The sequence below is a fragment of the Rhamphochromis longiceps genome, linkage group LG20 (genome assembly GCF_057381845.1).
Source record: "Rhamphochromis longiceps isolate RC_006_pf linkage group LG20, R_longiceps_female_GT1.1, whole genome shotgun sequence".
In the NCBI taxonomy this organism is placed as follows: Eukaryota; Metazoa; Chordata; class Actinopteri; order Cichliformes; family Cichlidae; genus Rhamphochromis; species Rhamphochromis longiceps.
Window position 1 is genome coordinate 24,232,257 of NC_140576.1, and position 139,820 is coordinate 24,372,076.

Sequence of the window (139,820 nt, forward strand, 5' to 3'; positions counted from 1 at the left end):
GAGAGCGGACCAGGCCTCATTATGAAACACTATGATCACACTGGTGGTCGGGAGGCCAGGACAACGCCAAAACATCCGTTTCAAACAGCTGTCAGAGCCAAACTGAAAGTTAACCCGTACTAGATTTTTAACAAGGGGTACAGTACTGTGCAAAATCTCGAGTCACGCACATAGAAATACAGTATGTAAGGGAAAAAGAGAGTTTGTATAATTCTAACTTGAAAGCCAATATTTGGTATGACCACCTTTATTCTTCAACACAGCCTGAACTCACTTAGGCAAGCTTTCTTGTCATTTCTTTAAGTAGTCTTTAGAAATAGTTCTCTGGGCTTCTTAAAGGACGTTCAAAGCTCTTCTTTAAATGTTGGTTGCCTTTTGTTCCATTTTCTGTCAAGATAACAGATGACTGCTTCACTAATATTGAATAATATTGAAGCAGTCATGACCCAGAGACCACTGATAGGATTCCACTCTGTTTTTCTATCCAGGTATACCTCTACTGTACTGATAATGTGTATGGGATTGTTGTCATGCTGAAAAATTAAGCAATTTCCAATCAGATGCTTTAATGTGGTATTACATGGTGGATCAAAATCTGACGGCGCATTTCTGCGTTCATAATTCCATCAATTTTGACAAGATCCCCAACACCACTAGCGTGAGTGGACCCCAAACTATTACAGAGACTAAACCATGTTTTGTAATGTTCATGACTGCAGACACTCACTGTTGTGTGAGTGTGTGTCTGCAGTCATGAAAAAAGCAACCAGTGTGGTTATTCACTTTAGAGCTCGTGTGTCTTTGCCCAGATCACAGTGGAGGGAGATACAATCACCGGCAAACTGGTTAAACTGGTTTTTCTTAGTCCATTTTACTTTCCCTTTATGGTCTTTATCATTTGCGCCCGGTGCCCTGGAATCTTGGAGAGGCCTCTGAAGTTGAGGCTTGAGCTCCTCTTTAAGGTAAAGTCTAGGAGAACAGCTGAGACCTGAAGAATCTGGGAACACGCTATTATGCTCAAGGATGAGTCCCCTGAGTCTCCCCACACTGCCAAAGGGAGGTATGGTGGTTGGGGCGATCGTGGCTCAAGAGTTGGGAGTTCGCCTTGTAATCGGAAGGTTGCCGGTTCGAGCCCCAGCTTGGTCGTTGTGTCCTTGGGCAAGACACTTCACCCGTTGCCTACTGGTGGTGGTCAGAGGGCCCGGTGGCGCCAGTGTCCGGCAGCCTCGCCTCTGTCAGTGCGCCCCAGGGTGGCTGTGGCTACAATGTAGCTTGCCATCACCAGTGTGTGAATGGGTGGATGACAGGTTGTGTAAAGCGCTTTGGGGTCCCTAGGGACTAGAAAAGCGCTATACAAATACAGGCCATTTGTGGAGGGGCTTTGTAAATGATGTAGTATGAAATGAACAGCAAACTCAAAAAGCAGGTTATCGCTAACTTTACTGATCGGGTGAATTGATGGCTGAAGAAGCACATGATTAGCACAAGGTAGTGCTGACATAAAACAGAGCAGAAAAAAATGAGAGAAAACAGTAAAAATCTTTAAGAAAGCAATTATATAAAGTTTTACTTACTTACTAAGTCATAAAGAAAATCATTTATTGCTGGCAAATGTGCTGAATGGTCTTTAAATAAAACCCACCAGCATGCTTTTTTTTTGTTATAGTAAGTATATTATTAAACTCAATTTCCATGTACCAGATTTCATATGATATTTATTTTCATCTATGATGGAGTAAGAAGTGTTTACAAATAATATAAAATAAATATATGTGAAAATAATGATCTACAGAACAATTACTGCAGTTAACACAATGTTTATATTGTAAATTCTAATCAGCACTTACACATTACCCATATCCCTATATGGGTCTAAGTGTTGAACCCATCCATTATTGTTTTTTGAACGTGTAATTTGGCTGGTAGTAGGAAACAATTTAATCAATCAAAAAGAACAACAACTGCTCAAACCGGTTTATCGTTTGGAAGAGATGTTTTATTTATTCCACAGCTTTTACATGTTTTCTTCGCTGTCTCTTGTCTTAGCTTGTTAATTGTCTTTAATTTTCTATTCTTTTAACTTGGATTTTTACTGCTTTCACACTTTACTTGTATCCTTTTTATCTTTTACTGCAAGAGTTATTTTTAATATTGTATATAAAATTAGATCACAAACACAGTTTAAATAACATTATACAGCAAATATTCTATTTTTGTATAACATGTATGCAGTGTATATCAATGCATTATTAGAAATAAGCATTTCTAACCTTTAAGATATCATAGGTGAAGTTGTTAGTCTAAAAGTGAGTTATAAAGACATTGAGTTATAAATTGTTACTTTTTCTACATAGGGTTTTACCCATTAATCAACGGCTTTTAAAATTTTGTTGATATATACAGCAAAACACCTCGTATTTTTAGTTTTATTTCATCTGGGAACTGGCTGTGCTTAAATGCCTTCAGGTGATCTGGACCAAATATTTACAGATCACTAACTACTTCTGACTTCCTGACATTGTTTTGCATGCCAGGCGGTTTAAATTATTTGTGTGAAATGTTAAATGTGTGACAGTCCACACAGATTTTAGTTATAGAGTTATTTGAAAATTGTAGAACAGTGAATTTTGAACCCTTAGAAACCCTTAGAAATTAAATTTACTGCTTTTGAGATATAGCAGTATCAGTAGTAAAAAGAAATTCTTCATAACGTTAGCGAAACACAATTTTATAATCACTATCTGTTTTGTCTTTTCTAACTGAACCTTTTTTATGCCAATATGATTACAGATTTTTTCTTTGTAATGATGTGAATCCAACAGATATACGACAGCCCTAACTCGCACCAGACATCTTTGAAATCTAGCAAGTTATTTATCATTAAGTTGGTTCCGGGTAGGCGGGGCTTGTTGCCATGGTTATGTGTAAACGGAAAGTTCTGGTTTATTTACAGGGGGTTTTGTCTCTGGTGTGTCTCTACGGCAGGTTCGGGCAGACAAACTGCAACGTTATGACCTTTTTTGGTTTGACATACCTGGGTTATCAGAACCCGATAGGCGATAGAATGATACTGAATCCCCGGGGACCGTCTAATCCTAACGGTAAGGAGAGCTTTGCTTTCGCTTATGTGAACAATAGGTCTGAAAGCGGGGCTTGGTTGTCTTTTGGCCTAGAGTTACCTAAAGGTTTAGCTACGTGGAAAATTGGCTCATAATTTCAAAACTCTTCAAAAAGAATAAAAGATAGCAGTCTGTATTTGGAGTTCATGGTGTAGACATTTGATTTATGTCTACACCATGAACTTTGATTTTAATTTATTAATACCTAATTTATTTTCACAATCTTTTGACTTTTTATTTGGTCAGTAAAATAGAATTAAATTACACTCAGTAATTGCTTCTCCCCTTTGCCTTCAGAACTGCCTTTATTCTTTGTGGCATCGATCCAACAAGGCGCTGGAAATATTCCTCAGAGATTTTGGTCCATATTGACATGATGCCATCACACAGTTGCTGCACATCCCTGATGTATATCCGTCAAATCCCCAAATTTGCTCTATTAGATTGATTGTAGCAGCAGGCAACTTAATATTGTCCTTTAGGGCCATTGACAAGCTTTATTAGACCATATTTAGTTGTAACAGCAGTGGTAACATATCTCATTACAGATGGCAACAGCAACATCAAAGCCGGGATGCCACCTTCTCTTCAAGAACAACCGAGACACCTCAGATGTGTAGAGGACTGCCAACTTTCTGACCAGCCTCTTCCCCACAGCACTGACATACACAATGGGAGCCATGAGAGATGCGAAGCGATGATTAAGCGGCTTCAAACACCTAGATGTGAGTAAATATAACAGATGTGAATGTTGATGAGTAAACAGCTGCATCAAACAATGAGAGCCTTGGTTTCCTCTGTTCTCCAGCTCCAAACCAGCTCTACATGGTGCCTCTGACAGAGAGCCAGAGGTATGGCTGGATGGTGTCCAAGAACCCTGAGCCATGGATGCTAGTCAGACGGTTTCCTCGAAAGAACAGCGAAAGGACCAAGTATGTAACATTTTCAAATCAAATAATTTTTTTGTTTTATTTTTTATAACATGTGAGTGAACTTGTTTTTATTACTTTCATAGGTTTGTTAAAGAAATGTTAAAGACGGACCCGAACTTCAGCCTGTTATGAAAACTTTTGCAGTAACACAAATTACCTCACACATAAAAACAGCAACAAACATGATGTGAAAACGTGAAATTAAACTGACAACATGCACACTTTTAGAGGTTTTTTTTTTTTGCCTCATGCAATAGTGTTAAGCCTATTTTTGTAATGAGTGTGCTCTCTTTTTTTACATTTAAGTAATTCTTTGAATGACATGTACAGTATTAAGCCTTTGTAGAAAGTTACTGCTCAGCCAGTTTTTGGAGGTGTAAAAATGTTGGAGGGTTGCTCATTGGAGAAAAACAAAAGGGTATTCAGTCTTAAAGTTGTTAAAGCAAGGAAAAACAGGATTTGCTTTACTCCATAGTAAGGTACAGGGCCATTGATGCATCACTAACAATAAGGGTCCTTACATCTCAGATCATTGAATTTTTAGAACATTTTCTGGGCAACTATCTCTGATTTCTGTCATAATTTTGTGTTTAAATCATCTGGACACAGCAACCTTTCCTTGAAGACTAGTCATTTCAGATGAGTTACTAGTTTTTTTCAATACATTTAATATTTTTTTCTGTGTTTATTTTTACTTGTTGAATTTTAATGCCTCTTATTATTTTTTAAACTCAGTATGACTTATCTGACCCTTCCAGGCCAATCTGCATGCATATAAAGTGGGTGTGAAAAATGAAAAAAGTACACATATATTTTAAGTTATTGTCTCAGTTTTAATTTGATTACAGTTTGGAAACTATTTGGATATTTTTTCTGTTCAGATCTGCTGATATTGTTGTTTCTGTGGTATAACTTGTATCATATTTGCTAAATCCAGCACGAAAGTTGAATGAAAAGAGCATTTCCATAATTTTTATCACCAAAAAAAATCATTTTTAGAAAATGTTTTGCATGTTTTAGTTACAATTTACAGATTGCCACTAGTCATTTTTTGCATTGTTAATTTCTTTTTTGTGTGCTCAAATATGGAACTTTACAAGACTACTTGCATATTTGTTCCACATTGCATGGCAAATGCATTTTCTGATATTTTTTTTTATGTATCCGTCCCAAATTATAGGTCATGATTTATTTTTATGGTAAGAAAGACCAGCGAAAATTTCAGGCTTTTGGTTTTTGAGGTAATCATGTTCAAACATTGCCTCAGATTTCAAAGTGTGGGAAAAACATGGTGGAAGTGGGCTGACGGACCATCTAAAAATATATATTTATCTTGAAAAGTATTTGATATATAAATGGGCATTGCAATTAAAAATTCCTCTCGGGAACTCAGAAATTCCAGCTTCAAATGGAACTCACCATTATAGTCACCATTAGAGTCGCTTTGGCGATTCTTGTATTACCTCCTTACACAGAGGATACACTGGAGCATCCTTTTTGAAAGGAAAAGAGATAATGCCAGCTAACAGTTCATTTTTCATTCCATGCCATGACGTGCTGATATGTTTTAAGACTTCCAAAACAACTTACATTAAACTCACGCCTGATATTCTTGTGATGTCATTGCCTAGTATGAAAAAAGTTGCATAATTAAAGATAATGAGCTCTTTTAAAATGATTAACGTGAATTGAAGTTTTACCATAATTCATGTGTTAGTTGTGTTCATTGCTGTATTGCATTATTTAATATTTCCATTTATTAAGTCATACAAAGCCTTTAAAAAAGGCATCTAATTTCACCTTTTTAGCCAGTTTTTTTTTCTTTAAAGTACCAACCTTGGCAACAAATTAAGATTTTTTTTCACCAGTGGTTCTCATTTACATGGCATTAAAACAGCCCCATAAGAAGACAAAGAGAAAAGATTTAAGATGTGGATTTTGGGTTTCACCACAGCAAAACCATGTCAGCAACATCCCCTTTGTTAAGGAGCCATGTGTAAGTGCAGTGATTCCTAAAATAATCAAATAATAACTCTTACAATTACTTTCAGAGTTGAGATGCTCATGGTAATTAAGGTTGGTTACTTACAGTTAAAAAAAATATAATTAAGTTTGAAAGTACATATTTCAATTTAAGTCATAAAAAAAGCAGTGTGTAAGCAGTGTTTGTAGACTCAGAAAGTAAGTCTACAAAGGTTTCAGCTCTGTTACACCAGGTGAGGGATTCTGTCACTTCTGTGCTGGAATCTGGGAATATAAACACATGTTTGAGCGAATTTAATCTCTTATATATTCATCTCATAAAGTATGCATGACCGCAAGTTCACAAGTTGCAGTAACTGATCCTGAAACCCAGTCCTTGAAGACTTCCTGTTTGGCACTGGAAATCAAAACTGCCAACTAGTATGTGATGACTGAGGCTTCCTATTTCTTATGTGTCTGAAATATATTTACCTCCTCCAGTGCTGAAGCAGTGAAATCAGTACAGTATGGGCTGACACTGGGATCCTTCAGCAGAATGATAACGGTTTGTTCCCTGAAATCTAATCGTGTCACAATTTATGTCTTTGAGAAACACAAAACATAAAAAGATTTCCCTTTCCGTTTATACTCAGGTCAGCTAGTTTCTGTGTTTGTGCTGTGAATGGTTTCTCCTGTCTCTTCATGCTCATTTGTTGGCTGTTATACATGCTGGTGCTATTATGACTGCCTCAAAGGCCACAACAAAGAATGGAGTCACACCACCCACTGAATAGGGATTACCAAAGGTTTATTAAACTTAGTAATAATCATGGTTCATGTAAGGCTGTATCAGTGGTGCAAAGCCATGAATGGATGGCAGTTGTATGTTTAGAAACTGAATTAAGATAATAGGTCAAATAAAACAAAACAAAACAAACAGGGTTGCCATTGCATGGAGGCGGTGCAAACACTGTCAGCAAAGGAGTAGTCGGAGTGAAGACAGGGCGAGGTCTCAAAAGGCAGGGTTCAAATGTCCCTGGCCGGGTGTGGAGGGCCAGGTTTTCCAGGAAACTCCTGCAAAACACACACACACACACACACACACACACACACACACACACACACACACACACACACACACACACACACACACACACACGGCAAACCTTGCACAAAAGCCTGTGGCCATAACAGATACCAACAGTTAGAAATCGGTAATATCCACCCAGTTATTTCCCCTTATCCAATTTGAGGTCAATGAATCTGACCCTCAAAGGTCAGAGGGGCTGGAGCTTATCCCGGCTCCCATAGGGTAAGTGGCAGGGTACACCTTGGCCAGTCTCTCAAAGGGCTAACACAGTGAGACAGACAACCATTCACATTCATACCTATGGTCAATCTACGTGAACCAATTAACCCCACTAACTGCATGTCTTCAGACTGTAGGAGGAAGCTGAAATACATGTAAACACCACACAGTAAGGCCCTGAACAGATGGTGGATTTAAACACAGGAAATACTTGCTGGGAGGTAAAAGCACTAACCGTTACGCCACTGTGCTGCCCTCAGCAGCTTATATATGCCGATAATGTTGGTGCACTGATCATCAGGAGTCTTTTCTCATGTTTCCTGCTGCTGTTGCCCTTTACCTTTGAGAATACCTTGGTTTGAAGGCTTGTTTCCTACACATAAAAATGATGGATTTAAGGTCCCCCTACATAAAAAATGTGATCTAAAACCCTTTTTTCTTACAAAAAAGGAACTCAGGTCAATTTAGTTTTAATTATATATCACAACAGTCACCTTAAGGTGCTTTATATTGTAAAGACCCTACAATAATAGAGGAAAAAAAACCCCCAATAATTAGACAGCACCCTATGAGCAAGCACTTGGTGACAGTGGGAAGGAATAACTCCTTTTTAACAGGAAAAAACCTCTGGCAGAATAAGGTTTAGGGAAGCTAAGACTACTGGAGGTTTCTATAAAGCAAAGATAATGACTGAGTCACATTCAGCATCAGGAGCAAAAATACAGTCACACAAAACAGCCATTGATTTTTTTTTATTTTTTTCTTCAAGGGGAAATGTTATTTTTCTCTTTGTCATAGTCCTCAACTCTTCTCGTCCTTCAAAACTTTGCAAAAAACAAAACAAAAAAAAAAAAAATCCCCTTTTCAACTCTTCCAACTCAGGGAAAAATACAAATAAAACAAAAACAAATACGGAAGGATTCATCAGGCCTGAGCAAAAACACTGTTTCAGTAGTATGGGGACAAACCTTCCTTCCCTCTCCTCTTCCCTTCCCCTCCCAAAAGCATCCCAAGAGTTAACAATCAACACAAGTCTATGGACAGCCAATAGAAATAGAATACATACAATGAACATCTTTATAATAAACTCAAGTGCATTTTATAAACTCTTTGCTTTATACGAATCACTCTTCATTGGTCACAGTTCATGTGATAGTTGGTGATCTCCGTTGCATTACTGTCCTCTAGACGCAAGCCCGAGTATCATTGCACAGGAGGGACCAAAAGCACAGGGCTGCGTGAGCTGGCTTTGGTACAAACGTGATCAACTGTTGGTTGCCACTGCTAAGTGTGAGGGAAGAGCTGAGTCAGGGCTGATCCTACAAATTAACAGAAAGCTGCGCCCGGGGGAACCAAGACCTTTACAACGATGAGAAAGTTAACGTAAAAAATAATAATAATAATGTCGACGAGCCCTTGTCCCTCTTTCTCTCTCTCTGCCCGAACATTAGCGGTCCAGGCAGGGAAAGCAAGCACACTTCCCATTTAGTGTTAATCTGTGATTTGTTTTATGTCAACTTAAGGCAATCAGACTCAGCAATCAGTGCTTTCATTTTCCGCTGAGGCGGGTGTAATAGGAGAGAAAATATGTGAAGGCCTACCAACTCGACCTTGTCCTCTTTAAACAGCGTAACACGAGGGATGCTGTTTGTTACCACTGAGAACTTTAACGTGTGTGGAGGTCACCGAAAAGCCTGGCTGAGATTTACAATACTGCAGTAGTGGCATGAATTTAAAAAAAAAAAAAAAAAAAAAAAAAAAAAAAAAGCACAGTGATTCATTTGTAAATGTGTGTGTGTTTACTGCTATGCTTATGTGAGCATACACCACTTGGGCTCTGCTGCAAAGGCAGCTAATGGTTATTACTTACTATACATGATCACACCTATCGTCAGCTTAAAAATACTGTACTGTACATCAGGACTGAACAGCAGAACTCATTGGCTGCAGTTGATCAGTTGGTACCAGTGAGCTGGAGCTTTACGACTGGCATTTTACAAGAAAGCGTGCTGGTCTTTGATCCTCTTCATCGGAATGGAGTCATCATATTAAGCATAATAATTAATCAGAATCATCATAATAATAACAACATTAAGAATATACAAATGATGGATACAGAAGTGATACAAAATACCCTACGCTGAAAACGAACAAAAATGAAAACCAGATACCACAATCAGACATGCTTCAAAGCAGTTATGTTTGGCAAGAAAGCAGTTTCATTGTATCATAAAAACCTCACAGTGAAAATAGTTATGCCCCTTCAGGATTACAAAGCACAGTATTCAGTTAAAATCAATATATATTAATTTCCTTCATCTATTTCTTCTTCATAGAAGAATCAGGCTGTGCGATACCGATGCATTGAAATCCAAAGTTTCTCCCCCTCCCCCCCCGAAGGCTCTGGAACGGGTCTCGGATCTAAGTTCCTTCATTTCCATCTGTACCAAAACAATACCTCTCTGAAAGGGAAGGAGCAGTCGATGTCGGTGTACTGTCACGGCCGAAAAAACGGCTCAAGCTCTAAGGAACCAATCGGATGTGAAGTGAGGATGAAGAGGGGCCAAATCCTGGCTGGCTCTACTTTTACTGCTCAGGTATAACCTTCTGATAACATCCTTAGTCGTCTTTAGTCAGTTTTAAGTTAACCTAATTTAACAATCGAGGTCAGCGTTTGAATTTAGAGTTCGTGATATGCTCTTTGCTGCCTGAATGACAGACGAAATAAATGTTTTGTACATAGTCTAAAAAAGGGAGGGAGCAGACTTTGTGGCCAGCATTTGGGCAGAAAGACGGAGGGTTCAGGCCCTCTGCTTAAATAACAGAGGCGGAGATCATTGCTAACTCTAGCAAGAACATATCCACACGTCTTGCCTTGCTTTTAGTAAATACTTTAGTCTTTGGTCAATATATTCCTCCTCAGTTTATACATATATTCATACACACACAAATATGCATGTACATACACACTTAAAAAACGTGTAATAGACTGGATATTTGTGCCCGTATGTTTCCACACTTTTTCATAAAGGACCCTTTTTGCACAAAACATCGAGATCGAAATAAATAATTAATGCAGAAATAAAACATGAGTACCTGTTTGTAATTCATGTGAAATTAAAAAAAAAAAAAAATACAGAATAAGAAAACAAACGAACAAAAAGACCCAAAGTAAAATAAAAAAGTAGCCGTATGTACAGCGTTAATCTTCTTTTGACACAGGCTAAAAGGCGTTTTAAATAAACAGACTTTGCATCTTTCAAGAAGCCTGAGAGAGAGGCTAGACATGAGAAAAACACGTGTCCTTCGACATGTACGGGATCCAAAACGGCCGTCAAACGAGAACATTTTCCTCTCATCTAGAACACTTTCCGTTTGAAGTCTTCAAAGTTTCTCTTTTTTCCCCTCTTTGCTCGGGATTCAAGTGGTGGCGTCTCTAGTTCTTAGCCGCTCGCTCACACCGCGAGTCCTCGCTCAGTGGTGCCGTGTCCTTGCAGTGGGGGGGTCATCCCAGCATCTGCTGCTGCTGCCGCTGTCTTGGCTGCTAACTGTTGGGCGGTCCATCATTCAGGAAGTAGGTTGTCATTTCGCCTTTACCTTTTACCTTTACGACCCCACGACACTCAAGCACGTAGCCTTTGCTTACAAGCACCTGGTAGAGGTCTGTGGTCACCTGTGAAAAGATGTACACAACGATTTACAAAAGAGCGCAATATTTTAAAAGCAGTCACTTCAAACTCTTCGTCTGTTTTTGCACTGATAAACTTTTATTATGAAGCTGACAAAATGAAGTCAAGAAATCTTTACATTTAAAACTGAATTAAGCAACTTTTAATTTAAATCGTATTGATGCTGGTTAAAATGTAAATAATAACACTCATACCACTAAATCTTACCAAAAATATTTTTTAAAAAAATCATATGTGAAATGTTGAAACTGAGATATTTGAGGCCTGCTTTGTTGGTTTTTTTGGGTTTTTTAAAAAAAAATTATATTCTGGTTTTGTTTTGTTTTTCACATTTAAGACAGTGTCTCAGCTTCCGCTAATAGATAAAAGTTTTAAAACAAATTTTATCTCACCGTTTACAACTTTACAATGCTAGCAGTAGCTTTTGCCAGTTTTTAGGGGGGGGAAATCCACTGTCCACAAACACTTCAGCACTAAACTGAAGAGAGACACAGTAAGCAAAAGGCTGCTGAGTTTAGAGAAGCACTCAGCAACTAAAAAGCTCAATATCTGCTCAATAAATTTCTCTCAGAAAAAAATGCAAATAGTAAGCTGCTTTGAGTTCCAATTTTTATTTGACTAATGTTAGTTTTGTGAGTTTTTACTTCTTTATTGTTCTAGTATACTGCGATCTTTAATATCATGATATCGAGTCTCTTGCTGTTACTTTACTCTTTCAGTTCTGTGATGTCTCTTGTGTTCTTGTTTGAGCCTCGTCTATTGTCTGCATAGTAGTCTTGTTCCCTGCGTTGTGCCTCCCTCAGTCTCATTTCTGCGTTTACGCTTTGTTCCCTTTGTGTTCATGTAGGTCTCTTACATTCTGCTAAGTGCTTGTATTCATATCTCTATTGGTCTTCTTTGGTTATTTCTTATTTTACTTTGAAGTTTTGGTTTCTTTTACTTCCTGTTTGTCCTCTGTGTATAAATAGTCCTGCATGTGTCCTGTATTTGTTACTTATGTGCAGTCCTGCGTTTTTTATTGCTTTAAATTTTGTTTTTGTTCTGTTTTCATCGTTGTTTCTATATTATTTCATTTCAGTATTAAAGCACACCTGGACATCTTATCTCTAAAGTGTTTTTATTTCACATTTCTACAGCAATCTATAAATGTGCAGATATAAAATATTACCATCAAATCCACCCAGTGATATTTGATTGCTCCCTAATAACCTATCCGGGCTGATTTTATTAGTTACAAGAAACCTACCTGTATGCAGTCAGGTACACCTGTGCTATCCATACGACTGGCCACATTGACTGTGTTTCCCCAGATATCATATTGAGGTTTCCGTGCTCCAATAACCCCCGCAACCACCGGCCCAATGTTCAGACCTGTCAATTCAAGACAAAAAACAAAAAAAAGTTAAACTGCACCAACAAAACCAGCAATGTATAACCACCGTGTTTCCTCCTCTAACTTCCTCTTACCTATCTTCATCTGGAAGTTGTTGAAGGAATGCTCGTTGATATATTTCATCTGCTCTCTCAGTCTCATGGCATAGTCAGCTAGTGCAGTAATATGGGAACGGCCTTCTTTGTCATAGGTGGAGTCGTTCAGACCTGACGCTGCCATGTAGGTGGAACCGATGGTCTTGATCTTCTCTAGCTGCCTGTACTTCTCCTCACTGATGATCTGAGAAGTAAGGAGATCACAGATGGTGACTGCACCTGAGAAACAAATGACGATCACACGCGGCCTTCCGAGACAGGCTGAGTTTACCTCGTCAAAGTCTGCGATGATCTCGTTAAGCAGCCGGAGGCATTCTACTCCCTCATTATTGGCCTCCAGCTCCACGTAGAACTCGGAGAAGTTGCTGATGGAGGCGAACATGACGGCTACACACTCACAGGACTGGTAATACAGCTCGTCGTTACGCCGCTCACGTGCCAGGAAGTGAGCAGCTACGTCCTTCGGTAGGATATTATGGAGGAGGCGACGATTGTAGGCTTGCAGCTCCTCCATCTCCTCCTTCTCCTCTGTGGCCTGGAAATAGAGGTTATTTATTAACTAAATCAGCTCTTATAGACACAGTGATATAATAATATAATAATTAATTTCAATTAACCATACAACAGCTCTATCAACTTTTTACTCATGGACATGTTTGAGGTATTAATGGAAGATCTTTTAGGTTAACATTGTCAGGTGGCGCCCTCTAGCGGACCCTGATGTCCATACCTGTAATTTCCACAGGAAGTCGAGGCGTGCAGTAGATTCAACCTGTTGGGCGTGCAGGTACAGTGCCAGGACAAAAACTGTGAGGATCACTGGAGTCATGACCCTCAGGGACACTTTGGTCACAACAAACGAGCTGCGGAGAGAATGACAAGCAGTGAGATTAAAGAAAGACTACAAAAAAACATTAAACAGAGAAAGAAACAAGCAAAAGATCAACAAGAAAATAACATTTAAAGAAAGGTGATGTTTAAAATTGGGCAAAATACATTATAGTAACTGAACAAGATGCAAAAATTAAAAGTAACATTGAATGTAGGCTTACCACTGGTTTGTAGTTTCATTGAAACTGGGCCTTAAATTAAAAAAAAAAACAACAACTTTTAGTCAGTAGTAATAAATCATTTAAAATGATGATGCAAGAGATATTTACATCAGCAGTCTAAGGATTTGATTTTGATATCAATTTATTTCATGCTACATATTTGCAGCTAAGGTATAAATGAAAGTAGATTTTTAGAAAGAGACAATGAAACATGTTTTAAACTGTGGATTTCAATCTAATGGAATATGTATGTATAGAAGTGAAGTGAAGGAATTAAAAGCTAAATCCACAAACCGTACTTTTTTGTTTGTGTTCTGACCAAAAAATTAAATGGCAAAGGTTTAAATGCAAAAACATCAATAATAATAAAAAAAAAACAACTTACCACTGAGTTTCATTTAAATCACTAAAAACAGACAGAAAGATTCAAATATATTAATAAAATGCACAAACTTGATTTCACTGTTGTACATGAGTAAACAGAAGCAAAATCAATGAAAGAGCAAATAAGGGTATTTTAAGTATTTTGATTTATCCTTAAATTACTGAAAATAAAAATCTTCCATTCCCTTTCATCCCTTAAATTATCAGTACAAATGAAGTAAACCCTCTCAGTGACTTGTAATTTCACACTTGTTTCACTTACATGGCATTGGAGGTGACAAAGAGGTCTGCATTGTCAAACAGTGCTACTTGTGGCCACTCCACCAGCAGCAGGAAGGTGAGCTGGATGAGCAGCATGAGGGCCAGCTTCCCTATGCTGCTGATCTGCAGGAACACGGAGCAGGCCAGCAGCGTCAGCAGCACGCTGTAGCTGAAATACTGACACAAACAGGAGGCAGCGGCGTCACAAGCACGCATCATCGACGATAGGTGTCAGGAAAACACAAATGCAAATCTGAGACTCTTCTTTTAAAGCGTGTGGACCGTTTGCTCACCTCAGGAAAGGGGCAGGAGGGGCCTCGGCTGGGGCAGATCTCTAGACCCCCCTCGACGGACACATTCAAGCTGCGGATCAGACAGGGAGTCACCGCAGAGGTGTTCAGCTTCTCAGCGACGCATTCAGCCAAACCCGTGGTGTCGCAGGCAAACTGCATGAAAGTGAAGCAGCACGACTTCAAACAATGTCGCACAAAGTTAGCAGATGCGCTTAATTTGTTTAGCGATAACTTTGATCTCACCATATTAACGAAGGCAGAGATAAAGACGAGGATAATGGAGAACACTCCGACCAGCGTGCTGTTGGTGCGAGACTGGACAATCTTCTTCGAGACAGTCTGCATCGCAGCTGGAAAAATCTACGAGCGGAAATGATGAACATGTTAAATACACGGTGAAGGCAAGAAAAAGAAAATGAGCGCAACATTTGGTATGGAGTCCAGGTGACCTGCTCTACCTTGATGCAAGAGTATATGGCACAGATGAAGAGGATGTTGGCGAGTATGATGAAGATACTGATGTAGATTCCCAGCATGACCGGGGTGCTGCAGGAAAGAATAGAGAACACAGATTATAAAAGGACATTTAGGGTTTTGTTTTACAATCATCATTATTATTATCTAAATCAGTTAAATTTCAGAAAAATACCCAGTTTATTTTTGGCATTTCATTTTCAAGGAAGAACCTTGAAAGACCCTTAAGGTTTTTCACAATATCAACATTTTTTAAAACAGTTTAAAAAAAAACAAACAATCAATCTAAATATATTTATACCAAAAAATCATGGTCTAAAACAGCGGTCCCTAACCACTGGGCCACAGACCAGTCCGTGAGTCGCTTGGTACAGGGCCGCAAGAGTTGAGGCTTGGGTGTGAAATTTATGGTTTTCGGGGTTTTTATTGGTTTTTAGTGTTATTTTTTTAATGTTTTTATCATTAACTCGGTTTCCCCAGGAGTTTTCCTGTGTGTTATGAATAAATCTTCTTTTTTGGGGGTATCGGCACTGGTTTTATTTTGTTGTATTTATGCGCGGCACCTTAAAGGCCGGTCCGTGAAAATATTGTCGGACATAAATCGGTCCATGGCGCAAAAAAGGTTGGGGAACGCTGGTCTAAAATGAGTGTGGGGGCTTTAATCCATATTTGTGAACATCTGGAAAAGCCCAGCAGCATGACAGCCTGTAACTCTAAGGAGGTAGGATAACTAAAAGTGTACAACCAGTGAGTTCCTCATCAGTTCTTATTAGTCACTAAAGTGGGCGGAGCAACCCTCGGGCAGGTTCAGTTCACCAACATGTGCAACATGTCGTTCAATCACGTTTTACTGGAACGGTGTGCATCAGTGGGGAAAGGTCAGACCAGCAGTCAGTTACACATCAGGAGTGATGTGTATAATAAACTGCACTCAATCAGCTGACAACAGGGGGCTCAAAGGTGACACAACTTGGACATAAAAGTGGATTTCAGGAGGAAACGTTGTTGCACTGTGAAAGTTTATATTGTCAAAACACATTGGGAGCTTAATAGGGGTGCAACGATACTCGTATCGATATTGAACCGTTCGATACAGTGCTTTCGGTTTGGTACGCATATGTATGAACAATACAAAATTTGTAATTTATTTTATCAACTTTCCTTCTGACGATGCTGTCTGTGTTGAGCGCTCAGTGAATCTGCGTTCGACTACTCCGCCTAGGCTGCACTGTCGAGCGCAGTAGTGATGGGATTTCCGGCTCTTTTTAGAGATCCGGCTCTTTCGGTTCGGCTCACTAAAAAGAGCCGGCTCTTTCGGCTCCGAACCGGCTCTTCAGGTTGTTTTGTTGCTTTAATTAATTTATTATTAACAATAATATAAAATTATGCACAAAAGGAATTACTAACGTAAAAACAAGTGGTTTTATTTATATATGTTTATATATAAATATATGCGGTGGCCCCTAGAGACAAAACACGTACAAACTCCAAAACACATTTCTAGCATGAACTGAACTTCCAAAGCAGAGCTACTAGATCACTTAAATTACACAATTGAAAGCATGTGTGTATTGTTTGTATATTTATACACAGGCACTCATATATATATTCAAATAATTTAAAAAAAAGTTCATTTACCTGTTATTACCACACACCAAATCCGGTCGTTGGTACTTGCTGGCTTGTGTAGCCACAAGATAACAAAGGCTCAACACTGCGCCCAGCATCCTGGAGCACTTCTGTTGTCTTTTGTACGTGTTTTGAGTTTTTATGTGCTTCTGAGTTTTTATATGCTTCTGAGTTTTTACGTGCTTCGGAGTTTGTACGTGTTTTTACGTGTTTTTGGAGTTTTTACGTGTTTTGGAGTTTGTACATGCTTCAGAGTTCGTACGTGATTTGAAGTTTGTATGTGCTTTGTCTCTAGGGGCCACCGTAAATATACTTTTATTTATTCACTCCACATAAAATGTAATAAATAAATCATATAATACAAAAATCAACTATTCACATTTCAACTTTTAACTATTTAAATTTTCAGCTTTTTCCTTTCACAAATTTAAAGTGAAAAGAACACAAAACACTGCAAACCACAACACAATTAAATATAAATTATAATATGAAAACTAAAAGAACATGCATATTCTCTGTCATATGGACCTGCATGAATAAACTTTCTCAATCCTTTATCATCTGCAACCGAAAATAGTTGTGGATGATTACTATACCTTTCTAATGTTGTTGTCCCTGCCTCTCTTTCTCTCTCTCTGGCTCTGTTCCTGTGCTACTGAGTGTAACTACCGCCCCTCCCCCCTCTGCCCAGCGTAAAGCACAAGGCTCGTGTGCAGAGTGAAGCGGAAAAAAAGTGCGAGAGAGAGGCTGAGAGAAAGAAAAAAAAAAAAAACCCACGTGACGGCTCGCGATAAGGAGCCGGCTCGCGTCGTTCACTTCAAAGAGCCGGCTCTAAGAGCCATTTCGTTCGCGAACGACCCATCACTAGAGCGCAGATCCACTGAGCGTTCAACACAGACAGCATCGTCAGAAGGAAGAGCGCAGGGCAAGCTAGGAGACATAAGTTAAGCTCTCCTTGCAACATGGCAAATTGAACCTCCCCCACCCTCATTCAGATCTGGCGTTTGGAATTATTTTGGGTTTCATGTGACATATGACCCTGAAGGTAAGCGCGTCATGGACTAAAGTAAAACAGTATGTTGGATGTGCCACGCAATGCTCAATTACATGGGTGGGAACTAGTGTGTTAGCGCAGTTAGCTCGTTAATGTGTTGGCCGTCTAGCCCCACGCACGGGGCGATCAGGGGTAGCTCGTTAACGGAGATTTGCCGTGTTGTGGCGTTAAGGTCATTTCAACGAGATTAACGCTGACAGCACTAGTGGGAACACAATGAATATGACTGCACATTTATGCCGACATCATCCTAGTGCAAAGACAAGTGGAAGCAGACAAAAACAACAAACATGCATGCTACAAACTTTACCCGAGTCATTTAGACAGCCGTTAGCACATGATTCTCCTTATGGGGACCTGATATGTTTAATATTGTGGCGAGCTCAGACAAGGAGGAGACGGAGGTATCGTTTGGTCTTGCTTCCCGTGAGCTAGCCAGGGAGCACAGCCGTTTATTGACATCTGCAGAAGAACACTGCCGCTAGCTAACTGCTCAGCGCGGCAACCGCACAGCAACAACAACACACAGAGCGCCCTCTGACCCCGGAAAGACACACCGTCGCAGCGAGAAGGCGTCACCCGTCACTATGGCAACATAAACAAAACATAACTGTACAAACAGAACCCCGAACAGCCCTGACCCGCTACATAGCCCCCACCTAAGGGGTCAGTCGTCCCCGACGACCCCATTACCCCACACAAAGTCCTGCAAATGTCCAGGTGCCTTCTTTTGGCGCACCGGCCGGTCACGACCGGCGGGGGAAAAGTCACTCGGGTCAGAACATGGGGTGCCACCATCATCCCACTTCTGACACCAATGTGGCGAGCTCAGACAAGGAGGAGACGGAGGTGTCATTTGGTCTTGCTTCCCGTGAGCTAGCCAGGGAGCACAGCCGTTTATTGACATCTGCAGAAGAACACTACCGCTAGCTAACTGCTCAGCGCGGCAACCGCACAGCAACAACAACAACACACAGGGCGCCCTCTGACCCCGGAAAGACACATCGTCGCAGCGAGAGGGCGTCATCCGTCACTATGGCAACATAAACAAAACATAACTGTACAAACAGAACCCCGAACAGCCCTGACCCGCTACAATATGCTGCTGAGAATATAGCCCAGAAGAAGCGGATAGTATAGCTTTTATTTTGGAAAGAGCCATTTCTCTGTAATAAACTCTCTTTTTCAAAGATGAGTGATTCCTCAATCAGATACAGGGCTTGCAAAATCACTAGCCCGACGTCCCGGGGCTAGCTTTCACTTTGCAATCGCGCGAACTGTGTATAGAGAGCGACAGTACTGATTGGTGAGTGATGATAATTTGCGCACCAATTCCTCTGACATCGTCTTATCAATCGTTAGCTTACTATGCAAACATGACAAGTGAAATCTCCCGCAGCAAGCTTAAACATGTGAGAGGTTGATCGCGCAGAGAATCACTGACCGTTATGTGTGTGTGTGTGTGTGTAAAAGCAGCAGGATATATATTTTAGTTCTGCTGAGCCAAATAAGACAGGTCAGAGTGAAGAAGTGACAGCCAAAGAAAAGCTTACCACAAAACGGAAAAGTTATGACAAATCAGACTATAAGGCAAAAAGAAAGTGCAGCTTTATGGTTTCATGGACATAAGAATTTCTGTGGCTGCAATATGACGAGCTATATAACCGGGGCTGCACATAAGTGGTCCGCAGGTGCACATTCGCTGTCAAAAAAACAAAAAAAAAAAAAACGCGCACAAGATATGAAGTTGCAACGCGTGTTTGCATACATAAGATTTTCTGGAGGAGGACAGACATTTGTTTAAAACTCTTAAAGATGTCGAAGAAGCTCCTTTAAGCAATTACTTTGGTGTTCCTCCACCTCCAAAGAAATGTCAGAAGGAGTCCGAACCACAAAAGAAGCTCTCGGAAAAGTGGTTGCAGGAGGTGAGCTGGCTTCAAACAAATGATGAACGCACAGAGAGGTGGTGCGGAATGTGCCGTGAAAATCCCACTCTAGTGGACAAAAACAGTGCTTTTTATATGGACGCAAACGCGCGTTGCAACTTCTTATCTGGTGCGCGTCTTTTATTTTGACAGCGAATGCGCACATGCGGACCACTTATGTGCACCCGTGTAAATAACATAATGTTCTGCCGGGTGTGTTGTTGGTTTTCTCTCGATTTCTGAGTCGACAAGCGCCTTTGTTACTGGGACCAGTCATTTTAAGAAAGGCCCCCAAATGCAAGAAATGCATTATTGCGCAGTCTGCAATATCTTTCCCAGAACAAACACCAATTGCAAATAACATACTAAAAATAAACCTGAAAAATCTGTTTAGAACAGCGTACTATGTTGCAAAGAGTGAACTACCACTGGCAAAATTTAGTAGTCTTTGCAAACTTCAAAAAGCAAATGGCCTAGATCTTGGTCCCACTTGCCTCTTACCTGTGACTTCAGCGGAAATTTCAAATTCAGGATCTGACACAGACTGATTCATGTCCTACACAGTTCTTACAAGTTCATAGAAATTTCTGTTCAATTAGAACCAAGTATTTGAGTTGATGATTGTAATTTTTATACAATGTTGTAATTTGTTTTTCAACAATTTTTTGTTGAATGTTTTGTTTCCTTTACAATATTATACTTTAATGTATAATATTGTAAAGGAAACAAAACAGGAAACAAAATATCAATCAAAAAATTGCTCTCTTTTTTTATTCGGGCTACTTACATTTATTTTGGGCTACCAAAAACTGAAGAGTCCCTGCCCGAAGGGCTACCAGGGATTTTGAAATTTTGAGAGCCCTGAGATATATTTATTTTTTTCATTACTTTTGTTTCAGCAACATTAAATTTAAAAACTGTACTTTTGAGTTAAAATATATATTTATAATTTTAATAAATGACAAATTAAAAAGGCATGAACATTTTTTTTGTATCGAAAAAATATCGAACCGTGACACCAAAGTATCGAACCGAACCGTGAATTTTGTGTATCGTTGCACCCCTAGAGCTTAAACACTTTGGCGTGAGAAAAAGCTAGATATTTCAGAAATAAAGATGAAATTATGAAAACTTTTTCATAATGAAGCCTTAGAATTTCTACATTAGCTGCAACAGTTTGGTCTTTATGCTGAAACCGACAACATTTCGCCATCTTTAACCATGGCATTTAATTTCTCTTTGATATTTGGGCTGATTGGGACCTCATGAATGTAAAAACAAATAGTTTTTTTACAAGATTTTTGTTTCTGAGAAAAATGAGATCCATAAATGAGGACATTCGTTTTAATTTTTGATCGAGCAGTGGCAATATCATGTGCTTGTACATGAATATCAGGCCCTTGTAGAGCAAAATTTTGTATTTTGGTCTAGGCAACCCAAAATGTGACGTCCACATATGTGGACGCCAGGTCCTAGGAGGTTAAAGTCAAAATACGAACGAGATCAGATCTCATAAATAACATCAGCATGTTTGTTTTTGTTTTTTGTTAATAACTTAAAATGTTTTACATCATTGGGGTTGTGAGATTTTTTTCTTTTAATCAATCTTATCTGTAAAAGGACAGATAAATCATTTCAGCTGTGACTCATGCAAAGGTACTCTCACAGAAACCAAGAATAGCTACAAATGAGCCTAACGGGTCCTCTTGATGGGGTTATACACAGAAGCATTCGCAGTAGAGCATTATGGGAATGGGTGAAATACTCACTGTGGAAAAATAACAATCTGTATGAAGGATATGAAGCAGAATACCAGCAGAGTACAGGCAACATAGCCTCCAAAACGATCGTCCACCTTCTTGGAATACTGCACAAAAAAAAGAAGAAATCAGAAATAATAGGAGTAGACTTTTCCACACATGGCTGATATTTAAGATAAAAAGCTTTAGCAATAATGAGGCATCACAGTTTTAACCTTTTTCTCCAGACTGGAAGTCTGGAAGGTGAGTAGAAACTTCTTAACGTGGTCTTTTCTTAGCTGGTCGATGCTGCGAGCGTCAATGGCCCGTCCCAGAAACTCATCCACCTCATCCTCTGGGTTCATGGCTTCCTGAACGCCACGGCTGCAAAAAGAAGAGGCACAGACTGAGCAGGCGATAACAGGGGTAACCCAATCAGGCAAAGTGGTGTGTCAGAGTCCGTGCTTACTTGTCTTTACTGGAGGTTTCATCAATCCCCTGGAGAAGAAAGAGAGCAGACAAAATTATGGTTCTGGCAGAAAAGCTGCAGCGCCGCTCTGTCGCTGTGAAGCAGCGCGTCGATGTCGAGTCTCACCATTTGTCTGAAGACTTTGGAGTCTTTGGTCCTGGTGAAGGTTCTGTCGGGAACCCAGCGTGGCATCAGCCCCTCGTTAGAGTTGGCTCTTGTCCGCTGCATCTTCGCCATCATCGCCTTCTCCTCCTTCTGCTCGGAGAGAACAACACGAAGGCTTGACCAACTGTTCTCGTGCAACACAACATGGAGAACGACAAAATGTGTGACTGAGGGTTTGTTTAAATTCTGGCTTTCAATTTTCCCACGAGGCAGCTCGGGATCTTCAAGAGGACTTCATTCACAAATTATGCTTTTTCAGCTCTGTTTCCTTCAATAACTATTACATCTTCACTATCTGTTATATCGCCAATGTGCTTCAAAACCTTTGTACTTTAAAGTAGTTCAGAAATATAAAATGATTTGAAATGAATCATTTTATTAAGCACTTCATTTTTTATTTTGCCAGCACAACTGGGAAAAAATAATTAACACCCTACTGTTAAGATAAGTGTAACCTGCTCTTACACAAAACTCTTATCTGATGATTTATGTTATAATAATAAATGCTTTATAACAGGTATGATGACTCGGTGATTAGCCGTGTCGCCTCACAGTGAGAAGGTTCTGGGTTTCAAACCATCGTTTGCATGTTCTCTCCCCTGGTACTCTGTCTTCCTCTCACGGTCTGAAGACACCATAGGAGCCTAAATGCATTTTTATAATTAATGGAATTGTGTTTATTTCATATTCAGTGTTTCCAATGTAATATGTTAATACTTTTTAAATTGGCAAGACTTCATTGTTTTAAGCAAAAGTGAATATTCATGTTCAAAATAGGATTTACAGAGATGCAGGTTAGCTTCACTGGCAAATCTAAATTGATTGTAGGTGTGAATGCAAGCGTAACTGGTAGACTGTCTCTGTTTTCGCCCTGCAACAGACTGGTGGGTGTATCCTGCCTCTTGCCATAAGACCGCTGGCACAGCCTCCAGTCCACCATGATCTTAGGTTGGATAAATGGAAGAAAGTGGAGGGATGTGTTCCTGTGCTCATGAATACAATGTGGAAAGAGGAGAAGCTGAAAGTAGGCGTTTGGTGAAGGGACGTGTTTGTTTGCGCCTTTTGATTTTGAGACTATAGATATCAGGGGAAATCCAAACTGTGGCCATATTTAATTGTGTTCTTTTTTTGTATAATGTTTCATCTTATCAAGCTATTTTGTCCTTTCTTATTGTATTTTACTCAATTTGAGCTGTTTTACAGGTTATGTAATGTTTTAGCCAGAATTCCCCACTATATTTTATCCTATGTCATCTTACATGTTCCTCTTGGATTAGCGGGAGGTTGCTGTTTTTCCAGCTGCTGTATTTCCTGGATTATATTTCATATTTCAGCAACACCTGAAGCAACACACTCCCACCAACTCTTCTTTTGGCTTTAGAAGACAGGCCTGTTTTCTTTGGACTGATCGCCTGCTAAAGCAACAAAACTCCCAGTTTGTCAGTGGAATGGTATTCACACTGTATCTATTAAATCTATCTGGTCAAATTATGCCCTTAACATTCATAACTTTCATCAGACTTTCTGAAAACCTTGCCATTTAGACAAGCAGATGATTTTTTTACTCTTGAAGTTTAATTTCATGGAATTAGTCAACAAACTCAGAGCCAATATCGAACGTTGTAGAGTGCTGCCTTTAACTATGACTGTCAGGGTGAACCCTATTAAAATGGTGAGTTTACTGACTTTACTACTTTACCTACTTGTGGCTACAAGTCACACTGAAAGTCTAAGGCCCATCTACACAAGTCCAGTAGGGTGGGAGGCCTTGGGCTTCTTCTTCCTGAGACTCTACTACTGGGCAGCCAATTCAAGAGCCTTTGTTTATTGGAAGTGGATAGACCAATCTAGTGATGCAAGCAATGAAGATATCCCCCTGTGGGTACACCTTGAGACCTCAGTTGTTAAAAATGCATCCTCTTACTCTGTTATTCTCCAGCGCTGCAATCACAGACAGGCTCCTAGTGTCTCCTTACATGTCCCACTATGGCATAACCATTCTTTTATGCCTGCTCAGCTGGATGAGGTGTTAGATGCAGGTAGATGCAGACTGTGACTCTGGCAGATGTGTTACGGACGAGCATCATTTCCTTTATACCAAATACGGTCTTCCAAATGAGCATGTATTACACATTACACATTACTCATTACTTATATTTCTCATTTTCTTACTCGTTACTTTACTTTCTTGTTACTCTGTGAAATCCCTGTCATGTTGACACATATACAGTACGACTCTTCTTTTAGTATTTATTTTTTGGCCCTACGCGACTGGCATGTTCTCCAGATGGACTGGACCATAGCTTGGTGATTTTTTGATGCTCCATAGAAACCTTTAAGTCTAAATCTCCATATACCTTTGCATATTAAATTAAGGTGGTGTTATTTGTTATACAGATGGAAGAAATGCATAAGTATAAAACAGATATTCAGGGTAGATCTAACAAGAGATGGGGGCCTTGTCTTCAGCGATACCAAATGAACTGTCACAAGCAGTGACCTCTACTTTTTCCTCAAACCAATAGGATGTTGAATTTTGTTTATTTATTTTATTTATGTTCTTGATTCAGTTTTCTTAATGGCAATACTGTCATGGCAGTCATCTGATCTCTATGTATATTTTTAGTGTGTGACGACCTTTTTGTTGGTCCCTTTCTGGTGGGGTTTTTTTCAGGTTCGACTAGAAAACTCTGACCAATGTCTCAATTTGGTGAAGATTTCCCCGCCTACACCTCTTATATTTGTGTGTATGTTTGTGTACTGACCCGTTTTTGGCTGCAGCCAAGGACCAGGAATGTCTCAATGCTGTTCTCCTTCAGATACGCATTCCTCTCACCTCCAAAACCTGGCTCCACCTCATAGTCCCCATTCAGATACTGCAACGTGGCCTTTGTGATGTGGATCCGCCTGGCAGGGACGAAAAGACCAGGAAGTGGCTTTATGTGGGGTGTTTATTTATTTATTTATTTTTCACATTAAAGGCATACACAGGGGGACAGCAGGCATATATTAATAGCTCCAGAACTGCTGCTGAACATAAGTCAGGAACATGTTAGAAATGAATGAAACAATTTCTTTTAATTTGTTGTAAAACAATGTTCAAGAGCGCAGAAAGCTTTTCAAGTCAAGTCTCAAAATGGCCTTATCACTTGTACTTCTTGAAGTTCAAATATGATATTTTCATAACAGGAGAGCTTTTAACAACCTCCGACATCAGTACGAACTGTACCACCACGGAAAAATATGAATTCCAGACAGCAACAAATTATTTTTGAAGCAGTAGCAATTTAAAAACATCAAAACAAAACAAAGGGTAAAAAAATGATCGCAGTAAGTGGCCGTGCATTTGGAGTTCTTAAAACACTGTGATAGTTTTTACAAACTGTAAACGCTTCTCTCGCTCTCACCCTGCTTTGCCTCCCGCCTCCATGTGATTGGCCAGCGTGACATCATTGGACCACACATCAAACTGCCACTTCCTGAGTCCCAGCACGCCGCAGTGCACACGGCCACTGTGAATGCCGACGCGCATGTTAACGTTGACCCCTGTCACCTCACGCACCAGCCTGGAAAACAGAAACACACACACACAGACACACACGAGTGTCTCATCAGCAGTGGGAGGAATATGCAAAACACTGTAAACAACGCAGAAACAAACACCACATACAGGTGCATGTATACACTGTTTTTACTCACGAGATGGCCTCTATCATGTCAACACCCATCTCCACGCAGCAGTGGGCGTGGTCAGCCCGGGGTTCAGGCAGCCCGGACACGCAGTAGTAACAATCACCCAGAATTTTAATACGGAGACAATGATTCTCCTGAGGAAGAAAAGACAACAGGACAAGATAAAAATATAAATAAAAACACATATCCATACAGGAAGCACTTCATACTTCTCACCTGCTTTTAAACTTAAAACAAAGAAACACAAGAAACAGCAAAGGATAAAAAAAAATCCACTATCAACACTCTAGAACAACCCCTTAAACTGCCAAACTATCCCTTTTAGAAACAGACACAAGTAACGGAAGACTGCTTACCGACGCCAGTTTGTCAAAACGGGCAAAGAGCTCGTTTAGTGTCATGACCAGCTCCTGAGCCGTGCACTGAGACGCCAGGCTGGTGAAACCCTCGATGTCTGCAAACAGAATACTGAGGACGAGATGAAGAGGAGCAAAAACAAAACACAGTTAATCCTCGATCATGAGAGATAAAAACCTACGAAGCTGATTCAGTTTGATTTAGCTACACCTCAGCGATATACTATTGCATTATGTTACTATCAGGGCAGATGACCTTGAGAGAGGAAGGGTGTTTGACCTTAAAGCATCTGTGTGTGTGTGCGTGCGCGCGCGTGTGTGTGAGGGACCGAGTGCACCGTGTTTGCTCAGTGCTGTAATTGAATGTGTGCTGAAGCTTTCCATCTTTGGGGATTATCTTATCTTGGCTGCTGGTGATTAAGTATTCCCTCACTAGTGTTAATTAGCCTCCACTCTGCCAAACCACTCTACCGTCTTCTGACTCTGTGAGCGCGCTCAAACATGTGTGTTTTTGTGTTTATGTGTGCACCAACGTGAGTTAGCCATTCTTAGGATGAATTTATGGTATGATTTTGTTTATTTTCTCTTCATTTTATGGGATTAACAAAATCCTAACAGGCTTTTTAATGCTTTACAATGTCACATGTTTTTCAGTGTATCATGATATGACCTCTCTTACAACAATTATAGAAAAGAAAGACAATTTAGTAGCTAAAATCTGAATTCATGGGTTAAATGTTACGTTAGGTGTTGAGGCCACACGCCCGGCTGACCTGACATTGTCGTGTTTCTGGATATAGATCTTATGAAACATCATGTCTTCCTTCTTGGCATTGATGTCAGCCTTCATCTCCATGGCAACATGCCTCGGCAACACTGAAAGCAACAGACGTTCCTGGAAATCACAAAAAATAAACAAGGAAATGCAGATCTTGTCAGTCACAATTTTGTGGTTACATTTCTATATATGTGTTTGTGCCTGTGTTCTTATTATCCCATTATTTACAGAGACATTTAGAACTCATATCTTAGAGTGAGTAGCTCTGTGTGTTTGTGCTGTGGTAGAAGTCCAGATTTAGGCAGACAGGACGTGTTTTTTCTGATTTGTCTAACAAGTGTTGTCAGTGCATCCAGAGCCTGATATGCTGCACTTTTCTGCGCCCCAGATGTTATCCTTAAACTATCAAAAATAAAAGGGTGCCCTTTCCTTTCATTATCATGAACATGTCGGCATTTTTCTTTCCATCGTTCACAGAGGAACATCCTGTCAGCAGCTGAAAATACTTATCCTATCCATTTGAGAGACAAAAATATGCTTTTTAGTCCTCTGGATTCAGTAGCATGAGCTAAAAACTACATTTGTTTGAGGAAGTTACTTATTTCATTAATTCAGTTTGTCTGTTGGCAGGAGAACACAAAGATTAATGGACAGATTTGCATTGAGTTTGCAAGTGAAATTTTTCCCAAGTTAGAAGCCTTAGACAGATATACATATATTTCTTTATATAGTTTTATATAAAGATGTCTTTTGTAGGACCCAGGATTCTGTCGGAGCACCACACAGGAAATGGATGTCGGCACTGAGCGTGTATTTATTGATACCCTGTTTTCTGGGTTGGTCTATTGATGCTGATCTCATATGCTTGTTGCTTCATTTTATGGACACTGTGCTGTGAGATGGTGCTAATTCTTGGGTTTAGAATAAAACAGCCACTAGAATGTACCGCTGTCATGCCTTTATAGTCTATTGCTTGTTATGCCTCTCTTCAGCCCTCCTCCATTGTTGATAAAGCCTTGGCTGGCTTAAGAGGGCCTCAACTTCCTGCTACATCTCATCATACTCTTCGCTCAAATGTTATTCATGCTATGAGCGAATTTAAAGCCATTTATTAATTTAAACATAACAACTGTTTCAAACAACTTTTGTGTCAATCTCTAGTTTTTGTTGCTGCTTCATACTGAACCACATATAGTTCACTTTAACTGACATACATCTTTACAAAAAGAAGAAATAAATGGACTGTGCAGGCCGTACGCTTTCAGAAAGAGTCAAAACATCACTGCTTTCAATAATGAAACTGTTTGAGTATGGTGGTGTTGGTGACGAGCCCTCCTCCACACCAAAAGAGCTCATCAACAGCCAAACCAGGAATCAGCAAAGGTTCACATGCAGGTATATGTACTCATAAATGTACTCGTGTACATCTGATGTTCTTTTTCCTGGAGGACGTGCTTGTGTAAGTGATATTGTTCCAAGTAAAATGAGGGTGTTATATAGAATGTAGATAAACTCCTGACAATAAAAACGAGTCAAAGGTGTTTCCAGCGTCTTGGAGAAAGCAACCACCATGAATTAGGAGTGTCGCTAAATGTTGCAACATCAAGATCAAAAAGTTATGTTCATTTCTAGTCATTAAACACTGACACTGCAGAGAGACTCTTTGTGTTCTGTTGCAAATAAGTGCTGGGAGATAGAATTGTGTGTGCAGGTTTACCTGTTGTTGATTCTCCCTCTGCAGATGAAGCCGGGCCTGAATGTATCCTCTGGTCTCCTGGAAGGCTTGTCTCTGGGAAACCTCGGCAGGGTAGTGGGTACAGATGCCAATGATGTTGGTGCACAGGAAGATCAGGACATTAGCACTCACCTGGAGAGAGTGAATGGGGGGGGAAGAGATTATAAAGCATTAGAAAAGAAGAAGGAAGAGGAATAATCAAACATGCACTAGCAACGCAGCTTTTACTGCTAGAAAACGGTCTGTATTAGGTACTTTAATCTTTGTAACAGTAGCGGCAGTGATGCAAACAGACTCAGAGATACAGGTGTTCAACTTCACTTCCTTCCATAAAAGGACACAAAACGATAACTGACGGCAGGGTTTGTGTTACACTCATTGTAAGGGTGAAACTACGACACAAGCGGTGTGAGTTTCATTCTGCTGTTTACCTTTTTTGTCATTCTGACATTTCAGTTCTCTGTTTGTCTCAAGAGACTCAAGACTGTTTGTGCATTAAGGCGCCTTTACACTGTGGGCCGTGTGTGAGAGGAACTTGGTAAAATATTCCATCGTCAGTCCAAAAATAAAAGTCCTAAATCACAGATGGCCGGTTTGAAGCTTTGCCGACCAAAATCGAGTCAAGACAGATGGTTTCCAGCAGGCTTCAGGAAGTAACAGAAACACTCACATCCTGTTAGAGCCAATGCTGATTTAATAAAATGCTGGCTGTTTTCTGTCAGCTATGGAGTCTGAAATAAACAGTAAAACAACAAATTAAAGTACTATAGAGGCAAATAATTCAAACAAAAAAAGCATGTTGTGTACTTTTGTCATGTTTGCTGCAGGACAGATAAAAACAGCAGGCCAAGTGCAACCACTTGTTGCACTTGGCAAAAACATTAACACATAGTTAAAAATCAAACGAAGCCAGAGCATCATGTTTCATTCTGGCTTCGCTTCACTAGCTACTTGTGCTTTTTAGAGTCATCTCTGACTTTACTTTACTTCACCCCTACACTCCTGTCCGAACTCTCAGGTCATGTGACCTAAGCAGAAGCTCAGGGGGGACAGAGCAGTCAATTGCTGCCCCGAGGTTATGGAATAAATTGCCTTTTTGCAGTTAGACGGTGACCAACCATGACCTAAAACTTGTCTTAAAACACAATTATACTTCCTTAGTATTGAGCTACTACAATATAGAGATCTTACTTCTTTTTAGTGGATGGTGGTTGTTTTTAATCTGCTGCGGTGTGGCATGTGATCTGCATGTGACTGATTGTCAGGGCTACACGTCCATACAGCTATTACTCTAAGATTCTTAGAAGTTCTTGTGCCCCTAAAGCCTCAGTAAAAACACCAACCTTCTTGTGATGGATGGTAAAACCCTCAATGTGTTTTGCAAGTAACAATAAACCGGTTGCCTCTGGGCGACCACTTTTTAGCTCAAATCAATTACACAGGTTTCCTGGTGGGACACAACCTGTCCCCTTGGTTGACCCCTTGGTTTGCCTGCACTAATTTTAGACAGACTGGTTGACTTTTTTTATTCCCAACATATGAATATAACAAAAATAACAAGATTGGCTAAGGGTTGAAATAATCAGTGTTTAGTTGATGACAATAGATTGCTTACACGATCACACAAAAACAATCTGAGTCCGTCTCTGTGCCTCATAGCTGGTGTATTCTGGTCCTATGTGAGAGCGAGATTTCAGAGAGCGTCATTTTGCAGTTGAATCGTCAGTCTGCAGCAACTACATCACTGTTTGTGGAGGAAGTTCAGAACTTCTGTTTCAGATGTTTAAGGTTCTGATTCGACTCTGAATGTAAGTACTTAAATCGAATTTCTGTGTATGTAGACGTTAACCGATTTGCTATTTTCACCAATCTGTCAGTTATTTGCAATATTATCACAAACAGATTGCATGTAACTACCAACTGAACCTCGTTCAATCACAAAATAATAGCAGATTGACTCCATCGTATCTTAGTCTTGACACATCAAAGTCCCTCTGAAGACAGCAGCTGACTGCAAGTTGCTGTAGACGTGCTCTTTAAAGACTCTTTAAAGGTGACAAGGTCACATATTAATGGTTGAAATAATTTTGGTTGTGTTGTGGTCTCCAAGCACCGTTTTCATTAGTGCGACTGTAGCATAAATAGATCACAAATGCTCATAGCGCAGATCACAGATGGAATATAGTCCATAAAATCTGTAATCTGTAACATAAATGCTCTGAGCAAATGCCTGCTGATTAGAGGTCTAAATGAAATCTAAGTGGTACTCTTCAACCTGCCCAATGGAAGCACACGTCTGTTTTTTTAACATAACGTTTGATCGACAGTTTATTTGGTTGCGAAATGATTGTGATCAAACTGCTACACAGCAACCACTCTGCAGGTAAACAGACTAGTATTACTGGAATAAAGGCATCATTATGCTGTTCCTGTATGTCCACATTTAAATGATGTTTCTCATAATCGTGAACAGACTATTTGTATAAGCCTTTGGATAGTCAAAATCCAATCTCTGTACAGATGCCCGGAAAAGTCATCGTCTGCCACCATGTAACATTTATTAATAAACAGAATAAACGTTACATGGTGCAAATTCAGACCGAATATGAACTAGGACTTAAACAGATTAGAAGACTGCTTCTTCTGAATATTTATATTCATTTCATATATATTTATTTTTAAATAATTTCTCCAAAACTAGTAACACACACACACACAACCCCGTTCAGCTATCTTAGTGAGGACCTTCATTGACATAATGGTTTCCCTAGCCCCTTACCCTAACCATTAAAAATGAATGCCTAACCCTAACCCTTACCCTATACCTAACCATAACCTAGATGTAACCCTGACACTAAAACCACATTTTGAGCCTCTAAAAGGCCTTCAAACTTGTGAGGACCGGTGAGTGCGTCCTCACAAGACAGCTAGACATGATTACACACACACACACACACACACTTCCTGACAGGAAATGGTCCTGATTGTGGGATTTGTTGTCCCCTCTACCCCTCACAGCCCACTGACCACCTATTAATATTTGCAGCTTGGCTGTGTGCTGCTATCTTATTTTGAAGTGTTTGTGGTTTAAAGCGCTGCTGCCATGGGATAACCCCCAGTATCCAAAAATAATAATACAAATGTGCCCAAACGCATCATGGGGATTGCTGCTGACCCCACATAAGGCCACTTCCTTCAGAGATGTGCTCTTGTTTACAACTTAAACGTGACGCCTCTCACGGTAGAGGATACACTTAGACAGTAACAAAGGTTGTCTGTGCACCAGAAGGAAACCCAGAGATGATACATCCTGCATCAAATATCAACAGGAGCAAAGAAACAGATTTCAGGCCTGTAAAGTGGAAACTTCAATCCAAAATATTTTGTCTGTGTTACGGAGCGGTTTTTAACACGGAAATCTGCTTTCCAGTCCTTCTGCTTAGTGTCTTTCTGTCACCAAGTGTATCACACACTGACATCTTCTGGGTGGAAATGGAAATACACAGAGATACTTTGTGCTTCAGGTAATGCTTTAAACATACCTTAGAAACAAAAAAACAGACAAAACAAGACCATGAAAGAGCAAAGACAGCACTTTTCTTCAACTATGTAATAGTTATTTTACACTTACTTTGACCCTGTTCTTTATTTTATCTATGCAAACACATAAAAGATTCCTTATTAAAAGCTTGTTTAAAAACAAAACATAATAGAAGTCAGCAAACCTTTGTGCACTGTTAGGTATTTTTGGAAAACAGTTCAAGAATTTAGGCGCTCCTGAGTCCCGTGTTGTCATGGTCTCTGTTTTAATTGTTGGTTTAGTTGTTTCTTTGTGTTTTTATTTACTCCTGCCTTTTGTGTTGCTACCCCTCTGTCATTGACTTGAGTGTTTCAAGTCTCGGTGTTAGTCATTTTCCCTGCGAGAGGCTCGCGACCTGTTCGGGATTCACCCTGAACAGAGCCCTGAATTTGATAAGCAGAAGATGGATGGATGGATGGATGGATATTTTTGTAAATGATGGAAACTGTAAAACCACAACAAGACATTTAGTGTTATAAAGTTAAGATAAGGGTTATAAGCCAGAAGCAGCCATTACTGAGGTTTGGAATGCTGACTTGGGGATCCAGAGACCTACCACCATGCTCTCTTAGACTAAAATTCATAAATACTATTGTGCTCAGTATAGTTGTTGATACTGACATCAGTACAGTCAGCTAAAATATTTTATATGCTGCAAGACCATCAGGAAATGATTTTCTGTTAGTGACATACAGAAAACAGGTTTCTGGACAGTGGTCAAGCTGTCACTAATAGATTGTTACAGCCTCCACGTCTCTAAAAACAAGACAGGCCCTGCAAAAACTGGAAAAAACATAACAAGATTTGGTTTAAAACCTATTTTTTCCAAACCCTGTGATGGACTAAACCAATTAATTATATTATGGTGAGAAAAATAAGAGCCAGAATTTGGATTTTATGTGATTTTATGTTCATATTATTGAAAGTAAATAGAGAGATTTTACATTACCTGACTTACAACAAGGCTAAGACTAGGTTAATGCTGTACAACGAGCACCTTAGGCCTGTCATAACACGTGGCTCGGTTTTGGAAATGCTGCTTCACAGCACGACGTGATTTAGAATTTGTTTGGTTACCGGACTCGGTAACCCAAAAGAGATTCTTAATCTCAAGACTTTCACTTGCTGGTTAAGTAAAGGTTAAAAGAGTCTGAAAACACATTTCTGCAAGAACTTGTTATCCTTTAATGTTAAGTAGTGCCTTTAGGGTGTCCGTTTAGCTCACTGAGTTGAGCAGGTGACCCATATGACGTAAGGCTTGGGTTTGAATCTGCCCCGAGGCCGTTTACTCTGTGCCTTCCCAGTTCTGCCTCCTCTCCACTGTCCTAACACAATAACGTCTAAAAGCCCCCCCAAAAAAAAGAACCTTTAAAGGTACAGCCAGATAGCTCAACCTTTGCAGCTTAATAGACTAGGGTCGTTCACATGTGGAAACGGTACTTTAAAGTTAATGCTGGGAATCTTCAATCTCGTTTTCCAAAATTATAACACATTTTTTAATCCCATTCTCAGACAGGATCGACTATTCCTCCTCATAAGTGGTTTTAATTTCTATCCTAATTTCTGAAGCGTCACTGACTTCTTTAAACATTCTGCACGTTATGTGTTTGTGCATTTCTTTTATTGCGGCTTTATGATTTGTTTACAATTTGATTTCTTTCTTCTTTTTTTTTTATTTAATTTTTATTTAAGTGTACAAATTGAGAGTACTTGCTAAAAAACAGAACAGCCTGTCCCAACACTGATCAAAAGAATCATGCTTAAGTAGAGAGTTTGCATGATTAAATATATATATATAAATATATATATTGCAGCTGGCAAGTAATTCTAAGAATAGCAGCAGAGGATTAAGGTAAGCCAAGATGACATAGTTTACAGAGCATCACAGACATGAGAATAGAAGCAGATGGGTAATGGGGACAGGAGTTTAAAAAGAAAGTAAACACGGGGCAGGGCAAAACAAAACAAAACAAACAAAAAAAGAGAAAGAAAGAAAGCACATAATGGATAACGCAGATAAAACTGAAGAATGACAGATGTTGAGGGGAGGAAGGAAATTAGTGGTTAAAACAGAAGCGGCATGAGGAAGGAAAAAGACAATGTGTGGATGACAGGAATAAGAAGCGTCCCAGTAAGAGAGGGAGGGAGGGAGAGGACAGATATGGGCCACAGTGACATTAGGCAGATGGCTCAGAGCGCTCAGCTCTGTTTACATTACTCTCACTGTTCAAGCAAAAACAGGCATGAGACAAAAGTGAAACCTGCAGCACGATGCATGTCTGCAGGTGAGAGCGGCCCGTCGGTCTGAACGTGGGTGCAGCTGAGACTACATGCGAGTGGGTCTTCTTTCCAATATTTAATGAGCTGCAGTATTTATCTGTTGAGATCCATTTAACGTCCGCATCGCACTCCAAGCGTCTGAGCGTGCAGCCTTCAAACTAATTGCTTGCTTTTCTCAAGAGGGCACAGGCTAGTGCGTTTACAGAGTACACAGTAAAGACCTGTGTTTACGCAACAGCACTCCACCTCTTTAGCAGCTCTGCTTGGCAGCGTTTACCTGCTACCTGTAAAAGGCCACCACACCTGCTCGTGTCCTCTAAGTTCAACAACACCCTCATTTATCTAAGGGTGTCACTTTTCCCAGTTTAATCCGGCGCCATTATAATCTCGCCACTACGCATCAGCAGGTGAGATTCACGACTGGACTGAATTACCAGCTCGGCTTACAGCCCACTATAAACGTTATATTCGGTTTGCGAAGACCGAAATGTATCACGTCACTGGAATGTCATATAGTTTTGTTTTTGCCATAAAAGCAGTTGTCATTTTCCCGTGGGTGACATGATGGAAGCAGCCGGCCAGTCTGTGGAGAGGACCTCAGCCTAATCCCTGGATATCAAAATGGCATTATGTAAGAGCTGCTCAGATCTACACAGGAAAGCCAAAACAGCAGTAACACTGGCTATTCTACAGCATAGATTAAAATGCACTTAGTCACAGAAAGCCCCCATCAGCTTACAAAGAACACGAGGGTATAATCAATAAATGATTAGCATGACTGTATGGATGCATTGCTGAATCAATAACAACCTTAGTACAAAACAAGTAGGGTGTTGCTCTCATATTAACCTCCAGAGTTAATATGTAAATAAAAAAAAGACTGCATAATTATTTATCAGTAATAATCTAAATCTATTTAAAAAATTTTTTTTAATTATTATTATTATTAATAATAATTATTATTATTATATATTAAGTTTATATTTATTGATTATAAAAGTACATTTTTTGCTATGATAGAGGAGTGCTTAATTAAATAAATATCAAATATGGCTATGAAATTTTGGAAAAATGCAGAAAACAGTGCAATATTAAAGAACAACAATATTAAAGATCTACTGATGTCAGAACATCTGTAAAAACTAATGCTCTTAAGTTTGAAAAATTCTCTCATGTAAACATCAAATGGCTTCAGCTAAGAGTTGGACCTATAGCTGATAAAGAAAGACTTTCATCTTTTAAAAAATAAGCTTAAATTCACTTATATTGAAAAAAGAAAGACAAAATGTAAAAGTGAATATGGTTACAAACCTCATTAATTACTAAAGAAAAGTAAGAATTGCTGTCTCTGCTAAGATGATGGCTCATAATTATGATTAAAATTAGCTGCACTAAGCATTTCAACTGCAGCCTCTCAGCAAGGGATTAAAGTCCGTAGGAGTCGTCCTCTGGGGATCACGAATGTTTGTACAAAATGTCATGGAAATCCATTGAAAAGCTGCTCGCATTTCCGTCCCCAGAGCCACGCAGCCAGCAAGGCTAAAATTAAACACACACACACTAAACAAACAAAGTGCTACATTTGTGTCTTCACTTGTTCTGTATGTGTAAGCATTTGTCACAACAGCAACGCTACACCTTTTCTTCTCCTCCAATCAAAGCGAAGCTCCAAAGCTGCCAGACGAGCAAGCGAGAATAAGAGGAGGGGGGGGGGGGTTAATGGAATATCCAGAAAATGTATTTATAATTTCTCTCATCCTTTTATGATGGGTTCAGCACGGCGGCCATTTACTTTAAAAGGAAGTCTGCGGTCCTGGCAGCGAGCCTATAAACATTGACTTTTAAGGCCATCGGGCCCCTTTTCAGACTGACAAAGAGTGTTCTTTAAAGAGGAGAGAGAAATGCGTGACAATACGGACAAATGACATGTTTGAAAGTGTCCAATGAGACTAAAACAAATTTAGTGCAACAGAACGGCATTATTTAAAACAGAAATATTTTTACATTAGCAATTGATCACACGGTTTCAAATCCAGGGAAAGGGATCTCTTGTAGCTGCTCAGCTGCACACACATCTCTACGAGGGATTTAAATGTTTTTTTTAGCTTCAACTTTGGTTTACTTCACTGTAGCAGGAAGCTGTTATTAATGAAAAATACTTTAAATCCACAAATTAGAAAGTTAAAGAATAGCTCATGAGTATGGGGGAGTATTTACCCTTTAAAAGCCTGATAAAATTCCTCAAGAGGCGGCGAAGAACAGAAAAAGAAAACAGAGCAAGGGTCCTTGAACTTTCGATGCCAAATAAAAAGGAACCACACAGGAAAGACGCACAAGTCAAACACATTTAGTGAGTGTTTGTTATGTGTCGGTTAAACGATGGTGGTTTGTGTCATTTTTATGCTGGTTTATAGTATTTTAACCTTTGCCGAGGCGACTGTAACAATTCAACAATTCATTCGTCTGTGTTAAGAAGTTTTAGTCTGATTAAAAAATATTTAGAAAAGTGAAATGAACTGTGGATGAATGAAATGTGCAGCAGAGCCTTCCCTCCTTGTCATTCAAGGGCCCCTTAAAATGTTACCAGGAGATTCCAGGATTTTTTTTATTTTTTTTATGGGGTGACACAGGGGACACCCAGAACAAGGCGAGGGGGGAGGGATACTCCACTGGGACATATTATCCCTACAGAGCACTTCACTCTCAGTCACTCTCAGAGATTGCGGGGTCACTTCTGGTTCCTAGCTTACAAAAGCAGAACGGGAGGCAAAGCCTTCAGCTATCAGGCTCCTCTCCAGTGGAACCAGTTCCCAGTTTGGATTCAGAGGACAGACACACTGCCTAGTTTTAAAACAGACCTCAAATCTTTCCTTTTTGATAAAGCTTATAGTCAGAGCTGGATCAGGGGAACATGAATTATTCCTTACTTATGCTGCTTTTGGCTCGGACACTTAAAATTTATTTTCCACTTCCATCTTTTATGCATTTCCGTGCATGAAGTTTTGTATTCCCTCTCCCATAGTTTGTTTTTTGTCCTTGTCTATCTATACTCCCCTCCCCCTTCCTGTAATAAGGGTGTTCTTCCTTCCCACTGTTACCAAGTGCTACCATAGGGGTTCATTTATTCTCGAGAACAAGAAAGCGCTCTGAGGTAACTTCTGTTATAAATCAGCACTATATTGATAAAACTGAATGGAAATTAACTGAATTACAAAGCTAGGGAGCTTTATCCATAATAATAAAGCATTTATTAGTAGAATTTGTTTTTTAAAACTGACAAAAAAGAACCCCAAAAAGTTGATTCTGTTCATCAGCTTTTTGGGTTTTATTTTACCTGGATGATTGAGCGTGCATCAAGACAAGATATAAATCCCATGGAGGTTCAGACTTAGTGGAGTAGAAGCAGAAAGTCAGATAACATAGAAATACTAGTAAGCAGTATTTCTACAAGTACAAATATTTCCGTAAGGTACTAAGTTACTACTAGCTGAACGACACTAGAGGGCTATGAGATTTTGAGGGGGGAGAGAGCAGTTCCACGCCATTCCCACCGTCTTAACATGCACCTGCCTTCAAACAGGGTGGACTTTGATTTTTTTTTTAAATGGAAATATAAGACGTATAAGAAAAGATGAGGTGATAACAGGTTTGGCAGAAACTGTTTTTACTGTTGACTCAGAAAAATCCAGTATTTGTAGTGCAAATTTAAAGGCCAAGAACAAAGAAAAAGTGCTGCGCAGATAAAGGAATTAAATTACTTAACACTTCACTCCTGCACAGACAGTTCAGTGAGGCTGATATCTGGCACTCACAAGCCAGTTTCATTACAAACCACACCCCCGCCTCAAAGCAACTAAGGTTACAGTGCAAAGTCCAAGCGTCTCTTTCTTTTCTTCTCGGTATGCTCACATGGCGCAGCAGTAGGTGACCTGCCACCCCCTCCTTTAATCCCCCATCCTGCTCCCCATCCTTCTTAACAATACTCAGCCCACACCCAACCCGGTGCACAACAAGGCGTTTGTGTGCATGAGTGTACAAAACTATCAGATCACGGATGACCTTAACTAAATTTCCCACTGACACACGATATTACTACTACACCACTTTATTTATCCAGACCTCTTTAAGTGACAAGTCAGTTGACAAAAGGCAGTGAAATGAAACAGAGCACCAAAGGCTCTCTCGCTCTCTCTCTCAGGATGTGAAAATTACACCTTAAATCCATTTAGACTGGCTGTAAGCAAGAAAATATGACGTGTTTCATCTTTTTAACCGAGATGGTCAGATTGGAAACAAGCTTTGCTGTGACGTCCATACAGGTATTATGTTCGGTCTCGTGACTTAACGTTCAGGTAAAAAGAGCTCATTGTTGGCCTTGTTCTACGTGGAAGACAGAGACCTGATGATTTTCAAATCAAATTCAAATTCAAATTTTATTTGTCACGTACACAGTCATACACAGTACGATATGTAGTGAAATGCTTGGACAACTGCTCGTGACCTAAAGAAAACAAAAAAGGAAAAGGCTATGAATAAGATAGGAAATAAATATGAAAAATTAAAAAGGGTAAATTTAACTAGGAAGGAATAGAATATAAATTAAGGTTAAAAATGAAATAACTGTACAACACAAATTAGAATGAAGGGTAAATTTAACTGGGAAGAATAAGATAAAGATAAATATATAAATTAAAGTTGAAAATAAAATAACTGTACAACAAAATACACAATACACAATATGGAACTATATAAGAATGTATGAAGAAAGATTTTTGCATATATCTCGATGTTGTTCAGGCATCCTCTCCTTCCCCCTCTCGCTCTTCCTCAGCGTGAGCTTCTCTCTCAGTCTTGTGAAAGGTTCTGTTTAGTGCTGGCCCGAAACTTACACCCACGGAGGCTGTGAATTATCAGAGATGGCAACGGAGCCTTCACTTAGCAACTATCACCCACATTCCTCAGCCTCACTCCAATGACCTGCAGTCCCGTCCCCCCCCAGATTCAGGGAGGGTGCAGAGTGGGGGACCAGCCGAGGAGGGGGAGGTAATGTGTGCGAGGCTTGGCTGGTGTCTTTGTCAACATACCAAAGTCAGAGGAACATATTGCATTTTCAGGATGCCCTGGCCCTGATTTCCCTCCTATGAGCAACTCTTCATCAATATATATATATATTTATATATTTTTTAACTCACCAAGTCATTGAGAAGCTGCTAAAAGTTCACTTAGAGATTAAAAATGTTCAAGATGAATACATTCGATCGACGCACCTTTCAGATTTTTTGTTTCTTAGGTTATGCATTAACAAGCTTGTATTAAAGTAAGATTCTTAATGCAAAATGAAATAAATGGGACACCGTTCCTCTCTATCGGAATCATCTTTTGCATTTGGTTTATAAACCGTCATAATTTTTTATTTTAGCACTTCATTGCTATTCATTTCATCTCCGTTGTGTTATGTGCTCAGCAGTCACTTAGTTGTGCCAAGAAAATTTTCCCCACAGCATTACATCATCACCTCCAATAGCATTAACCGTTGATACCCTGCATTTTCTAATTGAGAGTGGAACATATACATACATAGTGTTAACTGTTTATTTAGTCTAAGCCAAAAGTTTGAAACTCTGAGAGCATTTTAACCTTCTTACTGACAGACATCACCCACGGCCTGCCACACTACACCAAAGTAACAGATGAAGCATTAACTGACACCATTACATTAAAAAAGTTCCTGTTTTTTCACAGTAGATTATCATTATTGACTAAATCAATAAACTAAAACGAAATAATAAGCAATTCATTTAAGTATCTAATGGTCTGCTAACTCTTAATTGTGTCTAGCTTGTAATCAGACATTCGAGTGAACAAACACACAGCTTAAACTTTTCCAACATGTACAGAAAAATTAAGCCCAAGCATCTGTCCGTGAGAGTGGCTTCGCAAAATGTCAATTAATCGACGAACTCTCTCGACGTCGCTTCACCTCAAAGAGCTTGGTGTTGTCCCGAAATACACTGAGAGCATTTCAAGGAGACAAGGAAAAAAAATTATTTACCCAGAGCGAAAACTGCGCGACAAACAAGATTCTGAATTTATTTATTAAGACTTTCTCCCAGAGGGAGTGGTGAACGATGGGATATTATTGTGGAAACGATCCCAGCAAGAGTGCAAGTCATAGGCTATCAGCCTTTGAGAAGCATCTGGAAGTCCTTAGAACATCTGTGTTAGATCAGGCTCTGCAAACCACACTCTCGCACCTCAAACACAATGACAGCGTTTCAGTCCCCACAAAACCTAAGAGTCTCTCCCGTAGGTTGACTCTTATCTTTCCTCGAGTGGGCAGATTATTTATTTCCATATTCTTTCATTTCATTTATTTATTTATTTTTCCCGCCTGCTCTGACTCGCGTTCGCTGTCACTTTCAGCCTTTGTGAAAGAGTCTGTGTGTGTTTGGTGCCAGGCAGCTGCTGGGTTTGTGTACTCAGCCTGAGCCTCATGTCTACACGCAGCTCACACTGCCCTTATCTGAAATGACCAGAAACACATCAACAGATAAATATTCAAGACCCGCCTGCTCATTCTGCTCCCTGGCTCGGCCGGGTGGTCTACGAGCGGAGCGTCAGCCGCTGAGACACATTTAACATCTTTTTAAACAGTTTGGAGAGTGGTCACCCGTGCAGTCCCGTCGTGCCTGTAACTTGTCAGAAGCAGTAAAGTTGTGATGAACAGCAGAGCAGAGTTTCCCAGGAAATCCTTTTTTCCACGACACCTTTAATCAAACTGTTTAAAACACAGTTTCCAAATTCTGTCATCCTGTCTGTCTAAAACTGACAAGAATCAGCGTCATTTAAACAGAAATAGCACTTTCTCGTGCAAATACGGTTCTGTTTGCTGATAATAAAAGTACAATGTGAGCACTTTGCATACTCGTCAACAAAACATTTACCAGCTACAAAAGATTTTCAAAAAGTCATCCACTCTCTTCTGTTTGTCCGTTTCTATCCAAGAAACAAAAACAGATCTGATTAATTTTTTTTAATATAGTAATTCGCTTTGTGGGATTGCATAAAACAATGTCCTTCCATGAGTGGAAATTTAAGTATGACTCAAAGAAACAGTGCTTCAGACCAAACACAGTCTAGGATCATAGCGCCACGTTTACTCAGAAGTCATTTATGCAGATACCTTTCCACCAGGCAAGAATAAACCATTTATTCAGTATTTATTACTTGCAGCTTGCATTAGTTACTGGATGAAGTGGGTTTTTAGTATATTTACAGTCAAAGGAAGGACTTGCTGCAGTCCTATGAAAAACGACACCACATCTCACGACTTCATAGCTTGTAGAACCACCTTTAGCACCAGTAACTTCATATAATTGCCGTCTATATGGCTTCATCAGTCTCTCTTGTTGTGGAGGAATTTTGTTTTCCTGCATTTTACACTATACTACTTTACAATACAGCTTCAGTTCACTGAGGTTTGCGGGCATTCATTCATGCATAACTTTGGCACACAGAGGATTTCATGGTTGACTCAACGACTGCAAGGTGCCCAGGTCCTGTGGCCTGAAAAACAAGTCCACATCATCACCTCTTCCCCTCTGACTGACAGCTAGCTGTGTGAGGTGTTTGTGCTGACACGCTGTATTTTGTATTTTTGCCTTGCATTATTATTTACGGTGTTATTATTCTGGTCAAAGATCTCCACCTTGGGCTTGTCTGTCCAAAGGACAATTCTATAGAAATCTAGTGGGTTCAAAGCTGGGCAACATTGTGATAACACACACCTGAATGCTCCAGACCAATAAGACAGCTTTTATATAGGTGCTCACACTTGCTGATGATTAATTAATAAAGTGCAACAGATTAGCAGCACCTGGTTGCTATTTACCCACTTAATTCCCATGGAAGCAAAAAGGAAGTACTAAGTTTTCTTAGTTTTAGAGTTATAAATGGGGGAAAAAAAGGAAAACCGATGGCTCATGTTATATCTGAATACTTTTACGCAACTGTTCCTGCTCTCAAAAGTAACTTATTTGCAAAGCCAGCAACAATATGTTTGCTTGTAACAAATATTGTTTTGAAGCTTGACTGCACTACCAGACCAACTCTTTCACTCACTCAGATGTCTATTAATAAATCTGCCTGCTGGTTTTAATGCATTAATGCCAAATCACAACAACAGTCGCCTCAAGGTGCTTAATATTGTAAGTTAGACCCTACAATAATACATACAGAGAAAAACCCAACAATCATATGACCCCATATGTGCAAGCACTTTGGCGACAGTGGGAAGGAAAAGCTCCCTTTTGACAGGAAGAAACCTCCGGCAGAACCAGGCTCAGGGAGGGGCGGGGCCATCTGCCACGACTGGTTGGGGTGAGAGAAGGAAGACAAGACAAAAGGCATACTGTGGGAGAGCCAGGGATTAATAACAGGTATGATTCAATTCAGAGAGGTCTATTAACACATAGTGAGTGAGAAAGATGACTGAAGAAGGAACACTCAACGCAAATACTCACGTGAATTTAATATGAAGCAACTTATTCTTACTGAGCATTTTAAAACTCCTTACCCATCAGTTTTTGTAAGCAGGGACAGAGACAAGCTGGGGGTCCTAACACTGAAAAACTATGCAACACACACATTTCCTTTGGCAACCAGGCGGGTGTGACTTCTGTGGAGAGAGTGCGACTTTTAAAAAAAAAAGAAAGAAAAAAACAAAAAAAGAAGAGGGTTCTGGCACTAGTGCTGCAAAAACCTTTTTAATTTACTGTATTTTGAGTGAACCCTCATCTGGGACTCTCCTCAGCTCTTACTGGAACAGTGGCGCGGCTGCCCCTCTGTTGGTCTTCCATGGTCTCTTGTGTCTGGGGGCCTCTGGATGTCTGGAGTTTTGATCTCCTCCATACCTGCTTCACACCCCGGAGGACGGGGCTGTGGCCCCCCCACACTCCCTAGCAGATCGTTACATGGAGAAACCTTTGGACACACAGGTATGCACACGGGTGTTCACTGCTCGTAGACCCAAATTACACCTTTCTTGGCTGCTACTTCGAAGCACATCTGTCCTGCGTGCTGCACAACAACATTGAATATTTAGTATTTACTGCTGTTTACACTTAGCTAGATTAATGCGATGGTGTTGTGTTGCTTTGTTTTGTTTTTTTTGTCTTTTTTTGCTTGTTTTCTATTCTTCTCTCAACAGGTGATCCAGGAGATTTTTATTTTTTTTGTCCCCCCCTTTCTCACTGTCCCTCTCCCCTTCTGTTTTTCCTTTCCTTCCTCTTTCTTTCTCCCTTTCCTATCTCTCACTCATGTCTGTCCCGTCTGTAACATCTGAAAATAAAATATAATAAATAATAAAAACAAAGATCGACCAAATGGACCAATACGGCAATGCCACGATGATCCATTTGGCAAAGTAAATCCATTGGGTATCCTTGTTGGTCTTCAGACAACAATTCTGATGGCTAAAGAACCAAATGGGACAGGCGGGAAAAAAAAAAAAAAATTTACTGTATTTTAATGGCAACAAAATCTGCATAAGAAGAAAATCACACGATCATCAAGTTGTCTGGAATACGTGGGACACCCCGCAACGACGCAGGGCCCGGCAGACTGAGGAATAACTGCTGTGATAAAACAAAAAGCCTCATAGAGGAGTTACATCAGTATTAGAGGAACGTAAAGGAGATGCAATTAGCAATAAAGCCAATTATCGGCACCCAGAAAAGAAATCTGTATAAATAGCAGAACCGTACAAGGCCGACGTTTCAAGCAAGTGAACTTTCTTTAAAAGCTGTTTGTCTTTAAGGCCTAAAACACACTCGCTGTTTCCACAGCAGTTGGGGTTACAAAGATGCACAGTCATAGCTGACCAGAGATAAGCTTCTCTGAACCAGACAACTGGCAAACAACATCCTGTGTATCCCTCCTCTCGACTCCCCACCACCTCCACTCATATGACCTCTTCCCTGTCATCGCCATGTTTAATTACGGACTGTCTCAATTCGACAGCAGGGGGGAGGAAAACAAAGCACAAATCTATCCGAGCAGCCGAACAGCATCGTGTCTAGAAAGCACAGACCCCCCTCCAATGGCTGCCCCCCCCCACCCGAGCTTTGTGGTTCTCAGAAGGAGAGGTAAAAGGCAGAAATCAATTTTGACCTGATTTCTGAAATGGGTTTTTTTCTCCCATCTTCACTTGAGGCAACGGTTACCAAACTGGGTCTTGGCTGCTTGAGTCGTAGTTGTTTCCATGGCAACACTGGACCAACTCAACACGAGCACTGAGGGAGACACTTAGCGATGCTGTTTATTCCCCATCAGTCTCAGAAGTGATGCTAACTCCTTCCCCTGCACTCTTACTGGTCCACAGATTGGCATACTGGGAGGTGTTGGTGGTGTTACATGTGTGAGCATGTATGTGCATGTGTGTATGTGCGTAGTTAAGTTAATGCAGGCAGCTATGAAAAGTGCTAACATCTTTTGAGCTTTGACTACAGTGGCTTTATCTTAAAAATGCAATCATTTTTACTGGATTAGTAGCGTGGAGTACTAGTAAATAATTCTTAAATTATTGTTTAAATGTTACCCCCACAGACATACCAAAGAAAAAAAACAACAACTAGAATTTTATAATGACGTGCCGAAACAAAATTTACTACTAGGTACAGTTAGGTCTGAACACACAATCTTTGTGTCTGTCCAGCACAAGAGAGCATTTTTAAATGATTTAACGGCAGACTTTTAGCTTTAATTCCAACATTTTTGCATTTTTATACACAGGCAATCATTTTCAGAGCGTCAGAATTAACTGGGCAGTCTAGCATAATTTCAAATATAAGGATTGTTTTTAATTACTGGATGAAAATCCTCTGTAGTCAATGACTGCCTGAAGCCTAGAATCCAAGGATACTATCAAATGACGTATCCATTGAGTGTTCTGCTATACCTTTTTTGCAGCTGTCTTCAGTTTCTGCATGTTTGCAGGTTTCGCTGCATTCAGTTTTGTATTTGATAACTGAAAAGCGTGTTCTATTGGGTTGAGCTCAGGTGCTGACTTGGTCGTTGAAGAATATCCCATTTCTTTGCCTTGAGAAACTCTTCGATTGCTCTTGCAGTATATTTTGAATCATTATCTATTTCCATTGTGAGGAGAAGCTCACTTGTCTCAATCGGAGCGGAAAGAATAGCCCTGGACACTTCACAATTTATCCTGCTACTTCTATCAGTGGTCCATGCTATATAACTGCTTCTACCATGTTTGATGGGTAATGAGGTATGTTTTGGGTTATGACCTGTTTCTCTTCTAAGGTAACAAGTTAACCTTACTTTCACCTGTCCAAAACTGTGCACGCTCTTTTGTTTTCTGGTAAAGCCTACTCTGGCCTTCATATTCTTGGGTGTATCCAGTGGTTTGCACCTTCTTGTAAGCCCTTCTTGTCTCTTGAGTGTAGACCTTGACAATGACAAGCTTACCTCTCTGAGTGTTTTTGACTTGGTTAGATGTTGTGAAGCTACTTTTCTTAACCAAGGAAAGAATTCTGTCATCTTGTTAGGTCTTTTGGAACTTTTTTTTGGGGGGGGGCTCAAGCTTTTATTATAGGAACAGGATGGTGAAACGAGTGATGGTGAAGCAGGGTGAAAGTGTGGGGAATGATGTGCAGGAAATGGTGAAAGGAACACTCAAACCCAGGCCCTGCAATTGCCTTCAGTACCAACATAACAAGACGAGCTACTATATGGCTCTACCAGTGTTTCCTCTTTTTAGGAATGATTGTTGATTTGGCCACTCCTGAAATTCCTATCTCCCTTATCAGTTTGTTTTGCTATATAAGCCTAATAATAGCTATCCTGACTTGCACTGGCAATCTCTTTAGGCATCATATTTAAAATGACAGTGAAAAGCTATAAAATGCAAATTCAACACTCCAAATCAACCAAATATCCAACTACTTTTGAGCCACTGAAAACTGGTGACTGTGTATAAAACATGGTTGTAATTCCTAAACAATTCATGTAAAATGTTCACAAAACCCCTGAAATTAAAGGTGAACGTCTGCATTTCTGTCACATATCAATTATTTGATTTGGTCTACAGTAGCAAAACTACAAAAACTCTTTGTCCAACAAAAAATGGAACTGTGGAACTGTGCCATACTAAGCACTAAATAACTGTATTTGATCATTTTCCAAAGTCAAAAATAAATTTCCCTCCAAATTCTCTTCACTGTGTGTTTTCTGTGCGTGTCCCATCCTGGTTGTGAGCCTAGCGTACATGTGACAGGTAGCCTCGTTAAAATGCTGCTGCCGAGTTAAACACACAAATTATTTATCAAGGAGGCTGTGGAAGGATTACGTGCAGAGAATATCAGATTCTGCTCCGTTCCTCTTTCCCTTATTCTATAGCTGCGGCTAGGGCTGAACGATATATCTCATTTGCGATAATATCGCGACATGATCAAGTGCAATTTTCTAACCGCAAAGGCTGCGATTATACTCTGGACATGTCCAAATTCATGGGCTGCATCCTCCTGAGGCCGCATTTGTAGACCGATTACGTCACAGCGACGCGCCGAAGGCTGTCCAAATTACTACCATATCCCAGAATTCATAGCGCGGCCCAGCCAAACTCCAGTTTCCAGCAATGGCGGCCGCTACTAAGTTTTAAAATTACTCATACTAATCTTTCAGGGTCACAAAATAAACTTTTAACATATTTTCAGGCGAGAAAGTAGTTGTGTAAACATCAAATATCTGCTCGGTTTATCAAGATATCCCATATTTGCAAAAGTGCTTCGACGTTTTCAGAGGCGTCTGCTACCCACCAGCTCGACAGCTAGCCGGGAGCTCGAGGGTTACTGATGCGGCCGAGAACGGCACAACTCCCGGCACATCATTTTCAGATCACCGCGGAGTTTCGCTGCTCGGGTTAAACGTAATATATAAGTCACTTAGACAACCTAAAAATGTTATTGTTGGGCTTTTTTCAGTGTTTTGTTTGTTCGTGAGTAAATCGGTTTGGCTGAGATTAAAGTTATTAGATTAGATAAAATAAAACTTTATTAATCCCCCGGGTGGGTTCCTCCTTGGTTTTCACACAGCTGACTAAACGTCAAACAGAAAACTTATTAAACAGAAGTATGAGACAGTCGAGAATTTACACCAGTGTCTGGTTATATTTTAGATAGCAAGAAGCAGACGGCCGAGTTTATTAAACTCCACCTGTCATGCGGCGGCTGTGTGAAGGCAAGAGAGGACCCAAATGCACGGCTCTAGACACACGGGGATGAACTCAAAGGCCGGTCTTTATTAACAGGAACATAAGAAGTCATATAAAACTATACTGGGAGCAACTAAAAGCTGAGGCGCTGGGAAGACACGGAAAATGCACACAACCTAGAGGGACGACGCAACACAGAACAAAGGGACACTCTGACATAAATACACAGAAGGTAACGAGGGGAGTGGGAACACACGGGGAACACAGCTGAAGACAATTACTCATGGCCGAGCAGGGAGGACACGAAACTGACGATACTGACACCAAGATGTGGACCTTAAACACAACACAGTACACAGAGATGAGCACGGAGAGAGAGAGGCAGAGAGAGAGGCAGAGAAGAAGGATGAATACGAGGGGATGAGGAGAACACAGAACACATAGGGTGGGAACACGGTACCAGAGCAAACACCACAATAAAAACATGGACACAGAGGGAATCCAAATACCAAACCAAACAATCCAATGGACATAAGAAACAAAATACAAAACTACAGAAAAACTAAGAACACTGGGTCAAAATGACCCAGGACCATGACACCACCGAGACAGCGGTGACGCTAATCAGAAGGCTAGACCGTCCAATTTCACGCCTTTAAATTTTAAAGGCGTGTTTGTGTGTGTGTTTATACAATTGCTATTATGTTTGCACTTTATGTGTAATGTTACTGACTGCAGAGATCAGTAAGATGTGTGTATTTTTTATTTATTAGTTTTATTTATTTAATATTATTTTTTAATTGAATGACTGTCTAGTAGTTCACAGATGTCGAAAAACTGAGTGTGGTAAAGCCACTGATTTTTTTTAATGTATATTTCTGCAATCTGCACATTGTACTGACTTTCATTTTAATGTTTACACCAGGGTTCCTTGTCAGCACTTTATGCTCAGATGTTTGTAAGCTAAAAATAAACTATTGTGTATGTTCAAATATACTGTTGTGATTGAAGAAGTTAAATAAAAATGTCAGTCATCAATTCATGCATCACCTCATGTCATCATAACAGAGGTCTGTCTTCCAGGAAAGAACAGTTTAAAATTAATGTAATATAGTATTGGCCATACTATATGATGTATTGCTTGTCTTTGTTTAATAATACAGAAGACAAAGACCTTAAAAAATAATCGCATATCGCATCGCAATCGCAATATTGGGGCAAAAAAATCGCAATTAGATTATTTTCCATAATCGTTCAGCCCTAGCTGCGGCTTTGCACAGGTGGCCATCGCAGGCTGACGCTTCTCCCACTGAGATCCAAGCGCCCCCCGCCCCTCATCCTGATGCATGATGCGCACACAGGGTTACTCCAGCACCGGGAGATGCTGAAACTGTAAACAGCTGATATGGTCTGTGTGAGGTTTCCTCTGATGGAAATGCATCTATTCTCTGTGAAACCTCATGGAAATTTGAAAATTGAGTAAACAGCCTTTCGGAAAGTTTGACGTGAAACCCCAGGGGGTTTGCATACTCTAATCTTATCTAACAAATACAAAATACTTATTAAATAAGAGCTAGACAAGGAAGCCAGTGTAACAAATTGACTCAGGGTCCTCGTAGTCTACAAGGAGGCCTGATTTGCCCTCTGTGCTCTTTCTTAACCCGCCATCTCGTCTGTGGCCAAAACTCAAATACCCATTCATCTACACACAACTTTAAAAGATAAAGGAATGGTTGGGCTATCTGTGATTATACAGCGTTAGAAGCCTCTACCCTAGTGAGGCTAGTGTGTTTCAGGGCATGTGAAAGAGCAGGCCAATGTGTATCCACAGAAAAGGGGGATAGAGTGACCTGCCCGTTGCTCTGACGCAGGCTCTGATAAGACTGTTCCATGTGACGCAACAGTTAGCAGAAACGCCAAAGGCCAGGTATTTTTAGGAACCAGTCTTTGACCTCTCACGGCACTTGTGTCAACAACATCTCCACGACAATGTTGGCCATTGTTAGTGGCCGTAAAGCAAACAACTCTGCTGTGCGAAAGGTGCGAGCGTGAGAAGATTGTGCGACAAAAAGAAGATCGAGGGTGCAAAAACAAAGTGTGCAGATTCAAGCGTGCATGCTGCATGTTTCTAATTTAATGCCGAGCACGGAGGTAGACAAGCACATGTCAGTATGGACGCAGAAACGGACACCCACACACAGGCGAGCAGGACCATTGTTTTGTGATGTTATTTCCCAAAGAAAAACAAAGAGCAGCAATTCTGACAACATTCAATAGAGGGGAGAAGGGAAGGCGTAAACCATAACAAAGCGTGTGTGTGCGGGTGTGTATGAGTTGACAGGGGACATGTGTACGTACTGTACAGTTACAGCTAATTGATTTCAGCTGAGGAAGTTTGAGGAGCACAGACATCGTGACACAAAAACAGCAGAGTGAAGCTCACGCAACTCACGTAACAGGGCGAACACGAACCATGTTTAAACTGTTAGTGTTTGTAAGCCTTATACAACAAGGTCGATCAAACCGCCACATTTTGTGGTTTACAGTGCGAGGCTGTGCGGAAAGAGATGATCCTCGATTCTACAGCTGTAAAAACACACCTACCAAACCAAATCCAAGAGCAATAGGGAACAACCACAAGGTCTTCCTGTGTTTTGAAAGGTTTGAGGACCAGAAATGTCATGGGTTGAACAAAAAGTACCCCCCATACAGCGATTACACACTTATGAGATGTCTCCAAGAGTCTTAGCTGGTCTGAACACGTCTGAGAAATGTTACAAAAAAAGCAACCCTGAGCAGAACACACATCCTAACACTCACATTCATGCAGAAATTTGCTGTAACTTCATTAAAGGTTCTTTTATTTTGACGATGGCATATTAAAGTTGCTCCATAGTGCAGTGATATACAGTTTGCTTCGGAGAGGAGACACAGATCAAGGGCGTCCAGGGTGGAGCTACCCGCTATGGCGACCCCTTATGAGCCAAAAGCAGCTTCTTCTTCTTCTTCTGGTGGTGATATATCCTACTTAACAAGTCACAGTAATACAATGTTTAAAGCAGTAAAGGTCTGTCTTTTTTAATCATCATCCACTGAGTTATAAATGCATATATGCTATAGAGACAGACAAGCTAATTTAGCTTTTCACCTTAAACTGTTCAGTTTGCCAGTCAAAATGTCAGTTTATAAAAATAACCACAGCAAAACCATGAATCTTTTTGTGCCTTTGTTTTTCATGCAATAGAACTCAGTCTTTGAGTAGAGTGTTGCAGAAATTTGTCTTCAAACCCACAAATTATTTTATATTTTTGCACTTCCTGTTGAATCCTCATGAAGGTTTTTTTCAGTGGCTTGTCCATAATTTTGGACAATTGTGGTTCAAGTGAACAACGCCCCCAGGCCAGGAGACTGGTCCATGATCATCTGACAACCACCAGTCATGAGGGAAAAGTAAAAGGTGACCTTCTCCATGTCCAATCCTTAGCAACCCTTGAAAAGCTACAGGCAATCTGTTGTTAACCACACCAATCATTAGGTTTCATGTGCAGCACTTTCTTTGCATCTGATTTCATGCAGCAAAATCCAGCAACCTCCAGGAAACAACCAGCTGGGAAGTACACATTTTTCCTGAGCGTCCGGTGGTTATATCACATCCAATATGGACAATAAGACTTCACAAAAGCTTGAAACGCTTTCATTTTGTTTTACAGCACAGAATCTGTACTAAATATGCCACTTGTGAATTTCAAAGCCAACGAGCAGCTAAAAGAGTTTGAAGATGACGTTGGAGACGTTCATCACATCCCACACGGGATTTGGTGACTATGAGACTCGTAGTGACACTAAAGTCCATTTATTGCATTTATACTTCAAAGGTACTGTTAATTTTTAAAGATTATCCTGCTGAACAAAAGGTGTCATAAACTCTTATTTCCCACAGAACAAATCTTCCAAGATGAGTAGACTGTGGAAAAAGCCCATTTACTTCCGTGGTTAACACACTGACCATTCATGACACAAACCCAGCCTCAGTGGATCACAAGCTAGTGTACTCTCAGTGTTGGTTCCAACCAATGTTCCCTCTAATTTTTCATGTGTCTGAGCGAACACACAAACTCCCTGAGCGACCACTGTGAGCAACAGCAGACGTGTGCACTGTGGTCACGCCAGCATCGAATCCATCCAAGTCACATGGTTTATTAAAATAATCAAATTACAGCATTTACATTTATGTTAGACTACTTTTAATTAACTGCTTTAGCCCACATACAATGAAAATGTAAAAAATGTTGTTCATGACCTGTGTAGCATGTTAACACTATTGGAAGTAAAAATAACTTGAACTCCAATTTTGAAAACACAACTTTCTTTTTTTTAATAAAGCTCTGATTTGTATTATGAGTATGAGTCTGTGGTCTGGGAGCGAGTCCTGTAACTCTCGGTCTGCAAAATACTGTAAATAATGACCAATGTTGGGCAATTAATTATATAGTTACTTCTTCAAAAAAGTAACTGAGTTTTGCAAACATTAAAGTTTCTTCCAGCTGTTTACCTAAAAGTGCAGCCAAGGCGTTTTTTTAAATAAACATTTCAAACTATCTACAGAACAATCAGCTGTTCTGCATCAAATCTGATGCCACACAAATTATTTGTGCCACTCCAAAAAATAATTTCTGTCCACTATGAGATAAAGGAGAACAACAGCCTGATACCTGCAGGCCTGACAACAGGAGATGTATCACTCCTGTATCACAAGTATAACACACAGTGAAATGGAGCGTGTCAGGCTACATTTCACTGTGTGTTATACTTGTATAACTATGCATGTGACAAATAAAGAACCTTGAACCTTGAACCTTGAACTCCTGTAACACCTGTAACATTCAGCAGTCGCCTCATTGTTCAAATCTCTCACATCTCAAACACCGCTGTCACTCCTAAAACTTCCTCCCTTCCTAAACAACTAAATGCCATGTTGCCATATAATTTTTTTGATTGGTCCACATGGTAAAATTTCCAACAATAGGAAAGGGTGGGGTTTTTTGGTTTTGTTTTTGCTCACAGGTGAAGAGTGCTTTCGAGCGTTTTCCTTATAAAATGCCGTTTTTACCGTTTCTTCCCACAGTAATTAAAAACAACGTTAGTATCCAGGGAAAAAAAAAAGACAAACATTGTATATATTTTTATCATAACTCTGGTTTTACGTGGCCTATCGTCACAATTTAAAAACTGGTATAAAGTCCACACTTTTTCCGTCAATTGTTCCGTCTGTCCTGCTAACATCTCCAACGGTTGTACACGTTGTCATTAACGTGGCTTCACTCCACATCAGCCACGCTGCTTTGCTAGCTAAGGACGCTGTCATAGCCTGTCAACAACGTTGATTAGCTGCGTATATACGAATGTGAATCACATCATTAGCTGCACTATGGTATAAGGTGGCATCGTTCTAATCCCAAACTAGAGCAGTCAGTCACTTACTGACTAACACTGCAAAACAGAACTGTTAACGTATTTATTTTGCGCGTCCAATCTCATTGTTAAGTTTGCAGATGACACTACAGTGCTCGGACTTATATCCAACAATGATGAGACAAACTATAGGACAGAGGTGCAACAACTAGAGTCATGGTGCCACGACAATAACTTGGTCTTAAACACCAAAAAGACCAAGGAGATCATTGTAGATTTCCGGAAGAGGGGTCATAACAACCATCTGCCTCTCTTCATTGGCAGTGAGGCGGTGGAGAGGGTGAGCAGTTTTAAATTCTTGGGGGTAACTGTGACCGAGGACCTGTCCTGGGGCAACCATATCACCTCAGTTGCACGGAAAGCCCAACAGCGCCTCTACTACCTGAGGAGACTGCGGAGCGCACACATTCCCAGATCTCTGATGTTGAACTTCTACAACTGTGCCATCAGCAGCGTTCTGACGTATGGATTTCTAGTGTGGTTCCCCAGCTGCACCAAGGCCGATCAGCAAGCACTCCAGCGGGTGGTGAAAGAAGCTGGCAGAATTATTGGAACAAGTCTGCCAGAGATCAGTAATATCTTCCCCACTCGCTGTCTGAGGAGGGTGCACAGTATCCTGCGGGACCAACATCACCCTGCGCGCCACCTTTTCCATCTGCTGCCCTCAGGGAGAAGGTACAGGTCTATACAGGCCAGAACATCCAGACTGGCCAACAGCCTGTATCCACAGGCTGTGAGGCTCCTGAACTCTCTGCCCCCCTCTCACGGACAATAACCATATCCAACTTCTTAATAGCAATGAACTGGTCTGCATTGGTGCATCATATCTTTATTCTCTTCCCCCTCCTGCCCCCCCCCCTCTTTCTTAAATAGATAACTATCATATCTGATATCATATCTCACAGTACAATAATATTGAATGGGTTGCATTGTTGTATTTTGTCATGTTTCTCAGGTCTTTGAATTTCTACGAACATTATTGCTAAGGATTGTCTTATTGCATTGGAGTCACACTGGGTTAAATATGTACACTTGGGTTTTAAGGGGTATTTATTATTTTCTTCTTTTTTTTGGGTTGTATGGAAGCCCCAAACGCAATTTCATTGTTCTTGACAATGACAATAAATAAATAAATACTAAATACTAAATACTAAATTTTAATTTCAATTCAGGTTAGATTTTTTTGTGCGCAACACAGATTTTCTGTGCGCAGAGACCGTGCCAGCAGTGCGCAATTGCGCTTGTGCGCAGCTTAGAGGGAACATTGGTTCCAACCCTGGGTAGGGTCAGAAAGGCCATCTGAGATGGATGTGCCATTGTGACCCCTTGCAAAATAAGCGAGCAGCCAATTTTACTTTCACTCAAGGAAAGCAGGGCAATAAAAATAAGCCATTCACTGCCGATTTGAAAATGTAAGACCTAACCAGGAACCAAACACCATCTTTTACTAAGAGTCTCAGTTTTAACCCGTCCAGACTAAAACACAGTTTTTCTGACTTATGCCTGATTTAGACTTCTGCGGGTAATCTAAGTCGTAAATTACAACGTAACCAGAAACCCTTTTTAACTCTTTGCTGTAACCTTCCGAGTTGCAGGTAGTCGCAGGAAGGTTACATTGCAGGTTTAAAAGAGGTTTCTGGTTATGTCGTAAGTTATGATGTAGATTTCTAAATCTAGTCTAAATCAGGCATACAACAGGGTCATCAGTGGTTCCAGCAGTCTCAACTTTCCAGGGTGTATCCCATCTCTCCCCAAGATTTAATTCTACCTGAGTATGCAGTATAATATCTGCTTTCTATAAATACTAATCTATGCAGGAATAATAACAGCAACAATTTCCCCAAACTTTATTACTTTTTATTCATTAACAACGTTCTCTGTGGTTTCAGTTCATCGTTTCTCTTTGACTTGATTATGGCTTTAAATGATTTCTGCAAGAAGCAAATGAAACTAGGGTTTGATGCGGAGCTGCTCAATTTATCTAATTGTTTCAATTTCAATGATAATTTTGGCATCCATTGATATTTAAAGCATGGCAAGTGAGAAAGATTGAGTACTGCACTGCTTTAGTTGTTAATATTTCTTTAATTCTGCCTTTAATCAAACCATTTTCCTTTATTTTTGCCTCTTCATACATGTCCAAATTTAGCTATAAGACTGAGCTACGATAACCTCAGCCAGTGATTTATTTCTGTAGGTTTTCAGGTAAAGTTCAAAGAAATCCACTGAATTACAAACAGAATTTTCTTCATTTTTTAGCTTAGCATATCAACTATGCTAACCAACCCAATTTATGTGATGCAGATTAATCAGCTTCACTCTGACAGAAAATAAGGGAAGTGAAATAAGACATCTAGAGTCTAACAAACTCTCCACCCTAAAAAAAAACAAAAAACAAAAACACTATCTGCATTTACATCATTCGTCATGCCCAGTTTTCGAATCGCCTGCACCAATCACCTGTACTCATCCATCCAAAGAGAAAGCCGGTTAATGAGTTATGGGAGAAAGAGGAAATAGCTGCAGGCAAGCGTGAAGCAGTGATTGATGACACTGAATTAGCTGGTCACACAGTACACAAGCGACCTTAGGAATTAACAGCATAGCTGGGCTGCAGCGATCTCATGACTTTCATTCACGTAACGATGGCAAACAATGTAAGAACATGTGATGGATTACACTATGATATATCGTGCCTGATGTGACAGAGCACGCTGTAATTACTGAGTTCCCACGAATCCCTAATCTACTCCTGTGCTACAGTAATTAATTTATAATAAACAATCACAATATTATAACACAGGAGTCGATAAATGCATTACAGTGACAATTAGTTAAGATTAAGCCTAATATCCCCCTTATTGTTTCTTAGTAATGGCCTTCCTATTTTGTTTTGCATAACTTTTCCCAGAGGAGAAGACAGCTGTAAAACAGCTAAGGCACTACAGAGGCCAAACATCCACCATATTGCCCCCCCTCTCTTTCGGCCTCACCCCCGTCACCCCCACCCTGAGAGAAAAGTACAAAGTGTCCCTTGTGTGAGAGCACAGAGACCTGAGTGATACTGCTTTATATCATGGTATTCTCCCACTGTCACACAACAGCACACATACGCGCACACACTTACAGCCGTCCAGCTGGGGCGGTTCATTCAGCCCACTGACCTTCAGTGAGCCCCTAGGTCCTTGGCATGACGCACAAACAACACACTGTACAGCGAGACCCATAAGCCCCAAAGTCCATGTAAATACGCACATACAACGTGGTGACAAAACCCAGCAGAGCCGTTTACAGTTCACATGCTAGCCGCCCCATCAACAGCATGATGTCAGTGTTTTAAATGCAGTCAGGGATATGACTGAGAGTCAAGTTCAGTCAATCTACAGAGAAGTTTATCACTATACATCCAACGTTTCGTTTTGCTTGCATATTCAAAACCTCATTGTTTCCCCTTTTTTAATTAACCCAAAACAGTTGGAACCTGAACGTAATTGCTGTTGTTGTGAATAAATATTTTATCTATAGAGTGTCGGGTAGGTACATAAAATTCCTATCACACTGTAGTAAGGCTCAGTTTTACTTTTGCCTAACAAAGCAACAAACTCATAACTAAACTGACCAGTTTCGGCAATGTGTTTTATTGAAATTAGCTGATTTTCAATAGAAGTTTTTGAAAATGACTAATTATTTCTGCTTTTTTAAAATCACACTGCAACAGAAATTCATTACAAATCTGCATTGTCACATCATAGCAAAAACGTCCTCGGTTTGAATCCAGTCTAGGGCCACTGGGGCCTCTCTGAGTATTCTGGCTTCTTCCCAGAGGCCAAAAACAACCTAACATGGGGTTGGGTTAATTGGATGTAGATGTGAACGTGTGCATTAGTGGTTGTCTGCCTCTATGTGTTAGCCTGAGAGAGACTGGAAACCTGTCCAGGGTGTACTTTGCCTCTCTCCCAACAACAGCTGGGAAAGGCTCCAGCCCCCCAGTGACCCTGAATTGAATAAGCGGAGGAAACTGGATGGATCATGTAGAATATTTACACCAAGGATGCCATTTGTGTTCATATTTTCTGTTAATTGATTTTCTCATTGGTTTGGTTTGGTTGTGCTTGTCAGAAATTTGAGTGTGTTTTATTTTACTGATTTTAATTAAGTCCAGAAAAGAAACCTTACTCATATCAGTGCACCATCACCTAACTTAACAACTTTCAGCTCCATATTTTGGTTTTGCAACAAGAAACTGTTTCTGTTCTGTTTCCTGGCTCTTATATACTCTGTTTTCAGCCCTTACAGCCAGCTTATTCCATAAAAAAAATGCTATGAGAAACCCAAAGTACACCGTAAACTCTAACACAGAACACAGAAATACAGATTACCATTCATACTCACGTTCACACCTATAGCCAGTTCAGTTTACCACCAATGAACCAAACATGCATGTCTTTGGAAATACCCAGCAGAAATACCCAGAGGCCCGGGGTGAACATGCAAACGCTACACAGAAAGGCACCAAGTATATTTGAACAAAAACTGGATCATCAAATCATCAGGAAGGCCACTCCCAATGAATCTAACTTAGCTTGTTGTCTCCTGGACGTGTAAATACAGATTGTTTTGCAAAGGTGACATTTGAGAGATCACTATTAGGATGTTACAGCCTTCAAAGCATTTACAGATGTTCTACCAGAATGCAGTTTTAATTTAGATACCTCCTAAATCAATCTGAGTGCTCTTATGCTTCTCTTGCATAACGCCCAAGAAGAATAAACATGGGGATAAAAGCTTGGCTTAAAACTGTGTTTCTCTGACTTGTCAAAAGAACAAAAGTAAGAAGGTACTATTCTGCTGTTATGCAGTTTTATTACAAAGTAAGGTACTAACCACCATTCCTGCTGTTATTGCTATGGTATCTTAAAACCTGAGGGTTTTTTTAGAGAGTAAAAAAATGATAATATATCAGTCAATATGGTTTGGCTACATAAAGCAGCAACTTTCAGGGTTGTAGAAATAAAGCCAACAATTAAGTCCCAAAAACTGCAGTTCCTCTTTGTGTCACTTGAGGCTCTGGCTCCAAAGCTGAGTAAACCCTCACACTCCCTTGTTAAATGCTCCGCTTAAAAGCATCAAAACTACAAGGCCCTTTAGCCTCTATAGTTTGTTTCCTCCTCATGGAGTTAGGGGTGTGGCCACTTTGACTGGCAGATGTGGTAAAATAGGCTGCTATTGCCAGCAAGTCACAGACTTCAGTTGGACCTCTCAACCATGGTTTTAGGAGCATTAAACGGAATTATTATGTTATTGTTAGCTACCTTAACAGCAGTATGTGTAAAACCTAAATGTGAAAAGGCCGCCTGTTTTTGCACCACCGTCTGCTGAGCCGCAGCTGCTTCGTTATCATTACTAAATGAATCCAAGCGCCTTTTTTTCTGTAAAACAGCTTTAATCTCACGACTACCAATACATCTGTAAGAGGCCAATACTGGCCATTAACAGGGGGGAAACCATTTGGGTTCCTGTTTGTGGTGGCGCTCTGCTTCAAACGGATCTGGTCATTCGAATACTTTTTAAATGTGGGAAAATGGCATTCTTTTTTTATTATTCAGGTTGGGGGTTAAAAACTTTGCTGGAGACCTCAGCATATTGATTCAACCAATGCTTAGCTACACTCTATGCCATTTATAATGAGTGACTCACCCAAGAGCCTGTGTGTTTTAAGAGGATATGAGAGTATGAAATTGATCATGAACTTCTAAAAAACAGCAGGACAACAAATCAATAACCACAGAATGGGAAGAGAAGAAGGAGCTGTTCCCTTGTCACAGGGGTCACCACAGCAGTTAGCTCTGCATGTTTCATTTGGCAGTTTTATACCGGATTCCCTTCCCGCCACAACCCCAAAGGAGATCTGTATCTGTGGGCTGGAAATGAACCAGCGATCTTTCACTTGCCAAGCAAATATGTATGGAGACAAAAAAGCAACTACTGTTGGCCATCTGTGTCGCTTCACATGAAAAGCAAAGACACCACAGAACATTCAGACATCAGGCTTTTTACCTGTTTCCAAAGGAACTTGTCTTCCTGGTTGACCTGCCAGGTGGTGACCACGTGTATGATGGACAGCACTGCTCCACTTAGTACCGCCGCCCTCATCCTCACAGGCAGCAGAGTGTAGATGATGTAGATGAAGAACACGGACCACCAAATGCCTTCCGAAGCACTCCTGGGTGCCACCATGAGCACCCCAAAAACCTGGACGGACACTAAGACCCCGATCACCAGGTAACTGACCATCCACATGTAGTCCTGGTGGAAGCCATTGCGGTTGCACACTACCATTAGAGCCATAAAGAGTGCCATCGCCACTGAAAGGGCTGACGAATAGGCCACGTGAGGGGCGGCGTGGACACAGTGGAAGGTCAGCATGATGCCGCACACGATCACAAGTACCCCCATGAGCATGGTCAAGGAGCTCTGGTTCAGCCTAAAGAAGTAACGCTGGTATAGACGCTCCAGTTTGCGGGACTGGAATTTTTTCGACTGGAATACTCGTACCACCCTGAGCCAGCAGTCCGCAGCCGTCACTACCCCCGCTGCGCCGTTGGGACCTTCGTCGCCCATGTCGCTGCTTCCTCCATTACATCCCCCTTTCCTCCCTTTTAACTCCCCGTCCTCAAAGCCCAGGTCAACCGATTTCAGCCCCACACCTTCGCTCGGAGCCCCTCCCCTTTTGCCATAGTGGTCCTCCTGCCATCCGCAACGGACGCCGAAGTTTCCCCCACCTCCCATGGCCCCTGCCCCCCCTCCGCGGTGGTGCTGATGGAGGGGGGCTCCGGAAGGGGGCTCCATAGCATCGGGGTCCCGCAGACAGCTCATGTAACGCGGGTTGCAGAGAGATGAGCCTCCCTTCCGTTTGGACTTCTTGCCATTGCGCTCCCCCCACGCAGTCTTGCGGTCGTCCACTCTGGCAACTAGGAAACCACTGAACCAGGACATTCTGTGTGAGCAGAGAGGAAAAACATTCAGTACAAGAACAGTTCACATAACAGCCACAGCACTGATACCACAGTGGAGGACCAAAACACCGTTTTACTCCTCGCCTCGCCTGGAGTAGAGGAGTTGTTCGTTTACCTGTTGGGGTTCTGGTACATGTCCCAGCCCTTTCCCCTGCAGCCGGTTCACTCATTTATCCCCGTGGACAAAATTCTGAAGACGCAAGGAGGTGTTTTTAGGAGCCACGCTGCAGGGCCGCAGGGTGGGAGTGACTGGATGGGGGTTAAATGGCGCACAAAGCTCCAGATGTTTGTGCCAGAGCCAGTGATCAGAGACCAAGATTAATAAGATGACCAGTCTCTGCTGCCAGGCCTATCTCCACAGCTCCTGCTGGGTCTAAAGGGAAAAAAAAAAAAAACACACACAGAAGATTGTACAGTGACAAACAGAAAAAGGTGAAGCAAAAAACATTTTTAAGTAATCAGGTGAAACACACAAGCAGCCTGTCACTGATGCTAGTAGTCATACTAATAAACTCTTCTGACACACGTTTAGCTCTTTTAATAGCTCGTTAGAGGGGGGGGGAAAAAGCTTCTCCATGCGCAAATTGACAGGAAATAAAATGCATCATACTGAGAGCAAAATGCACATAAATCTAATTTCCTGGAAAACCAGACACACTTGATATAGTCTGAAAATGGATTCAGAGCTGGGGGAGGGGGCCCAAAATAGCATGTAGGTGTGGGTTTTTTAAGGTGAACCAGAACCTGCTCCGTTTGACCCCCCCCCCCACACACACACACACACACACACAAAAAGACCAAAAAAAACAAAAAACAAAACACCCTCTGGTATAAACACAGAAATTTGAAGGCAGGTGGGCTTGAAGCTGCAGAAAGGTTCCTTCAAGCTCTGCTGATAATCACAATCAACAATAAACAGACGAGTGAAAAATGGAGATAAATGCAGCCGGACAACAGGACACTGTCAAGACAGGAGCAGCATATACAACATGACAGGATCTGGGGCACGGCAGGATTAAATCACAAGTTGTTCACCTATATTTTCCCTTTAGTTGTACATAACACACACAGCATTTCATACATACATTTTCTTACATGTAATTTGTCGTCTGGTTGGATAAAATTTAAAAGTAGGGATTTTTTGTGAACTCCAGAATAAATGAAATTAAACTTTTGGAGTTGTGCTTTTCCTGAAAATTGCTTCTCTCCGTCTAACAGGACAACACTCAGAGCACACTCTGTTTTATTAACCTTTAAAGACTTCTATGTATGTTTACTTTATGTGGTTTATGATCTCGAATATTACATCTCTCTTAATGCCATGAAGTTTAGGAGAAACTTTTTTTTGTCTTCTAATTTAATTTGATAATCATAATCATATTTTTATTATCAGTTATATTTGGTAACCAAAAGAAAACATAGCATATGGCACTCTAATGCCTGCCTTTATGTTACCTTACAAGAGAATGACCCCTGTGAGCTCCACAGAAGAAAGAAAATCGTATCCATGCATCACACACAAAAAGAAAATTTGTGTGTTTTAAGTGTTTTGGAAAATTCTGAACAATTAAAAGTCATAACAAAACACGAGTGATGGTTGGAAGTGGAATCTTCAAATTGATTATTCTTTTGCTGTCTTTCACATTATCTGCGCCGGCGACTTACATCATGCGATGGTATTAAAAATCTAACTTTCTCCTGAGTCTTTGGTAAGTTCAAAACAATCCTCTGGCAGTAAAAGTGTTTAAGGTGTATTTGGGGTTTTGCTTTCCTCTCATTGGGCTGTTAATGATTTATCCAGAACAATAATTTGGCAGCAAAATAAGCTTGAACCAAGGTACACATATTTGGCTAAAGGCACAATTTCCTGGTTCAGTTCGGTGAAGAAAGCTCGAGTTGCTGTAGGTGACTGACAGCTGAAATGTTTTTTGTTTCCATCATAAAGAAATACTATGACTATGACCAAACTTTTGATTGGTACTATATATACATATACTGTAATATAACATGATAACCTCTTAACATGTACCAGGTAATCTGCAACCTGTTAGGATTGGGTTTTGTTGTGACCACCTGCTAAATACTTACATTTTCACAAACTAGAAAATTTTACATTTTAAAGCTTTTTCTTTTGGGTGTTTCAAGTGATCAAATAATCCATAAAAAAAAGGCTGGTCGTTAACCAAAACTTAACCCTAACCTTAGCCCCAGATGGCCTAACAATGACCTGACAAAGCAAGTTTCAAATAATGAGGTCAGCAATTCTATAAACCAACCCCTGACAGGCAAAAGCTTGAACTTCAGAATAATGTTTCATTTTTTTTTCTACTCTGGCTCTGTATGATGTCAACAAAAGCAGACATTTGTATTGTGGTCATGTCGGGCACACAGATGTTCCAACAGAAGAAATGAGCTATAACAACTTGTCTCAGACAGAGAATGAACTGAGGGACTGCACAAAGGCCAAGGAGATAGACAAGGATTATTTTCAAACTGCTTTGAATTATGCAAAGCTACTCTAGCAGAGTTCAAGTTTAATATTGTGAAGCTTGAAATGGGCCCAGCAACTTCCCTTTCAAATTACTGTTAATAAAAGTTCACTTTTGTCTGCTATTTTTGTTTTCTTGTTTCGATCGCAAATGCCTAAAGTAGCAAAATCATTAATTTCACTACTCACTACTGCATTTTGCTATACTGTGTATAAGATAATGTCTTGTTTAATAACTCATGCTGGCTTTAATTAATTATAGGATGGCTGGTTTAAACAGAGGGTGGCCAGTTTTTACAGACAGTGGTTGAACTTCAGCAATGATACATAAAGGATAACTTTGAATCCAGAGCCACTCTAGCTGAGTCCAAGAATAAGAATATGGATTAGGACGTGCAGTACTGTGTCTGTTAAAATGGGCATGTCTGTGGAATTAAATTGGGAATTTGTGCTGACCTGTTCAAATTTATTGTGTTTCTACCTGTTGTGATATCACTATTAGAGCTCTCATGTCATGGAAAATACACACAATAACAGTTTGGCGTTGTAATCATTCACTGTAAGCACTGTTACAGTCCCTTATTGAGTTATAAAACGTCTGTCTGCCAGATACCCTCAGCTCCGTAGTGCAGAGTCGAACGCATAACGCAGGAAACGCACAGCCGCTTCTGCTGCTGCTGCACCCGCCGCCTCCTCCTCCTCGGCCGGTATTTTCACCGGAGAGAGGCACGATGTGTTGTTGAAGCAAAAATAGATTTTCCTCGCTATATCCTGCTGCCTGCATGCGCCTTCGCTGGCACGTATCTGTCCGAGCTGTAGCCTATCCCTCCTCCCTGGCAGCGTATCGACAACATTCAAGGAGAACCACCAACACCACCTCACCACCCTTCTCTCTCTCTCTCTCTCTCTCTCTCTCTCTCTCTCTCTCTCTCTTTCTCACACACACACACACACACACACACACACACACACACACACACACACACACACACACACACACACACACACTTCCCTACCCTCTCCTCCCACCTCCACGGCTGCGTCCCTCGCTCCCCTGCACAAGGTCGACCAGCTCATGCCCATTTGCAAACGTCGCGGAGCTGCCAGCCGCTTGTGTTTGCATGGTGCCTGGCTGCACTCTCCGCCCCCCAATCCCTCCCCACTGGCTCTAGGACAGGCAGGGAGGGGAGGGGGGTGAGAAGGGGGGTGACCGACCGATTCCTAAGGGGCATTTTAAACCGGACAACTGGCCACAAACAGCGAGCATTCAAGTCACTCATTACGGGGCAGTAGACATGTCCGAGGGCGCGTATGCATGCGTCTCTTTCTCCCTGTGGTGCACTTCTCATCCAGAGGATAAAATGCAGGAAATAAAATAGGATCAAGCAGTTGGTAGTGGGTGGGGGGGACCAAATGTACGCTGTGGATTTTGAAAGGGCAATTTACGCATATTCTGCGGCCCTGTTTAGCTCATGTGCGGATGATGTGCCTGCGATCCTGTGCCTAAATGCCATGCACAGACAGGCCGTGTGTGAGGGCCCGCATTCAAACAGCGTAGGCTTCTTGTTACATAACACCACGGCCTGTGTGACAACCATAGCGGGGACCATAAAACCATTCCGCCGCGTCCCGTATCTCAACTTAGGACACAACACGCCTCTGTCAGCGATTTATTCTCTTTTTGTCGTCCCCCCTCCTCCTTCTCCTCTTCTGTCCTTCAGTCTGCAGCAAAGCAATAGCTCACAGGATTAGTGCACTGACAAACACGAGTCTTGGGTAAATAAACAGATTAGCATTATATTTATATTATTACTGCTGCACATTCCTCAGCATCAGTCAGTGCAAGGAAAGCGAGCGATCGCCTACAAAAGAAAGAAAAGAAAAGAAAGAAATCCACCGCATTCGAAAGGCAATTAGCGCATAAAGAGAGGTGTTTGAGTTTAAAGTTATGTCATTAAAAAGATCCGAATCATTATGAGCGCCTCATGCGAGATGCAAGCCAGCCCGTCAGCGCTGTCAGCTGTGCTCGGAAACACAGGCGCACGGTGATGCGGCTCATCCTTTCCCCACTGCTACACAGATATGTTGTTTTTGGCCGCCAGTGGAAAACATGTACTGGCCGCGTATCCTCTGCCACCACCGCCGCCACACCGCCGCCGATGTGAAGCAGAGGCCTCGCAGCAACTGTCGCCAGCCATGTCATTCACTTCAGCACAAATGGAGTACTGACAGCGAGGTGGCACGGGCGTCTGCGGCGCAGCGCAACAGCGCCCGAGACGTTTGTGTGACAGGAGAACATATTTTATATATGTCGGCCTGCGGTGTGCAGCAGCAGCAGCAGCAGCAGTTTTTTTTTAAAAAAAAGGACGGACTCACCGAGATCATCTTTTTCTATCCGCCGACAGGAGCGCAGCACACGATCCGATTCGGCGCGGTGGTTGTCGGTGGTGGCGCCCAGGGTGGAGGACCATTTGTAGCCTAGCGGTCCAAGGATGGTCCGGTTAAATTGGTCACCCTGTGGTGGATCTCCTCCTGTCGTCTTCTCGCTCCACTCCCTTGCCTCTCCTCCCCCTGACCCTCTCGGCTCCCAGCACCACTGTCAAGACAGGGGGAGTACAAACATCACACTTCCGTATACGGTTTTCAAACTCAAATGCTGCTGCCGCTGCAGAAGAATCCTAAACGTATTTGACAGAAGGAACATAAAAACTACACATCTTACAATTCAGAGATTTAGTTGATCTTAACACAGCACGGGTTATGTACGAAGCACAAAACGATCTGCTGGCAAACTGCGTTCCTAGGCTGATGTTTAAAGAGGCAGAGGTCAGTCAGGACCAATGTTTACGTCTGTCAAAAAGGGCGCAAACTTGTGGGGCTGCACGAGAAAGACTGTTTAGAACCTTTATTATTTTCTTTGCTCTTTTTTTTGCAAAATATAGTTATAAAATGTATGTAAATTATTGTTGTTTTATTTTCCCATGGATATTTTCTGTGATTATAATTGTTTTTAAACTCTTAATGACTGATTTATTTTGTATTTAGCATTAATATAAAAAACCGCTAGAATGTAAGTAAAAGTATGAAGTTGAAATCCCAGCAGAGGATTGGAAATCAGCCAGTGCTGTCACTCATACTCACACTGTGCATGCTTCTGATAAACAAACATTCAGTAGTTATCGAAGTGTTAGAGGCTCAGATGATCAGTGGAAAAGTGCGAAGTGAAACCAAACTGATTGAAAATTATCTTTAAGGGTGAGAAACAAGCAGCATTTTGCTGATGCTTTATTTACCTGTAAATTCACTTGCACCCCTGAGGCCCTGAATGTTTTTGGTTTCTATAGGGTGACATCATAGAAAATGTTTTAGAACCACTGTTATATTTGGTGAACATAATGTATGTGACTCTTGCCAAGTTAAATCATTATAATTACAACTATTCCTTATACTTTGTAAACTTTGTAATATACAGCATTATTTCATTTTGTTCAGTCTGTTACTGTTACAGTCTTGGAGCAACTGTAACCACATAATTTCCTTAGGGATTATTAAAGCTTTCTGATTCTGATAGAAAACTTTTAACATTATTGGTGTGTCGTTTTTTTAAAATATAGTTAAACCATCCAAATATCTTAAATTTACAAAGTCTGATCACAGGATATAATAGGATTTCACCTGCATACTAGAAAAAAGCATTCATAATGAATTCTGTTTGAGTTATATTATCGCATTGATGCAAGCCAGCTGTTAAACAATTTGACCCCTAATTAAAATACAGGACTAATGTGATTCTTTGCAGGTTTTAGCCCAGTTTCAGAAGCAGAATCGGAATCCATTCTTTTAGTATTAAACTTCTTCTGTGCAGTAAAGTTCAAAGACCCATGATGGGTTTTTTAATCAAAACTATATTGCAAATAAAAACATAAGGGGCTCTAGACAAACATGAAGGTCTGTGTTTGTAAAAAAATAAGCAATAGCTTTGAAGCACAGTTTACCTCAGTGTTACATATAGTACGCATGTAAGGATTTCTGTGGATGAGAACAACAGGCCTTCTTTTACAAACTAAAACAAGTTTTAGCAGCAAGTTAAACAATATTTTTGCAACACCCAGTTTTCTAATGATTAAGTTGATGAATAACTAAAAGAACTACATTCATTTATATAAATATTTAATGCATAGCTTCTTATCTGGGTGTTCATTTAATCTAGTGATCCAGTAATAAAAAAAGAAAAGAAAAAAAAAAAGACCTTGACAGCAGCTAAAAGAAAATTGACTAAAATGAGTATGAAGGTTTGTTCTTCACGCCTATCTTGTTTTATTCCATTAAATCTCAACTATTGCATCAGCTTATTCACTTCTTGTGGTCCTCGCACGTTCCAATTGTGGCGTTTTCGGCTTTTATTTTGACATGAAAATCCTCTAATTTCCGGCGTAATGCTGTCTAACTTTGGCTGCTTGGCGCAGCTCCGCTCCGCCGAGGCGCGCCGCTGCTGCTCACACCACTCTCATTCCCGCTTTCAATCGGCACGCCCTCTAGAGGTGAAGTCTGCAGCAAGCCGGGCAGGTCAAACACCTGCTGTGATCTGTGAGAGAGTAAAGAATTAACCAGTGTAGTAATTGTATTTATTATCTTTTAATTTATGGAGACAGACATACAGCGAAAAGCAGTATTGTGTTAATTTGATCTCTGCAATCCCTTCTGTGTGCTCACATTGCAAGGATTTCGAAAGATCTCTTCAGGACTTAACTGTCTGAATTTTTATATAGAAAATGTGATTGTTCTTCTGTTTCAGAGCCATAAGCTATAAGACCTACACAACATGACAACCTTTAAAGTTTACCCAAAATGTATTTATTGAGGTATTTTTTTCAAGTGAAATATGAGAAAACAGATCAAACATCCTGGGTGCCAATGCTTGTTTCTTTTACTCTTTGTTAGACCAATGGCTTTACATTGAAAAGTCGGACTAGTTCCAGCTTTTAACAGAGCTTAAATGTATTTTTCAGCTGTAAAAATGTAACATGCCTATCACCTGCGTTACAAAGTTATAAGAGCTCAAACATGCTGGAAAAATGTTAAAGTTAAAAAAAGAACAAAATGTAGACGCTCCATGTACCCCAGGGCCTGTTACTCTGAAAATATGTATAGCTAGTAAAAAAGACTCATTACAGATTTGCATAGCTTCATTAAATATGGCAAAGTTCTAAAAGTACCAAACAAATACAGCTAAATGTGAGAGGGTCAGGTCAGAGACATCCACAGATTTTTTGTGTAATGACTCAAAACCAATGGTTTGGTTTCAGAATGGGGGACCCCCCCCCAAAAAAAAAAAAAAAAAAAAGACTCTTAGATGATTAAAAAAAACAAAAAACAAAAATCTTAACAGTATGTTATTTCATGATTTTACACATGGTAAATAGCATATTTCTTTATGTAATTAAGCTATAAGACCTGTAGCAGCTCTATTCACATTATAATTGTATGGCAAGCTCAATTTATTATTACTACACACAAGCCTCATTTATGCTTGATATGTAAAGATCTGAAAGATTGTGAGGAAGAGATATTTTCTTCTTCGTCTTTGTAATCCACAACAAAGACGAAGGAGTTAAACTTTTTTTGAATAACTTATTCTTATTTTAAAACTGAACATTTATTTCGCTAGTGTATTTTGATTAATACTGAATTATTTACTCTTGCTTACATTTGTTGTGCTAATTAATATTTATTATATTGATTTACCCTAATTGGGTATATATGATGCATGTATGTATGATGCATTGACCTTTTTTTCTTAGAAAAAAAAAAAAAAAGATCACGCAAACATTTTTCTAATACTACAATTTTTTCTATATATATTTAAAACTCTCTTAGTTAAAATATTTTGTTCTTGTAACATATTTCTTCTTGTTTTTAGAAATTAAACAGAGTAGTAGTTCTTGATGTGGCGCAGTTATATTGATTATTTTCTCTTTTTTCCCCCCAATTGTACTTTAATGAATAATTTATACAAAATAAAAAAAAGTTATATAAAGAGTTATATATTTGGATTAGGTTTAGAGTTAAAGTTAAGGTTAGGATTGTCACCTATTCCGACTTACATGTGGACCTCAGAGGGTTGATGCCTTCTTTGGAAGAATACAACCTGCTAAACGCAGTACATAGATGCATTCAAAACAATATAATTAGTTCTCTCACAGCTTTCTCTGTAAAAATCAAATGGAATCAGCTTTTAAACAATGTTTGTTCTGTATATAGTTTCCACTTGCTTCTGATTTAATTAAAAACAACCAAAATAATATAAGTTTACAGTAAAATCCAACAGCTCCTGTAAACTCTGTAATCACAGTCATTTCTTGGAGATGAACAGGGTTTGGTTTCTAAGCAGTGCCTCCTGATTTATCGTCAGTGCCTAAACTAAATCAGACAGGACACTACAGTGGTGTTTACAAAGGCTGACAACTCATAAAACTGAGCCTTAAACAAACAGAAATTAGCAGGTTACAGTGGACAAGCTTAAATTAACACTGGTATTTAAGCTGTAAACTTGAACTTGAGTGCCCAGAACACAGATGTACTTCACGCCAAGTCCCACAACCATCTTTTAAAGTTATGCCAGTAACTGCGATATAATAGACATAATCTAATACGTTACTGTCCTAAAGAGACAACACATGAAACGAATGCTAGATAACAAAAATAAATGAACTCCAAATTTTTAAAAGATGTTAGTTAAGGGTTTTTTGTGGTAAAATCGATTAGTTATAAAATCATCAGAGACTTGGTGGTACAACTTGTGTCCATGTCAGAATTTATTATGTTTAATATTGCACTTAAAATTTTTATCGCATGGAACATATTCCTGTCATTTTAACCAAATTAGCATAAACATATTGACACACTGAATTGTTATGTCAGCATAAAGAAAGCCGTAATCCTGGCCTCTTATAGCTCAAACTGGTCAATAAAAGCCATTCAAAGTTCACCTGTAGTTTTTAAAGTGCTTAAATAATTCAAGTCAAAGCTTGGTGTTGTTAAAGCTATGTTATTGTTTAGATTTAGCTTTAGGATCTTTGGTTTTCTGAGTTTGAATAGCAAACTGCCAGCTGGTGTCACAGGATACACAGACAGCTGATTGTTGCTAAGTGTGGCTAACTAAACATCTTACCTTCTAAAGGTCTTGTTCATATTTAGGTCCACATTTAACAACAGGAAGAGAAACTGGATCTGCATGCATGCATGCATCTTAAAAAAGCCATCGGGCAGACAAAACAGCTACAGGATGGTAACTAATTTGAATAAAATTTGACTATATCACAAATGAAAACACCATGGATGTGTCACTTTTTGGGTATTTATGACTTTACTGAATTTACAAAAAGGTTAAAAATTGCCTGTAACTCAACTAGCTATAGAGCTGTAATGGGCTTTTTACAGCTTATAGTCCTTGTCTTTTAACATCCTCAATGTGAAATGATAACAGCAAAGCAGACCAACTCTTGACAAACTGTGGTCTTAAAAGCAGGCAAACTATTGGAAGCATAACTTACAGTCAACACACATAATTCAGTTGCTGGCCATCTGATCACTTTATATTTGCACACTTTTAACTATTGAGAAATAAAAGATTTAACCCAGGGGTATCAAACATATGACCCACAGACCTGAAAACTGACTAAAAAAAAAAAAAAAAAGCCCAATCCAGCCAAACAGGATGACTTTGTAATGCAGACAAGGTGGGTGTGCATGGTTTCTGTAGTTTTCACTGTATTTACTCTAGGGAGCGTGGTGGAGAATGGAAAGGAAGTCATGAAGAATGGTGTCGTGCTATGAAAGTGGTTGTTTATCCAAGCCGGAGATTTGAATCACGATCACTTACATCACTTTCTTACTGACAAATTCATTTCCCATTTTCTGCTATACCACACCAAAGTAAGGTGGTTAAAATAAGGAGTGACTTGTAGTTACTGTAGAAACGTTTGTTTTGTTTTTGTAATGACAGCTGACTGACCAAATGTGGAAAAACTGACACATTTTGTTAAAACTAAACTTTTTTTTTTCTTAAGACAGGTCAGGCTATTCATCATCTACTGTGGTTCAGTTTTCAGAATATACATGTCCTCGTAAGGGTAAAATTTCAGTTTGTTTTCATTGGTTATGAAATTGTTGCTGCTGCAGTTTGCTGTTGAGAGGTCTCACTGCTGCAATTTCTTTTTACACTTTATCTACGAATGCATTGGAAGTAATTTTACACTAAAGATTAAAAGGTGTAATGGCAAAAATCATACTTTGACACTCAGTCCAAGGGAAATCAATTTGTTATTTCAACTTTCAATTTTATGTTCCACCCTTTCCCATCTAAGATACCATAAAATATTGATTATCCTGGGATATCATAGCACTTAATTTCTCACTTATCCTTTCAATTTTATATTTTCACTTTTATTTCTTATTATGGTTGATAGGAAATGTGTAGTTTATGTGTAGTGTTAGCTTTAGGAAGAGTGTTTTCTCCCCAGAGGGAAAACTCTGGAGGTGTCTTGTTCATGGCCTGTACTGGGGGTAAAGGGCGAAAGAAAGAAAAATGTCAAAAATGGAAAACTGCAAATCACTACCAAGAAAAAAAAAAAAGTTGTGCAGATTTTTGTAGAATATGAAAGTGGTGGAAAGTGATTCTCAAATTACTAAATTCTCTTATATACATGTTTCTCAATTATTTGAGTTGAATGAGAAATGTGCAGCTCAAAAAGCACTTCTGCATGGAAACCCTAAAGACTGCTCGACAAAACAGCAACATTAATAACAAATAACAGTAAATAACATTTTTAATTATTTTGGGGACAAAAGGTAGTGATGAGAGTGCTTGTTTTAACAAACAACCCACAGTGCAACCAAACCCAGCGTCATCAGGTGTTTCAGGTCTTTCAACATCAGACACCAGTACCCAGGCAACCTAGCCACGGGTGATCAGTCTCCAGCTTGTGTCTAGGTGGCTTAAGTCATCTGCAGATCTCCCCTTTTGGTCCACAGCCATCTTGATGTCTTCTCGGGTGCATTAATGATGTTCAGTCCCTTGATCCTGAGCAATTTCATGGGCTAGTACAGTGAGGTACAATGGGTCTTCCATGCCTTGCTTCACCTGTAAGCTTCTTCTACTTGGCAAGAAGCCTCTTCCATCTGGTCTTCTCAGGGAATGGTCAATTCTAGCAGGACCACCAACTGCCTCAGTGAGTCTGATATTAGCACCATATCAGGTCTGAGGTTTGTCAAGGTTATGGTGTCTCCCCAGGTCAACTTTCTGCCAGTCCCAGGTTGCTGCAAGAAGACCCACTGCTGGGTCCATGTGCTGTCGTGACTTCTCTCTAGCATTGACAAAAGCAATAGAGCACTTTTGGTTTGCATTGTGTACACAGACCTTGCCGTTGCACACGAACCATACTGCTGGAGCAGGTTTCCACCACCCCTGCCCTGATCTATTACTTGCCCAACTGGCTGCTTCCCATCCCCTTTTTCATATTGAGGTCTTGAGGTACTGCCAAGACCTGCCTGACCTACTGAAACTACAGCCCAGGTCTTTTGTCTGATCAACAGAATACTATCCTATGACAAAAGTAACCCTCAGGTTTTTTTTTTGGTTTTTTTTGGGTTTTTTTTGGTCAGTTAGAAATCTTACACTGAACACATCTCAGCATTAGTAATGTGCACTGTATTGTTGCACACAGACAGGCCTACTCTTTGTACTACAGATAATTTGACAGGATTTGTAACCTTATTAAATCAACCCGATCATGTGCAATTTCACCAATATGTCTTTTACTGTCATAACAAAGAGATACTATTATCTTAACTATCTAACCTAAAGACACACATCAGCGTCAATCTTGAGTGTGGTATAGAAGGTTTTAAAAGAAGAAAGCTGCAAAAGTGACCTAAATTTATGACAAAACTCTCATTACTAGACATTACTTGCACCACAGCGCTTCCTGGTGCAAATTGCAATGCAAAGTCTAGCCTCAGTTTTTACACGTTGCAAAGGTGTGTTGTGTTGTGTTGTGTTTAGTTGTGCCTAGTGTCGACGTGGGACAGTTTCCAATTTCGTTGTACTATTGTACTAGGTATGACTGTGCAATGACAATAAGGGGTTATCTTATCTTATCTCATCTTAGTCGATCATACTGGAACATTTAGCAGGCCAGTCCTGGCTTGCACGCCTGCATTAATCTAAACCTACTGATTTCAGATGGATTAATTTTGAAATGATCTTAACTAGGTTTCATATAATCCAAGTTCACACTACGTAATCTATTAGACTGCTGGGTATCTGTGATTAATAGCTCCTAAATGACCTATAATGTATTTATAAATTATTATCAATCACCAATAAAGCACTATAAATGATGCCTCGTGAGAAAGTACCACTTTTACTGAGGCAAAGGTGATCAAAGAAAAACAAACCCGTTCAACTAAAATCCACCTCTCCTCTAAAATATGACTTCAAAGCTGCCCTCTTTGAAGGTTCCACATTTATTTGACTGCGGTTTCAACTATTTGAATCCTTCTTTGACAAGCAAATATTATGCACAGACGAGAAGGAACACGGCGTTTGTTTGAAGCCAGGCACTTCTAAAAAAGAAAGAAGCCAAATGTTGCCTGTAAGCAGGTCTGAATTGATTTTTGTGTCATTTTAATCAACGCCGACACCCCCGGCAGAGTCTCACACTTAGTACGGACCTGTACGGTTCGCTCGTGCGCTGATGCTTCAGCGTTAACGGTTTATTTTAGCTTCTGTATTTTCCCCCACTCCCTTTACGTTTCTCCGCCACAGACTTTTTTGTTTTTATTCGGGAGTATGAGCTAGCCTTCCCGTCAGCTGAGTTTGGATATTAGTGTCCGTTTCCCCCCCTCCCGCTTCTTCGCTCTCTTCACTGTATCTGATGCCTCTTGTTTCCTCCAGTAACCCATGTCTATGTGCATCCCGCCTCCCTGCGCTCTCAATATATGGTGCAAGTCAAAATGTCCAAATCGCCCGTAGACCCTCTGTCTGCCGTGGAAACCGGCTCCCAGTCGCACTATTTCCAGGTAAATCCGCTCACTTTACTCCCATTTCTCTCGCATCTAACTCTGTCTTCACCGAGAAAAGAGGAAAATGGGTAATTAGTGTGTCAGATGCTACTTGTTGTTCAATCTGAGGCGTCGCGTTTTGGCAGCGAGCTACTTTTTTCCGTTTTCCCTTTTTTTCACCTCCGCCTTTTCAGAAACTGCAGATTGATGCTTGAGCCGGTGAACGGTCATGTATCCTCATATTATGGCTATTAAACACAGATACACAGTTTAACACCTCCTTGGGTGTCGATGCATTTGCTGTTTTGATCTCAACTCGCAGATCAGGCCTTTGCATTGATGCTTTATTATTTATTTCAGTGCATTTTTACCCTCCGTGCTACGCTTCATCCACTCCAGTGCAGGGAAACCAGCACACACCAGTAACATTATGGGACTTTCATGCAGGATATTGGTGCAAATGTGCAGGCCGTGACTCTGGACTCACCTGTAGCCTGAATCTGAAAGGCTTTCTCCTCAGTTTGATGGGGCTCTCTGCATTAATCAAACCACCATGTGAAGCCGAATAAAGGCAGCCCTGAAATATGTGTGATTCTGGCAGAGTTACTGCTTGCTTTGGTGCAAAGCAGCTATTTTGCACTTAATGACCATACATTTTGTCTTTTGCAGTCCTTAAAAGCCAGCAGTAGATTTATTTTTTGTATGAATAATACAAATCTACAAAATAATTAGTAACTAAAGCACTGAAATAATTATAGTCAGCCTTGCTGCCAGTATTACTGCTAGAGAGTTGTTGCATCCCGTTATCTATCGCCATCCATCTACCCATTCCCCTTTTTATCTCTTCACCCGTGTGCATCTCTTTCTTCCTCACAGCTGCCCCGGAAGTTGCCTAAGCGCAAGAGCCGCTTCAAACGCTCAGATGGCAGCACATCCTCCGACACTACGTCCAGCTTCATCAAACGACAGGTAAAAGCTCCTTTTGTGCCTGGATTGTCTCACTGCAGGCCCATTATTGCACACTGATTGTTAGTGGGTGGAAAAAGGTGTAGGTTCTGTGGAAAATATAGGTCATGGTGTGCTCTAAATGTTGGAATAAAGCTATAAGGTGCTTGAAATTTGTCATCAGAGCCAATGTCTCTGAAGTGTCTGGTTGGCAGTAACGCAACTCTTGCATTTTTTTTTTTTTTTTTTTTTTAGGTATAGGCTGTTCTTGCTGTTGGTGGAGGTGGGGATGGGGGTGTTAAAATACCTGCATGATTCTCTACTTATTTTGTTCGTATCAGTGTGACAGTTTCTGCTCTGCATCTTCATCCACAGCGCTTTTCCCTCAGTTGCAGAGGTTGCTTTGCCCAGTAGAGGGTAGCAAAGTGCTTGACAAAAGAAAAGAAAAAAGAAAAAGGTTCAACCAAAATCCCAACACAGCACAGTATTTTTTTAATTAATGTTTTCAGGTCAGACAAGTGTGGAAGACTCCGATGGAGTTTTAGTGTTATTTAAGAAAAAAAGGTATCTGTAATTGGAAACAAAAGGATTCTCCATGTGATGTTGCTGCATAGCTATTTTGAATGGATTGTAGAAATGGGCAAGGGGTGGGAAAGATTTTCTCAGATGATCATATTGACTTTAAGTTGAAAGGGTATATATTGAACAGCTGAACTGGAACATGAATTATTTTAAACTGTGTTAATCTGATAGATGGTGTTCCAGAAACCGAGAAATTAGTTAAAAAATAAATAAATTTAAAAAAAAAAATGTGTCTTTGCGTGTCAATACGATGTACTGACATGAATATATATGTATACTGATGACATGAAATTTGTTTTACTTACTACTTTAAATTTTAATATTTTACTTTAGAAAAATAAACTTGTTACAGTTTGTGAACAAATCATCTGAAATATGAAGTCATTGTGATGTATTGGGTTATTTAGCGTAATAGATCACTTGAGATCGTTGCCACTCAGCAAAACTATCAAATTTGGCAGATATGAGAAAACCAGATGTTTAGCTTGTATCTGCAATGTGCTGGAGTTAATCATAGAAAAGTGTTTTTGCAAAAAAAAAAAAAAAAAAAGGTGGAGCACCCTCTTTTGAAATCAAATTAAAAAGCTTCTTACAGCAAAGTTGAATATCGTTAAGGTGCTCTGTTGTTCGGTTTTGTGGAACATTGAGGGTTGGAATCACATGGACCATGTGTCAGCTCCTCCCATGTATTTTCAAGTTAGTTGTCATGTGCCGTTTTGGAATTTGGTTTTAAGATGCATTAACAGAAACAAAAAACCCAATTCCAGAAATGTTGGGATGCTATCTGCAATATAAATGACACAGAATGCAATCATTTGCAAAACTCATAAAACCCACATTTATTTACAATAAACGAAGTGTAACGAAACAAATCAAATGTGTAAAACTGAGAAAATGTAGCATTTTGAGAAAAAAAAACAAAAAAAAAACAAACAAAAACACTAGCTCGCTTTGAAATTGGTGACAGCGAGACCTGTCAAAGTTGGGACAGGGCCATGTTTACCACAGCATCCCCTCTTCTTTTAACTGTCTGTAAAGATCTTGGAACGGAGAAGTCCAGTTGTTGGACCTTTGGGAGGGAAGTGTTGACCCATTTTTGTCTGATAGAGGATCCTAGCTGCTCAACCATACTGGTTTATCGTTATTGTATTCTTTGGTTCATGATGTGCTAAATGCTTTAAGCATCGTCTTGCTGAGTCTTTAAAAAAAAATAAAAAATTCTGGATGATAGCATATGATTTAAAAACAAACAAAGCAAACACAAATAATAAATTAAATTCAAATTTTGATTTATTACAGCCAAACAGTTTTCCACTGTGTTTCAGTCCTTTTTAAGCCATTTTTGCATCTCTGTATGATCACACTTTAACTTGTATTTGTAGATAGTATAGAGAACTGTGTTCAAACAGCGATTTCTGGAAGTGTTCAGGACTGAATATCACAGGGTCTCAGTATTGATTTTCAGCGATGTCCCTTGCACACAGAGATTTCTCCAAAAATCTGTTACTTTTGATATTATAGATTATGATATACTCAAAGTCTTGGAAATTTTACATTGAAGAACATGTTTCACTTTTTTTTTTTTTTGCATATTGGTGAAACTCTGCCTCTCTAACATACTTTTTATACCCAGTCATATTACTGATGTATTTGTGGTTAAACCTGATACAAAATGTTTCTCCAGCCATTTCTTTTAGTACCATTTACTTTTTTAACATTTTGCTGCCTCCACTCCAATGTTTTTAAGACATGTTGCTGCAATTAAATTCAAAAGGAGCTAATGATTTTACTTAAAATATTTCCGTTTTCTATCTTCAATCGTGAATAAGGATTTATGAGAGTTGCAAATCATTGTATTCTGTTTTTGTATACATTTACATGGCATTCCACCATTTTTGGAATTGGGGCTTTATTGGGACTTTAGGTAACCACTTCCCATTTTTGAAATACGAGGATTTACAGTTTATCATCTGCTACTTCTCCCAACTTTCCTTATCTGGGACAGGAGTGGAGCAAGTATTCTGAGTTATTATTTTAGGAGAAGTAGAAATACTCTGTTAACAGTAAAAGCCATGTGCTCATAATCTTATTTACTGTGAACATAAATATATCAGTAGCAGCACACTTAAAATACCAAAGGCAAGTTCTTGCGCTTCACAATAATTCACCTTAGTGTACTTTGCCTAATACACCCATAGATATATTTATTATCAGTGATGGTTGTTTGTAGATTATATTTCAATTTAACTGCCATTCCCGACGTCCCCTCCCTAAAGAATAAAAATAAACCATCACAACCAACAACCAACGCACCCTTATCAGAAATATTGCAAAGACAGAAAAAATCCTGAATAAAAATTTGAGTGTGAATTTTGAAAGATGGTCTCAATAGAGCCAAACAGCAGCTAAAACAGGAAACGTATGAGCCAGCCATGCCTTTGCACTCATGCAGCAGAGATAGAGGTACACAGCAGTTTCACTAGTGTTGCAGCTTATCTAAAACTTGTTAGTAAAGATGTAAGAAAGTGTACTTATTTTGCCAGCTTACCACATCCATTGTCGTGGTCCAACTCATAAGTTGTGACAAATAGGAGGACAGTTTCAAAAGTGCACAACTGTATTAATTAAAACAGATCGGCACCATACTTGGCAATATGAGGTGTGTTAGTCAGTATTATCAGTGTGTCAGCAGTGGGATGAGTGTTTGAATGATGAGTGGAAGGTGTTGTTTAGTATAAACTCCAAGCTAACAGGGCTAAAGCAGACCAAATAAGAAGCAAATGTTGTAAATGTTTCAGGGAGACCAGCCAGGTGCTCCCACTTACACTGATTAACTCCACCTACAAGGGACCTTTACAAGGGAAACGTAGCAGGCCTGGAAAAAGTCAGGTAAACTGAGGTAAATTAAACAAATAGATAAAAAGGCTCTTTAAACATTATTGTTTATTAAGTTTTTAACAGTTTATTTTATTAGATTTGAATGGCAACTTTTTACTTTAGGTTTTTCTGTCCTGATGAAGATTAAAGTTACTTGTCTCTTTATGATTTTGTCAATTACAATTTTCTTTTGAAAACTATAATTGACAGCCTTTACAAAAAAAAAATCAGTTCAAAATGTAATTTTAATAACAAAATATATTATTAAACTTTACAAATTTCCGCCTACCCCCAGTACACTAAGTTAACTAATTGAAAATAAAGACCTTTGCTTCTTGGAAAGAGGCATAAATAATTAACTGAAGATAAGACGATATACATTCACCTTTATCTGACATATTTTACTTTACCAAACGAAAGAAGGTGCAACATATTTCTTTAACAAAGCAATTGTCAGGCGCTTACATTGTTTTCATTACATCATTTTGCTTGTCTCTATAATTTTCCTCATTACTGCTTTGATCCTGTGACTGCTCATACCGAGGCTGCTGCACTTTTAGAACAGATGTATTAAAAACATTTTTCACACATTGTGTTACATTTTCACACAGTTGCTGCATTTTTGTTGTTGTTTGTTTGTTTTTGCGCCTGGATCTGAGCTCTGGGTAGCTTAAGCTTCAGCTACTTTCCCCTTTGTTAGCTTCTTTAAATGTCCATGCTCAGCTGGGTGAAGGTGATTTCAGTGTAGAAATGTTTTTGTGGCGGTTCCGCCACAGTTTACTGTGACTGTGAGTGTGCAAGTGATTATTTGCTCACACCACTGTGCATAGACAAAAATGTTTGTGTCATATGTGAGACTCAGAACATTGAAAATCAGACTATTCTGATTCCTGGCTGATCAATTTTTACTCTGACTCCGTGCACTTTGAGAAAACATTTAACAAAAATAACCTTGAAAAGTCAGTTGGTCAGATAATCTCTCAAAGTAAAGCTGAAGCTATTACACTAATAATAAGCAGTAGTATCCTTAACCGATTGAGTTAGTTTTAATCAAAGGTGCCAAATTTTAGCATTTTAAACCCTTTGTGTTGTATTACGTTATAGCAACTTCCATCACTTTAGGGTTTTCTGCACTGTTTTGTGAGTGTTTTATAGACCAGATGACACCAGACACCCTTATATCCACAGTCTTGTTCTTTTGGTCACTACCCACAGCCCACAGATGTAGATGACTGTACAAACTTTTGTTACCAGTGAATCGACAGCTTCGCCTTCACCCACAGCTCGTTTACTATCTTTTATGATACAAATAAGCAGCATCTTCTTAATTTGAGAGACTAGAAGCAGCAAAAATTTGGTAAAGTAGCGAAGCAGTTCATTATCCACTTCTTCATTAATCTCCACATTACATTTACTTAGAGGGTTTTAAGGGGTAAAGGCATCATGTTCCTTTCTTATAGGTGTGAATAATCTGCAAGCATAAAGGTCTGTAAAATAAATAAATAAAATACCTCGATTTCATTTACAGAACAGGAATGGTAAATGGTAAATGGCCTGTATTTGTATAGCGCTTTTCTAGTCCCTAAGGACCCCAAAGCGCTTTACACAACCAGTCATCCACCCATTCACACACAGATTCACACACTGGTGATGGCAAGCTACATTGTAGCCACAGCCACCCTGGGGCGCACTGACAGAGGTGAGGCTGCCGGACACTGGCGCCACCGGGCCCTCTGACCACCACCAGTAGGCAACGGGTGAAGTGTCTTGCCCAAGGACACAACGACCAAGACTGTCCAAGCCGGGGCTCGAACCGGCAACCTTCCGATTACAAGGCGAACTCTCAACTCTTAAGCCACGATCGAATGAGGAACAGTGTAACTGAGAGGCGTGAGAAAAAGAAGAAGATGAAGGGGGGGGAAAGGGCTGAGCAGACATCTTCTTCAGAAGGGGACATTAGTTATCCAGATCGCGAGGCTTAATGACAATCTCCAGATTTCCAGAGAATATTGCACGGTTTAAAATATTCATGACTCTCATTTTGAAGGCCTCGGGCGATGTGATGTGTGGGTTCAGTGTTCACACGAGCACCTTTTTGGTTTCTTTTCAATCATTACCTTCTCCCTGCACGCACAACAGGCACCCCGCCTCCTCCTGCTCCCATTGCTGATATGACAAAGTGTTTTATGCAGAAGGAGTAAAATTCACAAACAGAGCAGATAGTTTCTTGTCTGTGATAGGGGTGGGGTGTCTATGTAGGAGCAGTGGAGTATGACTCATTTCTGCAGCAGGATACAATAAGCAGTATGGATGTATGTGTTATATGTAGGACGCGAGGCTTTGAGACCAGAGGAGAAATCTTCAGGGAGTGCATGATAATAACAGCAGTTTCTTCAGTTTCTCCTCCGATGAATTGGACTGTAATGGAAATGAGTAAGAATGTGATGTAAATTTAAAGAGGCGGTTTGATCAGGTGACGCAAAAGCTGCACTCGTTGTTGTGTTGTGATGTGATGAGGTAAGAATAGAAAAAGGTGTTGCCGGTGTCTGCTCCAGTGCAGGTTGTAGTGAGGTAAGGTGATGGGACATAGTGCGGTCTGTCTGCACGCAGCATGTAGTTTATAGAGAGGGAGGGACTGGCAGCATCACCATCACCACATCAACTGAGTAAGTACAAAGACTTATAATACAGTTAGATTCTTCTTCTTCTATTGATTTCCTAACATCTCTAAAGGATCATGTTGTAGCCGCTTCACCTGTCTCTCTTTTGCTTTGTCTTCCTCTTTCATGCTCGTTGTTTCGCTCATTCGTTCACCTGTTTGACTTTATGATTGCCTCAGCTGCTCTTCACACCTCTTCTGAGTTTTGCAGTTTGACATGCAGTATGCCTGATCTTGCCTTCCATATTGATGTAACCACAGACTGATTTATTGCAGTGTGTTTCAGAGAGCTCTGTAGCTCGTGGAACTCGCTGACGTTGAATTACGACCGCACAGCTAATCGAACACTTTTTGAAATTAGATATTTGGTTGCTGGATATCCTGATTGCTGGAGTTTTTGCTCAGAATATTTGCAAAGAGGGAAAGGGTTTTCAGCATGCTGAATAATGTATTTTGCTGCTGCTCTGGATAATCTGCTACCTATGGTTTAATAAAACCATAGAAATTTGCATTAGCATGCTGTCCCTGCATTTTATTTCTCTGTATGTATTTGATCTATACACTTTGAAAATCATTTGGATTTTTGGATTTTCTGTTAAACTCAATGTAGACACGAAACGTAGAATCATGACCTTTTCAGCCTCAGAAGGCTCCTTTTAGGCATCGTCTTGGTTAAAGTTTTGTCTGTTTTCTGTGTCTTATACCTGCCATTAGGGCTGGGCTATATCATACCGTTCACGTTGGGCAACGATAGGAAAATGAAATATCGCGATAGAATATGGGTAAAACGCGCATGCGTAGTGCCTTTGTTTACATACGCACATGGCAGCGACGCAGAATGAGAAGAGCGAAAGTGGATCGTTAAATGAAACGGATGAACCAGAATTGGTTTGTAAAAATGCTGCAACTTCAGTGGTGTGGAACTGGTTTAGCTTTCATCCGTCAGATACACAACAAAGCACTATTTTTGGTAGCGCATGCTAGTGGGCCGTCGTTATTACCGTGTTTTTTGGAAAATACGGCACACTTAAAATCAATCCTTTGATTTTTCTGAAAATCGACAGTGCCCCTTATAATCCCGTGTGCCTTATGTATGAATTCTGGTTGTGTTTACTGACCTCGAAACGATTTTATGTGGTACACGGTCGCTCGAAAATCTGTCAAATGTTTCAGTACGACTTTGCTAAGCTATATAATTTTAATGCACTTCAAAAAAGCTGCTTGTTTAAGTGAAAATACGTTGATGTTTGTTTTTTTTTTGCACTAATGAATTAAGGAGTTGTAAAGTATTTTGTCTAGTGTCAATTATATCGTCAGTTATATCGTTATCGCAGATTTTCAAATGTATATCGTGATAAATATTTTTGGTCATATCGCCCTGCTCTACCTGCCATATGATGGTATTTTTCTCTTTCAATTCAAGACCCTCAATATGTACTTCTGTTGAGAGCATTTAACCGTCATCCCACAGCTTCCTTTGCTAATGTGTTTATATTGGCCTAACCATAGCTCTGTAGCTAGCGACGAAGTAGGATATCATTATACAAAGAGTCCAACCAAAATTACCCTCTAAATGTGACTGGTGTTTAGTTTAAGGTTTTTGTTTACGTCTAAAGCAGTGTGATATTTTTTTACTTTCTTAATATCCCAAAAAAAAAGTTGAGGTTTGGGTGTGAAATTTATGGTTTTCAGGGTTTTTATCGGTTTTTACCGTTATTTTCTTTTATCGTTTTTATCTTTAACATGGTTTCCATGGGTCTTTTCCCGTGTGTTATGAATAAATCTTCTTTTTTGGGGGGTACCAGTACTGGTTTTTATTTTGTTGTATTTATCCGCAACACCTTAAAGGCTGGTCCATGAAAATTTTGTCAGACATAAACCGGTCCATGGGGGCCACTGCTGTAGAATATTATATCTTTAATCTGACGAGTTAAAAGCTTAAAGTGTTACTTAAAAATAAAATCTAAATGAAAAACTACATTTTATTTGTCAATTCCAAATAAATACATAGAGATTCATTCAAAATGAAATCTAAATCTGCTAAAACTATTAAATAAAACCTCTTAATTTGTATAGATTCGAACTGGTTTAAATTGTTTGGAAACAAAAACATAAATAAGACAAAAAACAAACAAAGCATTCTGTTTAAATATCCTTAGTATAAATGTAAGAAACGCTAAAATGTAAACAAAGGAGAACATTTAAAAAACTCATATTCACTCAACTGTGGTTGGCTTATGCTCCAAAGCAAAAAATAAATGGAAAAAAAATTACAGCCCAGGGAGTGCAGTACAGTCGCAGTGAGGTGGGCAGCGAGATTCATACACGGATCGGATGAAATCTGATGCAGTAGAGAAGTGTGACACTCTCTACACTCAGTGTGTTTATGGCCAGGGAGTTAGTAACAAGGGTCAGTTACATTAATCAGCTGCTAAAGTTCTGTGTTTTTGACTGTACTTACTGACATCAGGTGTTACCATAACACAGGCGCTTGCATTTGTGATACATCTGTGTCTCTTCGTTTTTGTCATAAGGCATGTTACGGGAGAAAGAGTCTTGTAAAGTCTTGCATTGTGCAGGTAAATTGTCAGCTGTGCAGGGATGGCACTGCTTGATTTTCTGTTGTTGTGCTGGTGTATACAGCTGTGGTAGCCCACGCCTCCTAGACTCCTCAGTCTAACCTGATGTGGCTCCAACTCTGTTCCAGCCACCTGATTGATTTGGCACAGTACTATTCTCATTATCATTGGCCTTTTGTGTTGTCCTTCAAAACACAGACGTTCTATAGACTTTAATTATGTCTCATATCACGGAAAACCTATTTCGCATTAACTATCTTTATCACTTTATTGCCCAGTCCTTCAGTCAGAACACGCTGTATCATCTTTAGATTCCAGCTAGCTAGATTAAACTCATACGTCCTGTTTTTGTCAAGTTAAACTTTACAGTAACACCTGAAACAGCTACACTCATCATTTTATTAGAGCTGAAAGAATTTGGACCATTCTTAAGCCTCATTGGTGCCTCAGTGTTTGTTTGCTTTTGGGAACAGAAGGAGCATTTGGAGCCCTGAAATGGCTAATGATGTCAGAGTTAACAAGTGAGGCGTTTAGGGAGAACTGTTAAACTGTAAATCTCAGCCTGGGGAAAACACTGGAGTTACAATGTGACACAGTTCTAAAAAACATGTTTGGCACCATGTACGACTTGATCTTGACATTGAAATTAAGTTTTAATTTGATTATTTAGCAGCTTCTTCGGTTTGCATTAGCCCTGGTCCTAGGGCTCACTTGAGATTTTATGTTTAATAGTGGCCTTGCAAAAAACGCAAAAACACACAGACATTCTTAAATTGCACAGTTTCTTTTTAAGGAGGAAAGTTATGTATGTGCGTGCATGACAGCTTTCAGGACCAACTGCCATCACATGAGATGTTTAGAGAATATCTAAAGTATTGATTAACAAATTCTGTTCACTTAACATCACTTTAAATATGTGCAGGGCATCATTTTATGCATGATATGAACACTGAAGAACAGCAGTTTACACAGTAGCACAACAGTCTGTTAACAGCTGTCACTATATTCAAGAACAGGAAGGACAGATGGAGGATAAAGAAAAGAGACCAGAGAAGCTTCAAAATGAGTTGTGATCAAAATAGAGGTTGTGTCTGCTTTTTGTAGTTTTTCAGGTGAGGCAAAGATATCGTGTTAGTCAAGACCAACAGATTCTTTTTTAAAACATAACAGGCACAATGTCATTTTTGTTAACAGAGGCAAAATGAGATAATTTTAAATTTTTTGTGTGGTTTCGCTTTATTTTTGCTTAATTTTTTAAATAATAATGGAATTAAATTTTTTTTAAGTATTGTATACACTCCTGACAGAAGTATGAGCCAACGTGTAAAAGCCCACTTGTGCAGTAATAATACCACTATGGCATACTGTGAAATACTATTGTCAGCAAAACAGAGGGCAGGTATCCATTGTTTTTTGCTGTGTTAGCCACATGGCAGCAGGGATGGATGCCAGCCTGCTGATTGCCAGGATTTACTCAACAGCTATTGGATGGATTTTTCCCAGACTTTAAGAGGATGACGAGACACTATTATACATTTAATGAGATCAAACTTTCAGTTTGTCCAATACTAATTACAGAGTCACTTCAAAACTAAAGACCTTCACATCAGTCTCAGCTGGAGCTTGTGTTTACTGGTCTTTGTTTTCAATGGTAAGGTCATGTGAGTTTCCCAAGGTTTTGCTGCCTGTAAACCTTAAACTTCATGAAGCGACTGGATTTTCACATTGAAATCAAATTTGGGAGAACAAGTAAACAAGTGATAAATTATGTCAATGAAGGTGAAAAAGGGTAAAATATAAAATTTTAATAGGGTTAATACAGTCAATAACTTTACATCTGATTTTTGGAGGTACTTGCGTAAAATATACACCCAATTTTTGTATTAATGGCAGCTCAAATTACTACACATAATATTAAAGACTCACATCATAGGGACGAACCCACATGTAATTTAATCCAAAGAAAGCTTCTGCTTTGTTACCACAACACATGTACACATGATGTCTAATATCAGATTAACTGAGTTTATGCCACCTTCTCGTATTTAGCAGCTCAAAAGCCACATTTTTCTTCTAATAAGATTTATCAACATCATAAATCAATAATCAGTTGTTCCTTGTTGTTAATGGGGTTGTGCTTCTGTAAAGTTACTCTACCATGGCTAAGAAATTCATTAGTCTTGAGCCAGTAGTAAAGACATCTCTACATGTCTTATCAGAAGGAGGGGGGGAAAGAACAGAACAGTATAAGTGAAATCCGCCTAATCAAATTAGTGTGGAAATCCTCTGTTGTTCGGTCCCTAGCCTGTAGGATGACTTGGCCCTCTGAGGACTCGACTAGTTAGATGACACACTTCCCTGTTGGCCCCTCCCTGTGGAGTTGGGGCCATCAGTGTTGCAGTGTGTGAAGAATAATCACAGAAGCAGAGTAGGAAGGAACAGAGTTAAATTTAGTCTGCAGACAGGGACATTAGCAGCAAAAAAACAGAAACAAAAAACAAGACATCCTTAGAAAACACAATAAGGATGTTCTTATATTGTTACACTCTGCAATGCAGCCAAGCTTCACCTAAAAGACGTTGGTGGTAAAGCTGCTCTTTGGAGAATTTAACAGTTGGTAAGTTAGTGAGTGTGCAGCACAGGTGCATGCTCCCCTGTCTAAACGTTATTAACGAAAAGCTCTCTGTGTTCTAACATCATTAAAAGGCACTCTGACATAACACCTTTCCTCTGCGCCCACCACCATATTTATTCCGCTTTTATGTCTGTGTGTGTTTGTGAGCATTCCCAGTGAAGACAGGGGTCGTTGTTAGAGTGAGAAAATTCACATTCATGTCTTTATCAGACTCTAGCGCCGTCCTGCTAATCAGCCAGGTATGCAATTCTCTCCGGTATCTGTGTGCGTCTGTCTCCCTCCACCACCACCACCTCCACCTCCCTCTGTTTCCCATCTTTTCGTGTATCTGCAGTAAGGAAAGATATGTAGGTCTCATTCCAGTCCTTCACAGCATTTTACTCTGTCCTAATCTCATCTTTCCCGTTAGATAGCCTGTCTTTATCGTTGCATAAAACCTCTCGCATCTCCATCACTCACTCGTAAACATCCTCTTTTCAGTATGTCTTGTCAACAGTATTCACCCCCCCTTCCCCCCCCCCCCCCCCCCCCTCTCTCTCTCTCTCTCTCGCTGTCTGTTTCTACCCGTTCTTTCTCACCCTCCTTTTTTCTGACGGTGCTGCTCTCTGGCACTGGTGCAGTGTTGCCTTGCAGAGCTTCTGAGTGCTAGAAATCAGATCTAGTTATCTAACAGACACCACCACACCAAAAAAAGAAACGGGCAGAGGTGTTCGCTTGCAGTGGTACTGTAGATGATGATTTATTTTGGATTGCATGCATGCGTTTTGAAGTGCAGAGAAAGCAAAGGTGCTGGCTGGTTCTTTTTTTGTTTGTTTGTTTGTTTTGTTTTGTTTTGTGGAGGGGGGGGGTATGTCTGGACACTTTGTGTATGTGTGTGTGTCTATATTATGTGCCTGTACTTCTTTTTGTTTTGCTGTTGCTAATTGGTCCTCCAGAGGATCTGTTTGTATATGTGGGCAAGATGGATGATCGGGACTGAATCGCTGCACTCTGGAGGAGAGGAAAACCAAAGTGAACTGTATTTCTGCTGTTTTTTAGTTTCTCAACATTTTGTTTTATTTACAACAATATGGCTGATCATGTCATTTAGAGAGGTTTACCTGAGCGTTTTCATGACCACCACCACAGATTTTTCTTTCTCTCCTGCCAGAACCCCCTTTGTATTTTGTCTCCTCTGACTTGGTTTTCTTTTTGCTGACAGATTCAGGACTGAGTTCCTTAAGAGAAGCCAAATATAGGAGAACTCACACGCTCACAGGGACACGCAGTAACCAAACTATTACTGTGGAAGTCCATTTGTACATTGTATACAAACTGCAATTGTTATTATTACTATTGATTGAATCTGTGGGGCTATTTTGAAAAGCCTTTTTTTCCATTAACAGTTCAGAACCATAATATTAACTTTACTCCCACATGAGATCAAGAAAAACCAGAAAACGTCACACTTGAGGTACTGGGATCTGATTAAAATGTTTACCTAAATATTTCCCTGTTCATTTTTAGTTGATTGACTAATTAATTAATTGACTAATGGTTGCAGCTATTTTAAGAAAATTAGAGTTTTTTGTGAATAAAAGAAGGACCTATGAAGCTATTTTCACTATTTTACTTATTGTGTAAAATAGCTCTTTGTTTGCTTTATCCCTCGCCCTCAGCATGACATGCTAGCCATCCTTGGTATGTGTCCTACAATGAAAAATGATAACCAGCATATATTTTGCTAATGAGGAGATGTCCTTGGAGAATAAACAGGGGAATAAATGATGTATATATGCTGCACTGTGGGGGATGATGGACTGGATTGGGGCCAAGCAGGAGAGAAGAGGAAGCTCTTGCCTCCTTTGTGCTATATTTGGCCTCTCAGAAGATGGCTGGTGTGGGAGAGCAACGCATTGTTTTGTAGATGCACACACATGAATGTGTTCATGAGTACAGGCACATATTTGCATGCACACCTGCACTCAAACAAACGCTAAAAGGGAGAAGCAGATGAAAGAAAAAACAAACAGTAATACAGCCTAAGTAATGTTAACATGACTGGATGATCTTCATGTGACTCACTGAGTTATTAAACACTGTGCCACTAATATCATGTCACTCTTTCCCGACAGGGGTCAGCTGATTCGTACACCAGTAGACCATCTGATTCAGACCTGTCAGCAGAGGAGGACCGCGAGGCGTATCGGCGTGAAGCCGAGCGCCAGGCACAACAGCAGCTCGACAGAGCTAAGGTACACCATACAGTCATTATCGTAGCTACACATTGCTGTGTTTAGACTGTTTATGAACGAAAATATCTAAGAAACATTTGGCTCTATCTCTCCAGTTGAATTTTGAAGTAGAAGAGTCTAGGTTGTAGGTAAAAGTCAGCAAAGGAGATGTTAATGTCGGTGCTTTTACAAAGAAATCTGAAAATCTAATCATTTTTCATCGTTTGTGCTGTTTGATACCGCTAAATTAGCGTTAAATTATCAAACTTTGTTCATCACTATGAGAAAGAGGCAGGAAGTCATTTGTTATGTCTATGGAAGCATCACTATTAATTTTAAACATATCTTTCCTAACTCTGTAACCAAGAGTATATTTTTAATGAGTTGATATTAATTGGTAAAAAATAAGCAACAACAGGCCCAAGATAACTAATGGATTTGTCAAATGTATTTGCACTAGTCTAAGTACCTTTGTCTTTTACAGTTGTGCTAGTTTACTTTTCAGAGGACAGTTGGAGCAAAATAATATTATTTGAGTTGACTATGACACATTATGCTACTGTAACCATATTAAAAGCTTTCCAACAAGTTTTTGCACCAGCTTCTACCTGATACTTTTCTGACTGAATATAATAAGTGAGCAAACAAGCAGGGTGTTGACATAACTTTAAAAAAATTGTTATTAGAAAGACGGGTTGTTGGTAAAGGAGGCATCTAAACTGCTAACGCTTTGCTGTTAGTGCTTCTGCTAGCTGCTGCTGTTGTGCGGTGAAGTAAACAGAACAATATGAAAGGTGACATCATGTGACATCATGTGCACAATCACTGTCACTGATTTCTGAGTTAGGATCTGACCATTATCCAATGTAAATGTTGTATTGGTGCGTTCCTATTTGAGCCACATATTTGGCATATTACCACCCGGTCACATCCTTTGATAATCTGCTAGTCTGGTCACCATCTTTTGTGCTGTGTGATTGGTTGCTGATTCTGTTGGGTTTAGATTTTATTATTGTCATTTGTATTAGGAAACATTTAACCATATATTCTTAGAGGTGTATAATCAATTGTGTAGTGATAAGTTGTGTGATCTTTAACAGGCTACAGAGGCTTGGTGTGTATTCCACTAGAATGCACACCTACATCCTGGGAGCATGGGAAGAGGTCGCATCTTGTCTTAATTGTTTTATGGTAGGATTAACGTAGCTACGTCTGTTCTAGTCTAAGTGCTTTTCTGTTTAGATGAACTGCTGGACTTCCTCACCGGGGGGGGGGGGGGGTCTACCCTCTTCCTGACCAAGGATGTTTGCCTTCATGTTATATGACCCTTTGATCAGCAGTAACACACACACACACACACACACACACACACACACACACACACACACACACACACACACACACACACACAGTATTCTTTGTTCACATGTATACCTATGTAAGATGCTATATGTTAATGACCCTATGCATATTCATGTAACTACAATAAAAGGAGTGCTATGGGGAGCCTGGCTGAGAGTCTGACAGAGGTCAAGTGGTGGAACGACGCTTGGCTCCAGCCAGGTCTCCCTCATGCATGAGTAACCAGAGAACTTTGGTGCCTTGAGTCTTGCTTTTTGCTGTGTAGCAGATTGTCCTTAACGTTCCAGCAAATAGGTTTATACTATAGACCTAACAGATTCAATCAAAGGAAGTCTGTTTTCAAGTAACAAGGAGTTGATCTATTGCACTCTGTTCTTGTCCTCGAGTCTCACATGTTTGCAGAGCATTTGGATCACTGACAAGTCTTCTTCATGTTCTTATTTGTTGACACCACAGTCCAAACCTGTAGCGTTTGCAGTAAAGACGAATGTGAGTTACTGTGGAGCTCTGGATGAGGACTGTCCAGTCCAAGGAGCTGCAGTCAACTTCGATGCCAAAGACTTCCTGCACATCAAAGAAGTGAGATTATCTGTTTTGAATAATACTAGTACTACTACTACTAATAATAATGATAATAATATGCCCTTTCATTATATTAAAACAAGACACATGCTGTATGTAAACCAGTGCTACTTTTGAACTGAATTTAACAGAAGTACAATAATGACTGGTGGATCGGCCGGCTAGTAAAAGAAGGAGCAGACATCACCTTCATCCCCAGCCCTCTACGACTGGAGGCAATGCGACTGAAACAGGAGCAGAAACAGAGGTCGGCTATTTCATTTCATCTCAGGTGATCTATTTCCACAAAACAGCTTCGGTAATTCAATGTGTCTTTGCTGCTGCTTCTGCAGGAAAACAGGAGGTAACTCCTCAAGTTTAGGAGACATGGTGACAGGGAGCTGGAGGACGACGCCGCCATCTGCAGGTGAATGTAAGTACAGCAAACCTTCTGGTCCTGAAACAAAAAGCAGCTTCTGCTGTCTTTTATCAGTTTCTGTCACTGATTGCTATTTTCTTGTTTTCACAAGCTAAACAGAAGCAAAAACAGGTAGGTTCTGGTACTTTATGATGATGTAGAATTTGCTTATAATTCATGCTGCTTTTTTTTTAATTTTTCACTCTAAACAACACAGAGTTTGTAGAAGATAATACTGAATTCCCTAAAGTAAGAGAGGCCATGGAAAATAAAAAAAAATAGGTTATACAATTAGAAACTACAAGCAGGCTTGGTGTAACAGATTGTGAGTATAGGAGGTTGCTTAATTGTTTTTTTATGGAGTTAATATTAAAATAATCACTGCAGTAGTACACTGGAAGCACCTGATCTTAAAATGAGTGATTTTAGCAAAACCTTTAAATATTTTACAACTAACCAATCCCTTTTCTGTCACCTGTCTCATTGTCAGGTTAGTTGATTAACTAATACCAGTAATTATTGTTATGTAATATTATAAAACCAAAATGCATTTAAATAACTTCAGGTCTTAATACTGGTTTTTCGGTCATTGTTTGATTGAATATGAGGGTAAAAAACAACAACCAAACCCAACTCCCATCATTTCTCACCCCTGTTTTCGCTGTTCTTTATCCCCTTTCCTGTCCTCCTCTATTTCTGGTAGGAACATGTCCCTCCCTATGATGTGGTGCCCTCTATGAGGCCGGTGGTTCTCGTGGGACCATCGCTGAAGGGCTATGAGGTCAGCTTCTCCCCATTTCACCTCCAGCAGACAGAACGTCTGCTTTCCTCTGCACTATTTGCACTGCTGCGTTCGTTATTAGCTCATGTGAATTTGTCCTTTGAAAGTTATTGGAAAATATTCAAATATTAAATGATGACTTTTTTGCTATTTAGTCTACACACATAATGAGAAAATGACACTGTGATTTTGCATTTATGAAAGTCCTCAGACCCTGAATTTATACTTTGTTAAGGGCCATTTGACAGCCATTACAGTTTTTGGAAATTTGGACGATTATGCAGTCTGTAATTAACACTACTTACTACTTTTAGGAAATTAGGATCAAGAATTTCATCAAAGCTGGACTATTGATACAGTTGCATGTTTATGTCTCTTTTTTACTCATAAGTTATTTTTCAGTAGACAGTTTCATCCGTTTGCACAAGTAATTGTTTTCATGACTCCTGTACTCAAGCTTTTGTCTTTTATGAAGTAACTGTACTTTGACTCAAGTGGACTTTTTGGGTTTCTGCCATGTGATTGGCTAATTAGACATTTAGCGAACAGTCTAACAAGTGTACCTAGTACGCTTTACTGTAGTAACCCAAACATTTTATGTTTTGTTTATTTATTTGAACTGTTTTGGTAATTTTCAGAATTTTACTTTTTAGTTACTTATAAATCTTTGACTTCACTAAAACCACTTTGCAGGATTCAGATCTTAAAATAATCTTTATTTATGTTAAACTGGGCCTTGGTGCTAAGTACATTTTATCCACTCCCTGAAAGAAGCTGTTTTACCTCCTGCCATCCTCCCTTCAAAATAGCATTCTTCTGATTGGCTGATTAGCAGGTGGAGGGGTGGATCCACTTTCACTGATATCGTACCAAGCCAAGAATAGAAAAAAATGTCCAGAGTCAAATGTTAAGAGCAGTCTGAAGCATAACATTTTGGTTTATTTGATTTGACCATGTTTAGTACTAACATGAACAACTCTAGCAGCATACATTTGAAAAACAATAAGAGGAAGCAGGATGTCTTAGCCTTTTAATTATAATGTGTTTGTAATTAATTGTTTTTCTTATGTTCCCAAAGGTGACAGATATGATGCAGAAAGCTCTCTTTGACTTCCTGAAACACAGATTTGAGGGAAGGTCAGTAAAATGGGGAGATTATATAATAAATCAAGTAGTTGGTGAAAGCCAGGCCTTTATTTCAGTGAAAGAGTTTCAGTGTATATTTACCTGCATTTTGCAACTTGTCCACAGAATTTCAATCACCCGTGTAACTGCCGACCTGTCCTTAGCCAAGAGATCTGTCCTTAACAAAAGACCCATAATGGAGAGATCCAACACTCGCTCGAGCTTAGGTAAGCTATGCTGATGCCAGTATGAAAGTTCCACAAGTTTCTTTTTTCTTTCTTTTTTTGAAGGGAAGCAACTTTTTTTTTCTTCCATGTATTTATTGAGTTTTAAACTTTACACTGACACCATCATTAAACAAAACAAAACCAACATAACAGAATAAAACAAAACAGACAAAACAAACAACCCGGCTCAAGAATACAAATAAATAAATAGAGAATCCACAGTGACACACATTCCAGTATCATCCGGTGCCATTGAGTCTTAGATGGGGCCGTGTCCGTGATCCAGTTCAAAAGTACACATTTCCTTGCACAGAATGTTAACAGTGCATAGAGCTGCTTTCCAAACTTCCCCTTGATTTTGACGTTTGCTACTCCAAGTAGCATGCACAATGGAGTGCATTCAGAGTCAGTGGTGAAGATCTTATCCAGTTCACACTTAATGACAAACCAAAATTGTTGTATTTTGAGGTTGGCCACCTCTATTTTACATTTAGGGAAGGGAATCAACTTTGATAATGTAATGTATCTTGTCTGTGCAGCTGAGGTTCAGAGTGAGATTGAAAGGATATTTGAACTCGCCAAAACCCTGCAACTGGTTGTTCTGGACGCAGACACCATCAACCATCCCGCACAGCTCGCCAAAACCTCCCTTGCACCCATCATTGTCTATGTTAAAGTTTCCTCACCAAAGGTACACCTTGCTCATGAACATTAGATTAAGGCAGTCTTATCTTTCTTGGTTTCTTACACCATCTGTTTCTTTTTCTCAGGTGCTCCAGAGGCTGATCAAATCCAGGGGGAAGTCTCAGAGCAAGCACCTGAATGTGCAGATGATGGCTGCAGACAAACTCTCTCAGTGCCCCCCTGTGAGTGCTACAGTTTGTAATAAGTCCATACAGTTTGGACATTTTACATGATCATGTAAAATTATTTTTTTGATTTTTCAAAAAGTATATTAAAATATTTAATATCAAAAAAATCATCTGAATTAAAGGCTTAAGCAGTGTGTGGCATGGTTAACTGTTAGTATCTACAGGGGGATTAAAATACGAATGAAAAATAAAGGTGTAGTTTTAGCAAAACAGCTGGTTAAGCTTGTTGCACTCAGACATTCTCATTGATGCTAATCTCAAAGTGCTCCTGAGCTTGCGCCTGTTCAACTTGCCTGTTTTATTAGACCAGGCATGGTCAGAGCTGCCTTGTCATTGCTTTCCTTTCTAATGTATTGAAGTTATTAAAAATGTTTTCACGTGCCATCTCCTCTACATCTCAGAAGTTGGCCAAGGTGATTAGCAAGAGAAAACTCCTCTGAAGCTATAATGCTATCACTGAAGCCCGTTCATTTGCTAATGCTAGCTGTGTTTCCACACAAAGCGCAGGTCATAACTGATCTTGAAGCAGTGAAAGCAGACCAGCGGCAGCTTGCCTCGCACTCTGCTCTCCCCTTAGATTACCATCAAAGACCAGAGGTTTATCCGCAGTGCCCATGCGCAAACCACCAGAAAAAAAACTGCTGGCCTCTCAGCTTGCCTAGCAGCAGTTATTGTTAGCAGGAAACAGATACCCCCTCAGAGAAGGAGACGACTACACTTTGCTATGTCATGAAATAAGCACAGCTTTCAGCGACAATAGCCAACTACCTAACACAAGATGGCAGTAATGTACAGACTGGGTGCGCATTAATTGACAGGCAAGGTGCTTTATGACAGCACTGTCTGAGATGAAAGGAGAGAGATCGCTATAGTTTGGAATGTTTCAATGTATTTTACTTTATTTCTAGATTTAATAATGCAAGCACTGCTTGTCCTAACAGAATGCCACTGAGTTACAGTCTTAATTTTTCATGTTGTACATTCGTAGGATATGTTTGATGTCATTTTGGATGAGAACCAGTTGGAAGATGCTTGTGAGCATTTGGCTGAATACTTGGAGGTTTACTGGCGTGCCACTCACCTCCCAGGAAACACCCCTCTTAATCCACTATTGGAGCAGAGCCTCATGACCCCGCCTTCTGCCATCTCTAGCCTACAGGTAAGTTTGTCTCTGAGTGTGTACATAAATCAGGAGAGCGTAAAAATACGCTTTTAAAATAATGTAAGACTTTTGACAACGAGCCTTGTTTTTTGAACACATTGTATGTTGTCACTGTCTTTGCCAGCTCTTCCCATCTCAGGCTTCACTCCTGTGTTTTGTTTAATTGTCTCCAGTTGTCTTGTCTGTCCTCTCACTCATCCATGCTTAACATCTTTGCAGTTTTCTGAAACACAGGAATTAATTGAATGATCGCGTACAAACTGGGGTGAGTAGTAGGGTTTATATAATATGTATATATATTTGCACCTCTCTTGCGCACCTCCGACACCCGAACACGACCCTGCGGCTGAGACAGTGAATGAAAAGCATTTTATTCATTCAACTCTCAGAAAAGATTAGACCTGGTGTGTTTTTGTTTTTCTGCTGTTGTTTGTCTTTAATTTACTGCATCCTGCCTCTTTTCCTTTACTTGGATGGTTTCAGGTGAATCACTGCTCCACAAGCTTTATTCACAAAGTAGCTAAGCTCTGTCTCCATTTTAATACTACAATTGAAATATATTGGTTTTGTTAAATCTAACTTTCCCTATTGTGTTCAGTTTCCAAGCATGCTTTGTGAATGCTGTCCCCGCTCACTGTGGCACATGAAGCTACCTGAATGATGCTAATTAAAGCGAGTGATGGGTGCTTAAACGATGCTTTCACCTGAACTAAATGCAAATTTACACACAAAAAATGAGTCCACAGCATCGGCAAAATAACTTTTTACCTCCAAGAGGAACTTCCTGAACATCCATTCAGCCGTTTCACATGCATTTTTTTGTTCAGTGTCTGTTGTATTAATCTATACACACACCGACAAAACAAAGGACTTTGAAGATAACAACACTGCTGCACTTCTGCATGCCACTTATGAACACTATCACCCTTTTATGTCGCTCAGCTCTGTGTTATTTCTGCAGTTTACTTACCTGCGGTTTATGACACTGACTGCAGGTTGATTAAAGAACAAGTAATCCCAGTTTTCTATACCTTGATATTTTAGAAAATGCCACAATATCTCTGAGGTTATACATCACATTTGCTATTGCTTGCAATTTTAGTAAAAATAGGAGTTTTTTGGTCATTATATAGGCTTTTTTTAATGTTACCTACAGTTGTGGTCAGAGGTTTACATACACTCATCATGAGCATGAATGTCATGGTCATTTTGGCTTCTTTCTCCAGGGTGGAATCGTTGCACAGCAAACATTTTAATAATTCGAGCAGTGCCAAGTAGGTGCACAAGTTTGAATTTATTTTGAATTTTCTCTAATTCACACAGGGACAGAAGTATATATACAGGCTCAAACATATACATACACTGGCAGCATCATGTTCTGGGGCTGTTTTCTTGTCAGCGGTACTGGTGCATTACACAAAGTGGATGGAAAAATGAAGAAGAAGACTACATGCAAATTCTTCACCTTTACCTCAGATCAACACACAGCTGGACAGTTGAAACATGAAGATAATTGGGTGATCAAACAGGACAACGATCACAAACACACATCAAAAATGGTTTTGGACTGGATAAAGCTAACATTAAGCGTCTGGAATACATTTTGAAACCTTGTGGAATATGTTTAAAAGTCGGGTCTGTGCCAGAAAACCAAAAAAATTTATGAACTCTTCCAATTCTGCCAGGAAGAGTGGTCAAATGTCCAGGCAAGAATTATGGCAGAAGGTTGTTGATGACAATCAAAAGCATGAGGTCGAGGTGAATCTTGCTAAGGAACATTTAACCAAATATGTGTAATATGTATATATTTGAGCCTGTGTGGATTACAGGAAAAACTGGATAAATTAAAATTTGTGCACCCATTCATTTTTTTCATTAAAGATGTATGCTGTACAATTATTCCACTGTGGAAAAATAACAGTTCAAAGAAATCATTAGCATTAGCAGAAATGAAAGCCCTATATTACCATGACATTCATGTCGATTATAAGTGCAATGCAAACTTCTGACCACAACTGTAGTTCTGCAGCTCTGTGTCACGGAATTAAGCTTTTGGGTTACGGTAGCTTACTTTACATTGGAATATCCATCCATTCATCCATTTTCTTTACCATTTATCCAATTCAGGGTGGTGTGGGGCTGGAGTTACATAAGAAAATATAGCACCACAAGCAGTAGAGGATGTACTTACATCTTTTATCAATTGATATCAATAGTTTGTGTTGTTGTCTTACTCTTACTTACTGTTAATGCAATTCCGATGTAGAAGAGAGATTACAGAGCCCACAGTCCTCAGGCCATATAAAGAATCATAAAAGTAGCATTGAATTGCAGGAGTGTCCAAGATATGTACAAGGAATTGTAAGTGGCCCGCCAAATGGTCCAATGTGGCCTACTAGGTAGCTTTTCAAATTGTAAAAACTGCAGACATGCACGGCATTATTTTTGTGACTTTTCTCTGTATTTTGTATCAGGAAGTATTGCGGTGTTAAGAGTGATCGCATTATAACTTTTTATGTGAGCAAGAGGTCTGAATCGTCATCAGTTTTGCAGCAGTTTTACTGACAAAGATATCACATATATATTTCACTTAAGTTCTTTTGTTTTGTTTTTGTTGGGTTTTTTTGCAATGACCATCTGAATGTGATGAAATTGCACTTCTTTTTCTTAAGACAGCTGAGGCTTTTTCCTATCTGATTGTAAGGGATTGTTAGTGAAGATTGAACCTTTTCAAACACTAACACAAAGATACAAAGATGATACATTGTTTCATTGGTCATTATTCAGTAGTTTTACTAACCAAGATCAAGTAAAACTGGGCACGGCTCTTCAGCAAAAATAAAAGTGACACCTTTGCCCTTTATACTCGTTTAATACTCGACACCTGTTTAAACAGAACAAAGACTGTGGTCTAAACTGTACCTAAACTCCTACAGTAGGTGTCACTTTGTGTTCAGTAAGAAGCTTTTTTAAAGGCACACGTGGGTATGTGAGGAATGATTTGAGTCTGCCATATTCTATTGGTCTCTGAGGGTAATGCTAACTTTATGCTGTTCATGGAAAAGAAAAGAAACAATTTTGTATGAATCATTTTAAAGTCTTAATTTAAATCTACTAAAAATAAACATAAAAACTGACCACTTAGAACGACGGTTGGGCATTGATCTGATCACACTGTGATCAGAGACTTGGAGAGCTCAATGTCTTCTGTAGGCTCAAAATAGTTACTTCAGTGGGAAATAATGAGAAAGAAACCAGAATTTTCCTTTCAGACAGACTCCCACAATTCCTTCAAAGTCCTTATTGATGTAGTGTTTGCCTTATTTTGTGTTTTTCCTTCGAGATGATATCCTGAGTCCAAGCTTTGATGTGACTCTGCCTTTATTTGTATTTTTTTCCTGCATGACCACTTGAATCATCCAGAACAAGAACCAGCCGCAGCCTTGTGAGACAGCAGGCTTGGAGGGTGATGAGGAAGAGGAGGCCGGCGAGGAGGCCCACTCCCCCCTGGAGCAGGACAGTCTTATGCCATCTGACGAAGCCAGCGACTCGCTTTCTCGTGGCCGGAGGGGGAGCCCCTGTCACAGGGGGGGCGAGGAGGATGAAGAGGAGGAAGAGGAAGAAGAGGAGGAGGAAGATGAGGAGGATGAATACGCCTCTCCCTGCCACGCTCGCACATATAGGGACATGTACCCCTCTCACCGCGGCCATACGGGCGGTGCCCACAGTGCCAACGGGCACGAGTCACAAGACAGGCTGCTCCAGCGCGAAGCTCAGCAAGGTCACAACCAGAGGAACCGCCAGCGCAGCCGCCCCTGGCCCCGAGACACCTACTGAGACAAGGGGCCCCTTCCAGCCTCCAGCTCCCCCCCCCCAAGCCCTCCACCCACCGCACAGGCCCAAACTAGCAACATAGAGATGAAATTTGTTCCCAGATTCGCCAAACTTTAGTGCCAATTGGAAACAAACACAAACAGATGCCCAGTTTATCGACCAATCACAATCTTCCAGGGGGCCTACTCACCTCTGAAAGGGAAAAGTTTCAGGCTACCAGCTGTACGCAAACTCAAACTTTAGCTGCTTTGCCTAAGGTTTCTCTATTGTAGGATGTCTCATATACTGGCCTTAAAATTCCTAAGACTTTTAACGATCTTTACTATTGCATGTATAATTTTAAGACTATTTGCACATTAACGTCAGAACAGGAAGTGAATGACCTTTATGGATAAACTAACGTAGGAATGTCTACCGCTGAATCAGTTATGGGAAATAGTAATGCATTTGATTCCAATGTATATACTGAATGGGCACTGCTACTTTATTTGTTTGATTTTGTTTATATGGACTTGTTTGTTGCCATCCATGTGTTCGGTGAACGGAAATTTTTGGAGAGACATTGTACAGTCTCTAAACAGTTAAAACGTCATCGATATGAAGCTGCAGTACAGCGTCAGCGTCACCTACAGTGCAGTACGTTCTGGGCATCGCTCGTCTTTGCTGTTGCACAATCACTCTCTTAAGAAAAAAAAATCTTTGAATGGGCACAGAGAATGTAAACACAACCATGAAAGGGAATGTTTTAAATCTTTTAAAGGATGAATTCCTTGCCAAAAAAACAAACAAAAACAAAAAAAACACACGCTTGTTTACATCCACTCATACACATATTTCAAGCACATGCTGCACAGCTGCAGCTCCTCTTCAAATCCAGGCTTCAGAGAATGTAAGCTTGCATGCCTTTTGCACCTCCAGCACCACTTGGTCGCACAACCTATCGCCCCGTAAATTCGATTGTAGCACGTTATTGATTGTAGCATCCACAGTTTCTAAACTGATCTCACTCCCCTTACATCCACCTCACTCTCCTCGGATATTTTTTGTGTGTCGAACATTGTTTGCGTACTGCAGTTTTAAGATAAGATAAGATAAGATAAGATAACCTTTATTAGTCCCACACGTGGGAAATTTGTTTTGTCACAGCAGGAAGTGGACAGTGCAAAAGTTATGACGCAAAAATTAGAATACAATAAGAATAAATACAATAAGACAGCTGGTTTTTACAAAGGCGGATCCTCAGGTGTATGTCCTACAACACTCATCGCGCTCAGCTCCATGTAACGACCGTGTCGTGCTCCCCGAGGACTTGTAGCACTCGTGACACGTCATTCTGTTCCTGCGCCATTTCTAGTCCGTGAGCCGACGACGAGGTGGACGCGATGCTGATAAGCGGCGGCCCAACTCTGTTCCTTACACAGGGTGGATTGTTGTCACGGCCGGCTGATAGGAAACCCTGGTTTACTGCTTCCATGTGTCACAGGTATCTCTATCTAGTGTTCTGTATATTTTAAAGAGAAAAAAAAATCAGCATGATTGAAAAAAAAATTAAGAAAAAAATCTATGCAAGTGTTGCATGAAATCTGATTGTTTCTTTTGAAGTATTTTAGTAATGCATCGATTCTGACTCTCCTCGTCGTCTTGTAGTGATAGTCTTGTCTTTGGGGCTACTCACTCCTCGCACCACCAACAACACGATTACTAAAAAGATCTGTTTATTTCTTCACACACCTTTAACACTGAGGACATTCTTCCACAGTAAAGTCACTCACTGGGGGAAAAAAACAAAACAAAACAAAAAAAACCGTCCCAGATCAGGCCTTTGATTTTGTTAATTTGTGATCTAATGAGTGGATTATCTAAGCCCTGCATGTCTTAGTTCAACAATTAGCTCCTTTCGTTATATTTTGGCAGAGTATGTTTTTCAATGCGGACCAATTTAGCAACTGATAAAACAGTTGAAGGTTTTTCGATTTATGAAGCACAATTTTTACAAGAGTTATACTTCAGTTTCCTCTGTCTTATTCTGTATGCAATGCAAAGCCTAACATTGAAAAACTTTAAACGCCTTAGACCATCTGGACTTCCTCTTTTGTGTGAATAGAGAAAAAAAATTGCACTACTTTTTTTTTGGGATGGTTGCTTTGTAATGCAATAACTGCACTAAATATAACCATATATCCACCAGACTACCACAGCGTGCTAGCGTGACCTGACACGCCTCTTCCCTCTATTTATCAAAAGAGACAGCAAATGAAAAAGTGAGACATTTCCTGCCTGATGCTGTATAGAATGCTTTCTATTTGAAAATAGATTTACAATGTTAAGTAAAATATGAATTAAACTAAATAAACATGACATTTTATGTACTTTTAATGGTGTAACTCATTTGTCTTTCATTGTCATTTACTGACCAATACCTATGAGCATTTATGTGTAGCAGGAAAGGACTGTCTGCCATAAGAATTAAGTGGATCTCCAACTGGATTAACAGAGTTTCAGTCAGGATTCAAAATTCATCACTGTACAAAAATACTGTGAAGGTTATGAATGATGTTCTTATGGCTGCTGACAGTGGAATCATCTATGAGCATCTGATACCAATGACATGCATTGGTTTGCATGAGCATGCAATATGTATTAAAGGTACTGTGCTGGAGTGGTTTGAAGCATACAGAATAATTCCAATTCGTTCATGTAAATAGTGTCATTTTCACACAGTAAAGTTAATTATGGAGTTCCACAAGGTTCTGTGCTGGGACCAATTCTATATGCATTATACATGCTTCCTTGGACAGTATTATTAGAAGGAACACCTTACATTTTCATTGCTATTCAGATGATACCCAGCTTTATCTATCCATAAAGTCAGATGAAACCTACCAGACATCAGGAATGTCTTAAAGACGAAGATGTGGACGACCTCTAAGTTAAGTTATTATACTGGCCTAAAAAAAATCTTAGAAACCTGGGCCCGTATCCCTAAAGATTCTGAGAATCCTCTCAGAGAGCTGCTAACTTAACCTAAAAATTCCTTGCCAGGAGTTTTAGCTTAGAAGTGATTCCAGAACATTTTCAGTGAACTCTGAGCAAGGAATGGATGGAAAATCCTATCTTAGTGAGGAGGTGTGGTTGACCCCGTTGCTAGGTATGAGTCATCATTTCAAAAGCCGTGATTGGTTGATCCTACAAGTTTGATGGAAATGAGCTTTTGGTGATAATGAGCAAAGGATGTACCCTCAAATCAATAAACATAATTATACACTCTAATCTTATGCTGACTGTAATTGTAAATAATATTTCACATTCAAGAAAATATCTGGAAAATGAATAGTAAGCTGTAGGGGTTATAGCCTAACATTAGAATCTAAAATATGTGAAAACTTAAACTCATTACACCCTGTTCAAATAATGATTTGTGTCTTATTTGCTCATATTAATATCCTAGCTGACATATTTTGTACTTTCACTCCCATATGGACCCTGTTGAAAACAAGATGGCCTATCTCAAGGGGCTGTCCTTAATGAAGTAGAAATCACAACGTTACAAGTCCAGTGTGGTCTTAACGAGGGTAACACGGCTCAGCTTTTAGCAATGTCTGTGATTGCAGACCCAAGTCATCACTGCTGCATTGTTGCATTTTCCCGGATGCCAAATACCTCAGGGTTGTGATTACTTTCGTCTCCGGTGTAATAGTGTTGTGGCGTCGAGTTGGTGAAGTAATTGCATCTCTAAGGAGATCCACCACAAACATGATTCCTGCACGATCCAATCTGTAGCGTCTCAATAATTCCCTGTCATCCAGTGTTTGCAGGACATCTCTCCTGCCTCTTCTGTTGGCCATTTTGTGCAGCTGCTTAGGGGAACTCCTAAGCCACTAAAAGTCCTCTTCCCTGCTCTTAGCAGATCTCGCCTTAGGAGCCCTTTTAAGCGCTAGGAATCTTGAGGAATAGCTTTTATATTAACTGGGATTGTCGTGTCACTTTTAGGGGAAATTCTAAGAAAACGTCATGACTCTGAGAATTTTCTTAGAATTTGGCCGCTAGGAGCCACTTTTTGCACAAAGATTCTTTAGGGATACGGGCCCTGGTGTGTAACCAGGTACTTACCCTGGGTGGCATTTCCTGGCTTCTGGTAACACTGTGAGGAATCTTGGAGTCATTTTTTAATTTAAAGTCTTTGCCCTCAAATACAAGATCTTGAATAATCTATGAGGTATTTATCTTAAACACCTCATAGTGCCCCCAATAGAGCACCACACTCTCAGACTGCTGGCTTACTTGTGGTTCCAAGGATATTTAAAAGAAGAATGGGAGGCAGAGCCTTCAGCTTCCAGGCCCCTCTTCTGTAGAACAAGTCCCAGTTTGGACACCCTCTCTACTTTTAAGATTAGATTTAAAACTTTCCGTATTGATAAAGTTATAGTTGTTCATAGTTTCAAAAACAGAACTTTCTGCCTCTCTTTGTATTAGCAGAAATGATTGAACTTCAGTATTATGGTGTTATTATGACGTCCCACTACCACGTAATTGCCAGGTAATAGTTCGATATTCCTTCATTTTCAAATGTAAATTTTAAGAAATAGGGAGTTTTGCATTACTCTATCATTATTACTGCAATGTCCAAAAAGCCTGCCTCAACAGCTGGTGATTGGACTGCTAGGGCCTCTGCCCAACACACACTGCACCTGACCCCTATGGTGCCTCTTGAAGGTGGTGAGCCACATGGCATAGAGAAACACATAAAGAGCTTTAAAGAGTTTTCCTATATAAAAGATATTGGGGTCAAAGAGTTTTTCTGGTTAAATAAAGGAATAAAAGGTTAAAGAATATAGGTGGGAAATGCCAAGAGGAAAACTAAAGGAGATATGAAGAGCTCTATAATTGGCATGTTGAAAGGAAACACTGCTCTTCTACTTGTGAAAACTCCACATTTCACGTGTAATTTAATGCAAAAAGAAAAAAGAAAAAAACAACTCAGTTTGACAGTTAAGAAGCTCAAATTTGCTGTATTCACATCATACATTTAAAACAGCTGTTTCCATTTTAATCAAATGATGTATCTGAAGCAAAGAAAACTGGTGTCACTTCTGGTAAAGGTTTCTTACATAGAAAACTCAAATTATGACTAAAAACACAGCACTTACTGCTCATCTACACTCACATCCTGCCTGTAATTTGGTGCATTGGGTATTTATACAGTACAGATCAGATCAGATTGGGGTCCTGCATACTGCTCCTGGTTCTGGCTTACAGACGCAAAACAAAGTTATCTTAAAATCCACCCACACTGATGAGAACCAGTGTGCTGACGACTTCGGCACCAGTTACTGTGTTTCTGCACGCACAGATGGGACCAAAACACAAAGACAAGGTGGGAAAGAACAAAATGTGTGAGAGTAACCTAGAGAGCAGATCCTGAGAGGGAGAAAAATAAACAGTTGGTGGGGTTTTCCCCTCCCCCTTCAGTTGATAAAGGTCATTTTAGGCAAAAATGGTCTCCTCGCGTCTCTTCTTGGTCAGGATGGTTCCAGGTTTATGCTGAGCATCTGGATGGTTAGCCAGCTCTGGAGGGCAGGTGGAGACGGGACTCTCGAGGATGGCCTGCTTCAGGTCGTAAAACACCGCCGAGTCCTCTTTAGTGAGGAAAGTCATGGCTACACCACTCTTACCAGCACGACCCGTACGACCAATACGATGGATGTAGTCTGCAAGAGGAGAAAGTGCAACAACAATTCAGTGAATCATTTAGTGATTCCTATGGCAAAAATTTAATTTCAGTCAATAAACAAACACTGCACACCAGATGAGGCCTCTTACCTTCGATGTTCTTTGCCATGTCGTAGTTAATGACCATGGAGACGTCCTGGATATCGATACCTCGCCCAGCAACGTCTGTGGCCACCAGGATATCTTTGGCTCCCGCCTTGAGATTGGAAAGCGCAAACTCTCTCTGCTCCTGGCCTTTGCCACCGTGCAGCGTGCAAGCATTGTACTACAAAGAAGAAGAGAAGGAGGACCAGTGGAGGTTAATCTTTGCTCAAAATATTTAGTATTTTAGGAAATCAGAAACCAAAATGAATTAAAATTAAACCTCCATCTGAGATTTATTGGCTTTCTTTTGTATTTTGGATAAAACTTCTGACAACAAACGGCAAAACTCAGCATTATGTCAGGATGCAACACTAGCACTGAACCCCAAGTACAGCTGAGGCTAATACTGTGCATTAAAAAGCTGTTGTTGCCTTTTAATGTATCTGGCTTTCCGAATTTTCATAACTTCTTCTTTATACTAAAACTGTGGGTTTTGAGTGATTAATATAATTTTAGTGCAACAAGACAATTTGTTCTGCTAGTAGGAAAACAAAAACTTCTAGGAATATTTCTCTTGTGACCTTAAACGTATCCGAGAATAATTTTAAGGCAATCAATGAAATATTTGTTGATATTTTATAGAAAATGTCCCCAGAAATTTCTACAGGCTGGCACAAACATCAAATGTCATTTATCTGTTTATCCATTAATTGATTTGGTGTATTATGAGTGGCAATGCTTCAGGTCTTTATCTGTAGGAAAATATTTAAAATCCAAAATGCTGTCTTTCACATATTTCCAAAATCATCCAGTGAGCTGGACTGGAGTCTTTCTCGGGCCTATTCTGATCCCCGGGCCTTATATTTGACACCCCTGACATGATTGTTACTTTTTTTACTCCAAAGCATGAAGCTTCTACCAAATCTCGACCCCAAATTGAGATCCATTGTGGTTCAGGTTACAGTGACTTACCCCCATCTTCTCCAGTGACTTGGCCAGCACGTCGCAACCCTTCTTCTGGTTGACAAAGATGATAATCGGAGGCTCGAAGCCGTGCGACAAAACCTCCAGCAGCTTCTTCCTGCAAGGGCACATTATACAAAACATTTAGAATCTTGATGCAAGTGAAATTTTTGGTGTTTAAAATTAATGCTTGCATCCGTCTCACCTCTTCTCTCCCTCCGACATAAGCAGGACCTTCTGTTCGACTCTCTCGTGAGGCTTTCCAGCAGACCCGATGTACACCACAGCAGGACGTCTCAGGTAGCTCCTGGCCAGTCTCTCCACAGCGGGAGGCATGGTAGCTGTGAACATGACCGTCTGTACGGTGCAATCAGACACACAATCAGTGAAAACACTCAACAGATAATCATGTGGTACCTTCAGAAGATTCCAACTGCTAAAGAAAGACCTACTTGTCTGTATTTTTGTTTCCCGGATTCAAAGTTCATCGTCATTTTCTCAGGGTCCTCCGCCTCTTCGGTGTCTGGCTTCTGATTGGTCACCGGGATGTATTCCAGAATCTTTTGGACGTCGGGCTCGAAGCCCATGTCAATCATACGATCGGCCTCATCGAGGACCACGTAGGTGCAGCGGCTCAGTACCAGGTAGCGGTTCTCCAACACGTCAATCAGACGGCCGGGCGTGGCAATAACGATCTGTTAGACGATGTAAACAAATATGACGCTGGTGAACAGATGATTTTCAAGTAGAATCCTCACCTTATGGATAAAAAGCCAGGATGGACTTCCTGCCAAAAAACACAGTGTAAAGTCTGTGTGTATTTAAGCTGCTAAGCTACCAGCGTCTGAGAATGAGCCATGTGGACTGTTTGTACCACCATCTGTACCGCTTCCCTCTTTCTTTACTCACATAATATACACACTGACAGAAGCACTACACATCACAAACACACACAAAACATACAGACGATTTTCAGAAAAAACATCAATAGATGCTCTATGCCATAGACATGAAACTGATGCAGTTTTACCATTCAAACAATGACAAATCCCATGATACTGATGCTCAAAATTAGTTATAGAAACAAAGTATGAAATAAACTTGGAAGCCTGGAAATTATAAGAGCAAGAAAAAAAAAATTGCCAATATGGAGCCCAATCATGAAAGCACAATTCTTTATGCCTTCATCAAATTTATTACAGATATTCATGGCTCGGTGAGTTAGCCCACAACTCTCTGCGCTTTTTAATTTATTTACAATTTGGCAAATGTGCACAATTTACATCCTGCTCAATTTGTTCAGCAGCATCTTTCAGTCCATGTTTTGAATGTGCACAAAATTATCAAGAAGCATGTGTGTATTATATCCGTGTTCTCCCATTAAGCTCTTAATGTGGGAGACTGTAAATAAAGATTGGAAACATTCTACTATAAACAGAGTGAATCAGGAGTGTAAGCATCCACGCACATTAAATAAACTTGGCTGCAGGCTGACAGCAGCCAAGTCTGCAAGAAAGCTGCCAAATTTAAGAGCTAGTGGCAAACAAGACAAGCAGTTTGGATTCTTTATTCGGTAACGCTGCTTCTGTTTAACACAAGCAGTGGATTGGAGCTTTCATTCTCTTTTAAGCTTGTTGTTCAGGTGGTTTGATAAAAGACCTTTTTTGTTTTTCTGGGGGGGGTTTACCTCTGAAGGTTCTGGTTAAGGTTACAGTGAGTGTTGCTGAAGAAACGTCTCTCACTTCACCTGGACTTCAATTTCCTGGTTGAAATATCACCTCTGTGTGTGTGTGTGTGTGTGTGTGTGTGTGTGTGTGTCAAGAGACTAGAGCCTACAGCTCCTCCATAAACTACACCTGTGATGAGATTGTTACTGCTCTGCAAATGCAACAGTAGTCCTGCACCATCTTCGCCTTTCTGCTGAGTTTATTTCAGTAGCCTCATGGGCTTCTTTTGATGTAAAAATACTGACAGCAAACAAAAACTACTAAAAACTACTTGTTAGTGAGGCTTCAGTTTGCTTCACAGGCAGAAACACTTTTTTTTTTTCTTTCTAAAATTAGCCCTCTCCGTTTTACCTCACAACCCATCCTGAGTCGAAAGCCTTGGTCCTCTCTGGAGATTCCTCCGATCACAGCCACAGTTCGGATGCCGAGCGGTTTACCAAACTTTATGGTTTCTTCCTCGATCTGCTGCGCCAACTCACGAGTCGGAGCTAAGATCACAGCATAAGGACCCTGGTCTGAGTCTTCGATCCTGCATCCAGTCATACAGAGAGCAAAGGATCATAAGAGATAGTAGAGGCACAGTAAGACAGTCCAAATGCAGAGTTATTATTTCTGAAATTGCTGAAGATTATTGGATCTTAGACACGTTACCTGTCGATTTTTGGCAGGGTGGTGATCCAGACCAGCAGTGGAATCAAGAAAGCAGCAGTTTTACCGCTACCGGTCTCAGCCACACCAATAATGTCACGGTTCTGTAAACCAATGGGAATGGCCTGCCTCTGAATCGGCGTCGGATCCTGGAGAGAAAAAAATTAATAAAAAATTCCTTAGTGGAGACTGAATTGAACACAGTGAAAAACAGTGAACAGCTACAAAATAATTTAAAAAAGAAAAATTACAAAACACAGAACCAGATAAGTTGAACCCTAGCTGACCTTATAGCCGCATTTGTCGATGACCTCCAGAATATGTGCAGGCAGCGGGTACTCCTTCCAGTTCCTGATGGGATTTGGGATTTTTCCTCCCTTGGTGGTGATGCTATAATCCTCTCTGAAGATTCGCCAGTCTCTGTCTGTCATCTCGTCCAGCTTCTTTTGAGACCAGTGTCTGTCATCCCAGCGCTGCTTGGCCTCCTTCTTACGCATCTTCTTCAGTCTTGTCCTGAAGCGAGGTAAAACAAAGATTAGATGTGGGGTGGGCGGAAGCTGAAGGTGAAACTATGGATACAGGATCATTTTCCATTATAGATACTCCACTGTACTCACTCTTCCTGCTCCTTCTCTTCCAGCGTGCGCCTTTTCTCCATCAGGTCACCATAGAAACGCGACTGCTCCCTTTTCTGCTGCTTTAAGTCGATGCCGGCGATGAAGCCTCGTCCGTACAGCTGCACCTGATGCTTCTCTTTGTAACTGCAAAGACCGATCACGAGAGTTTAGCGAGGGAACGCAAAGACCTAATCTGTGGATATATTTTGTGCTCACGATCCACTCACATCGGGTTGTAGTCGACCGAAGTGTCTTCAGAAGCATCCCATTCAAACACAAATTTCCTGTCGTTCAGGTGGCGAGTCCGTCGCCGTTTTTTGATCCCACCAAGATAACGCTCCTGTGAATAATTTGTGGACATCGGTTTAAATTCTGCTTTTCCAGTTTCCCTAGGAATTTTCAAGCCCCTCAAAATAATAAGTGGAAGTTTTGTTTGTTAGTCTACACCAGGGGTGCCCAATCCCGGTCCTCGAGAGCTACCGTCCTGCAGCTTTTAGATGCATCCCTACTCAAACACAGCTGAATCAAATGGTTTGATTACCTCTTCAGCATGCCATCGTGTTTGGCAAAGGCCTGATAACAAGCCATTCATTTGATTCAGCTGTGTTGGAGTAGGGATGCATCTAAAAGCTGCAGGACGGTAGCTCTCGAGGACCGGGATTGGGCACCCCTGGTCTACACACAATAAAGTTTCTGTCAGCCCAATCTGTATACAACTGTAATTTTAACTCTTTCTCATGCAATTAACCTTGATAGCCTGGAGTTCTTTGCCTTTATCTTTCTCCTCTCTGAGCTTCTGTCGCTCATCATCATCTTCATTGCCGTTGTTCTCTCGTTCCATTCGCTCCCTACGCTCCCGCCTCTCCCTTTCCTGAGGGTCCTCTGTAACAAAGAATCACGGTGGTTATCGACACGTTAATATCCTGTAATTAAATGCAAACTGTTTCAGGTTAGAGGCTGAAACACACCCAGCATTTTTCTCCCTATGTCCTGAAACGTCCTTCTCTTCTTTCTCTCCTCTTCAATCATCCTCCTTCTCTCTTCAGTCTCTTGCTCTCTGCGCTTCAAAGCTTCGGCTTCTCGCTCTGCTTTTGACAGGAACTTGGGCTGAAAAACACAAAGCAAAAGAAATAATATTAATTTAGAGAAAATATAATCTTAAATTGAAAAGTTAATCTCCCAGATGAAGAGCAATTCACAAAACATGAATGCAGAAAGAAAAAAAAAAAAACTAGTTCAGGACTAGTTCACCCCGTGCAGGGCATACTTTTTGGTTCCCCACTCTGGAGTCCGGAAGGAGCTCAAGCAAGAGTGCTTGGTAGCTGGCCCTTAGCCCACAGGACTCAGTCGGGCACAGCATGAAGAGGAGACATTGGCATGCCAACACCTGCAGTGCCGTAGGGGTCGGATGCAATATGTGTTGGCCTGGATTTAAGTGGAACCAGTTTCCTAAAGAGGAGTTGACTGTGCTACAATCTGGAGTCGCCTTCAGTGACAGGAGGTGGGCAGGCATGGGTATAATGTTAGGGTTATTCATGGTGGACACAAGTGTTGCTTCCCAACATCTTTGGGTTGGGAAACTGGTTCTGACTGCTATTTAGGCTTACAACAGTTCAGAGTATCCAGCCTTACAGGAGTCACTGTGTGGTGTGCTGGACGCTTAGCCTGGGAACCATCTTGGTGTTCCCATGGATGAGCTGGAAGGAGGTGGGTGGGAATAGGGAGATCTGGCCATCTTTGCTTAAGACTTCTGCCCATGTGCCCTGGCCCCAGAAAAGCTTTAGAAAATGGACAAACTGACAGACGGATGGATGTTCTCACCTTTGCTTCAGCTTCCTCCTCTGCCTTCTTCTTGGCCAGAAGCTCCTCCAAAGACAGCGGCTGGACCTGAACAACAGCACATGTCAAACACCCAAAATAATAACCGAAGTGGCAGTTCAAATTTACACAAACACTAAACCAGACTTTTACCTTTTCCTTCTTCTTTTTTTCATCCTCCTCATCTTCTCCTTTTATATCCTTCTCTTTCTTTATCTTGGCATCCTTTGATCTTGGAGAAGCGCTTCTATAGATGACAAAAATGTAAATACGACAAAACAGAAATTTAGCTGAAGTGCTAACTGTAGCAAAATCCAAACGTCTGGATGTTTGGTAAGAGTTTAGTTAACAAGTGAGAAAGTGCAGCTGAGAACTGACTTCTGAGAAGAAAGGTGACTTAAAGGGAGAGGAGGTAAAACTGCTTCTTTCAGACATAGGATGAACTTCAGGTGGTTTGATAAAAGACCTTTTTATTTGGATTGAGGCTTATTTATGAGAAAAAACCCCTCACTGCTAACAGTTGGCCTTATCGGCATTTTCTAATATGAGGCAACAGTAATGTCAGTGCCAAAAATACTGTGCACTGAAAATATTGTCACTTAAATTGGGTTTAATTCCTTTGAATATCAAATTTTTGTTAATGTGAAAAATATTGGCGTGTTATTCAGGCAAACACGGATTATGAAATAATTATGACTAAAAATCTCCTTTGCCACCTTTGACCGAAGAAGCTTAATCAGTGTCACATACCTGGATCTCCTGCTGCGATCTTTATCGCGCCGATGGCTGTCTCTGTCCTTACGGCTCCTGTCTCTGTCCTTATCTCTATCTCGGTCCTTGTCTCTGTCCTTGTCTTTCATGCGTCGATCTCTATCGTAATGACACAAAATCACACAGACACAAAAAAGCTTAAGGGAAAGATAACACAAGTACGCAGTAAGATTAATAGCTAGAAGTCAGTCTGGTGTTCCTGATGGGTTCTTTTTGTGCAGCGGTTACCTTTCGGGAGATTTAGAGCGGTTTCGTTCACGGGAACGATGGCGCTTGCGGGAAGGTGAGACTTTACGATCTCTGTCTCGCGAACGGCTGCGTTTCCTCTCTCGGTCTTTGGTCCCCGAAGAGTCTGCATCTTTCTTGTCTGTGGAGTCAGCTGCCATCTGCACAAAGACCAGACATTAAACTCTGCTTTCATTGCATTTACAAAAGTGAAAACTGTTATCACACCACAGTGGCAGGACATATATTAATATTACATTATATTTGCTTTATGTACAATGAGTACAGATCATGCGTTTGCCAGCTGTTACTGTTTATATATTGCTGTGTACGCATCTCCAAATCCAGTTTTTCTTTTCACCTCTAATTGAATTACGCTCGAGTTCAGTTGACTAAATTTGAGAAAAATTCCTAGCCTGGCCAACCTTGATTTCCCTGAAGAAATATTTCAGGGTGATGATACACTTCTTAAGAGACAAGCTGTCAAATTAAAGCTTTCTAGTGTTAGTTTGCTCATAAGACTATTTTTGCGATAAAGCTAGGGATATTTTCGAGCCTATTTAGAGTTTTCGGTGGAGTCATTTTCAAATGGCTTTATCTGGACAACTACTTAAGCAATGTCATTTCAATATTTTAGGCCAAATATCTGTTTCTATTACTTGAAGAAAGTGAGAGTCTCTGGTTCAGACAATATTGAAATTGTGAAACATATTTACATTATTCATGCCATATATCTTATCAATAGCAAAAGACGAAGTAAAAAGGGTAGCCTGATGATCAGAGTGATGATGTTTTGTTTTGTTTCTGATCATGCAAGGAAGGGTGTTGCAACCTTTGTCCGTTTGTATATTTAGCTTAATCCTTTGGTCTAATTTTTCTGTCTGTAATTTTGATAATTTTTTAATGGCTGACAATTTTGAACTCAATCAAATTGTGAAATACGAAAAGAGAAAGCACATGAAAACAATAGCAATACAGAAATAACATATGTTTTGTGGATGCATAAGTTTCTTATGCCCTAAAAACGGGTATCAGGATGTGCCCCAAAAAGTGAAGACAGCTGTTATTCCTCAACACTCTCCGATAGAAAACGCGATTAAACTCTTAGAGCAACAAATAACGACACATTTTTTTGTGCGGACAGAAATTACAAACCAATAACGAAAATGACTAACTTGTTAAACGAGAAGAGAAACTGAATTACCTTCCTATCCTCTGCAAAATAAATGCAGCAAGCTAGCTAGCCTCTTACGTTAGCTAGCAAAAAGGCTAACTATCTCCAGGAAAGCTGCTCAAAAGAGCTCCGGTTAAACCAAATTAAAATCAGCTAATCGCAGGTAGGACAGCGCAGTCAGAGTCTATGATACTTAAAAATATTTAGAGCTTACCTCAATCACTTGTCAACAAAACAGTTACGGTTTATCTACGCTTCAAGAAGACGCCATGTCGCCCGCAACGCGAACTGGAGCACGCCAGGAATTGTGGGGGCTGTAGTACTGGCTGTTACGAAACAGTGGAAACTAGCGGCTAAAAGGCAACGTTTGAAACTACATTTCCCTCCCAAAAAAGTAAGCTTACGCCAGGGCCCTCAATGTTTAGCATACAGACGCCTAAATGCCTGAACAAAATTACTTTCTCTATTATGTTGTATTTTTGTCATTTTGGGCACGAGGTGGCGATAGGGTTACGAGTTACCACGATAGATAGAAACTACAGGTCTGCAAAAAAATGTTTTTTTCAACTGCATGGGATATTTTCGGTAAATTTTTCTGTTTTTTAGGGTGCTGAATCCAAAACTGTTCTCCATTTCCCTCCATTCATCAGCTGACCCTTCTCACCCTGGACACAGTCTGGGCAGGAGGCTCCGGTCCATTCGTACCAGAACCTCTCGCCATAAGAACAGTTTCTTCCCCTCTACTGTTGGACTCATGAACAATAACCATATGACTGTTCGCACGACTAACACATGACCTTACACTGTGTTCACAGCATCATTCCAATTTTGCACTGATCACCACCTGCATTCATGTATATATCTATCTACTTAGCACTTTTAATTTTAATTTTTATGTTTATTTAAGCGTTGTCTGACAGTATGTTTTTGCACTAAGTACCGCAGCAATTTCCTAATGTTGTAAACCTGCTCAACATTTGGCAATAAAACCCTTTCTGATTCTTATTCTGACCAAGTACTTTTTTTGCAAAACATGTGGAGTTTACATTTTTTTAAAAATCAATATTTTTTTTTGCAATTAACTATGCATAATTTTTCTGAGATTTCTGAGATAATTTCGCTATGAACAAAACAAAGCTGTTGGGACATGCTTTATTGGGACGTGTTTTTTTGACACAAGTATAGGGGTTACCGGATTTCAGTTTAAAATTGGAAATTGTGCATTTAATTAAACTAAAAACACAAGTTTTGCGAGAAAATCTGACGAGATGGAATATTTTCCTAGTTTCAGTGAGTAAAAATCTATAAGAACCAGTCAATATATCCTATTTTGGTTGCAGACCTTTGGAATCTATCTATCTAAGCTATTTCACACAGTACTGAAAGATATTTTCAATTCTGTGGGATGTCTTCTTGGCCTGTTATTGCCTGATAAAACCCTAAATGCTATGCAGACCTGCTGATATGATGAAACAGTGTTGTCTGCTGAGCAGCACTTAGAGCGGCTATCCTTTGCAGCAGATTAAAATTCAAGAAGTGCTGTTCTGTTAGTGCCAAAGCTAGAATATGTTCTTCCCTGTAATCATAGCCATTCTTTCTTTGTGTGTGTATGCATGTGTCTTATGATGAAAGACATTTTAGATGGTGCTTTGCTTGACTACAGTCTGGATTGGCTGGATGCTGATTCATATTCTGGACGTGGATTTTCTTCCAAGACGAGATCAAAAGAGATTTATGGAGCCCTTCTGCAGTTGAACAGTTTCAGTAGGAACAGATCAAAGATGATGGTTTAAAAATAAGAAAGAAAGAAAACACACACACACACACACACACACACACACACACACACACACACACACACACACACACACACACACACACACACACACACACACACACACACACACACACACACTACAGGAGGAGAAAAGAAAACAATAGACTGGTAAGACAGTAACAGGTTTTATTCACTGACCTTCTATTCATTTAGAACAGTTTGTGCTTCTTGCTGGTTTGCTTTTTTTCGACGAGTCTAAACTGAGCTGTAACAACAACTTGTATCAGTGTCTGAGGATGTAAGTTGCACGTAAGTCCATCCATTAAGAGTACAATGGCCTGAAACCCCTGAACATAAAAAACAAGGGTTAATGTTGTTAATTCCAGCTTGACTCTTTCAGCTATGACAAAAATGCCTGCTGAGGATTAGGTCCAATTTTTAAAATCTCTGCTAATCTTTTCACTTCCTTTTCCTGTTGCATTAAAGACTAACATAATGTATATTTTATGGTTTAGAGCCTCTGAACCCAGAGTCTACGTCAGCACACAGGTAAGCTGATGTATCTCACAAAACAGATGGGGTAAAGCAGTCTTGTCTTGTTTGATAGCCATGTAGGTAACATAAAGACAGTCAGGCTAAGCAAACAAATCAAGAAGACCTTTTTGTTCCATTAAGGTGGAAAAAGAACTGCATAAAGCAAGGTCAGCCTGAGGTACTGAAAAAAATCAATAAGCAAATAAATAAAATAAACATGGAAAAACGCAAACAGTGCCCATTTATTACATGCATATAGTAGCAACAGCAAGAGCTCCAACACACATGAAAAATTATCTTATAAAGCTGAAAACAGGCCCAACACCAAGTATGCACTGTGTCCAAGAAAGACATCTGATTGTGATGCTGGTGGTCATGAAATTTGTACTTTCTTTACAAAAAAAAAAAATTCTCCTGTGATATTCAGGAATGACAACAGTTTATAAGTTTTTAGATGTAAAATTATCAGAATATAGCAGAATTTGCATTAATCTTATATAATATTAGGTTCTGAACATGGGTTTATAAGTGTATGTGTTTTTATGGATTCACAATCAAATGTTATATGTTAACAATCTCAATAAAATAATGAGTCACAAAACTGCACAAATCAATTTTGGCATTTGTAAGCACTGACATGCAGCCTTTCATTTCTAACGTGTCACACTTTAGGACATAATTAAAAATCATCCTGTCCTTTTTGGGTTTTAAAATAATTCAAATAGAACCTGAGAAGAAACACACACACATATGATGCCGTGTCTTTCTTTACTCGGCAAAAACTGAGCCAAAATGCAGAAGCAGTGTGTTATTAAGTAGCATGTAAAATCACTGTTAGCAGTAAAATTATTATTTTTTGTTTGATTTTATCGGTCTCTCACATCATTGTGGATGAATATCCGCCCGCTCATCTTTACAGCGTTGCTTCAGTTCATCGAGGTTTGTTGGCATTTATTTGTACAGAGCTCTTTAAAGGCCAACATCTCAGTCAGGTTCAGTTCTGAACCATTCCGCTCCTTGATGCTTTTCTTTTGACAGCCTTTCTGATGTAGATTTGCTGCTGAGCGTAGTGCATTGTCCTCTTGCACCAGCCAGTTTGTGATCAGCTTTAGCCATCAGACAGATGGCCTCACATTTAACTTTAGAATATTTTGGTACACAGAGGAATTCATGATCGATTCAATGATTGAAAAAAACAGGTGGGCTTGGTTTTACATGGCTTTATGGCCACTTTGATCTCATCTATCCAAAGAACATTGTTCCAGAAGTCTTGTAGTTTGTTCAGATTCCACTTTGCAAACATTTGTGCTGTTGTGCTGTGTTGACATGTTCTTTTTAGGGATAAGGGGCTTTCTCTTGGTGACCCTTCCAAACAAACTATACTTATTCAGTCTTTTTATAACATACAGTATAGGCCTTTAAAATTTGACAGCTCTTGGGTTTTTCTTTGCAGTTTCTCTAAACTTTGTTTGGCCTGACAGGATGTTTGGCAACTGTCTTGAATGTCCACCGGTGAATAATTGTTCTCACTGTAGAATGATGGAGTTCAAATTGTTTGGAAATGGCCTTGTATATCGCTTCCAAGATTGATGGGCGGTAACAGTTGCTTCTCTGAGATCACTGATTATATCTTTCCTCCTTGGCGCTGTGTTAACACACACCTGAAAGCTCCAGATCAGCAAACTGCCAAAACAAACTGGTTTTATGGAGACGCTCACACTGGCTAATAATCAGTTAATCAAGTGTATTTGATTAGCAGCACCTGGCTGCTTCTTACCCTCCTAATTTCAGTAGAAGCAGTGAGGGGAGTCCTTAGATTTTTGCACACTGCTTCTGCATTTGCCTTCAGGTTTTTTTTTTAATAAACAGTAACACAATGCAATATGTGAAGGTTTGTAGTTCACCTGATTTTGTGTTTACACACTTTTTAAACCTGCTGCCAATTTTTTTTTTATTATTCTCCAATATGTAAAAGCTTAGAAGTGACAGAGGGAGTACTTTCTTTTTAACATGAGTACACATCACTGTTACGCATATACAAATGCACACTGGTTTTCTTCATCTTGACTACACCATGTTTGCCATCAGGAGCTTGACTTCTGTACAACAGCCCCACTGAGCGCTGCACAGAGTAAAGATTCAGCACAACAGATGAACCTAAAAAAAACAAATCCACTCTCTATTATTTTCCTAACGAGCAGCAGTTTTGTTTTTGACGCTTCTGCTGTAAAGAGGCAGAGGAGACGAGCAGTGACAAGAGGTGGGAAGATGAAGAGATGAAGAGACGTGACATGAGATGAATAAATGCCTGCACAAGAAACAGATGAAGGGCAGAGACGATGAGAATGTGAAGAATTACAGTAACTGGAAAACAATTACCCTTTTTGGATATTTCTATGACCAAAAGTCTTTAAAAAATGTGTGTTTTACAACCACTTAATCATTCTTTAAGTGAGGAAGGTGAATTGCTTTCGACCAGCATTGTGTAACGTTGACTGTTACTCAGTTCTAATCACAAGCAGCTGATGATTGATGATGGTTAAAGTTAGGCTTTGATTGAGAAAGGAATCAATACCAGAGTAGTGACACTGTTCAGGCCATTGTTTTACGATCTGACATTGAAATAGCTCTGCCGATCAGTGATTATTATCACTTTTGAAGCCCTGGAAACAGGCTTCTGTCACATGATTGGATGAAACATCATCTCGTATATTTCTCCCAACTCCTAACTAAAGTCAACCCCCATCCCAGGCACCTCATGTGCCCCAGCCTCAGCTCCCTTCCCCCCATATTCCCCAATGCCAGACGCAGTTGTCTAATTAAAGTGCTAGAAGAGCATTCACTCATGACATGCCCTAAGGGTGTGCCAAACGGGGCATGTATGCAGGAAGAGGGATAGAACTGGTGAAGGTGAGCAGCATCAGTGAAAGGGTTATATAAAGGGGGAGTGCAAAGGACATAGCAGGGAGGTTATTTACCCCAAGCAGGGACACAATAAGTCTTATCATTCCAGCAGATGAGTTGAGTGCTGTCAGTGTGAACCTCGCTCACCTTTCTGCTCTTGGGAAGCAGAGCAGACACGCTAAACTGCTTAGTATACACAGCACACCCTGACACACATTCATACACCAGTTCACATGTGCATGATTACGCATGGCTGCCCGAAGCTGCAGATAATTTGCCCACAGATACACATACGAACTTAAAATTGCCCCATATGGGTATAATTGATAGTGCCCCAATGACATCTATCCCATATTTATCGAGCGCTGTATTTGATTTTCAGTTTGTTGTGCACTGCATGTAAATGCTAAAACAGCGTAATGTGGTTAATATTAAAAAGAATGAATCCTCAGGGTTTAAGGCTACAGAGGCTGTGCTGCGTGCTGTCTAGTGATGTTTGTATGCCTCATTAAATAGCCAGAAGCTCACTGACAAACAGGCCGAGAGCTGCGTGAAGCCATCACATCAGAACAGCTCTGGACTCAAAATCAGACACACAGAGATGGACTGATTGCATGAAGCATTACAAAGTCCTGCACAATCAGAAAAAAATCCGCTCTGATTTTTCTCATGTTTGCAGCTGTGCCAGGACTGCTAGTTTGTTCTTTTATTCAGAGAAGAGATGACAGATATAAACATATATGTGATGGGAATTTGGAAGGCTCACAAACTGTGGTTGACAAAGGATAACCAAGATACTAAGTACTTGTTTTAAGTTCATTTCTGTTCTGGCAAATATATGTGTCTAGACCCAGGTGGTAGGCAAAGACTTATTTATCCCTATGATCTGTTGATTTGTTAACTTTTGCTGCAAGTGGTTTTCATCTTCCCAAGTATCAAACTATTGCTTACAGTTCATGGATTAAGCAGATATAGCAGTGTGCTAGTTTGAAAAAGAGGGTCGCTCATGTAGGACAGTCGTTCCTCTGCTCCTCATCCAGCTGAGCCTTCGACTGCAACCCCATTTTCCATCCTGAGACAGGAATTACGAGACCGTCAGAGCAGCTGTGGCAAAGCTCACTGCACAGAGAGAACGTAACCTACATGTCAGTGTGCAGATAGCTCATCAGCAATCAGACAGCATAGCTTTGCCAACCCATATTCTCTCCTCAGCTTCCTTTTCTGCTGCTGCTGTGCAAGATGTATGCAATAGTTTGTGTGTGTGTGTGAACCTGCAACACGTGTGTGTTTCGTGTGGGTCTGCACTGCCATGTCTGATAGATGATGTGCTTGTGTAGTAATGAGACGCTCTGCACAAGCGACCATTTTCTCCAGCTCCTCAAGAGGGTTTCAGATGGCAGCGCTCTTCCCTCAGTCATCCTCCCTCTGGATCCCGATCCCGGTCCTAGGCAGTCTCACCGTCTGTGCTGCAGGCTCCTATCCATCATGAGAGGAAGGGACAAATGTCTAGACTGCACAGATCACTTGCTGCTGACCTGTTCATTAGTTTACATCAAATATGTCAGTGCCACATGTGCCTCTTCTGGGCTGCACAAATCTGTTTTCCAAGCAGGGATTGTTTTTCAGAAGCTGGCATAGAAGATGGAGTTAATTTGATCAATAAATCAGCTTTTTTTTTTTGTTGCTTTTATCCACTGCCAAGTAAAAAGAAATTAAAACTTCAATATCCTGGGACTAGAGTAGCTTTGCATGATCCCTACCGAAAATATTTGTTTTTCTACTTTAAACAACTTCTCAGTTCATCTTTTATCTAAAGCGTAGACTGTATTATATTAATGATGGACACAACCACCATACCTTCGTCATCGGATTTTAAAGTTTCAGTTTTAGTATTTAGATTTCTATCATTTTGGGGTTTTTTGGAGCCAAAAGTTATCATTTGCAGAGCGTTGAACACAAAATTGTAAGATAAGACTATAGCGAGCTTGGAGCCAGTTTCAAGTGGCCATTAGATGAACTGCAGTTTATGGAAACTATGTCGCCTTTTGTTGAGAGTCTACAGAGTCTCTGATCCTTTCCCTTGAAATCCCGTTCTATAAAAACTTATTTCTCTCTGATTGGTCACCTTCTGGAAGCCTACTAAGGTACAGCTGCACCACATGTCTTCATGGTAAAGTTTTTGCTCACATGGGTTATTTCACATTATTTACGCCATTATATCTAAAATTTTTACATTAATATACAAGCTACAACGTTCATATTTTATGTGTCAACTGAGCACGACTCAACAGATAATCAACTATAAGTCCTTTCTATGTGTTTACAACAAATGCTTTATATCTGTTACTATATAGCTTTTATATGGCTTTATTTCTAGTCTAGCTTCATATTTCACAGTCAGACATGAAAGTATGATCAAAGTTATACACAAGATTCCCTGTAGGTCTATTCACATACTTGTTCAATTATCATTTTAATGGCAGTCTGCAGTATAACCAGCTCAGGAGTTACATTTCGCAATCCACAAAGGTGCAGTATTTGTCAAAAGACCACATGCCTGCCGTGACTGTGATCTTAAAGAATAATCATGCCTTCGAGCAACCTGCCATGGATGACAGGCTGAGTACGCTTTTGTCAGACCGTTATCTGATTTGCGGAGACATGTAATGTACATGGGCAAATTTTTTGATAAATGTGCTGAAGAAAAACAGAGAGACAGAAACTGTAGGAAAAGATAAGAGAAGGGAGTGTCGTAGGGAGACAGGCTGGCTGGCAGCCCTGTTTATCCAAAAGATGATCAGACCGCTATTCCATTTCTTGTTGTAGAAAATCAATGTTGGAGGAGCCAAGAGATGAAATTTATCTGAAGCTGCCGGTGCAGAGAATATTCCCACAATTGCCTTGACTGTACTGGATAAGTTAATGCTGTATCCTGTGTGTGATAGCTCAGGCATTGCAAACATTCAGACCTTTCATCCATGTCCTATCATCAGTGGGAGAGCAGGACGCAGCCAAGGAGATTCTGATAAGGGCCAATATCAGCCGGGCGAAAGACAAAGCAAATTTAGAGGTGGAGGTCACGGAGGATGGTTTGTGTAAACAAGGAAAGGCAAAAGAAATGGAAACCACTGAAATAGCAGGGGGTTAATTTATTTAAGAAATGACTCCATTTAAAAAAGTTTAACCTTATAGCAGAAACACCACAGCATCATGCTAGCAAATAGGTTCAAGCTTATCCTGGTTATTTGCTTCCTAAGAGACCATTTACTCATTACTAAATAAAAAGTGGCAAAGCTTAAGATTTTTCAGCTAACTGAATAGATGTTCTCTTGCTAGCTTGTTAATACAGACTGTGGTCAAAACAAAACGTGACAGTCGTTTATTTACGTTTATTTAGCCTATCTGTGTTTCCAGTTCCCCACTATCCCCCAGTTCAATATGCAGTTAACGCATTAAAACTCCTGTTGTGCTGAAGGTAAAGAGCTGTTTTAGGTTTAAACACTGCATGTGTTATCAAGTTGTTGTTGTTGTTTTAAGGCTTGAAAACATATAATCTATAATCACAAAACCCCCACACCACCCAGTTGACCTCAAGGAGTGGTTCTCTGTGTTTAGGCTTATTATTCATGGCCTGTGCTGGGGAACAGAAGACCTCTAGTGGCTTTCTACAACAGCCAGTGTCATCAGTGCATATAGAGTTGTTTTTTAGGTTCGCATTAAGTGCTACAGACTTGCTAACATGGTTACCTGTGCACCTAGGAGCGATCTTAAAATCGGGTACATTTCAGGTATATAAAAAAAAGATTAACCACCCTCCCCGTTTCCATGTTGTTTATTTTAAATTCTGACTGATCTGAATGTTGCCATAGAGTGAGCAACATTTTTCCAGTCTTCTGTTGTGCTGGTTTGGTGAACAAGACGGCAATTGCGTCCTCAGTTTCCTATTTTTGGCTGAGAGGATCAACACATGGTGTGGTCTTCTGCAAGGTTTTTGTGTGTTGTGCGATCAGAGATGCTTTTCTGCATACATACTTGTCACTTAAATCACCTTTCTTTATCACGATTGTGGTACTTGCAGCACTGGACATGTGTGTTTTTAAGCGTGTGCACATGTTTCATCAGTACGTCCAGAGCCTTGTTTAGACTTGATCATTTTTGTCCACAAATCTTTTTAAATGCAGCCTTGCCATTGGTACTATTTGTAAGGCTTTTCATTCAAGCATGGTGTTATTTGTAATGCCGCATTTCTTTGTGATGACTGTGAAGTAGGCCATTGTGTCCTCGATCAAGAAAGTAAGAGTGAGTGATATTAAAGGTTATCTTTAAGACAAAATAGACAATGTGCTGCCAAGCTATCAGTCTTGGAATTTGATTAGTGTACCCAAATAATCATTTGCTCCTGCTAAACAAAACCTTGAAAAGTGCAGTGTGATGTACTTTGACCAAAGTAGAGAGATATAGCGGGGAGTCAGTCAGGGTGGGTGTGGATTTCTTTATAATCACTGGTCAGTACATATGGCTGTCCAAGAAGGATCCTTCAGCTCTTCAGCTGCTCTTGCTCCTGTTAAAGAGCTTTTGTGAAGTTTTCATTTAAATGAGATGAAATGTCCAAGGTCAGAGTGCACCAACAGATTTGTGATATCAGGTTGCATAAAGAAAACTGACTTAATACAGCCAACAAAGTTTCACCTTTAATAAGCTTAACACAGAAACACAGACTTAAAATAAACTTCAGACATATTTATTAAGTAAAAGACTTAGAAGTTAGTGTATGGCATTAACAAGTACAGAACTCAAGTCAATAATTTAAGCAATAATTGGCAACTTCACATGAACATTTAGTTTTGCTTCACTGATATTCTTTGGGGAATTTCTAAAAGGATATATACAAAAAAAAAAAAAAAAAACAGAGAGAGAGACTTAAATAATGGCTGTACATTAGACAAATACAACTTAAGGGTGACATGATGTTCCAGGCAGGACTGAGGAGTGAAAAAAATGACTGCAGTAGTGTTACAAAGACAAGTTTTAGACAACACGTGACGGCTCGGGACATCCCCAACAGTCCGCTGCTCCGATATGTGCAGCCATCACCTTTGCTGTTCCTTCTGTCTAAATGCTACAAATAAAAAGGTCAGGCGCCTTCTCTGAGAGATCCCTCCCTCCTCCTCTCCGAGAAACAGGAACTGCCCCTGCTCACACTGTTGCTAGGCAACACGTTAAATTCCAGTGATCCGCGCATTGCCGGGCTTCTCGGCGCAGACCTACAAATCATCAAGTCCTCCATTAGCCGAGCTGTCAACAGCAGCTAATGCCAGAAGACTCCGGTGAATACAAGAACAACATCATCAGCTACAAAAACACCCGTGACAGCCACAACAAAGCATCCACCGGGGGGGAAAAGGCCGGATTAGGATGAAAATGTATATATATATATATATATATATCCAAATATATCTAATGCATAAAAAAAGAAATGAGGAAGAAAAAAGTCAGGAGCAGCCTGTTCCTCTCTCAAGGAAACTTAGTTAAGAATTGAGCTTGGAGAAACTTCTCCATATTACAAATCAGTCTGTTAACAGCTTTTGGGACAAACTACTGCTTAACTTCCCCATCAAAATGGCATTTGACAACCTCCCTTGTCCCTTAATGATGACTTTTAGCACCTCAGTATATATCAATAAAGCCAGGGTTTGACAACCTTTAGAGCAGTTTCTGGGTTCTTCCGAGCATAGCTGCATAGGCAGAGATCACCCTCACTAACTTCTGATGCACACCCGGTCATTTTATTCTATAAGCAGGCAGATTTAAAGAGTTAAAGAGCGGATACTGTACCAGAAAGTTCATGAAGCTGGAAAATGTTTTATGGTTGAAGCACCAGACAAGCAATCTTTAAGTGTCTCTTAATACTTGAAGATTGGTAGCTAATCAATGCAAGGCTTGATTAGCTACCACTAGCATGGATGTAAAAAAAGAGAAGACTCATTTGCTGTCATAAGAAAAGGAAAAGGTTTAGGCTTCTTCTTTTGGGAGTTATCCTAATGTTCCACACACTTATACAATTTTGGGCCCATTGAGAATGAACATTAGCCACCTTTCCAGCTTAGAAATTATAATGGAGGTTTCATTATTGAAATTGTAGGCCTGTGTCAAGATTTTTGTAAAGAAGGAGAAAAGTATGACCCAATTTTGGTCTTCCTTTTTTAACAGTCCATTGTCCATCAGGCAATTTTCTGTTGGTAAAATTGCTAATCAGTTTCATACCCCTTAAAATCAGCCCCTGGAGTTCATGAACCCTGATAAGCACGTTTATGGCTCCTAAGCCTCCCAGGACTACTTGTCATTAAACGTCTAGCAGGAGAGGGATTTGAAAAGAAAGATTTCTTTTGGTACACTAAAATACATCTATCGAGTTTGTGTTGTGTAAAAGGACATCTTTGTGTAATCGATGAAGGCCCAGCAAGAACAACTTCATTTTTATGCTGGAACATGTATAAAAACCGATATCCATTAAGCAGGGTAAGATGATTCATCAGTGCCATAATAAAGGCCTGTGGTTAGTAACACTGAACAAAAGACTGCCGTGGTGGGTGATGATGGGTAATGGCAGAGAATCCACAAAGACATGCACGTGTTTGTTTATTTGTTTTTAAGCACAGCACGTCCAACCCGTGACTGTTTTGCAGATCATGTGAGTGCTGAGTCACATTGTGCTCCTTCAGACGAGCTCTCGGTTTGTCCTCCCGCTGCCTTTGCAAATGAGCGCTCTGCTCGCCAAACCCCTCCTCTCTCTCCCCACCTTTTCTCCACTGTCAGCTTTAATTTCCAACCGATATACCAAGAGGGGTCAGCTGGGAGAGGAATTTCTCCAAGGCCTGCCATTTTCAATCCCCCGCACCGTATTTCTGTTGATACCAATTCCTGTCAGATGTCAGATTTTACATTTAATCTCGTCACTCAGCCCATACGGTGACCTCAGACAGACATTCAAACAAAGATGGATGGGAAAGGGCACTGCCTTCAGAATTTTAAATGCAGTCAGATGTAATAGTTACAAACCCTTCCTTTGGTAAAGAGGCAGTAGTGACCTTATTCAAGACGATTCACAGCACCTTAAAGCGCCTGTTATGCTCTGCTAGCACATGGTTTAATTGAACATCAAACATAATTCTCTCTCTCTGCAGATATTGTGATGCTGGTGGCAAGTCATGATCAAAACTTCAGCACTGGAGTTGAATATAGAAAGTGATTTTTCTGGAAGCGGTTGACAGGAGTTTGCAGGAGGAAGCTGCAAAGGAGAGAGAGAGAGGCTTTGTAAAAATCCACATAATTGCTCTCTTTCCCTTGCACACCAGGCACCCCCGCTGAGCCAGCAACAGTCTCGTTCGTTTGTCCTTTTGCCACATTTATCTTAGTAGTATTCACATGATGGAGCAGCTCTTGGACTTGTCCTTGCTGAAGGTGGAGGAGAGGAGTTCCGTCTTGCTGGGCAGGTGTAGGAGTCTCTTGGAGAGGCGCCGGACTGGGCTGGGCTTATTGGTGGGTTGGAGTTTGTTCATGCAGGCCAGAGCCGCGGTACGGAAAACACTGTGGATGCTCTTCTCTGATGTGAAAGCTGAGCACTCCAAGTAAGCCTCGGCTCCAAGCTGCTTGGCTAATGATGAACCCTATAAAATTGAAGGAAGAGATGAGTCTGGGTCGGAGGAAATCAAAGACAAAGGAGGGGCTTGTAGACAGGATGGAGACAGAAGCTTAAGCAGATACTAAGGAGCAAAAAGTTGATGAGGAACAAACCTGTTCGTGGGAGATTGGAGCCTGTTTCTGATTGGACAGCTCCATGCGGGTGCACACGTCTGTGCGCAGGTCCGTCTTGCAGCCTACTAGCAGGATCCGAGTGCTGGGGCAGAAGTCCTGGATTTCTGCTTTCCACTGCAAATAAAGGAAACAGGTTTAACTGGGCAAGAATAGACATGAGGGATGGCAGACAACTGATCAATGAGGGCAAACTGCAGGGATACATACCTTCTTGAGTGCACCGTCTACTGTGTCCGGTCGGCTGATGTCAAAGCATAAGAGGACTGCATCTGAGTCGCTGTAGCAGAGAGGCCTGACATTGTCGTAGTACGGAGAACCTAACGAGACAGAGAATTGACAAAATGAGACCATAATTTTCTAAATATGCAATTTAGGAAGCTAGAGATTTAGGATTCCGAGCTTCTCCATTCATTTAGTTTGGTTTTTGCGTCTCGTGATCCATTCTGCTGTCTCTTTAGACCAGTCACTCCCGCCTGCACTGCTTTTCCTGCCTGCTGCATCACCTGGGACATGTTCACTCTGACAAATGTGTGCACCCCACTGTCTTAAAAAGGCATCGCACACAATGGATCAGCTGCCACAGGTGCAAAGAATGGGTAGCATGCATAAGATGGTGTTCTAATACACCACAGTTTTCATTTTTAATAAATGTTTTGCTTGTTTTAGGGGCTTTGCTCACCTTTACTAATTTTTCCACACAGTGTATACACCCATTCCTCTGCTAGTTATATGTCAGACTGGCAGTTTATGTCACATCTATGCAACATTGTGGTTCTGATTCTGATTTCTTTTTAGTCATTCAAAGCCTGAACAACGAATTAATGGCAAGAAAATGCAATTTTAAAAAATGAGTGTTTATTGAACCTTCTGACAATAGTTTAGATTAATTAAATATTAATTTGAGCATATGAGTTTTAATTTGTATCATATTTGCTACATCTCACAATTTTTATTTATTGTTGAATTTACTGTTGATTTAATGTTGAAGTTTTTTTTTTGATGATGATGTAAAAGTCTCAAAAACACACAAAATCTCATGTAGCAAATATGACACATTAGTCGTTACGGGGTTAAATTTGCCTGTACTTTGACTTTATCACTGCCTGGACTGTGTGCTTTGTCTGCCTGCCTGGACTTTCCATCCTTGAACCTATTTTTGTAAGTAAAGCTTTTACTTTTTTATTTCTATAACCTGCTTCTTGTGTCGTGCTCTTCGGTCCTAAGAACTCAACCCTCCACAGTCGGCCACTCGGCACGAAACAACATCTCTGAAAACTGAAAGCTTTTTTTCAATTTTGTTAGCCAGCAAAAACAAAAATATGACTGCTCTTTCTACGGTGTGCCAGCTGACAGTATTATAATGTTCCATCACAGTCATCCTACTCACATTAACACAGTACAAACACAAACAGACACATACACCCCTGCCAAGCTCATGAGAGTTTCACAAAGCCTGGAGCCTTCCCACTGATGGGAAATTTTCCAGAAAAGTCCACTAACTCAGTGAGTCAGACAGTGCAACTATCTTTCAATGATTCAATAGAAAACTTTTCATACCAGAGTTTTGAATGATAAAATAGAAACCCTGGTTAAATGTTCAGGTAGACTCTTTACATATTTGTTCTCTAATAAAGACATACACACTGGTGGCTGTGGAGCTCATTTGAGTACAGTAAAGTCACTCTTATGTTCAAGAAAGCAGTTTGAGATGATCTAAGCTTTGTGACATGAGTGCACTGTGGTCATAAAGGGATGGACATGGTCAGCAATAATACTTGGGTAAGCTGTGGCTTTTAAATAATGCTCACTTGGTACTAATGACCCCAAAGTATGCAAAGAAAATATTATCCACTAAACCGTAACAACAAACACTAAACAGCAGATGATAGGCAGGATTAATCCATGCTTTCATGATGCCAAATTATGACCCTGCCATCTGTGAGCTGCAGCAGATGCTAAGTTTGAACTTCAGCAGTTTGTCTTGACCATCTTGACGTCTTGCTGTCGTGTGATTGGCTGATTAGATATTTGCAACAAGCAGCTGAACATGTGTACCTAAAATAATGGCCTGTTAGTAAAATTAGTATATCTCTATATCACAATCAGAACCAGAATACTTTATTATTCCCTAATGAAAAAAAACATAAATTCTAATTTTAAATTCTAATTCTAAACATAAATTCTCGTGCAAGAGTTGGAAGGTTGTGGTTGGAAGGTATGTAACATTCTTGGAAAACACTTTTCTTTATCTTTGTAGTGAAGAATTCAAATAATCTCCATTCTGGATGAAAAGAGATGAAAGCAGCTTTTCAGTCAAGCGCAGTAACTGTTGTTATCGCCACTCACTGAACTGCAACTGATAATCAAAGCTGCAAAAATGTATATGCGTCTTCTTCATTTTTCTGCAATGTTTGTTGTTCAAAACATTATTCAACAGCATCAAACACATTACTCTTGTCACGTCTGCATTGGCAGACGAGTGGAGGTTGAAAGTAGGACCCAAGCGTCAGATGCAGGTGAACTTTATTAAACCGGTAAGTGAAACAAACAAAAACAGAAGCTAAGGCTACGTCCGCACGTACACGGGTATTTTTGAAAATGGAGATTTTCTGTTTTCGTTTTAAAAAATAATCCCGTCCACACGTAAACGCAGAAATGAAGGAAAACGCTGCTAGGAACATGCCAAAGCAACAGGTGGCGATATATTCCTAACCGTGTAGAAATGTTGGCCAATCAGAAGTCTAGAAGCCTCGGTGGGAAATAGTAAACAAAGATGGGGCATAGAAGCAGATCCTAGTCGTATGTACTACAGCGGTGGTTAAAAAGGCCCAGCAGCGTCTCCACTTTCTGAGAGTGCTCAGGAGGAACAACCTGGAGGAGAGGCTGCTGGTGACATTTTACAGAGCCACCATAGAGAGCATCCTAACGTACGGCATAACAACATGGTATGCAGGGTGCTCAGCTGCAGACAGGAAAGTACTGCAGAGGGTCATCAACACAGCCCAGAAGATCACTGGCTGCTCTCTGCCCAGCCTGGAGGTCACTGCAAACTCTCGGTACCTCAGCAGAGCTGGCAATATCATCAAGGACCACTCTCACCCCAGCAACCAACTGTTTGAACTATTACCGTCAGGCCGACGGTACAGGTCACATAAAACCAGGACAAACAGATTCAGGGATAGCTTCTTTCCCAGAGCTATCACCGTAGTAAATAAGCACAAAAACAATTGAACCTATTCCATACCGTCACTGTCATTATATTATGCTGCTATTCATACTGTCATTATATTAATGCTGCTATCCTGTATATATTGTACATACTATTGTTTGAGTACTTACGATTGTTTTTTTTGTACTTTTTATATTTTACATTTATATTTATTATTGAAACTTGCACCAAGGGAGTGGCACTCCAATTTCGTTGTACTCTGTACAATGACAATAAAAGGCTATTCTATTCTATTCTATTCTATTCTATTCTATGTGTGGAGGAACAGTAACTGTGTGTGTATATGTAAGCATTTAAACACTGCAGAGAGTACAATTAACAGTAACAGTATTGTAGAAATTCATTTCACCGAAACAATAACGTGGCGCACAGTGTGACGTCAAAAAAGGCGCACACCTTTGACGCTGCGTTTTCTTGTCCACACGTAAATGCAAAAACGGAGTTTTCAAAAATATCCACCCTGGCCGGAGTTTTTAAAAAACGCCGTTTACGTGTGGACGAAAGGTGCAAACGCATAGAAAAATCTGCGTTTTCAAAAATACCCGGGTACGTGTAGATGTAGCCTAAAAAACCTATACTGGGAGAAACTAACAAAACGCCACCATGAAACGCAGAAATAACAGAATGAAGCAGAAAAAGAACACAGACGAACCAGCAACGCACCCAAGAAAACACAGGGCTTAAATACACACAGGGCAATCAGGGACCGTGAGACAGAAGGGAGACACGGCTGGGATTAATTGGACATAACATGACAAGGGGAAGCGAAACTTGAAACACTGACAAGAGAAACTGACCTTCAAAATAAAACAGGAAACACACCGACAACACTCTAAACACGCAAACTTAACACAGATTGGGGTGACAGAACATAGAAACTTGAAACGTGGAAAAGGAGAGCACAGAGGACACAAAACACTAGAGATGATCACAAACAACCCAAAATAAACAAAACCACAGAATATTAATAAACTTAAGCAGAAACACAGAGTCCACAGACTACAGACCATAACAACTCTCACACAGTGGTATTTGTATAGACAAATAAGATATAATATACAGATTTATGTTATGCTTTTAGGTGGATTGTTGCTGTCTTTTTTTAGCTAACTGCCTCCCAGCTACATCTAGTGTTTTTGCTAACCCAACCTAAACTACTGCTAGCTGAAGCCTTATATTCAACCTGCTACATAAGGAACTGTTATCCATCTTAATGTAACACTTTTAGTTGTCCAAATGCTTCTTTTAAATTTTTAAACAATTACTCCAAAACTTTACGCTGTATTTCACGATCCACAGTTTCAAATACTCAGCTCGATGGAAACCAGCAAAAACAATACGAATTTACATACACCTGCTGCAAAATAACATCAACTTTTATAGCACTGCTGTATAGTACCCACAATTTAATTATGATTATTTGCTTCACTATAGTCTTTTGTGGAGCAATCACTGTACTGAGAGGCTGTGTTGTCCACTTAAATCTCACTTAAAGGAGAGTAGTACCTTTAATACCTTTAGTATTAAAGGTTGATCTTCTGATTTCTTAGCCCTTGCAGATACCTTGACATCATTGCACATTTTTAAAATGTATTTGAAGGCTTTTTCCTCTATCAAACTTAAAGCCCTAACATATAAAAACCTCCTCCTGAGCATTGTATAACACCTTGTTTGTCCTAGTGAATTATGACATTAAGGAAGCATATTTAGCTTACAATTCCAAAAAAAGCAACTTTTTTTTATATCATTCTCAGGAAGTGCTAAAAACAGACTGACAGGACGTCCGCTTTCTATTGTCTTCCCTCTGCTACCTAATCACTCCGCACACACTAACACTAAAATGTAATTTCCTTCTCCTGTCCTCCGAGGTTAACTTCAAGCCTTCTGTGCTGATATAAGAGGTCATAATTATAGCAAAGATAGATTTTTCTATTAGTCCCCCAGCTGGACAAACAAACAATCATGTTATCTTGATGAGCTTTACAGTCAATAACTAAACGTTTTACAACAATATTACTGCCAAGAAGCAACCCTGTTCAAACGAACTCTTGGTTGGTTCAGCCCGTCTAAATTTTTGGACTTAAAGCTGCAAAGTAAGTCAACTTACACAATCTCTATCTTTCAGAGGGAATCAAAGCGGCCGTCACATAACTATCCAGGGTGATGTAAGGCTTGAGAAAGAGGAGGCTGACATATCTAAAGAGGACACAACTTCCAACACCTACCACCTCCCACACATTAGCAGCCCCCTGCCTGGACACACAAACAAGACAAGCCAAACACACACACACGCACACGAAACCCTTTTAGCTGAGCAAACAGGAGCTGTTGCAACTGTCCGCTCTACTCTCACACAAAAAAGCAAATGGTGGGAGCTGCACTCATCTTTGTACACCAAGAGGACTATAAGACTGCCTTAATATAAATCAGAAATAAAACAGCCTTTCATATGCAAAGAAACTTAAGATGCACATAGAAATAGGGTAAAAATCTCTTTTTTTTCCTCCTTAGGCAGTGTCAGTAAATCTGAAATGATAATAATTAGTTTATAAGACATATCAAATTCTGTGGACACCGAATACCTTAAGACATCTCGAGGAACCAATTTGTGCTTCAGGAAGTTATAACACTCACTCTTCATTTCTCTACCGAACAGTTAGCTTGGTTAAATGTGAAAATATTGAAATCCATTATCAGAAAACGTCTTCTACATGTTTGAATAAAGACAACAGGAAAGCGGAATTAATAAGCAAAACAAAGAGAGATGGGAAGCTCGTGTTTATGTTTGTGCTCTAAATGTAAATCGGTCTTATGCAACGTTTCCTCTGGAAAGGGTGACTGTCCAGAAAGTTTTCACTTCGTGGGAGACAAACACACAAACCTACATTAGTTCAGTGCTGCTTTCAGTTACATAAGACCTCTTTTTTCAAAGCAGCACACACCATAAGGCAGTGAGGAGGTCATGCTTCTCTTTACTCTCAGTATCCCTCACTGGTGCCTTCTGTTCACAGCGACTGTACGCCGCACACACACGGTTACACGCATAGTAAAGAAGGGACGCGCACAAACACGCGCTCATCCACACTCGTGTGGACTTCCACCCCCTGCGTGGACGAGGCATCCCCCTCGCCCCCCTGTTAAACAACCCCACTGAAGGCCAACTGGCACCGCTCAACTTCCTCTGAACACAAAACCTCAGCCAGTGCTGTTATGAAATAAATCTGTAGTGCACCGGATGGCTTTGCTTATTGATCCTATTTACATCATTTCTATGTACATTCAAAGGTCAGCTGAAGTTAGCACATTAACCCAGAGGCACAAAGCACACGAAACATTTGGAACTAAAAAACAAAAAACAAAAGAAGAAACAACCGATTGTTTTCATGATACGTTATCTGCTGATTTCTTTTCTTTTCACAGAGGTTATGGCAACATCTGCTAAGACCTTGATTTGTTCAACCTACAAGCCCAGAAATCTTAACTTAAAAAAAAAAAAAATCACATTAAAAAAACTAGAAGCAGCAAATTCTGGTGTGTGCTTTATATTTAAGACCTAAATAATCAAATCTACTTTTGCTTTACTCTTTTGTGACATTGATAGCTTCACTTTGTCCACGTTGAGGCCAGAGGCCAGCAAATTCAGGCTTGAATGATCAGCTGAGTGTGCTGGAATTGAATCAGCTGCTAAACTGATTATTTACTTAAGGCCGTTTTCGAACACGAATGGTAAACACCACATTTTTTATTAGTCTAATATCTTTGTAAACTGCATATATGAAGGTTTTGGTCTGGTATTGAAACACACCAGGCCAGCTGGTATTGTTCTCAGTTTTTATGACAGATAATAAATGATTTAATGTTGAAATCACAAAAAAAGGATGTAAGGATCAAAAAGCAACAACCAGCAGATTTATTTTACGTGTCTACCAGCCATCAGGATTATTTATTCGTAATAACAGTTTCATAGTTTTTCAAACCGGGTCTCTTTTTAATCTAAATTTGGCTCATTAGGATTTCAGATTCAAAACTGGATGTTTGGCTCCAGATGTTCTTAAAGTAATCCAGGCAGGCTTGCGGCTCAGACCTGCCGATCACTGATCTCTCAGCAGATCTCACACCACTGAAAAGCTGCTTAACTGCATCAAAACAGGATTGACAGAATGTGAAGACTGAGTAAACAGCAACAAAACTGTAAGCCAAACAATACACGGGACGTGGTTCGATTCACCAACTCCAGGCTGGCTGAGTTTCCCAATAATGACCCTTTATCCCAGCAGTGAACCAAATTACCTTACTTTACTGCCCAACCTAAGCCGCAAAAGTTAAAATAACACTGAATTGAAGGTAGACAGAAGAGGAGCTCACCTGATGTGTCCCAAAGGCTGAGCTCCACACGCTGGTCTTCAAGCTCCAGACAGGCTGTGTAGTTCTCAAACACAGTAGGGACATAAGTCTGGAAACAATTAAAGAAAGAGATTTAAAAAAGACAAACACACACAGAAACAAGTAGATTTAATTAATCAGTCAGTGAGAAAAGAAATTACAACATATTCTCACATATTATTCTAGATTAAATTTTGCTTCTTTTTTTTTTTACATTTAAACAAAATCAACACATCAGTTCATGACTTGATGCTTAAATGTAAGCAGCATTATATATATGTATATGTGTGTGTGAGCTAAAAAAAATCTCATTATTATAGCTTACACACTATTTATAATTATACCAATTATACCCCCCAAAAAATATGCAGAACAGAATCTACAACATCGTATAAATGAATGATAATGAGACATTTTTTAGGGATTTTTCCTCAGTATTGATCCTAAAACGACTGCAGACACATGAGACGTGTGCAGAAATCTCATACCTCTGGATAGCAGTCCTTCACCAAGACTTGTAACATCGCTGTTTTACCGCATTGGACGTCCCCAACCAGCACCAGCTTACACCTCCCTACAAACGGCTGTGTGAGTCTTCGCTCCTTCATGTTGGAATAAAACAGGGAGACCTTCAAAGGAAGCCCGAGTGCAAATGCGGGAAAGTTTGGTAAATCCTCTCGGACGCCGGGCACCGTACACGGTGTCCTCCTGCAGTGAGTGAGTGAGGCTGAGCAGCAGTCAGTGAAGGAGTCACTGCGGAACTTTATATTGTCGCGCCAACCAATGAGCGCTGCGCAGTGCGCGAGCCGCAGGAGGAGGGCCGTGCACGAGAGCTCATCTTCTAATAGGGTTGGAGGAGCAGCTTGTTCACCACGAGTATCCTTTTATTTAATAGTACAAACGAATGTTCTTCTGCTTTTATTTTGGACACTTTGTTTACTGTTTATGTGGGACAACAGAGGACACAGTAGACCAGGGATGTTAAACATAAGTCCGGAGAGCCAGAATGGGCCACCAATCAGGGTTTGATCCAAACCACTGGATGGCTTGGAAAATGTGAAAATTTTAAAAAAGGAGAGCATAATTTTTTTTAGTTTTTTTTTTGTTTTGTGTTTAAAAAAAAATACATACAAAAAAGTGTAAAATGCTTCCCTGCCTGGCTAGACCAAAAAAATAAAAATAATAATAGATAAGCAGAACTTGAAAATTAACAAACCATGCAGTTAACAGGATTGACATAAATAATTTCATGGGCAAATATCTATGTGTAATTCGTGTAAAAGTATCTACGATGAGCATAAATAATGTCACAGTACAGTCACAGTTTTTTCTTGTCAGACTCTCAAAATGTGGGACACATTTTGTAAGATAAGGTTTACTTTATATATCCCAAAAGCAGGCGTTAGAGCAGCCAAAACATTTTTAAAAAAATGGCGTAAAGCAGAATACATAGTAAAAACAAAAACAAAAAAAAAGATTAAAGATGAAATAAAATGCATTTTAAAAAGCAAAACCATTAAATATATATATTAAGGGGTGAAAAAGAATAAAAAGTAGTGTTTCATTCCAAGTGGGACACCTGGTCACACTTATAAATATCATCAGATTCTTGGTAAATATATATATAGTTCTTTTCTACTCTAACTGTGCACTCAATGCACCTATCACAGCTTGCCTCATTCACCCATTAACAATAGCACTTTTTTCTATGCTCTTTCTATCTAACATTCACACACATTCATATGTCAATAGATGCATCGGAGAGCAACTTGGGTTTATTTAGCATGCACACTGGAACAGACCACCTGAGCTACAGCCACCCCAAAAAGCTTATTCACAGCTCCGTTTGCCTGTTTGATTCTGAAACATTGATGGCTTTCCCAACTGCCTCTTTAGATTCAATGATACTTATCAAGCTTATGTGCTCATGGCTTTTTAAAAAAAAAAACTATTTTAAAAATGTTTTCTAAAGGCTCAAAATACTCCAAACTGTGTTTTAGTCATTTTCATGCCTCTTGAAGTCAATATCAAGCATCCAACAGTGGATTTTGGAACTTTAAGTCAGGATAACAAATACAGTGTATAACTCATGACATGCAGTTAAACCTCAGAACTGAAAATATTTGCATTGGAGTTCTAAATTTTCTACTATTTCTTGATAAAGGCTGTTGGAGACTTTTCACAGAAGCATTATAAAATGTTAAAGAAGTCTGATGAGAGCAGAAAGAAACAAAAAGCCCCTCTGTGGCCAAATGACCTCTAAAGTTCACTAATTATTTCAGATATTATTTATTTAACCTGTTAAAACAAAGATTAAAAATTTCTATTTTAAAGCAGGTTTATGTGCAAAGTTACTTCTGGGCACGCAGGTGAATTTAGGTTATAGGGGCATCCAGCAGTTAATCCAGATGTTTTTGTGCCCAGCCAATCCAGTATTTCTAGAAATAAACAGATTATTATACGGTGAGCTCTGCTAAGCAGATTTTTATTACCTTTGGGCAAACCCAGGCAAGCTATTTCCCCCTTTTCCTGGTTATTGTCAAAAGTAAACAGCTCCATGACTCATGGTTAACAGACAGAAATGAGAGTGGTATCTATTTGGTCACCAAATTCCCAAATTAACAGGGCAAATAAGCGTCAGCAGTGCTAAATTACGGTATCTCTTTAAGTAAACACAAAACCCTTCCAGTGACAGTAAATCCACAAGTTTAAGGGGATTTTGATTGTCTTTTGTTTTCTTCCTGGAAAACTTCATGCATCTCTGGCTATGACTCTAATTTTGTTCACAGCTGATAAAAACAGATACTCGTAGGGAAATATTTGCCAACTTTGCTGGAAAATGTGATTCATGTAAATCAACTGCTGTGCAAATTCCTCTTCTGTCAGGCGGTTTTTGTAGGTGCATCCAGGAGTCATCAAAAGCACCTCATCTGTTATACGAGTGGTGTCAGTGAGGGTTTTGTGTGCAGTGTAACAACAAAGTCAGCAATGAGCGCAAGAAAAGACCAGAGAAAATAAAGCATACCCATACACATACACAAGTTTTATTCTCCCCCTTAAACCTTGCCATACCTAAGGTCAAAGGTCATTTTGTCATGAAAAGGCTCAACTAAAATGGTTCAAAGTGTAGGATCACATACAAATAAAGCTACTCTGAATCTGGTGATGTATACGTAGCCTGAAAGACTCTGTTAATTGAATTCATGTGTCACAGTCATGTAAGGATGCAGTTATTTTCACACAAAACATATGAGTGACTGCATGTGTGCACGTGTTTGTGTAACATACAGTGTGCAGCATACAGGGCAAAGTGCTGCCTGCTAAATCAAACAAATGACAGTTGGTTTCATCAGTCTGGACAAAAACAGATAATTCGAGAGTGTCAGCTGTGTGGCAGAGAGGAAATGGAGCATGGTGCGGTGTGCACAACATAAATGCAGAGGGCTTTTTACGAGAATAATGTAATGTGAGAAACTTTGAATGGACCAGAAGCTGCAACCTGACAGAGAAACCACGTAAATGTCTCCTATTGTCTTGCTTCTGTTTATACACTCTGTTACCTCACTTCCTCAAGCTCTATTTCTCCCTACTAGCGTCCTAACTGTATCTTAGTGTGAAACACCCTGCATACTACAAACACTTTGGTGGACTGTTTGTTTTAAACGAGTTTGCAGGAATTTTTGAATGACTCAATCGCGAGGTCAGCCTCCTCAGATTAACATTTCCCCATTTGTGAAATCTGTGAAAAGCCAACAGTGACTGTTTGAAGTTTCTGTGAAACTCAACATTTTATGACTATGTTGTTACTATTCTCTCCAGAATTACATCATTTTATTTAGACTCAAGTAAAACCTCATTAAAGAGTAGCAAAATAGGGGTGGTACTTGCTGTTTATGTACATAAACAGAAGATAAAGATGTAACCAAGTGTATGTTTATGTACAGCAAATTGTATTTACAACCATCTATTACCTAAAGAATAAATGTATTACTACACACTGTTCGCCTACATTAAGGTTATAAAGAAAAATTGGTATCCAAGATTTTGTACATCGAATATAATGTAGTAAAAATAAACTTAACTTTCATTTTAAACTTGTTTTGGGGTGATTGTTTCTTTGTTGTAGCAATCTTGAGTTGAGCATGTGGGTTGTGCCCATGAAAAACTTGCCAAATCTTCTCTGTCATTGCAAGACATCTTATTTTGCTTTAACTCACTTAGCCTGGTTCTGCCAAAGGTTTTTCCTTCTCATTGTCACCAAGTGCTTGCTCACCGGGAGACGTCTGATTGTTGGAGTTTCTCTGTATTATTAGGGTCTTTACCTTACAATAAAAAGCGGCTTGAGGTAACTGCCTTTGGGGTTTAACACTAGATGTATTGAATTTAATTGAATTGAATTGAACTGAATTGACTTGACTTGAATTGAATTGAATTGAATTGAATTGAATTGAATTGAATTGAATTTTGGTGTCATTTATTGGATTAGTTGATTAATGTCTGAAGAAACAGGACATTGGCAATTTAACAATTGATTCATTGATTGATTCATTTAACAAACAGAGGCCAGCATCTTATTCTCTGACCAACACAATCACATTGGCTGACTTACAACAAATGCTGGTTGAAGACTGAGATGCCATCCCACAGCAGTGTGTAGCCAAGCTGTTGACCAGCATGTGGAAGGAGATGCGCCAGGCTATTGTAGGTGTGAATGGTTCTTTCCCATCCTACTGAGTCCTCTGTTTGCTAAATTAATCAATTATTACATTTCCAATATGAGTCTATGTCCAATCATCCAGGTAAGGAAATCCCCCCCCCAAAAAAGATTTTGGATGAAGTCTTTTCAGTGGGAGAAATGTTTCGTCACTCATCCAAGCGACTTCTTCCGTCTTTATAAATAGTACATTTGCATAATGACTGACACTAGCACCACTGATTGGCAATGGGCCATGAGGTCAGTTTCGTGGTAATTAATTTGCCAGTTGTCATGACCATTGATCAATGACCATTCCAATATGTCTTGTCTTTTTATGATAAAATCATCAAATCACGTTTGGCTTAGCAGTCTATAAAAGGCATCAGGTTTCACCTGTTACCAGTCATTTTAGTCTGTCTCAAGCCTCCTGCCTTAATCGAGTCGGTAGAAGCCATTCTCATATTAACACACGGTATATGTAAACATACGTAAACATATGTATGCAGATACAAACAGACCACGATTAAAATCAAGACAAGCAAGCAGTGGAATCCAAAAATGAAAACAATTAGCTCTCATACCTCCTGTGGTAAGGTTACTGTGTCTTTGGACATGCATTTTTGCGTCACTGCAGACTGGTTTTAGGGTTTCTACTAGCCTGTTTCACCAGGTTTTCCTGATGAAAGGTGACAGTGACACACTTTGGCCTTCTAAAGACACAGTGACTTTTAAATCATCGCAAAACTACGACTCCTCATGTACAGCAAACACAATGACCTTTGGTGCTGGCCAGTGGGCTCCGTGGACACCTGACAGCAGTCTGACCTACATTCAACAGCTGAAAGTTGTATCTTCACTCCGTGTTTTGCCTTATCTAACTTGCCCCACTGACATTTAGCATTGTGTCTGGTTGCTATGTGTTACAGTATGTGTCTTCGCGTATGATGAGCCACTGGAGAGCTTAAATAGAACAACTCACAGAAATGCTCGATATTGCAAACTCCTGAATGTAAATGTGCATTAATTTGCTACTCTAATATACGGTAGAATTGTGGATAAAAGCAACAGAAGGCATTAATCCCAAATCTGATTCAAATGATTTCTAGAAATTGATTCAAAAGGGGGGGAAATGCATCGCATCCAATACGCCTTGCAGTGAAAAAAAATTTGCATAATACAAGTAAGATGAGGTTGAGAGCTCTTGCATTATGCAAATCAGGGTATGAGTGGTATATTAGCATAAAGTGCAGTCATAAAAGGAAATGTATTGGCATTACTTGTCTATCAGTTGCTCTTGGGTGTGGCACATTTCACTGAAGCTGGTTCATTACTATCAATCTAGAGTGTAGGTATTACACGTTTCTGTAGTTGGCTCGCTCAGCATTTACATGTGTGTGTGAAAGTGGAGAGGGAGATTAAATGTAGTGCATATGAAGATGTTTTCCCTTGAAATATTTCCTGTATATTAGAAGTTACAAGTTACTGTTATGTCTTCAGTGGGGAAGGATGATTTTGAAGGTTTGTTGTTTGGTCTGAAATAAAAACAGTGTCAGATGTACAGAGATTCAAGTCTGGGGATGAGATGGAATGAACAATATTACAGAGCCAGACATATTTAAAGTACAACACTGCAAATAGAGAGTGTTGTTTCACATTAGAAGTACAACAGCTGACAAGGGCTCTTGTGGCTGCACACCTCTCAACCTTCACTGTGAGCAGCACCACTTCAGTCAGGAGGTGTTTGATGCACCACAGTGAAAGCTGAAACACTAATAGTGCAGCAAGCCAGACTGATGGGCAGGACAGAAAGAGGCTCCATGCCTGACACTTTTTGTCTTGAAAGCGCATGTGGCCTTTTCAAATGTCAAGCAAAGGGTGGATTTGACTGAAGAGTAAAAATGGCATGAATCAATCAATTAACACGAAAAAGAGCTGAATTAAGCTGCTGTTTGTCCTTGTTTAGCTCATTTGGATCCCGTATTTGGCACCATTTCATCCATGCTTCACTGAAAACTGTGGAAGTGTCCTCTGTTCTTTCCTGAGTGTTTACTGCTCATACTAAAGATGCAAGAAACAGAATAACTGAGTGTTTTAGTACAACTGATCTGCCAGGATGATGAAAACTACTAAAAGAAAACAAATTTCCTGAAATGTGGATTAATGTGGGAAAGTTCAAATTATTGTCATGAGACTGTACTGCCCTCTAGGGATGTACAGCACAAAGTGCAGCTTAGGAAAAATTGAATTGATAGTATTAAA

The 139,820-nt window shown here is 40.0% G+C and overlaps 5 protein-coding genes across 8 annotated transcripts; 2 read left to right on the top strand and 3 right to left on the bottom strand.

The window, feature by feature from the left end:
• Positions 1 to 2,923: 2,923 nt before the first annotated feature.
• spmip11 (sperm microtubule inner protein 11) lies at positions 2,924 to 5,513 on the top strand. The gene is made up of 4 exons (XM_085394811.1): positions 2,924 to 3,101; positions 3,668 to 3,844; positions 3,928 to 4,051; positions 4,135 to 5,513. The coding sequence occupies exons 1-4, from the start codon at positions 3,011 to 3,013 to the stop codon at positions 4,181 to 4,183; spliced, it is 441 nt and encodes a 146-aa protein (XP_085250937.1). The 5' UTR covers positions 2,924 to 3,010; the 3' UTR covers positions 4,184 to 5,513.
• On the bottom strand, positions 4,240 to 65,153 carry adcy6a (adenylate cyclase 6a). Of its 2 annotated transcripts, none has more exons than XM_085394807.1 (24): positions 64,947 to 65,153; positions 60,198 to 60,455; positions 59,124 to 60,063; positions 28,489 to 28,638; positions 26,767 to 26,888; positions 25,994 to 26,105; positions 25,644 to 25,771; positions 25,352 to 25,510; positions 24,710 to 24,851; positions 21,906 to 22,034; positions 21,780 to 21,808; positions 21,547 to 21,694; positions 21,341 to 21,438; positions 14,948 to 15,035; positions 14,733 to 14,849; positions 14,490 to 14,642; positions 14,198 to 14,373; positions 13,937 to 13,957; positions 13,552 to 13,581; positions 13,230 to 13,362; positions 12,771 to 13,034; positions 12,479 to 12,683; positions 12,258 to 12,382; positions 4,240 to 10,995 (listed from the first exon to the last, which is right to left on the bottom strand). In XM_085394807.1, exons 2-24 carry the CDS (start codon positions 60,215 to 60,217, stop codon positions 10,867 to 10,869), a joined length of 3,618 nt encoding a protein of 1,205 aa, XP_085250933.1. In that variant the 5' UTR covers positions 60,218 to 60,455; positions 64,947 to 65,153; the 3' UTR covers positions 4,240 to 10,866. The 2 variants fall into 2 exon arrangements, with proteins under 2 accessions (XP_085250933.1, XP_085250934.1); XM_085394808.1 differs by lacking the exon at positions 64,947 to 65,153 and adding an exon at positions 63,600 to 64,834.
• Positions 65,154 to 73,348: 8,195 nt separating this feature from the next.
• Positions 73,349 to 100,030, top strand: cacnb3a (calcium channel, voltage-dependent, beta 3a). Of its 3 annotated transcripts, none has more exons than XM_085393581.1 (15): positions 73,349 to 73,652; positions 74,511 to 74,603; positions 88,026 to 88,145; positions 89,943 to 90,065; positions 90,200 to 90,315; positions 90,401 to 90,480; positions 90,578 to 90,597; positions 91,169 to 91,246; positions 92,325 to 92,383; positions 92,498 to 92,598; positions 93,138 to 93,289; positions 93,369 to 93,464; positions 94,459 to 94,629; positions 94,852 to 94,897; positions 98,056 to 98,193. In XM_085393581.1, exons 1-14 carry the CDS (start codon positions 73,572 to 73,574, stop codon positions 94,879 to 94,881), a joined length of 1,320 nt encoding a protein of 439 aa, XP_085249707.1. In that variant the 5' UTR covers positions 73,349 to 73,571; the 3' UTR covers positions 94,882 to 94,897; positions 98,056 to 98,193. The 3 variants fall into 3 exon arrangements, with proteins under 3 accessions (XP_085249707.1, XP_085249706.1, XP_085249705.1); XM_085393580.1 differs by lacking the exon at positions 94,852 to 94,897 and adding an exon at positions 89,225 to 89,315 and having other exon boundaries at positions 73,352 to 73,652; positions 98,056 to 100,030; XM_085393579.1 differs by lacking the exon at positions 94,852 to 94,897 and having other exon boundaries at positions 73,352 to 73,652; positions 98,056 to 100,030.
• Positions 100,031 to 103,447: 3,417 nt separating this feature from the next.
• Positions 103,448 to 112,594, bottom strand: ddx23 (DEAD (Asp-Glu-Ala-Asp) box polypeptide 23). The gene is made up of 17 exons (XM_085394051.1): positions 112,438 to 112,594; positions 111,053 to 111,210; positions 110,804 to 110,923; positions 110,207 to 110,300; positions 110,057 to 110,122; positions 109,204 to 109,342; positions 108,984 to 109,117; positions 108,463 to 108,575; positions 108,236 to 108,379; positions 107,906 to 108,131; positions 107,622 to 107,767; positions 107,322 to 107,499; positions 105,696 to 105,938; positions 105,449 to 105,600; positions 105,253 to 105,361; positions 104,287 to 104,461; positions 103,448 to 104,174 (listed from the first exon to the last, which is right to left on the bottom strand). The coding sequence occupies exons 2-17, from the start codon at positions 111,208 to 111,210 to the stop codon at positions 103,951 to 103,953; spliced, it is 2,421 nt and encodes an 806-aa protein (XP_085250177.1). The 5' UTR covers positions 112,438 to 112,594; the 3' UTR covers positions 103,448 to 103,950.
• Positions 112,595 to 122,163: 9,569 nt separating this feature from the next.
• LOC146645380 (rho-related GTP-binding protein Rho6-like) lies at positions 122,164 to 133,614 on the bottom strand. The gene is made up of 5 exons (XM_085393816.1): positions 133,354 to 133,614; positions 132,848 to 132,935; positions 125,461 to 125,570; positions 125,233 to 125,367; positions 122,164 to 125,105 (listed from the first exon to the last, which is right to left on the bottom strand). Exons 1-5 carry the CDS (start codon positions 133,471 to 133,473, stop codon positions 124,860 to 124,862), a joined length of 699 nt encoding a protein of 232 aa, XP_085249942.1. The 5' UTR covers positions 133,474 to 133,614; the 3' UTR covers positions 122,164 to 124,859.
• Between the last annotated feature and the right edge of the window lie 6,206 nt (positions 133,615 to 139,820).

What these genes read in the sequence shown, in the direction of transcription:
- LOC146645380 (XM_085393816.1), bottom strand. Translation starts at nt 133,473, where the DNA reads ATGAAGGAGCGAAGACTCACACAGCCGTTTGTAGGGAGGTGTAAGCTG. An exon ending in TAGACGGTGCACTCAAGAAG is followed by an intron (nt 125,368 to 125,460) that starts GTATGTATCCCT and finishes CTTTATTTGCAG; the next exon opens with TGGAAAGCAGAAATCCAGGA. An exon ending in CTCCAATCTCCCACGAACAG is followed by an intron (nt 125,106 to 125,232) that starts GTTTGTTCCTCA and finishes TCAATTTTATAG; the next exon opens with GGTTCATCATTAGCCAAGCA.
- adcy6a (XM_085394807.1), bottom strand. Translation starts at nt 60,217, where the DNA reads ATGTACCAGAACCCCAACAG. An exon ending in GAAACCTCCAGTAAAGACAA is followed by an intron (nt 21,695 to 21,779) that starts GTAAGCACGGAC and finishes TTCTTTTTGCAG; the next exon opens with CCGTGGCGTTCAGGAAGCCA. An exon ending in TCATCGCAGACTTTGACGAG is followed by an intron (nt 12,684 to 12,770) that starts GTAAACTCAGCC and finishes CTTACTTCTCAG; the next exon opens with ATCATCAGTGAGGAGAAGTA.
- cacnb3a (XM_085393579.1), top strand. Translation starts at nt 73,572, where the DNA reads ATGGTGCAAGTCAAAATGTCCAAATCGCCCGTAGACCCTCTGTCTGCC. An exon ending in GCCGCCATCTGCAGGTGAAT is followed by an intron (nt 90,481 to 90,577) that starts GTAAGTACAGCA and finishes TGTTTTCACAAG; the next exon opens with CTAAACAGAAGCAAAAACAG. An exon ending in CATCGCTGAAGGGCTATGAG is followed by an intron (nt 91,247 to 92,324) that starts GTCAGCTTCTCC and finishes ATGTTCCCAAAG; the next exon opens with GTGACAGATATGATGCAGAA.
- ddx23 (XM_085394051.1), bottom strand. Translation starts at nt 111,210, where the DNA reads ATGGCAGCTGACTCCACAGACAAGAAAGATGCAGACTCTTCGGGGACC. An exon ending in GATCGCAGCAGGAGATCCAG is followed by an intron (nt 110,301 to 110,803) that starts GTATGTGACACT and finishes TGTCATCTATAG; the next exon opens with AAGCGCTTCTCCAAGATCAA. An exon ending in CATAGGGAGAAAAATGCTGG is followed by an intron (nt 109,118 to 109,203) that starts GTGTGTTTCAGC and finishes TCTTTGTTACAG; the next exon opens with AGGACCCTCAGGAAAGGGAG.
- spmip11 (XM_085394811.1), top strand. Translation starts at nt 3,011, where the DNA reads ATGACCTTTTTTGGTTTGACATACCTGGGTTATCAGAACCCGATAGGC. An exon ending in GGGACCGTCTAATCCTAACG is followed by an intron (nt 3,102 to 3,667) that starts GTAAGGAGAGCT and finishes ATCTCATTACAG; the next exon opens with ATGGCAACAGCAACATCAAA. An exon ending in GCGGCTTCAAACACCTAGAT is followed by an intron (nt 3,845 to 3,927) that starts GTGAGTAAATAT and finishes TCTGTTCTCCAG; the next exon opens with CTCCAAACCAGCTCTACATG.